Source organism: Helianthus annuus, chromosome 2 (assembly GCF_002127325.2).
Source record: "Helianthus annuus cultivar XRQ/B chromosome 2, HanXRQr2.0-SUNRISE, whole genome shotgun sequence".
NCBI classification, from domain to species: domain Eukaryota; kingdom Viridiplantae; phylum Streptophyta; class Magnoliopsida; order Asterales; family Asteraceae; genus Helianthus; species Helianthus annuus.
In genome coordinates, this window is record NC_035434.2 from 139,184,228 (window position 1) to 139,328,406 (window position 144,179).

Sequence of the window (144,179 nt, forward strand, 5' to 3'; positions counted from 1 at the left end):
ACCCCGGGGGCTTGGGTTGGAGCTTGGGTTTGGGCGTGGCCCCTTTGGCGTGGGTTTGAAGTCGGGCGTGGGGCGGGCTAGCAAGGTGACATGGCGGGCTCTCAATGGCCATGTGTCAACTCATGCCCCCTACCCAAGCCCCCAACCCAAGCCCCACCATACCCCATGGGCGTGGGTTTTTTTTTCCCATTCCACGTGTCAACCAATGTCCAACCCAAGCCCCACCGTACCCCACGGTCTTAGAGCATTCACATTGAAGCCTTCATCTCTTTCTATATAAAAAGACATTTTTCTCTAAATTTTGTTAATATTTTGAAAACATCTCACATCCAACTCTCTTTCTCAATCTATTTCTTTCTCACAAACAATTATTTTATTATCTTCTCTTTCCTACACACTCACAATATAAATATAGAGGGTTGAATATACACCTCTAAATATAGAGGTGTACTTTACTTTCTATATATTTTTTCTCTGTTGTCGAGATTCCAATATGATAGATTTTTTGTTGTTTCCTCTATTATTTTCTCGAAATTATATAGAACATAAGCTTCAATGTAAATGCTCTTAGGAGACCAACTAAACTGGTTGGAAGTTATTTTATTTGCACTTTTAGCTATATTTATTTTTACGTGTTTAACGTAGAACTTTTATTAAGTAAATAAAGAACTATGGAAACATTTACTTGGTACATAATAATCATATGTTGTAAAAGTAGAACTTTTATTTAGTAATTAAAGAACTATGACAACATGTAGTACATAATAATCATATGTCGCAAAAGATATAGAAAACGTGGTTATGATAAACGTTTTATGCATAAAATATTTGTGTTTAAAACAAGTATCATGATCACTCATCCCTTATTTTTACACCCCCAAAGCGCCCCGCTTTCGTCAAAGCGAGGCATTTAGAGTTGCTTTTCAGACAAAAGGTGATGTGACAGTGGTACAATGTCCTGTTCTGTACCCTAAAGCGTCCCGCTTTGGCCAAAACGGGTCGTTTATGGTTCTTTCTGCAGACCAAACATGATGTGACAGTTGATACGAGGTTTTATTCTGTACGAGATTGCTATTCAGTGTCACACGTTAACCCTAAACATTGCGCTTTGGCCAAAGCGTGACGCTTCGACCCTCATTTCGGTTGCATTTAAGAGGCAGGCCATGCATTCGGTTTACATATTCAAAAACGAAAGGTTATATTCTGTTGTGTTTTTTTTTTTTTTTTTGAATAGTGAAAATTCTGTTGAGTAGAGCATTTTTCAGTGATTACGATGTCGTGGTTTAGCAACTACTCTTTTCGGTGAATACTCTGAGGAGTCCATTGTTCTAGATTCTCACGAGGGAACCGCTATTTCTGCCTCGTAAGATATATTAGATATAATTAAACTTAATTATGCTGTTATGTTTGTATTAGTATTGTAACTTATATAATTCCGATATGTATGATAACTTATGGTGATGGTGATAAGCGGGTATAATTTAAACTGCTATAGGCAGTTATTCCGGCCAAGATGAAACCGCCAAAACATCACACATATATATATATGTGAAGTCCGGCAAACTGTTTCGGCACCAAGACAATTTCATGTTTATTCGAATTGTCCATTTCTATTCACTTCGTTATGTTGTTCATTCACCATTTCTACATATCTGTTACTTGATTATCATTGTAACACCCCGTGTTTTTGAATGTCAAAGTCAAAGTCAAAGTCCAAGTCAACCTTGACTTCTTTGACTGTAATTAGTCTGTTTTATGATTTATTTGTATTATGTGGAGTAAGTGTTGTTAGTCAGAGAAATTGAAGTAATCAAACGTTTATCGACACGAACCGACTTACGACTTTGAATAGTAGGAAGTAACAATGCCATAAAGTTAACTAATCGATAATCAAGCCGATCGAACCATCATCGAACTCGAATCTCGAATTACGCAAACTTTGGTTGTTATACGTGTGTGTGTGTGCCTTATGTGTTACTTGTGCATGCTTACTTTATGTTTTGTGTGGTGATCAATCAAATCAATCGAATCGAAACTCGAAACTCAATCGAACACAATCGAAATCAAGTTGTGATAATTGATAGAGAAGAGATTACACAAGATGTAGATGATTATATGTTAGATATAGTGATTGAGACTGAAAGTAATTTGAATAGGAAACTCTATCGTATTCGTATCATCTTCAATCGAAATCGAAATATCAGAAATCGTCGCACCGAACACTCAAACCAGGCTGTTGATCGATCAGGCTATCAGCCGACCGAACAGCCCAGCCGATCGGACGGACTGTCTGATCGAGCAGGCTGCCCGATCGGGATGCCTGGCCGATCGGCCAGCGCTTTCCTCTTTGGGAAGCCTATAAATAGGGCTGTCATTGTCATCCTTTCCATTTTTGGAAACTCTTTGACTGACCAGCTCGTGCTCCCCTTCTTTTCTAAGATTTCTTCCGATTTCGGTAAGTTTTCATCCTAATGCTTGTACTTTCTTGATCAATACACCCTCCTACACCTTTCTATCTTTCAAATCTTGATTTCTAACCGTGAAATCATCAAGATCTAAGCATTCTAGGATGATGTCATCATGGTGTTCTTCAAGAACATCATGCTTTGGCCTCATTCCACCATGGATAGCTTGGATCTAACCGATTTCCACATAAACAAACTAAGATCTATCACAGATCTGAACGTTTACACGGTGTAAAGGATTGAAAGAAGGAATTCCAACTTTCTTTCAACTCTTTTACACTCAATGCCTTCAAGCGGTTAGAAACGGAGCTTGAGCCAACTCACCAATCATTCTAATGGTTGTGTGGTTCAAGATTCGGATTCTATCTACGAGGTTCACCGACTTCGGGTTAAACATCAAACTATCGTTCCGAACAGTTCACTGGCCGGACTTGGGTGATTCCTGTCCGAGCAGGAGAAACCAGTAAGAACGAAGGTTCCATGGTGCAGCTCGTTGTCAAACTACCTCAATATAACGTCAAGAAATCAGAACAGCCAAGTGTTAGACGAACAGGCCGACCAGGTCAGGATGCTGACCGATCGGACAGGCTGTTTGAACGAACGGCCCAACCGATCAGACAGGTCAGCCGATCGACCAGGCCAGCCGATCGGCTAGCATATGGCCCCACATTTTGACAAATTCATGAAGTATGGTATTGAACAAGGTAATGTCCGATCGAACGACTGATTGGTAAACATTACTCTTCGGATCATGAAATACTATGCTTCAACACTTAATCAATTTTCAACTCGTTCGACGTATTGGAATGCCACCCGATCGAACATGCTGTCTGATCAGGTGACACCCTGCTGAGGACTTACTACTGAAGTGACTAACCAATCGGTTAAGCCGGCCGAACGAACGACCCGTTCGATCGATCGACCTGAAAGGTAGGAACACTTCAATGTTCTCAAATACTACAACGAAAACCTCAAAAGGCCAAGCCATCATACACAGACACATCCTACCCAAAGGAAGAAACAATCCACTCGAACAGGCCAGCCGATCGAGCCTACCGGCCGATCGAACGGACCTTCCAACCGAACGAACAACCCATTCGATCGAACATACTGTTCGATCGACCAGGCTGTTCGACCCACCATCACTTGTTTCCATTCTACGTGTTACTCATCGTTATGCTATCGAACTATTCAGGCTAACCCTACTCTCAAGCGCTCCCTTCAATCCATCAATCAATCGCTGTGAGTATACTCGATCCCTTTTTGCTTTTAGCACTTTTGGGTGTTACATACGTTACTTATTTCAAAACACAATCACACACTCTACGCAATTATTTGAACGCTAACCGATTCACATGTATTACGTGACTAAATGAATGCTTGTTGTTATGTTTACACGTGGAATGTTGTCTACCTGCCTTAACGACGTAGTACTATAGTTTGGACTCAGCACCCGTTCACACGGGGGTTGTTAAGGACAATTACTTGCATGGATTACGGTGGTAATCATGTATTGCGAACTGTCTCGGACAGTCAACCCGCAGTCATTGGTATCGATAGATCCATGTCGATAATTAACATGCTTCGTTTTCCTCTGTGTACGTGCTGGTTATGCGTAAACTATTCGAACTCTATTATGCTATTATCAAACTTGTATGCTCACCTTTACATTATATGTATTGACTTTATTTTAACGTATGTGACAGGCAATTAGGATGCTTATCTGCTAGGAAGGCGAGCTAGGAATAAGCGTCTAGAGCATAGTTGTCTATAGATCTTGTCAGACCGAGTCTCTAGAAGCATTTGGACAATATTTATATTATTTATTTAAATATGAGTTATCGGAACAGAATATTTGACTGGTTGTTATCTGTAATAATTTGTTTTATTGTTTGGGATACGGTATGGGACGTATTATTTAAACTGAATAGTAATGATAGTTGTTGTGGAAACTTCTGAACAATCTGTTTCACTCAGTGCCATGCCCCGATGATTCCGCCATCGGTTGGGGTGTGACAATCATGAATACCGAATCATGTTTATCATTCAACTCCGCTGAAAACATGGTTTATTCCCAACAAAGTGGCATCAGAGCCACGTTACCAAGGAAGGCAGAAATCCAACCAACATCAACGACAATGCCCTGTCAACACTGTCTCGATGAGAAATATGAAAAAGAAAGGAAACTTCCCCGTGTAAGGCTATGCTATTATTGCCATCAACCCGGCCATCAGATATATTCATGCAAATTGAAGGAAAATGATGAAGCCACTCAATTGATCAATCAAGCGATTAACGCCGTAATTCAAAGACAAGAGAGTGAAGTTGTCTGCCACGATGAGATGATTGTTACTGGAACTGAGGGTGGCAAGTGGGGCGCATATGGTATGTAAGTTCTATATTTCCTCATCACTATGCCGGAAATTTGAACGTATTTAAACGAATCAAACATTTAGTTGGGGTGGAAACCAAATCAGGGGAAAGTAATTTCTTGTTCATTCGGGGAATAGGGGTGGAAATCAAATCAAGTAATGAAATGTTAAGAATACAAAGGGTATTCTATGCGCCGGAATTAGACCGGAATGTGTTGATTATGAATCAACTAACCTTGCAAGGGTATACGGTTAATAAAGCCGGTGACACTTGTAAGATATTTCAGATGTTTTCTGCACCGATTATGAACACATTGAATAATGTGAATGGTCTGACCAAAGAAGAGGAACTCGGATTAAAAGAGAAACAGAGGGTGGTGGAATTAAATGCCGGGAATGAAAAGCACAAAGAGAATTATCTTGATTCGTATTTTGAGGATCTGAATATATCCTCTCAAGAACCCGATTGGAATCAGATGACTATACGTGCAATGGAATTTCACGATTTCTCCAATTGCAAGTCATTACTGGAGATGATGAAAGATAGTAAATTTGTGTTTAAATATAAACACGAATTGGAGGGAAAATTCAAAGAGATGTTGACATGGTTTATAACTGTCAAACTGGGAATTTGTACAAGGCCCATTCCTCCCTACGCGGCTGATAACAAGAAAATAGATCTGCTGGGATTGTATATGGTGGTTGAACGTGATGGTGGCTACCGGAATGTCATCGATAATAACATGTGGTCGGTGATTGCAAAAGACATGGGGTATGAGTATCACGACGGGGAGTTCATGAGGATCATTTATGCAATGTATCTCGATGTACTGGTGTATTATTACAGGTTCAAGAAGGTACAAGGGAAAGTGATCGATAAAGAAATAATCAAGGATGGTGATGTACAAGACAAAGTGGCTATGCAACATTATGCGTTATTTGCTGGGAATGAATGGGAAGGAGCCAAAAGATGCACAAGAAACGTCGGAAATTTGATTTCAAACAGGCGAGGAAGGCTGTGGATGAAACAAACCAAAGTGTTCTCATGTATGTAGCCAAGCACAATCAAGTTTAGGGGAAAGTATTAGATATAATTAAACTTAATTATGCTGTTACGTTTGTATTTGTATTATAACTTATATAATTCCGATATGTATGATAACTTATGGTGATGGTGATAAGCGGGTATAATTTAAACTGCTATAGGCAGTTATTCCCGCCAAGATGAAACCGCCAAAACATCACACACATATATATGTGAAGTCCGGCAAACTGTTCCGGCACCAATACAATTTCCTGTTTATTCGAATTGTCCATTTCTATTCACTTCGTTATCTTGTTCATTCACCATTTTTGTATATCTGTTACTTGATTATCATGAATACCGAATCATGTTTATCATTCAACTCCGCTAAAAACATGGTTGATTCCCAACAAGATAAACCGATCCCTTCCAACACGAGGGAGGAGGTTGTATCTGGCATTCGTTATCGTGACAATACGGTGCAACTGGACTTGAATAACCCCGTGGAAGACTCGTACGCACAACACGGCTAGTCGAATTATGGATACGAAGGTGAACCATATCCTCAAGCTGAATATCCGTACGGTCAGCCAAACTATCTCGACAACGGTTACGGTGGTGAGAAGAGTTATGTCCAACAAGACTATCCCGACCACGGTTACGGTGGTGAGCATAGCTATGTACAATTGGAGTATCCCGACCACGGTTATGGTGGTCAACATGGGTGACCTTTTCTTTCTCTACTGCCTATTGCGGCCTCATCTGTGCGCGCTCGCTGCATGCCTGGCGAAGTCATTTGCTACCGCTTATCATAAGCAGGAGCGCGGTAGGCTCTTCGGCGGGTCCTACATTACAGCGATCACACGCTCTTTAGGGATCATACCCGAGAGTGACCCGCTACTGTCCCCGACCATTCCGTTGACTAGATTAGGTCGGGCGTCAGTATCCAGCATGCGTTTGAAGCACACATTTCAGGGGATCGGCTTGCGCCTCCGACGTGCTGACGCCCGACAGACGTGGATCATACAGACGCTCATGCAGATTGTGGATCATTTGGGATTGCCGCCCCAGCCCCAGCCAGTGCCACCGTCCCCACCGCCAAAGGATCAGTAGCTTTAGTCTTTATTTTGTATTAGACATTCAGTTGTACTTTTGTATTAGACATTCAGTTATACTTAATTATGCTTTGTATATACAAACTGGTTTTATATATATTTATACGGTAGATCTTTTATTTACACGATGTTTATTTGATTGTTTGCGTTTATTTCATACGTCTCTTTTGCAACTTATTGTACGTTGTTTTAATTAAACATGTTCGTGTAATATAACAAAATAAAATCGGTTAACATTTATAAAAACAATGGTATAGTGAAACGTGTCTTATAAACGACTGTTATAAATTAACTATAACCGGTATACTAACGTTAAACGACCGTTATAAATCAACTTTAAATTATATATGTTTTATAAAGATAAAACAAAAATCTACACCTTTTCAACAAAAAAAAACACAACCAAATAACAAACCAACAACCCATTTTTTTCACCAAAGCCTCACTTTGTCCCCCAAAAATAAACAGTCAGACCTAAACGCCTCGCTTTGGCCAAAGCGAGGCACTTTGGTACCAGGTCAAGAGACAAGGACTGAGCCTCTCAGTCCTTGTCTATTGACTTTACCCCAAAACGTCCCACTTTAACCAAAACGGAGCGTTTTAGTGTGTGTGAATAGCCAAAGGGCGTAATAGCTGCCTTTTTCTTGTTTTTAAAAGTAGCTATCATGAACTATGTAATTTGATAAAGAGTAAAAGGTAATGATGAAATTATTGTTAACTATAAATCTAAAGCCAAATGATCAAAGGTTTATAATATTTTTATTTCAAAAGTTGATTATTAACCATAGAAGAAGGTTAGTATTAATTTCCCATTAATAAATTTAGCATAATCGTTTAATTAGTTATATTTTAGTTGTTGTGTATTGATTACGAAACATTTATGTAACTACTATAATAAAAGAAACCAATTTTTGGACACATGTCATTCATTGAAGGTATCCTTAAATTTATACTTATTTTATATTAACTAAATAAATAAATAATAAATTAATATTAAATCTTATCATACTTTAATAAAATATTATCCTCAAATCTAAATTGTTAATCTATACTATATAATAAAAGAAACCAATGGAGGGACACATGTCATTCATTGGAGCTATCTATTATTTATATTTTTTATAATTAAAGATTTTTATATATAAATAAATATTAATAAATGATAAGAGTTAATACATAATCGATAATAATGTGATCATCTTGACAATTGTAGCTTTTACTCTAATTTTATATTTTTGCATGATATCTGTTTAAAGTTCTGATAGACATTGAAAATGAATAAATTCAAAATTTTGATTTTAATGTCATCAGAAAAGATATATCTTTAAGAAAATAATGTCATCAGAAAAGATATATATCTTTAAGAAAATAAGATAGATAAGTTTCAAATTCATGTAATTGTAAATTGCAAACATAAGATGTGATTGATAAATTAATTATGTTAATAAATTTTTGGAAGGATATGCATGAACATGAATTACTTTTTATTCACGAATTACTTTTTATTTCTTTTGAATAAGTATTTTTCTTTTTAGTTGTAGTATTTAATTCATATAATTATATAATGGTTAATGTAAAAGGATAAGTCGATATTAATCATCCTCATGTTTTCTTAAGAGTAAAAATATTTTTTAAAACCTTTTAGAAAACCACTATTTAAAAGAATTCTTTTTTAAAAAGAATTTTCATTCTTTTTATATATTCATATTATTTGTGAAAATTAAAAAGAAAATAAAAGAACATGGGAAAATCAACGAGCTATATATATATATATATAGCTCATGAACAATATATATTAATAAATAATAGTTCTCTAATAATATATTATCCTCAAATTTAAAAAAGTTAATTTAAGATATTTTTAAATGAAACAAATCATATCTAACGAAAACCTGACTTTATATTAATATATTATTTGTTTTTATATTCATTAAAAAAATTATTATATCGATTTTATTACATAATTTATAAATCAAATTGTCGGAGTTGTACCCACATTTTATCACTCAAATGACCGCTAATTCACTTCTTGAATAACGTATCTTCGCAATGTCCATATCCGTCGCGTATTGAGTATATCCGTTAGTATTTTTAAAAATAACTTTTTTTTTATTATTTGGGTTATAAAAATTAGATTTATTTAACCTATATAATACACATGGTTTTTAAAGATATAACTTATTTATTATTTACTATACAAAAACATTTATTCAACCCGTATAATACACGGGGTTTTAAAATTATGTTTTTTATTATTTTGTATATAAAATTAGATTTATTCAACCTATAAAATACCCCAAGGAATATTAAAGATATTTTTTTATTATTTAGTATATAAAATTACATTTACTTAACCAGTGTGTAATACACAAGTTTTTAAAGATATTTTTTATTATCTGATATATAAAGTTACAGTTGCTCAACACGTACAATACTCGAGGTTTTTCATATATAATTTTTATTACTTAGTATATAAAAATATATATGTTCCGCCGGTGTAATAAACGAGATTTTTAAAGATATATTATTTTATTATTTAGTATATAAAATTAACATTTATTAAACCCGTGTAATACACGGGGTTATAACCTAGTTTAATATATTTTTAAAACAAATACCTCTCTTTCCTACTTATCTTATATTAAATATATAAATAATGAATAATATTAAATGTTATCCTAATTTATTAAAAATATAACTTTTTTTTAGTATTTGGTATACAAAATTATATTTATTCAACTCGTGTAAAATGCGAGGTTTTGAAAAATATAACTTTTTTTATTATTCACTATACAAAGTTACATTTATTAACCCGTGTAATACACGAAGGCTTTTAAGATATATAACATTTTATCATTTGCTATGTAAAATTAGATTTATTCAACATGTGTAATACACGGAGGTTTTAAGGTTGTATTTTTTTATTATTTGGTAGATTTTCAACCGACTATACACGGGTCTTTTAAACATACGGCGTTTTTCGTATTTAATATACAAAATTACATTTATTTAAAATGTGTAATACACATGGTTTTAAAGATATAACTCTTTTTTAGATCTATTCAACATGTGTAACATACAGGGTTTTTAAAGATGTAATTTTTTATTAATTGATAGATTTATTCAACCCGATTATACACGGTACGATGTTTTTAGTATTTAGTACACAAAATTATATTTAATTAATCTGTGTAATACACATGGTTTTTAAAGATATAACTTTTTTTTATTATTTGATATATAAAATTACATTTATTGAACCCATACAATATACGTGGCTATAAAAATATAACTTTTTATTATTTAATTTATAAAAAAACATTTATTCAACCCGTGTAATACACGGGGTTCTAACCTAGTTATAGTATAAGTAATTCGAATCAGAATTATTGTATCCAAATTATTTAGGGTGTTCACAATTTAGTTTTCATGATTTTTAGGTCAAACAGTAAACTAATTCTTTATCTAATGTTTTTTTATTTTTACCGTTAGTAAATCAAAACCAAACCGTAATAATTTGGTTTGTTTTGTTTTAGTTCCATAGTGCCAGCTTATTTGACCTTCATAATATACAATACCATCAAAATAAATAAACAAAAATACGTGAACACGTAACACTTAAAACATCCCTCTCTCTACTTCGATTGTTAAGCAGATATATCATATATATGTATAATACATCTTAAAATAATTAAAGCTAAAGTAACACATAAAAGTTCCATAAATTAAATCTTACGAGACTGTTCAGTTTTATTAACCCGGTTCGAGTATAAACCGTAAACCAAAAGAGTCGGTACAATTTAAAATTATCTTAACCAACCAACCATAAATTTTAACTGAACCACAACTCCAAACAAACAAACCTGTATTCAGGGCCGGCCTAAGGGTAAGCCAAATGAGACTTGGGCCTTAGGCCACCAAAACTGTAGGGCCTCCATAATTTGATGAAACCAGAGTCCATACAGCCCATTAGCAGCAGTTGTCAAGTCCAAGCTTGTATGTAACAAAACATAAAATAGTTAGACAGTAATAAAAGGTATAAAAGATAATAAAAGTGTAATTATTTTCAACACCCCCCCTGCTTTTATTACTAAAAATGTCTAACATGTTTAACCATTTACAAATAAGACAATGTTGATCAATCACTAACCCTTTCGTAAATATATCGGCAATTTGTTTTTCAGTTTTAACAACGCCAAATTCATTTTTTTCCCGAAGAAAAAAAAAACAGGTCTATTTCAAAATGTTTCATCCTGTCATGAAAGACAGGATTTGATGTCGCAGTACACATAGCTCAGTACTTAGCTTCTGCTGAAGACCAAGAAATCGTCGACGGCTTTTTACTTTTCCAAGCGATTAAAGATTTACCCAAAAAAAACCAATAGCCAGTCCGAGTATGCAAAAAACATTAGCTCAGGGTTCACATTTTTAACAAACAGAATACCTTTACCAGGAGAGTTTTGAGATACCCCAACACTCTCATAGCAACAAAAAACATTATAAGTATAAAAGTGAACAAAGAGATGTAAAATTGTAATCTATACTATATAATAAAATAAACCACTTTGAGGACACTTGTCATTATATTAGAACATCTCTTATAGATAATTATTATTTTAATTTAATATTCTCTAATTAATTATAGATAACCCTTTTATTAAATATTATTTAGTTTAATATCTTATTGATAATTATTATTTAGTTTAATCTTCTTCTCCTTTATAACAAAAAAGAATTTTTTAACATCTGAGCCCCCAACTTCTTTTCTAACTCTTTTAGCCCCTAACACTAACCCCATCCATTAAATGTTAGAGGCCAAAAGGGTTAACAAAAAAACGTATTTTTATCACTTTTACCCTTTTAGCCCAAAAATGATTTTTACATGTATTCAACCCGTGTCATAAATGAGTTTTTTTAAAGATGTATTATTTTATTATTTGGTAAACAATATTATATTTATTCAATTCGTGTAATACACGTGATTTTAAAAAATATAACTTTTTTATTTGGTATATATAATTACATTTATTCAACCTGTACAATATTGTTATTATAAATATAACTTTTTATTATTATTTAGTATATAAAATTATATTTATTCAACTCGCGCAACAAAAAAGGTTTATAAAGATATATTGTTTTATTATTTAGTATATAAAATTTATTTATTAAACCCGTGTAATACACGGGGTTATAACCTAGTACCATTTATATTTAAATGCGACATTCTAACACTTCATGTTGACTACTTAATAACCATTCGTACAGATAGTAACTTGTTTTTCAAAGCTAAAGACAACTGTTTTAACATACCCATTTGTTAATTTTCTCTCAAGAACCAATGTCAAATTTGGTAACACATAGGAAACCTAACACATGAAAGATCTTTATAACTCTCTACATAGCATATTATCACAATGATCAAGATATTAAAACACCTAACAAGATCTAATCATGAATCATTACCAAAAAAAAAACATTTATATCTGGTTGAAGTTTCAGGAAGTTCTAAATTGAAGAAAAGAAAAATGTCTATAAGTTTTGTTGTGAATTGAACGATACGAACTAAACACACAACACATATAAATTCCAGTGATTCAGTATTATGATGAGTGAATGAGACTCAACACGGTTGAAACCCTAAATTTGAGCCAACAACGTTTTAATGTTGAAACATTCTAAACCTTCAATAGAAAACTTTCCTACTCCAACGTAGACCATCAAATGTTGATTATATTTTCACCCCATCATAGCAAAAGATATCAAGTACTCAAACTACAAATTGGTAGAGTAAGAAAATCAAATATATAACTTTTTTTTGAAAGGTGTGAATTATTCACGAATGTCGGGAGGTCTAGCATACGTTGTCTTAACCGGGCCCGCGCTAGAGAACCCCCTCGCACAATAGATCCCCAATTTAAACCCCTCAATGAGAAACCCCTATCACCCAGACTCGAACTCGAGACCTGGAGGGGAAAACTTACCCGGGCCCACCATAGGTGGAACTTAGATACCCGTGGCCACCACTAGAGCACTAGTGATGGTTAAATCAAATATATAACTAAATCTGATATCAATTGTGAAACAAATTCTCATAATCAATAAATGAATTTTAAATCCATCACCGGGAAACAAAAAAACTCATACTATAAGCCATATCACACAAGAACACTTAATGATTAAACCAAAGAGTCACAAGACCTTAGAAACTTTAAGAATCAAGTCTGAAAAGATATGAATCATGTACCCATTGACTAAAAATACACTCAAAAATTTCATACGGAATGTCATAATTTCTGTAAAAATCACAGAAAAGAACACATATCCAAATAACACGGAATCATATGATTGCTTGCATTACAAAAATCAGACACACATATCCGACAACATATAAAGTCACATGACTTCAAATATAGCAAATTGACTATAAATTCACTAACAAGTCATGAAACTCACCAAGTAACAACAACATCACAATAAGAGAAAAAAAAGAAAAACAAAACGTTCTGATTAAGACAAAAACACATGATTCCAAAACCTACCAGATATAACACATATCCGATAAAACCCAAGAGTTACAATACTCTATACGCCTCAGAACAATGTTTGAAACTTTTGAATCACACGATTCAAAACACAAATCTAATGAAACCTAGAATCACACAATTCTACACGCTAGATAACAAATTACAGCTAAAAACACTCGGTTGGATAAAAAACAAAGAACATTTTCAACTAAAAAACATCCCACCAACCAGAGAAATAAACAGGGCTGTAACACATATTCAAGAATAATCTTGACAACATTACTGGTTAAGACACAAGAACCACACGGTTCGACTAACCAGATAAAAAGATTTTAGACAAAACGAAGAACAGATAGAAACCAACCCTACGATCTAACAGGACTAGACTCAACAACACGAAGAATCTACAAACGACCCTAGACCAGTGTGAAAATAAGCACCACCTAGACTAGTGAACTAACATCACTACGATCAGTGATGAAGTCTTAAAGAGACGAATAAGAAACATATAAGATCACCAACATGATAATCCTACACAAACTGCACTACGGTCGGACTCAAAACATGAAGAATCCTAGACCAGTGAGATAAAGACAAACATTGTCGAAGAATACATCTTGACAATACTATAGGTTAAACTACGCGAACCACATGGTTCGTTAACCAGCAAAATAAGTCCGATAAAACATAGAATCACACGACTCTACATCGAACAACATCTACACCATTAAAGTTGAATCACAAGACCTAACAACATGTCTGATTTAACTGAGGATCACATGACCCAAATCAGACACATAAACATTGTAGGTGCATATGTCTGTCGACTTCGTCTTGTATCGAGTCTTGTATGTGTTTAGATATTTCAGGGCACGAAAATCGAGAAAGTATAGTGTGAAGTGATTTCGCACGAAATAGCAAGTAGCTATTTCGTACTAAACAAGTATAGCTATTTCGCACGAAATAACATTTACTCATTCCGTGCGAAATACCCTCACCTATAAATAGGAGATGTGCCAAGTCATTTGTAACGATTCTGATTTCCGGTACCGAACTGCTGCCGACGTGTCTACTGCCTGTAATTGTTGTAAAATCAATATACAAGACATTTAAAAGGTAAATCAAGTTGTTTCGAAGTCTGTATCATTGTTTCCGCCTTTGATACAGATTAGAACTCTTCTGATAGACTGGTTCGGGTCGCACAATGATCCTACAAGTGGTATCAGAGCTCAGGAGGAAGAGTTTTTGCCAAGTTAGCTTGATTTCACCATAATTTCTGACTTCTACACCTTCTTTTCAAAATTAAACAAGATTTAACGGTCAAAATGGTTTGAATTTCACACATTATCAGCGAAACATCATTTTAATAAATCCTTGAAAGAATTGGACCTAAAATCGATCTAAAACTTGGTAAATTTGGTCATTTCGCTTGAAAATGTTCTTGAATTGTGTGACGTCAGCATTATTTCGTACGGAATAGACTTTGTTTTCGCACGAAATCACCTGCTTGTACCTCATTTCGCACGGAATCACCTTTGCCAAACTCATTTCGTACGAAATCAACCCCTTGACCCTCATTTCGTACGAAATCAACCCCTTAACTCTTATTTCGCACGAAATCAATCATTCAAACCTCATTTCGTACGAAATCAATCGTCATTTTGCTTGAACGAACCATTTCGCTTGAAAGTGATTATTTCGCACCAAAAGGGTTATTCCGCACCAGAAGTCATTTCGCTTGAGTATTGTTTTTGTGTGAATCTGCATTTCGTTTGAAAAACTGTGATTTTGAGAATTTGTGAAAGTTGATTACTGAAACATGGAAGAAGAGTTTTATAATGCGTTTGGTACACCAGTTGCTCCTGTTAAAGCTGCCGAAACCATTTATAGTGAGAATGAGACAGGAACGTACCAAAAACCGCCAAAGCTTATGTATATTGAAGATTTCAAAGGTTGGCAAAGTCGGTTTGAAAACTGGGTGCAAGCTTATAAGTTTGACGCATGGTGTTCACTAGATGTAGATTATGCTAAACCGAAAAATGAACGTGGGATTGAAAAAGCTTTCAGTGATTTTTCAGATGGTGAGAAATTAAAATACACCAGTGAAAAAAATAATGATTAGTCTTCTCCAACAATCCGTAAAAGAAGATATTTTTGTGTTGCTTCAACACAATAATACTGCTAGATCAATTTGGTTGGCGTTGCTTAACAAGTTTAAAGGAAGTGCTGATATGATAAAGAACAAACAAGCTTTACTTAAGAAGTCATCTGATATGTTTGTAGCTTTCGAAGGTGAATCAACTAAAACAACCATCGATAGATATTGTCATCTTGTTTTGGAAATGGGAAGATTGGAAATAAAGAAAGACGACGATGAACGGGTTGATAAGTTAGCCGATGCGTTACCACAACAAAAATGGGGGACATATTTGCTGATCTTAAAACACATGAGAAAATCTGAAAGTATGAACTTGGCAAAGTTTATTCAGAAAATTAAAGAACATGAATTGGATATTCAGAAAACGGCAATCATGAACAATCCAAATGCTCAACAAGATGTCAGTTTATACTACAGAGGAAACAAATTTGAGACTACTCCAAGTCCAAAGATTAAGACTGCTTTCAGTGCCGATAGTTCTTCTGGAACAAATGGAAGCACAGTAACTCAGAGTGGAGGATATTCATCATCGTATTCAAGTTTTGATCCGAATTTCACAACACCAAGTCCTCAACGACAGAATCCAACAAATCTGCAACGTAATGTTACATTGAACTTTCAAAATGGTCAAAATCTCTCTCCAGAAGTAGCTAAGCAACACATGGCGACGCTTGCCACTATGCTAGAATCGTATGAAAGCTTAGTTGCTAGTCGAATTGGAAATCTGATGCTAACCAAAGAGGATTATGATCAGATTGATGCTGAGGAACTTGAGTTGATGGATATCAAGTGGTGTTTAGCTAGTGCTGTAAGAAGAGCAGAAAAATTCCAACAAATCACCGGTAGAGATGATTTTCGTGAAATGAGTGCATCTCCGATAGGGTTTGACAAATCAAAGGTCACCTGTTTTCGTTGCAAAGAAAGGGGACATTTTAAACGAGAATGCAAAAATCAAGAAGCAACCGGAAGACAAGAAAAGAATGATTATTATAAAAAATCAATTTTTCATCAAATTGATCAACAACCGTCATCATCCCGTGCCATTGATGTTAAAAAGAAAAAAACTTATCTTGTTAATCAAGATGATGAAAAGGTTGCAGAGGGTTTTAGCTGGGACAAATACATTCCACCTGGTTCAGGTCTTGTAGCTAAAATTCTGGAAGAAGAGGAAGTCAAATCTAGTCCAAAAAGAATACCGATTTTTCCAGAATTAGGAAGTGATTCAGACACAGATGATGAAGAAGAGTATATTAATAAAGCTAGAAAAGGTCTGGATACTGATAGTTTTAATTTGTTCTTTGCGGATAAGGTTAAGATGTTGAATGAGAAGAAGGATGCTAGATTGAAAAGAGAGTTGGAAGCAAAAAGGATTGCTGAAGGAAAAGAAAAGTTAGAAGCTGAAAAAGCAGAGGTTGAAGATTGTGAAATAAAAGTAGAATTTGATGAAGAACCGATGAATGAAAATGAAGTTAAGAAAATTGTTGAAGTCGAAAAAATCGTTGAAGTTGAGAAAATTGTCAAAGTTGAGAAGATAGTCGAAGTTGAAAAGATTATTGAGGTTGAGAAAATTGTTGAAGTCGTGAAACCTTGTCTACAATGCTTGGAGTATTGCAAATATTGTGAAGAGAAAGACAAGAAGATTTGTGAATTAGAAGAAATGAAAGAAAAATTGTTGTTTGATGTGAAATATGTGAAGGAATCGTATGATGTGCTGAACAGAACAGTTGATGATTTGAACAAGACAAATCTAGAAGTTGATGTTGCTATGACAATGATGAGTTCAACATTAATGACGAAGCAGAAGGTAATTAATGAGTATATTGAAGATTGTGCAAAACTGAAGCAGGATTAGGAACTTGAAAAGATTGAAAGTGAAAGAATCAAACGTTTACTATTGAGTTATACAACTTGTGATTATCTGATTGATCGAGTTTATCCTACTGTTGCAGGTCTTGAAGCTTTTCAAGATAAAAAGACAGAAGATACAGATGCTGGTAAGAAACCAAATGTCAAGTATAACAAGTGTCCACCTCCGATCTGGAATAGTTATTCTCCCAGAAAGCCTAATGAGGAACAGTTAAAAAAGGCAGTCAACATCAAGTTAAAGTCTGAAACCATTGATGAATTACCAGATAACATGGATGTCACATTCACAGCGTCTGACACTGATCATGAGTCTGAGTTGTTAAAGAAAATAGTTGATCAGGTGTTGGATATGGATGAAGAGTCAAAGTCGGAGTCTAAATCTGAAAGTTCGAGTTCATCAGAAAAGAGTCCGAGTTCACCGGTCAAAAGGGTTTATAATAAAGAATTTCTGTTATAAAAAAACAATTTTAATGATGAACTAATCAAAGTGGCATATACTTTGATTGATTCGGACAAATTATTTTCTGATGAAGAATTCCCAATAAGAAGTGTCAAAACTGAACAGATCAAACAGGTTTTCAAATTGACAGAAATTGATATTTCTAAAATAAAAAATATAAATCTTAATGAAAACCTAAAAAGTACACTTCAAGAGTTCAACAAAGAATAAACAAGAAAATGGGTTACGGTTGTGGTTACGGTTTTCAAAAGAAACCAAACCATAATAGTAATTTCAAAAAGAAGGGATTAGGTTTCATTCCTCCAGAAAATTATAAAAATGAGAAAAGTTATAAAACAAAAACTAAATTTGTTTCAGGTACAAGTTGTGAAGAAGAACAGAAGAAACCATTCTGGAGACAGTCAAACCAAGAGTTTCTTGCTAAGAGAAAGAAGAATTTGAAGAAATCTGTACCAAGAGTTGACAGAAGAACCTGTTTCAAATGTCACAAGATTGGACACATTGCTTGGAACTGCCAACAGTCCAACAACACAAAACAGTGAGTTTCTTTTAACTCAAAATTGAAAGAAAAATATGTTGATGAAAAGAAACAACCAACTGAGAAACCTAAGATATTTGAAAATTCGACTTTCGAAAGTGGTGATGTTTCAAAACTTTTTTACAAAAGAAAAGTCGATTTAAACAAACAAAAACGGGTTGTCAAAAGTTCAGATGAAAGTTCTAGCGATGAATCTGATTCCATAAAATAAGAGGAGCTATCTGTTGAGAAAAGTGAGAAGAATTCCGTTCCTGAAATGAACGATGAAAATTTTCCGCCATTGTCAAAAGAAAACTTTAAGTTGAGAGTTGGTAAGATTGAGATTTCAGATCAATTATTTGTTGGTAAGAAAGAATTTGATGCTGAAAAAGCTTTTAATGGAAAGGTAAAACATATCTTTGGGAAGATGGTTGACGGTAAGGTAAAGAATGTTAAAGATTTTTATAAATCAAAAAAGGTGGTGGGACAAAGATGTTGAACAATCACCCAAGGCTGGTCAAGCTCGGGTGACACCTTTTTCGACTTAAAAACTCTGACTTGCCGGAGCTCCAAAGTTGGTAAGAGTGGAGCAGGAATCGGCATCTTTCTTGAGAAATTCACGAAAGTGATTTCGACCTACGAGTGGTGAATCAAGGACATTAAGTTGTACTTGATTTATTTTTTCCTACAAGTGGTATTGTTTCTTAAATTGTCATATTTTGGATTGCAAATGATTGAATTGGCACGGTTTGGTTAAACCTACAAGTGGTTATCAAGGTTATTAAGTTGAACTTGATTTAACCCTCATACAAATGTTTGAGAAAAAAAGTGATGAAATAAACCCCTAACCTATAAATGATAAAATCAACAAAACTAATTTTCCGGAAAAACCATTTTGATTGAAACAAACTTAAGTGTTTTGAAATCTTAATGGGAAAATTGTTTGTTGAAAGGGGGAGTTCTGATTGTTCATGCCAAGTGGATGACGAATTGAAGCATTTCACAACAGTTGTCACTTTATTTGTACAGCTTGTCAAATTTCCTTTTAATGATTTTGAATTTTAGGGGGAGTAAGAATTTTCAGAAAATCCAAAAACATTAGAAAATTTGAAAAAGCCAAAAACATGATAAAATGAAAAATGAGTTTTGTTGTATAATAGAGGAAATGATAGTACATCAGTGGACTATCACAGCACGCTAAAGAAATGAAAAGTCAAATATGATAAACGATCTCACTGCGGATATGCCAGTAGGTTTTTATACATTCAGTAGATTGTTTTCGAGATATAAACCTAAATATCAAGATTTACTTATCTCGTGGGGAACATCTCTCGGATATATAGGTAACCCCTGAAATCTTGTTTGAAAGGCTTTCTATTTCTGACATACTAGGTCTTTGTGCGTGATGATATATGGGGTATTATACCATGACTTCTGATTTTGCGGAAGCAATAGCCTAGTCCTCGCATAATGCTTTACATTGCTTTATTCTTAAAGCCCACCCTCAGTACAAAAAATGATGAAACATTGCAAAATGCTAATGTGTCTATCTATGCTCTTTGTACTCACCTTTAATGCATAGATAGTCATACAAACATTGAGATTTGCAGGTTTGAAAGTGGTGAAGTGTTTTTGTACCAAAAACCTCAAAATATGAAACCCTAGTCTCAAGATCTACAAAGATCCGAACCAACAACAATGGCTTCTTAAAGCTCTGATTAGACGATCATAAACAAGCTACAGTTCTTGTTAGCGATTTCAATGGGCCAAATCGATTATACGTCCATTCATTCATTCATTCTGATTCTCCAGCAAATAGGTTCGATTTCAAGCAGGCAGTCAGTTGTTGTGGTGGTTTCTGGCAGAGATGAAAAGGAAGAAGATGACCGCCAGAGATGAACTGTATAATTGCCCTTAACGCTAATGAGAAATGTCAAAAACAAAAAAACAGTGGTCTAGGGTTCCAGATCTGAAAACCTAGAAACCAAGAACCTCAAATTGGAACAGAAGACCAGAACCAACTAAGTCACAACTAATTTCTCTTAAGATTCAACAACTTATTGGTTCTCAACGATTATGATTCTTCAAGAATTCAAAAGATTCTGCATCATTTAATCTCAGCAGATTCTTGAATTTTAGAACTCTAATCAAACAAGATAGAAGTAGCAAGAGGATTTTTACACCCTAATTGCTCAATGAGATGACAACAGCGGAAGACCAAAAATGACGTCAATCTACGTAGCAAAATAACGAACAGAAACCCTAATTGGGGACGAGCTTGACCAGTGTATCACTTATTAAACAAAAATGAAAAGAGTGGTGGTTTTTTCCTTGAACAATCAAGAGCCTAGAGCTCTGATACCATGTCAAAACAACATGTATCTATAAATGAAAGGAACAATACTAAATAGAAGAAAGGAAATAACAACAGACGATCAAGACTTCTCACACTAGCGGACTATCAACTAGATGATTAGCAACTCTCACACTTAGACCTACCAAAGAACTACTAGATCTCAACACGAGATCAAGAATAAACGAGAAGATCTGTAAGAAAGGAACAAACCCTAAGAGAGAGAAATGAGAGACTGAACACTGATTGAGAATGACCACACTCCTCTCAAATGATCTCTGGAACCAGTCTTTTATACAACAATAATAGTCAATATACTGCACCGTCTCAATTTTAAAAGAGTTAGGCCCAATCCAGCATCAGCCCAGTAAGCCTAAGATCCGAGAGCACTAGTCCAGTAAGTCCATTCAGCCCATTAGCAGCAGTTATCAAGTCCAAGCTTGTATGTAACAAAACATAAATAGTTAGACAGTAATAAAAGGTATAAAAGATAATAAAAGTGTATTTATTTTCAACAAAAGTGATAGATGTGATATTACGTAAGCCCTATACGACTCGTATAGAGCTATAGGAGTCGTATTGCTCTCTGGTGAATGATTGGTTTTAGCATTCTTTCTCCCTTTTAAACGAACGAAGAGCACACATTCTGCTCGTTCTTCTTTCTTACTTTCTTTCGACAAACAATCCAAACATGTCTTTGTTCGACCTCAATTATGTTTTTGGCGATTCGTCCGACAACAACACGAGCACGTTAATTACGGAAAGTAGTGTGGTATAGTATTTATTAACTTGTTTGTTTATGAAATACTTACCACGTTGTTGTTTTAGGAGGGGTCTTACGTCCCTGATTATTACGATGAGAGAGTAAATGATGATCACGTGTAGGAGGTCATGTACGACTTTCGTTCTTATCACAAGAAACCATTGTTGCTAGACCTGAACGAGGTAAGCATTTATTTACTTATTTGAATTAGGCGTTGGATTTACCGTGATCTTTTACCCGTTGGTTTTTTTTTTCAGTTTGATGTGACTAGCGGACCATTGTTGCCAAACCTGAACGAGGTAAGCATTTATTTAGGGGTTGTTTCTTTACCTCTTATTGAGCCTCTTAATGGTTCAGACATCTTACTGGTTCAGCACTTAATGGTTCAGACTGTTTGTTTCGCGAGCAAATGTCTGAATGGTTTAGACATTTGCCTCTGAATGGTTAAGCATTATACAGACTGAATGGTTCAAATCTTTATTCTGAATTGGTCAGACATTTGCCTCTGAATGATTAAGCATTATACTGGCTCTTAATGGTTCAGACCTCTTACTGGTTAAGCACTTAACCATTCAGATGTTGTCAAACATCCTCTTACTTATTTTAATTAGACGTTAGATTTACCGTCATCTTTTACCCGTTATTTTTTTCCAGCTTTTTGTGCCTAGCGGTGAATATGATTATGGGTGTCCGGGTTACGAAGTTAGGTGTGATGCCTTGTACAGACAACAAAACTATGGCAACATCGTTTTCGTTAGCAAGACATCATACGGACAACAAGACGTTGGTGAGCCTTCTTACGCCCAATAGGCATTAGTTGATGAGCAACCCGTTTACCCGGAAGTTTCGTACCAACATGATCAGGTATGAATGTCATATATTTTGTTAAAACTAGTTTTAGGACCCGATTGCGGCGAGACCATTAAACCAAACAAAAAACAAACGTAAAAACATTGAACCATGCATACGCATTGTGGCGTTAAACAGAACAAAAAAAGTAAGAACGTTGAACCATGCATACGCGATGCCACATATGAACTCACCAAATTTAGACATAAAGGTAAAATAGTATTGTAGAAAATAATAAATAACTTGAAACGATCCAAAACCCACGTAAAAAAGGAAACAAAAAAAAAAAAAAAAACTATAGCAATTTTAATGACTTGTTCGTTTAAGCTTAGATGATTTGTACATTACCACATGCAACTCCGTCTTAAACGAAACTTATTTAAAATAGAACCAATTAAAAGCAACTATCATTCGAGTTTTTTTTGAATTAATCTAACAATAACAATAATAGCAATAGTAATAATAATAATCGAAAAACCTCTCTTCACATAACCAATAACCAAATGAAGATGAATAGAGTATCTAATGTCCTTATCACACATGGAAAGAAAGAAAATAATACACATTGACCAAACAAAGCTATGCATTAAATTAAATTAAATTAAATTAAATTAAAGGTGAGTACAAAGAGCATAGATAGTCATACAAAGTTGAATAGTACAAAGGCCACTTGGGATTCGGATCAGGTGGTTTAGTATAGTTTGTTATCTTTTTTTGTATTTTTACCTTTTTATGTATTGTGGATTATGTCATGTATAAACAAACTTACTATATAAGTTAAATTTGCAGTTTCAGTTTATATATATCTGTGATTTTTATTTACAACGTTTAGATTAGTTGGTTGGTTACTATATTGTATAATACGATATGACATGTCACGATACGATACGGTACGATACATCAAGATACAATACGATACGACACGATACGGTATGAAACGTCACGATACGATACAACACATCAACATAAGATATAATACAAAATACAAAGACATAATTCAAAATACAAATACGATACGATATGAATACGTTACAATACGTCACGTTATAATGTAATACAAAATACAAAACACATAAAAACAAAAATAACAAACAATAAATATCAACAACCACACCCAATAACACCAAACTTTAAACTCAAAAAAATCATTTGGTCATTATACGGCTCGTATAGCCCTATACGGGCAATATCAGGCCAGCCGTCAGACAAAGACAGACCCTGTCTAAAGTTAAACCATATATGGATCGTATAGGGCTATACGATCCGTATTAGGGGTGTTCATCGGTTCAGTTTATGGTTTATTGTTTTCAAAATTTTGTACCCCAAACCAAAAACCAAACCAAACCAGGTTAGGAATATGCAAACCGAACCAAACCAAGCCAAATTCAATTCGGTTCGATTTCGGTTAGAAACCAAATTTAACCAAATTGTACCTAAGTACTTTTTTCCTAATTTATATTTATGTTTGTGTTTGTGTTTTACCTTCCGAACAACAAATCAACAGCTAATTTAAACCTAAAAATATATAAATAAAAGACATAGGAAATAAAATAAACATATCCATAAATTAGTCGTACACACAACCAAAAAGTTAAAACTGCAAAACATAGATCATAGAAACTATAAATAGTCAACAAGTCTAATGACATAAAATATTAATAATCTTCAAACATGAGTCTTAAACTCGAGTGAACCTGCATACATTAAATGAAGAAAATTTAAAAAATAAACATGAATTTTGATCAAACCATGGGTATACATATACTTAGATATTAGATTTAGTATTTTGGGCTAATAAATTGTCTATGATTTATTACACATCATTATTTTTATTTATTAATTAAACCAAATAAACCGAATAAATCATATAAGAAAATGTGGATCCAAAAACCATAATCACAATTTAGTTTCGGTTAGAAACCAAACCAAAAACCGAATTCGTTGTTTGAATCGGTTATTTGATTACGGTTACCGTTCAGTTTACGGTTTTTATTTGGTTACGATTTTTTCTGAACACCCTTAATCCGTATAAAAAGGTAAAGTGTGCAGATAGATTTCAGGACGTGCCAATAGACGACACCATTTAAAAACTCCAAATCAAAACACATACCCAAACGCAAAACACTAAACATTAAACTTTTTTTTTTGAACGACCAACGAATGCTCCAAATGGTCTACTAACGAAATTCACTACATCGGGATACATTCCCCTCCAAACCGGAGAAAACCCTCACCTAGGGCCAAAGCCCGTGAACACTCGCCCGAAGGCACGACAATGCGGTGAGTTAAAACCCGCTCAGCTCAAGGATCGAACTAGCAATCTACACCTATTCGCCTAGTCTCTCATCATTACAGATGCCGCCAAGGGCGTAACTTAAGAGGGGCCGGGAGGGGCGCCCGACCCCCCGAACTTTTCTGTCAGTAGTGTTATTCATGTAGTTTTCGTATAAATTTTTTTGGGTATATACGTTTTCGACCCCACGGTTCTATAGAAATTTTTGGGTATATACGTTTTCGACCCCCCCGTTTTCATGGTCAAGCTTCGCCACTGGATGCCGCAGAAAATAATGAGGATGATAAGAATCGAACTTGTGTCTCTTAGAACATCAAGACTCTCTTTTACCACTCCACTACCATCATTTTGGCTAAACATTTAACATTTTAAAAGCCAAATTTGAAACGTCTCTATTGGTGCCTTGGTGAAGAAGAAAAAGAAAAAGAAAAAGAAAAAGAGGTGTCTTGAAGAAAAAGCTAAAGAAAAAAATTGCACTAGATATGAATATGCTATTCATGTAAATTGCAGATATTGAATCGAAGACCATTCCTGACGAATCAACAATGGTGCTATGGGAAATTACATTAGCAACAGCGTATTTCTTAGGGTTGAAGAGGACGTACAGGCATGCTCTTCGTATCCAGCGTCGTCTTGTTAGCCCTAACTATCCCACAGTCCGTCAATTTCTTCACAGGTACTTCAATTTCTTCCATTTTCTGCTCTAGATTTGGATCAAATTTCAACAATTCTCCACTCTTGTTGAACATAAACTATGATTACTATCTGTAGATTTCGATCCAATTTTACAAATTCACCACTACTTGTAACTATCAGTATCTTCTGTAGATTTGGATCATATTTCATAAATTTTCCACTGATTTTGACAATTTTGAATGTAAAGTATGATCATCTTCGGTAGATTTGGATCAAGTTTCATAAATTCGTCACTGAATTTGACAATTTTGAGTGTAAAACTATGATTATCTTCTGTAGACGTGGATAAACTTTACAAGTTCGCCACTGATTTTGACAGTTTTGAATGTAAACTATGATTATCTTCTGTGGATTTGGATCGAGTTTCACAAATTCGATACTGATTTTGACTGTAAAACTATGATTATCTTCTATAGATCTGGATCGAATTTAACAAGTTCGCCACTGATTTTTACAATTTTAGAACATAAACTATGATCATCTTCTGTAGATTTAAATTAAATTCACAATTTATCTACTGTTTTTGATGAATTTTAGCTTAAACTATGCTTAGATTTGACTGATTTTGAAGATAAACTATGATCATCTTCTGTAGATTTGACTGTGTTACGAACCAAATCGTTAACCAATTGATCCAAAGAAAATAGATTGAAGCTTGAAAGAAAATTAGAGAGAAACCAAGACTTAATTCATATTTCATTCATATTCATTTAACAAACAAGAATGCCTTATATAGGCTTACAACACATGGAGGAAATGTGCAGATAATTAACTCTAATGAAAACACGGACCTATTACTGTTCCTAATTTAATGCAATAAATAGGGAAATATGGAGATGATGGAAACGTGGGACTTCGGCACGTATCATTCCCGCGCGCTTCAAAACGTTCTTGTCCTCAAGAACGAAATGAATTTGCCACGGTGGTCGCCATTCGAGTCGGACAATCTCATACGGAGCGGTAGCAACGGGTCGCGGACGCGCCACTAGAGATGTGCCACTGCACGTGGTTGCAAGTCGGTTTCCCCGGTGGCTTCTACATTTGGTGACCATCTCTTAATTTTCCGAACAAAATGGTTGAGCATTCTGTTGTCAAAATCCTCACCTTCAAGATGGACGATGCTACCCTTCTTTTCCATAGCACTTGTAGCCTTATGGTTTAACACACAAGTAAGGGCAGCCAATGTGGGTTTGACCGATGTTGATGTCGTGTAAATTGGTGGAAAAGAAAGGGTTGGTTTCGGTAAAGACGATGCCGATTTTCGGGCTGATGTCGATATAGCAACATGTACGGATTTAGGAATCGGTACAATTGAGGGTGTTTGGGCGGTTTTTGGTGGTGAGGCAGGTGGTGTTGCGGCGGAAACCGGTGGTGGTACGAGAGCGGTAACTGACGGTGGCGATGTAGGGGTGTGGCGAGATTCGAACACGGTTCGGGTTGATCGGATCTCAGCGAATATGGTTTCAAACCGGGACTCGAGTCTTGCAAAGGATTTCCTCCATTGACGGAACTCGGGTTTGGATAGATTTTGAGCAGCCATAGGTCCAAAGGGGGATCACGGTGGCTCTGATACCAATTGTTACGAACCAAATCGTTAATCAATTGATCCAAAGAAAATAGATCGAAGCTTGAAAGAAAATTAGAAAGCAACCAAGACTTAATTCATATTTCGTTCATTATTCATTTAACAAAACAAGAATGCCTTATATAGGCTTACAAACATGAAGGAAATGTGCAGATAACTAACTCTAATGAAAACATGGACCTATTACTGTTCCTAATTTAATGCAATAAATAGGGAAACATGGAGATGATGGAAACGTGGGACTTCGGCACGTATCAGACTGATTTTAACAGTTTTGAATATAAACTGTGATTATCTTCTGACTTCTGTAGATAGTTTCTGTAAACTTATTCTATTTTTGCATTTTGCGAGAACAAATTCACTCTATATTTGTTTTGTTTTTGACTTATTGATTGTTTGTATAACAGCAAAACACGAACCGTATTTGATGTAACACTGAAAGTTCACCGCGAGGTTCAAAAGAGAGACATTGAAGTTGGCCGGAATTTGGGAAACTGGATTCTCCAGTGGCTTGACAGGATGAAACCAGCGGCTCAAATTCAAGCAGGCGGTCCGATTCAATACACCAGTAATACAATGAGAATACCAAGCAAGCGGTTGAGTGATTATCGACGCCAGATAACTGCACCAGCAGGGGTTTGGTATCAGGAATCTAGAAAGCGTTTGGCTACCTCGTCGAGGAACCTTTTGCTTACGGCCTACCCGACTGTGTCAAGACTTTTGAGGCGTCAAGTGCCTGTTACGAGTAATATGCAGTATCGACAGTTAGTGTCCAGTGGTAATGGTTTTACGAAGGGAGTGATTCGCGATGATATAATGCAGTGGTTGAGTCGTGGGTAACTTTTGTTCGGCCCCAAATGTTTTGAGTAGTTGACACGGTTTGTTTTTTGGGGTTTGAAATAACGCGATTGTTGTTTTGTAAATGAATCACTTTTAGCGTTTGAACGGTATTTTAGTAGAGAACGCGGTTAAGGAAATAGTCTTCCTGTAAAAGTATCACACACATAACTGATATTTTATGGGTTTGTGTTACTTTAATTAGGGCTTTACAATGATCTCTGTGTGGAAGTTCCATTGAGACATAACACTCCCATTCTGTTTTGAGCAAGCAGGTCTACCCATACCGAACTGGGTACAAGTTGAAACTGGTCGGAGACCGATCACCATATAAACACAGCACCGAAGAGCACGGTCTAGGTATCTATCGGTTAATTTCGGTGGTTGGTGATTCCGGTAGAACATAAGACAGAGACCGATTATTCAGTTAAACGACTCCTCCAACATTGCTGCGACAATCCAAGAATCTAATTGCTTCTTCCACTTCTCCAATTGAAAGGATAATATAAATGTTTCAACTTTCTTCACACTATGGGGCTGAATTAAATAAATTTAAACATTTCTACATTGTGTTTAATATGCATGCCACCTCCTTGATCACTAAATGCAACAATTATATTAGGAAATAATCTAAAAGCTAAATAAGCCCTAGAATACCAAACTCAACGTAACCATTTTGGTAATCGTTAGAGCATTCTCATCCAATCCATCAAATTATACATACATTCCACTATTAAACAACTCCTATATCAATATATTTTCACTAAAAATAAATACTTTTTCTCTCTCCTTTTCAATTAAATAATATTATCATTACACTTTTCTCTCTCCTTCACTCACAACCACTTTCAATATATATTAAAAAAATTATACTGGGTGAACAGTGTCCCCCAAATATACAGATGAACAGTAACATTTTCTCTCTCCTCCACTCACAACCATTTTTTATACCCTTTATAATATAAAAACTACCCCTCACATATTTTAATGGTTTGGATGAGAATGCTCTTATCTATATATAAATGCAAAGATGACAAACACAACAAATCAACGACCTGGCAAGTTGTCATTGATGACTAAAAGTATCTCTACCATCGTATACAAGAACAAATGAATTTTGGAATAGAGAAAAAAAGATGCATAGACTTGGAATAGCCTCGAAACCCCTGTATTTCCATGAATCTCTTGAGAAACCAATGCTTCTCCTGAGAACAAAGAATGATCTAGTCATTTGGCATTTTATGTTTTTTTTTTTTTTTTTTTTTTTTTGAAAAGAGAACTTCAATAAAAACACACCTCCGACCCAAAAGGGCAAAAGGCCAAACAACACAAGCACCCCCGACCCAAACGGGCAAAGGGCAACAAATTACAACATATACATAGGATATTTACACCAATCATCCCAACTAATAATAATTACAAGATGTTCTATTTTTAAACCAAGAAAACCCTCTCGATTTGATCTCCCTAACAATCTCCTGCGTACTTCGCCTGATATCTTTGAACACTAACCCGTTCCTCCCTTTCCATAGACACCAACATGAAATTATAATCAAACCTTGAATGATTTTTTAGCCTTTTTTCCAACTTGTGAATGACTGTGTAATTCCAAAATGTCTTTGAAGTTGAAAAAATATATCGGGGGAATTTTACTACACCACCCACTTATCTCCGACCAGACCCGACTCGCCACCACGCAAGCGGTAAAAAGGTGTTCCACCGTTTCCTCAAATTCGTTGCAAAAAGGAGACATAGCAGAACCAATGTCCACATTCCTTCTTAAATTCACTCTCGTAGAAAGTCTATCCAAGTTTCCTCTCCAAGCCACAATGTTGCATTTGATAGGGACCCACTTACACCAATCAAAATTAGCAAGCTGACTATTTCCCTTTTCGTCGACTAAAGCCTTTTTAAATGAGTGAAAGTCATTTTAAGTACAGAAGTGCGAGAACTGTATCATTTTGCATTAAATGAACTGCATACATACAATTGTTTATCTAGTTTCATGGTTCTCTACTTAAAATTCGTTGTGTATTAAATGCAAGTGAGTGCATTTATATGAGTATAATTCTTAATTATATGATTAGGCCTAATACTCCTCCTTGGTTGGGTTGGGTTGTGTTGTGTTATCCATCCTCTCCGGTTCTTTTTCATATTCAGTCACCTACATTAAACTCTTCTATATCAATTGACTAGCATACTTTAAAAGGTATATAATATATAAGAAAAGAAAAGGAACTAACAAGCACTCAATCATATTAAGTTATAAACTTCATGTTTATAGTACCGGAAATTAGTGAAAGTAGACGTTCCCCAATACTTGATTGCAGCTAAATCATATGCTCTTGCATCAAATGCTTCTTCATCATATACCCCAATTGCAAATCCGATACAGGTGTTGCTTTAGTTATTTTCCAAAGATGATTATGATATATATATAGTAAACTAAAATATTGTTTAGATTAGTAGATTTGTATCTTACCAAGATAAATTTTTTCATCCAATAGTTGCGTCCGACGCGAGATAAATCAAGTTTGCAAGATCAAATAAATTGTTGCTAAAACATGTGGCGGCCCAAACTAAGTTTTATATCCCATGAGATTTGAATGTCCTATCAAACTGAATGTCTCGGAGGGGACATCGTTGTGGTTAAGTTGTGTACTATACAACTAAAAAGTTGAGGGTTCAAATCCTGTAGGTACATGTTATGCTTATTTATCCTAGAAAATCTTAGAGGAGTTGTTAAAAAATTGAGAAATCCCAAATTTCTTTTAAAACAGAACATGCATGAGCACTAGCAAGTAAAAATATGTTGAAAACTAATTGTTCAACCCATCATGCTCTTTGAAGATGGTCTGCAAACATAATGTGTTTTATGTTTATGTTTTAGTTTGATATGGGTCAAGACTTATTATTATTAATTGTAACTGACATGGCCTTAATCTGTTAAGCCCGTGCATATTGATGTATTATGGGTCATAGGTTAAGTAAATGTTGTCTCAATTATGAAGCGGTTGGAACTACCAAAGACACTGTTTTGTATTCACACACACACACACACACATATATATATATATATATATATGTATTATGTATCATGTTTTGATTGAAAACACTTACGTCGATCAGATTGTTTCATTGAATCTTGTTTGTTCAATTCATCATAAATCTTCTGGTTTATTTCATTTCGACTGTTTGTGTTGTTTTTTGCTTCAATATGAAACCACTGCAGCAATGCAAAAAAAAAAAGTTATTCTTTTCTTCCCTTAATTTTTTTCAGTTGTTTCTCCACAAGGTGGTCCATATGGATGTTGGTGCACATTTTCTTTTGACATAAGATGTCATATTATTTGTTTTCTTAAGTTCTTTGAAGCCAAAGCTAATAAATATTTTTTCTCATGAAAAGTATCCGGAAATAATTTTTTTTTAGCTTTGATATAAGTTAAGTCTCCCCACATACAAAAATAGTGACCAATATTGATATTAGTTGAAGCTTTTTTTTTTTTTTTCTAACCTTGCTTTCCCTTCTTTTTGTGTGTCGCTATCGACAATGCCAGTATTGATATACTTGATTTGAGCATTGACATGCTAGAAACATCGCAATTGAACCTCGTTATGGGAGTTGGAACACAAATACAGAAACTACTGGATTATTGCAACACTCCTATGTAGCTTACTCCTGGCATAACCTACGCTTCTGAATAACAAACATAATTACGTGAAGCTTCGAACATCAATAAACAGGTTTGACACACCTATACTATTTTAATGTATATTAAACAAAAAAATTGTTTATCATATTAACATCATTCTATTTGTACAAAAAAAATTGCAGAATTTGTTGAAAAGAATGACCAGCAATATGAAAAAATATAAAACCATAGTGCAAGAAATGACGGAATTGGTTTTGGATGCAAAAACGAAGTGTTTATGGGATCCGAAAATCATGCACATGTGTAGGCTGTGGGATGAGACAATTAGAAAAAGCGTCCCTGATGTTGAAGAAGATAATGTAGAACATGAGAAGAGTGTGGGAAATAAGGATAAAAATGAGAAGATTGTAGACCCAGAAGGTATTTACCACTAACATGCGATTGATATGTTCTAACATGCGAAAATGTTGTTTTTTGAAATAACATAACAAACATTTTATAACTTGCGAATTTTATCCTTGTTTCACATGCGATTATGTTGATTTCTCAAATAACATGCAATTTTGTGCAGACCCAGAACGTATTCACCACTAACATGCGATTTATATGTTCTAGTTCTAACATGCGATTTATATGTTCTAATATACGAGACTGTGGTTTTTTGAGATAACATAACAAACATTTTATAGCGTGCGAATTTATCCTTGTTTCACATGCGATTATGTTGATTTATCAAATAACATGCAATTTTGTGCAGAAGTTGTACCAGACGATGATGGGGGATAACCGACACTTGTATTGTGAATATGCAATCTGTTGAACCGGGATTATATGTACACAATGATTCACTGGTGCAACGTAAACACTTTTACTATAAACTTTATGATTAAAACTTATATTTTTTTTTTACCATACACTTGGAAATTGAATAATCGCATGCAGAAGGTGGGCATAGTGAAACTGAATTTGAAGCAGTAAATCTAGCAGAATCTACCCAACAAACCCAACAACAACTAGAAACAAAAGATACGTGCACGAGTGTCGATATTGAAAAAGAGAAAGATATGGTGGACCATTCAGTCACGGTTACTGCAAAAGAATTGCAATCGGTTGAATCACTTTTGAAATTGGCACCCCCTGCATATGAAGAACAACCCGATGTGGTAGATAAAACTATTAAAGTACACAAAGGAAGAAATCCAGCTACAACACTTAAAGTACACAAGGGAAGAAACCCAACAATTAAAAGGAAACCAGAGCCAAAACCATCCGATGAACAAGCAAAACAAAACCCAGGAACAAATGATAAGGGAGACCAAACAAAGGTTGAGGCAAAAGGGTTAAATGAGATATTGTTTGAAACAATAAAAAGTGCAAAAATTCAAAATGAGAAAAGGTATGCCGATACTGGTGGTGCATTTTGTTCCCCTTACTGCGACAAAGTGGTTACTTTAAGTGAACCATTTCTGGATTGTGAGTTCAGTCTACTTAGATATACGTTTGCTACATTTGCAAAAATAAGTAAGTAAATCATTTTGTCTATAAAACATCAAAACATGTATACATATGCGAAAACTGTAAAATCGACAGGTTCTTATACCACGTTTGATTGCAGCTCATTGTTTTACAAATCAAAAACTGCGGTGGAAGCATACAAAATAGTCTTCGAAAGCTTCTATACAAATCAATATGTAGCATCAAATGGGATCGATGCATTTGTGGATGTACTGAACCCTGAAGAGAGGAAGCGGGACTTCATCACTATATAGACTCTTCCTGCATAGTAGAATGCTAGTAAGTATACATGTTATTTGTTAAAATTCTCATGTTAGGTTGTATGCAAAATCGCATGTTACCTGTTGAATTTCGCATGTTAGGTGCTAAAATTCTCATGCTATACTTTTTTCAAATTCGCATGTTATACGTTAAAGGTCGCATGTTAGTTGTTAAAATTCTCATGTTACGTTGTATGCAAAATCGCATGTTAGCTAATGAATTTCGCATGTTATGTGGTAAACTTCTCATGCTATACGTTTTTTTCAAAATCACATGTTGTACATTAAATTTCGCATGTTATGTGTTGAATTTCGCATGTTATATATACATGTCGCATGGTAAGAATTTGGTAAGAATAAAGTAAAGAAGATTGACAGAATTGGGAAAATTTTTTGAGTGATGAAAGTAGAGTTTTAAATCAAGGAATTTGAACCTGAAAATTGGGCCAAGTTACGCTCATTTAAGTTTGGGCGTTTTCTACCCCTTTTCCCTTTATCAAGCTACCCGCTTCTCATTGACATTATTAATGAACCATTCATTGTGTGACTAACTTGGATTCTTATACATTGGCACTTCACATTTTTTTTAATCCTCACACAATACTACAAAATAAAAGAGGATGAACAAAGACAATATCTATCAATAAAGGATAATTGCTAACAACCATCCTTAGGAATTTTTCTATGGATAATCTCATTTGCGACATATTACTGACAAAAGTTACTGGTGGATCATTGATGCCCTCATTTACCTTTGGAAGTTGAAAGAAAAGAGTAAAGATGTTTGGAAAACACCTTGGTTTTGCCTTTATACCTATGTGCGCGAGAGGTGAAAACGTTTAGTAACCATACGAATTAGTTTGTTTGACTAAAACTACCCGCAAATTAATGATATTTTAAAATCATTTAGTAAAATTAAAAACTTATTAAATTAAGGTTAATTACAATTCATTTTCATTTTTTGGGTATAATATGAGGTTGTTGGTTCATTTCTAAATGAAGGAAAACACGTAGAAAACACAAGCTTAGCTTGTTCGATAACTAAGAGAACCCAAAATCGTACTATGCTTTGCAGTTGACGAGAAAGAGAGAGAACTCTCACATTTTGTTCCATTTCACGATCAAAGAGATTGAGAGACACCTTCTACTTTCTTTGGTAAGTTTTATGAAAAGACCATCATAAGAAACCCTCATGTGATTCTCAGGTTAGTCGGTCGTATGCGTTACGTCTCACATCTATTTAAGGTAATTTGTAAAACCTATGACTTTAGCCAACATGTGATTCTTCTTCTCTCACTGAATATCGTTACTATTGATTCCCATCTAATTTCTAACTTTGGAGTTATTAATTGTAACCTTAGCGCTAAACCCTAAACCATGTATACACCGTTGACAAAACACCTCTTTAGTTTAGAAAAGTTTCTTTCTACAAAATCAATAGTTACCAAAGTATACCAAATGCAACAATTACATTACGAAACGTTCTAAAATTTCATAAGCGATACAATGTTAACCTAAACATAACCATTTTGGTTATCCTTATCTATATATAGGATTAGGTTCGTTAGTGAACAACCCCCTTGATAGTGAACACTAGCTCTAATCCTAACCCTTGATTATCAATATAAGAGTGTATACATAAGTGTAAATCAATGGCCAGGATTTGACTTGACGATGAAAATACACTAATGTATTTTACGATTTGATGATGTAAATCAATGGCCAAGATTTCTTCACTCAGTTCACAAATACAATAATGTTCACTCTATAACCCCACCCTATATATATAAATGCAAAGATGATAGGCACGACAAATCATCGACCAGACAAGTTGGCATTGACGACTCACTATGTTATTCCTACAGAAAGCATATATTCTTTTTTATTTTCCTACGCGCTTACCATACATGTTGGTACTGACGACTCCATAAGCATTTTTGACGGTAAACATATTCTCTATTTCATTTTCCTAGGTGTTTCCGAAGATTTTACTAAATGCAATTATATTGTTGTATTTGTTATCGCATAATCATTATTGAAAAAATAAATTAATTATTTGTTACGCATTTCCGACGAAAACCATATTTATTATTTTATTTGACTTTGATTTATAAAGATTCCTTCTACTAAATTAACATCCGCATAGAAATAGTAAATACTAAATGCAACAACTACAAAGCAATCTAAAAGTTAATAAACCCTAGAATTTCAACCTCTAACAATTTGGGTTCTCATTATCCATATAAACACAAAGATGATGAACATGACAAATCAACGACAACATGTAGGCATTGACGACTCAATAGGGAAAAAACAAATAAAAATCAAAGTTAGACAATTTTTCCGAACGAAAAGTAATAGAGGTTGTTTTATAACGTCAAAATAAGATAGAAACTTGATAGTTTTGAGCAAAAGTAATAAATCTTTACCAAACATTGCATACTGATTTAACTTGAATCCAAAGTTTTATACCCGAACAACAAGTGGATTAATTGATGTGATGGCTCGAGGTGGAACAAGGTTTTGGAACAAGGTGGGGCATGATTTTTATCAGGTTCTTAAATTTCATGAATCTGAGACAATTTATCATGGATGTTCTCCTTCACTTATAGCTTTAATTCCAAAAAAATGGGATCCGTTGGGATTCAATGATTTTCGGCCCATCAATCTTTTGGGATGCATTAGTAAAGCAATGTTAAAGGTGCTAGCTAAAAGACTAAAACGGGTTCTGAATTCGGTTATTTCGAATAACCAATCAACTTTTATAAAAGACCACAATATCGTCGATGGGCCACTTATTATTAATGAAGTGATAGCGTGGGTAAAAGGAATGAAAACGAAGATGTTGATGTTTAAAATCGATTTTGAGAAAGCTTACGATCACGTTAATTGGGACTTTTTGGATTTGATTCAAGAACAAATGAACTTTCCTTCAAAATGGCAAAATGGATTCGGGCAATTTTAGCGTCCGCTAGATCTTCGGTGTTAATAATTAGATCCCCTTCGTTTGAGTTCCAATTATCTCGCGGGATTAGACAAGGAGACCCTATCTCTCCTTTTCTATTTCTCATCGGGATGGAAGCATTTTCGGTTATGATGGAAAGAGCGGCGGATGAAGGTATTTTTCAAGGTATAAAGCTCCCGAATAACGGTCCCTCAATTACGCACCTTTTGTTTAGGGATGATGTTCTTTTGGTGGGGCAATGGAACAAGGAAAATGTTCTAAAGATGGCTAGATTTCATAGATGTTTTAACCTTGCTTCGGAGTTAAATATTAATTATAGCTAATCTAACATGTTTGGAATAGGAGTTTCGGATGAGGATGTTAAGATGACGGCTAAAGAGATCGGATGTCAAAATGGGAAAATTCCATGTATATACCTTGGGTTAATGATTGGAGCCAACATGAATAAAATCGCCCATTGGCAACCGGTTATGGAAGTGTTCGAAAAAAGATTGGCTATATGGAAAAAATCTACACTTTTGGAAGGGGGCCGTCTTACTCTTATCAAGCCCGTAATGGAGACATTACCTACTTACTACTTCTCTCTTTACAAAGCGCCCATTAAAATCTTAAATCAACTAGAAGCTAAGCGTTACACAATTTTTTTTTTTTTTGGGGGGAGGGGGGGGGGGACCGAGGAGAAGCACAAGATGTGTTGGGTGAAATGGGACAAAGTAATGAGACCAAAAGAGGACGGGGCCCTGGGTATCACACCTCTTAGGAATGCTAATTTAGCTTTATTGACCAAGTGGTGGTGGCGAATTAAATGAGAGAAACAAGCGTTATGGAAAAAAGTTATCGAAGCAATTCACTTTAACAAAATAAGGGCGACATACATGCCGTTGGTAACTTCAGTATCGGGCGCTTGGAAGTCTATTGCGGGGCTGGATAAGAGCATGATACAACATAATATAAGGTTGGAAAATTGTCTCAAAGGGATAGTGGGAAAGGGAGTAGAAGTTCGGTTCTGGTGGGACATGTGGATAGGGGATGAACCTCTCAACAAGGCTTTCCCTGATCTCTATGTATTGGAAAAAGAGAAAGAAGTGAAAGTTCATGATTGTATTGAAATATGAAATGATAGTGTGACATGGAAGTGGAGATGGAAAACACAGTTTTAATCAGAAAGATCTAGAGGATATGAAAAGCTGGATGATGTTTTGAAACACGCTAAGTTCACGCGGGAGTCGGACTGATGGGAAAGGAAGTTGGATGATAAAGGCATGTTTTCTGTGGCATCGATGAAAGCGGCTTTATGCAAGAATAGGCAGAATCTGAATGTTTTTAAATGGAGATGGAATGGATGGGTTGCAAATAAGCTAAACACATTTATGTGGAAGGCTTTGGATAATAATCTTCCGACCCTAGTGGCACTGAAAAAAAAAAGAAGAATTAACATCCCAAATACTTTGTGCAACTTATGTGGCGAGACAGAGGAAGATAGTGATCATCTTTTCACGTCGTGTACAGACGCAACGACCATTTGGCAATCTATAAACGACTGGTGCAAAATACCAAATTTCTTTGCCTTCTCGATTAAAGATTTGGTAATGATGCATAGTTATGTGAAAACGAGTAATTATAAGAAGAAAGGTATTCAAGCGATAATTTTTACGGCGGCATGGTGCATTTGGAAAGAAAGGAACGAGGCTATTTTTCGGAACAAGGCGACAAAAATCAACAAAATAAAGGAAGACATTAAAGCATTGGGATATTTGTGGATGAAGAATCAATCTCCATATAAAAACTTAACGTGGAAGGATTGATGTAATTTTGTTCTATAAGCGTAGTGCGCTTTGTTGTTGTAGTGTGCCCTAGCGGCTTGCTAGGTGCGTTTTTTAATGAAAGTTGCCGTTCAAAAAAAACAAGCAATCTAAAAGTTAATAAACCCTAGAATTTCAACCTCTAACCATTTGGGTTCTCATTATCCATATAAACACAAAGATGATGAACATGACAAATCAATGACAACATGTTGGCATAGACGACTCAGTAGGGAAAAAATAAATAAAAAACAAAGTTAGACAATTATTCCAAACGAAAAGTAATAGAAGTTTTATAACGTCAAAATAAGATAGAAACCTGATAGTTTTGAGCAAAAGTAATAAATCTTTACCAAACATTGCATACTGACTTAACTGGAATCCCGAGTTTTATACCCGAACAACAAGCGGATTAATTGATGTGATGGCGCGAGGTGGTGGTGGTGGGTGGCAGCGGCTGATCTTCAGCATGAGATGGTACGTCGCAAGCAGAATTGGACCCAGGTGTTATGCTTCTTGTATATGTGCTTTTGTCAAAATTTGTTGCTGCATTAGTTCCTTTGTTTTTTATTGCTACAACATCATAAGCATGTGCAGCCTCCTCTTCAGTACCTGAAAAGAAAATAGAAACTCACTGTAAGTGCCAATATAGTGAGATTTTTTGGACAAGAGTAAAAATAGATCAAAACTCACTGTAAGTGCCAATGTAGAGAGATTTTTTGCCACCGACGTTTCCAATCCTAGCTTCCCATGTATTACCATGATGCCTGCAGTTGTATCAAAGAGAACACAAACACATTATTTTTGGAAACATCGTGTCAGACTCTTTAGTTAGCAAAACTCGACAAAATACATAAACCTACACTTTATACTAAACCCTTAAATATACCTCATCTAATACGTATACTAATTATGGATAGGATCGCGGAATATGATGTTTTATTGACTGAACATTCTTCAATACAAATGAAGTATTGACAGGACCGGAGGTTTGTGACGGTTACAGAGTGTCGGTTAAGTTAGATAACTGCCTAATACTTAGGTTATAAAGCTTGACTAGTTTACAACACTGATAACCCAATTAAATAAACAAATGATAAATACAAAATATTATAAATTCAAACTTAGACAAACTATAGCTTGATCTGCATCTCTTAATTATAGGCTCCTAAACTTTCTAATTCAGTTTTCTTTTAAGAATTATATGCTAACAATAAAATCAAATGAATTAGAAAAAAGGAAAAAAGAAATGACTTGAAATGACCTTGCAACCCCTCTGTATTTCGATGCGCCTCTTGAGAAACGGTCGCTTTTCCTGAGAATGAAGAGCAGTCTAGTCATTTCATAGCTAAGTAGAGAAATTCGAGAACCATAGTATAAGTTGCCATGGTTCTATACTCAAATTTAGTTATATATTGAACATGTAATATGCATTTATAATATGTGTGTGCATTTATTTGACTATAATTCTTACTATTAAGTTATGCATGTATACAAACTATTAAGTTATTACCTTTTTAAAATGTCGAGATAGTCCTCCTTGGTTTTCTTCTCCATCATTTCCAAATCTTTCTCATACTCAGTCACCTACGGTTAACTTATTAGTGTCAAGTAACTTGTATCTTTTGAAAAGTTAGTAATGAATAAGAAAAAAAAAACAAGTTTTTTCTTTTCTTTTTTTTTAAACGGCAAATTACTGGAGTATCATCGTGCCACCACCAGCGAAACCACCCGATCATATCAATCTCCACTAGCTAGGCTATAATGCCTATACGCCAATTTAAGAGGAAACCCTAAATCTGGAAAAACTTCCTTGTGGGAATCGAACCTAAAACGAGTTAACAATATTAGTTATATAGACTTCATGTTTATAATACCGGGAAATTAGTTTGCGTAGACGTTCCGAAAAACTTGAGTGCTGCTAAATCGTATGCTTTTGCGGCAGATTCTTCTTCATCATATGTCCCTAATTGCAAATCCATTACGGGTCATGCTTTAATTACATTTCAATGTTGATTATAATATAGTAAACTACAACCATGCTTAGAAGATTGATTTGTTATCTTACCGATATAAACTGCTTCATCCAATAGTTATTTGCATCCGACACGAGATACAATAAACATATAAATCAAGTTAGCAAGATCAAAATGGTGGTCACAAAACAGGTGGACAACCAAGAAAAGCTAGTGGTCAAGAAAGGAGGGTCGACTCAATAGGGTTGTAAGATTAAAGAACAAAGTTGTCATATTTGTATTTTCTTTTTGTGAATTCTTTAAAGCTTGTATATTTTTTAGCCCCAAAACAGGTTTAGTCGCCACACATATTTTAATTTTCTGATGCATCTTATTCCATTATTTTTATATGGTTACTAACTAGGGACAACTATTGATATTACATAATTTTATTTAGAATATTGGATTTTAACAATCCTAACTGTTGTCAACAGTCCTAACATAAAAATCATTGGCAATCACCTCCAATGGACTCTGACTAACGGAACTCTAACATCGTTAGTTGCCGGTTGCGGAAAAACGTTTTTGGCCAGAAAAAAGTTCCTAAAGGTCTGATTTAAAGTTACAGAGAGCTTTGGGACGAAAATGTTGAGTTTTCTGACTAAAAAGGAGATTTCCGGCGCCTCAATAATTGGGGCTTTTACAAAGAAAAAGTTCCTAAAGGTCCGATCTAGGGTTAACAACAGGTTTGGATCGAAAATGTTGAATCTTATGGCTAAAGTTTTCCGACCAAAAATGAGTTTTCCAGCGAACTCAATAATTGGGCTTTTACTAGAAAAAAAAAGGTTCATAAAGATCTGATCTAAGGTTACAAAGAGGTTGAGACAAAAAGTTGAGTTTTCCGGCGAAAAACGTTTTCCCGACGACCGACACTAGGGTTACGTTAGTCAGGATCCATTGGAGGCCAACATGTTAATAGTTGGGATTGCCCGTGGTTGGTTGAGACTGTTGGCAGATAACAATGAATAGTTGTGATTATTAAAATCTAGTAATCCATTTTATTTTCTAACCTTGTTTTCCCTTCTTTTTTGTTGCGTTCGATGCCTCTTTGTCCCACAAGTGAGCCTCATATCGTCCTGTTTGTCGATGTCTGAAAATCAAAACTATCTGTTATCCAAATAATAAAAACCTAGAAGAAAAGTTTTCTTATACCCTAATATCTTTCAAGAAATTTATAAATATTCATTGTCGGTAAAAAAACAAAGACTATGTATTGTGGGCAAAAGGCGCTCAACGTCACCACCACCGCCCTACCATTACAACAATGACGTCGTTGGGTGTTGCCCCTTAGGGTGTGGCCAAAATCATGGGTTTAGGGGCATACTTTATTTATTTTTATTTTCTAAAAAATATTAAATAATATATAATCTAATCATTTAGCTCTATAAAAAAATAATAAAAAAACTGTTTTTCAATTTTTTATTATTCACCACACCACATTTCACACCCCCACAACCCCCTTAGTGGTGTAAATGGTGAATAAAAAAAGTGTGGCTACCTTTAACCCCACCACAACACATCCTAAAAACAATATCATTCCCGACATAGAAACTTAACAGTCAACCCTATAGCATAATTTTTTTAAACACATTCGTAAATCTCCATCACCTGCTGACTCCTCGGAACATTGAGGTGCGTTTGGTAGTTGCTGGGTTAGGGTGAGTGTTGGTCGTGACAACATTACTGGACTGATCAACAAGTGGCCTTGTTGATATCTGAATGTTAATTTCATCACCATCAACCTTGTGTTGTTTTTTCACATCTGAACTTGATGCATCACTTTCCATACAAAACAAGTTAGGCCTTTTTAGGCTTGCTTCAGATTTTGGGCTAGTGTTCAAATCCATAAGAGAACCTTGTTTGGACTTCAAAGCTCAATCTAGAGATTGATGTATGAGAGAGAGTGAAAAGAAAGATGCAAAATGAAGGTTTTAAATATAGAATTGAGACATAACTATAAATTACAAAAAGACATGAATGAAGAATATTTTCAAGTCAATGGTAGAACAAAAACAAAATCACTTGAGAATAATCACCTTAAAAGACGCATAGCATTTAATATATGAGAGATATGGTTCATTTACCTATTTATATTTACACTAATTATAGAACTATTAAAAAAATAATATCTCTCAGTAAAAAGTAATAGGAACACAAACTCTTTAATTCTTTACCACCTAATATCCATCTAAAAACACATAAGACCATATGTAGTGGTACACATGAGTAATATCACTACCTATGGGCGTTGTGTGCAATGTGTCAGTCCAATCAGCAATGGGGCATATGAGACGTTTTTTCTAAAATAAGTGTAGTGGGCATGTGGGGATTATGTTAAAAAGATGTGTAAATAATATTAAATAAAAAAACATCAAAAAACTTTATTGGACAAAGAAAAAGGAGAACAAAAATGATTGGCCTATATATATATGAGAATAATCCGTTAGGAACCACCATTTATTACGAGAACCGTGAGAACCAATGTGAACACAATCAAAAATACCTAAAAATAGCTAAAAAACACACAAAAAAAATTTAATATTTTTGTTTAAAAAAATCGTTGGATTTCGTTAACAAAAAAAAAAAAAAAAAAAATTTTGGCTACTAAAAGTAGCGACTTTAAAGTAAAAAATATTAAAAAAAAAAAATTTGTGTGTGTGTGTTTTTTTTTGGGATTTTTGGGGGTTTAGTTTTTAGCATTTTAGCTTGGGTAGCGCATGGGGGGGATTGAGGTTTTTTTTTTTTTTTTTTTTTTTTTGGGGGGGGGGGGGGCGGTTAGGTTTTTTTAGGTTTTTTTTGGGGTTTAGTTTTTAGCGTCTAACTTAGGGGGGAGGGTAGGTTGTTTTTAGGTATTTTTGGTTGTGTTCACATTGGTTCTCGCAATAAATGTGATTCTCGTATAAACCTTACCCTATATATGTATATGTGTATATATATATATATATATATATATATATATATATATATATATATATATATATATATATATATATATATATATATATGTAGAGTAGGGTTCCTACGGAAAGTGTGTTTTTCCTAGAAAGTCTAGGAAGCGATCTTGTCCATCCGATTGGTGTTTTTAAGGGTTGAGATTAAATCAATGGCAATCTTGTAATAATTAACTATATTTAATAGATTGTTTTAAATGAGTAGGGGCAATTTCGTCCTTATGTGTGTTTTAAACCAATCAAAAATAACCGCCAGAGATATCACATCTCCTTAATTCACGCCAATTTCCCTATCTCTCTTTCTCTCTCTAAACCCAAATTCGGAAACCCCCAAAATCATACCAAAAATACCTAAAATCATGGATGAAGATAAGAGATTTTCCTTGTTCCATATACGTATGATCAAGCTTTCATTGTACTGCGTGTTTTACAAAGCGATTACGGGTGATTCTTGTTTGTAATTGATGGTATTTTGCTGGTTGCAGGGAAGAGATTCAAAAGCAGGAAACTTTGGAAAGGATAGATAGCAGCGGAACAGTTACCGGAAGCCGATCGAAAGTTGGGGCCAAATCTGCTGATGTAAAACACATTTGTATGAATCTGCTTGCTGTTAAAACACAGCTGTATGAATCTGAATTGCTGTTAAAACACAGCTGTATGAATCTGAATGATAAAACACATTTGTATGAATCTGCTTGCTGTTAAAACACAGCTGTATGAATCTGAATGATAAAACACATTTGTATGAATCTGCTTGCTGTTAAAACACAGCTGTATGAATCTAAATGCTAAAACACATTTGTATGAATCTGCTTGCTGTTAAAACACAGCTGTATGAATCTGAATGCTAAAACACAATTGTATGAATCTGCTTGCTGTTAAAACACAACTGTATGAATCTGCTTGCTGTTAAAACACAACTGTATGAATCTGAATGCTAAAACACAACTGTATGCATCTGCTTGCTGTTAAAACACAATTGTTTGAATCTGAATGCTAAAACACAACTGTATGAATCTGCTTGCTGTTAAAACACAGCTGTATGAATCTAACGCTAAAATACAACTGTATGAATCTTCTTGCTGTTAAAACACAACTGTATGAATCTGAATAATAAAACACAGCTGTATGAATCTGCCTGCTATTAAAACACATCACCAAGAACAAACTGTTAAAACACAGTATCAAGAACATGCTGATAGATTCCAGCAAGAAAACAAAGGAATTATTGATATTACGTGAGATCAGAAATCTAAAATAAAAAATTCCGAAATTTATGGATAGTTAGTTATTGAAGATAATTTCCTAAAATAAAAATAGATTGTGAAAGTACATAAATGCCCTTTTAGATAAAATCCTTCAATGCCACATGTCGCGTTCTTATTGCTTCCTAGACTTTCTAGGAAAAACACACTTTCCACCCAACTCCTACTCTATATATGTATGTATATATATACATATACATATACATATACATATACATATACATATACATATATGTATATATATACATATATATACATATACATGTATATGTATACGTATACGTATACATATACATATACATATACATATACATATACAAATACATATACATATACATATACATATACATATACATATACATATACATATACATATACATATACATATACATATACATATACATATACATATATATATAGGGTTGGGCTATATATAAAACCCTATCTATATAAAAAACCCTAGAAAACCCAACCTCCCGACATTTTTTTTTTGAAAAAAATAACACATGTAATATACATGTTTTTAAGACTTTTGGGCCAAAAAAATCAAAAAAGCGCCGAAGGGATAATTTAAAAAAAAAAAAAGAAAAATTTCAGCAATTTCTGTCTTTTTTGCCTAACACATGTTAGGCACTGAAATTTGTTTATTTTTTTAAAAAAATCCGTTCGGCGCTTTTTTGTTTTTTTTTGGCCCAAAACACTCTAAAATATGTATATTACATGTGTAATTTTTTTCAAAAAAAAAAATGTCGGGAGGTTGGGTAAAAATGGGGGGAGATTTGGGTTTCCAGAGTTTTCTACCTAAATGAGGGTTTTCTGTTATATATATATATATATATATATATATATATATATATATATATATATATATATAGGGAGCCGCTAGAATGAGAACCACCCCGAGTTGTAAGAACCGCGAGAACTACACCCCACGGAGCGCCGTTCGCCGCGATTTTTTTTTTACAAGTAGATGTGTGCATTATAAACACGGCCGTAAAAAATCACGGCGAACGGCGCTCCGTGGGGTGTACTTTTTTACACCTCAAGTTTGGTGAAAAAAAAAAGAAAAAAGAAAAAAAATTAAAAAACACCAAACTTGAGGTGTAAAAAAGTACACCCCACGGAGCGCCGTTCGCCGTGATTTTTTACGGCCGTGTTTATAATGCACACATCTACTTGTAAAAAAAAAAATCGCGGCGAACGGCGCTCCGTGGGGTGTAGTTCTCGCGGTTCTTACAACTCGGGGTGGTTCTCATTCTTGCAGCCCCCTATATATATATATATATATATATATATATAGGGTAGGGTTCCAGCGTGAACCTAATCCCATGCGTGAACTGCGTGAACTAATCTGGACCATTGATTTCCTTTTTAGTTGTTAAGGGTATGATTGTAATTATATAAAAAATTAGATTTAAATCATTATTTTAATAATTGAATTAAGTTACATCTTTCCTATTTTAAATTCATTATCCACATTATCTTTTATTTCATTTTTATTTTTTAGATTTCACCACCAGAATTCGGATTATGATTTTTAAGATTCACGTAACCTTCAGATTTCAACGGTATACACATGTGTACTTTGATATGAATTGAACAGTACACATGTGTACTCAGCATGGTACATATTTGTAATTAGCTACATAATACATACATATAAACAAAACTTGTAAACAATTTTATATTAAGCAAATAACAATTTCCATAATGTTTGCCAAAACCAAAAAAAACATACAATTACAAGTTCCAGTTTCGTGAAAACAATAAACGCAACATAATCGGAAAAATAAAAAAGACATAGTCTTTTACAACTATTCGCCGCGTTGTATGCTGAATCATCCTTATCGACCAAGCAAACAAACATACGTGAATCATCCTTATCGACCTCATACGTGAATCATCCTTATCGACCTTCCATCTCCACTTTCCTCGTTTACTTACGACGTCTCCTATAATAACACAAAAAACTCAGCAATTAGTACTTTGCATAATTCACAAGTGTACATCAACAACTTTACACATTCAATACACAAAAAAAATATGAGATATCACAAAAACAGACGCTATACACATGTGTACATCGCATTAAAAACATAGCAAAGCCAGAATACACATGTGTACAGCGCCTTAAAAACATAGCAAAATCAGAATACACATGTGTACAGCGCCTTAAAATCAGAGTAAAAATCAGAATACACATGTGTACAGCGCCTAAATGTCACAGGTTTACCTTGGGTCCACGAACAGAGCTCTCGTGCCTTGACGTATACACAAAAAACAGCATGTTTCAACATGAACACGTTATGACTATTATCCGACCCACCCATTTTATCACTTCAATTAAAACCGTAGATCACCTGAACAACCCAATCGACCCCCTTGTTGAAATCCAGGCCCCTTGAAGACACATCAGTTCAAAAAAGAACTGATTGAACTGATCTTTGTTCAACAAACTGTTGCAATATAAACATTCTTTTCACTTGTTTCATCCTTCCATGCAGGCACTTTAACGGGATCCCGGGCTGCAGTTTCTTGAACGCTTCGTGTACAAACCTCACTTATCAAGAGAGGCGTCACAGGCTCCAAATTACAAAACAAAAAAAAACAAAATAAAAAACTGAAAAACAAAATTAAAAAAGTTACCTGCTTGCAGGCAGAAAGAAAAACAAGAATTATTGAATTCAAATGCGCTTTAATGAAACTCCATAGCATGTCAAGCTTTTGGTCAAGAGGAACGAGTATGACTTTTTGTTGCAGACGATCGGCCCTAAACTGTCACCGCCGCTAGCGGCGGAGGAAGATCGGCGCAACCGGTGATCGTCAGTGTAAGCTTGGATCTAGAAAGATCTAAAAGAAAAAAAGGAAAAGAAAATGATTCAAAGACTTACCATCCACGTCCCACGTTGTGCCGGTCGGACCACCATCCAGTGTAAGCTCTCGACGGACCACCATCCACGGTGGCCGGCCGCCGTGCCGTCACCGGCTCTGCTGCCGTCGTCTGGGGGATATGTGTGTGTGCGGTGTATGTGTATGTTTGTTAGAATATATTGAAACTGGTATAGGGATTTTAGGGGATTACAATTTAATTAGTTTCCATATCTTTAATATGAAAGTTCCCTATTTTACCCTTTTGATTAAAATTTAAATTAAATTTATTAAACCTTTAATTACAATTCTGCCATTGATCTAAGATCTATCATCTACAAAATCAGGGGCCCAGATAAGTTCACGCAGTTCACGCTAGAGAAAATGTTCACGTTTGAACCTAATCCTATATATATATATATATATATATATATATATATATATATATAGGGTCAGGTTAACGTTCAATAAATAGGGAAATATGGAGATGATGGAAACGTGGGACTTCGGCACGTATCACTCCCGCGCGCTTCAAAACGTTCTTGTCCTCAAGAACGAAATGAATTTGCCACGGTGGTCGCCATTCGAGTCGGACAATCTCATACGGAGCGGTAGCAACGGGTCGCGGAAGCGCCACTAGAGATGTGCCACTGCACGTGGTTGCAAGTCGGTTTCCCCATTGGCTTCTACATTTGGTGACCATCTCTTAATTTTCCGAACAAAATGGTTGAGCATTCTGTTGTCAAAATCCTCACCTTCAAGATGGACGATGCTACCCTTCTTTTCCATAGCACTTGTAGCCTTATGGTTTAACACACAAGTAAGGGCAGCCAATGTGGGTTTGACGGATGTTGATGTCGTGTAAATTGGTGGAAAAGAAAGGGTTGGTTTCGGTAAAGACGATGCCGATTTTCGGGCTGATGTCGATATAGCAACATGTACGGATTTAGGAACCGGTACAAGTGAGGGTGTTTGGGCGGTTTTTGGTGGTGAGGCAGGTGGTGTTGCGGCGGAAACCGCTGGTGGTACGAGAGCGGTAACTGACGGTGGCGATGTAGGGGTGTGGCGAGTTTCGAACACGGTTCGGGTTGATCGGATCTCAGCGAATATGGTTTCAAACCGGGACTCTAGTCTTGCAAAGGATTTCCTCCATTGACGGAACTCGGGTTTGGATAGATTTTGAGCAGCCATAGGTCCAAAGGGGGATCACGGTGGCTCTGATACCAATTGTTACGAACCAAATCGTTAATCAATTGATCCAAAGAAAATAGATCGAAGCTTGAAAGAAAATTAGAAAGCAACCAAGACTTAATTCATATTTTGTTCATTATTCATTTAACAAAACAAGAATGCCTTATATAGGCTTACAAACATGAAGGAAATGTGCAGATAACTAACTCTAATGAAAACATGGACCTATTACTGTTCCTAATTTAATGCAATAAATAGGGAAACATGGAGATGATGGAAACGTGGGACTTCGGCACGTATCAGACTGATTTTAACAATTTTGAATATAAACTGTGATTATCTTCTGACTTCTGTAGATAGTTTCTGTAAACTTATTCTATTTTTGTATTTTGCGAGAACAAATTCACTCTATATTTGTTTTGTTTTTGACTTATTGATTGTTTGTATAACAGCAAAACACGAACCGTATTTGATGTAACACTGAAAGTTCACCGCGAGGTTCAAAAGAGAGACATTGAAGTTGGCCGGAATTTGGGAAACTGGATTCTCCAGTGGCTTGACAGGATGAAACCAGCGGCTCAAATTCAAGCAGGCGGTCCGATTCAATACACCAGTAATACAATGAGAATACCAAGCAAGCGGATGAGTGATTATCGACGCCGGATAACTGCACCAGCAGGGGTTTGGTATCAGGAATCTAGAAAGCGTCTGGCTACCTCGTCGAGGAACCTTTTGCTTACGGCCTACCCAACTGTGTCAAGACTTTTGAGGCGTCAAGTGCCTGTTACGAGTAATATGCAGTATCGACAGTTAGTGTCCAGTGGTAATGGTTTTACGAAGGGAGTGATTCGCGATGATATTATGCAGTGGTTGAGTCGTGGGTAACTTCTGTTCAGCCCCAAATGTTTTTAGTAGTTGACACGGTTTGTTTTTTGGGGTTTGAAATAACGCGATGGTTGTTTTGTAAATGAATCACTTTTAGCGTTTGAACGGTATTTTAGTAGAGAACGCGGTAGTCTTCCTGTAAAAGTATCACACACATAACTGATATTTTATGGGTTTGTGTTACTTTAATTAGGGCTTTACAATGATCTCTGTGTGGAAGTTCCATTGAGACATAACACTCCCATTGTGTTTTGAGCAACCAGGTCTACCCATACCGAACTGGGTACAAGTTGAAACTGGTCGGAGACCGATCACCATATAAACACAGCACCGAAGAGCACGGTCTAGGTATCTATCGGTTAATTTCGGTGGTTGGTGATTCCGGTAGAACATAAGACATAGACCGATTATTCAGTTAAACGACTCCTCTAACATTGCTGCGACAATCCAAGAATCTAATTGCTTCTTCCACTTCTCCAATTGAAAGGATAATATAAATGTTTCAACTTTCTTCACACTATGGGGCTGAATTAAATAAATTTAAACATTTCTACATTGTGTTTAATATGCATGCCACCTCCTTGATCACTAAATGCAACAATTACATTAGGAAATAATCTAAAAGCTAAATAAGCCTTAGAATACCAAACTCAACGTAACCATTTTGGTAATCGTTATCTATATATAAATGCAAAGATGACAAACACAACAAATCAACGACCTGGCAAGTTGTCATTGATGACTAAAAGTATCTCTACCATCGTATACAAGAACAAATGAATTTTGGAATAGAGAAAAAAAGATGCATAGACTTGGAATAGCCTCGAAACCCCTGTATTTCCATGAATCTCTTGAGAAACCAATGCTTCTCCTGAGAACAAAGAATGATCTAGTCATTTGGCATTTTATGTTTTTTTTTTTTTTTTTGAAAAGAGAACTTCAATAAAAACACACCTCCGACCCAAAAGGGCAAAAGGCCAAACAACACAAGCACCCCCGACCCAAACGGGCAAAGGGCAACAAATTACAACATATACATAGGGTATTTACACCAATCACCCCAACTAATATAATTACAAGATGTTCTATTTTTAAACCAAGAAAACCCTCTCGATTTGATCTCCCTAACAATCTCCTGCGTACTTCGCCTGATATCTTTGAACAATAAACCGTTCCTCCCTTTCCATAGACACCAACATGAAATTATAATCAAACCTTGAATGATTTTTTAGCCTTTTTTCCAACTTGTGAATGACTGTGCAATTCCAAAATGTCTTTGAAGTTGAAAAAATATATCGGGGGAATTTTACACCACCCACTATCTCCGACCAGACCCGACTCGCCACCTCGCAAGCGGTAAAAAGGTGTTCCACCGTTTCCTCAAATTCGTTGCAAAAAGGGGACATAGCAGAACCAATGTCCACATTCCTTCTTAAATTCACTCTCGTAGAAAGTCTATCCAAGTTTCCTCTCCAAGTCACAATGTTGCATTTGATAGGGACCCACTTACACCAATCAAAATTAGCAAGCTGACTATTTCCCTTTTCGTCGACTAAAGCCTTTTTAAATGAGTGAAAGTCATTTTAAGTACAGAAGTGCGAGAACTGTATCATTTTGCATTAAATGAACTGCATACATACAATTGTTTATCTAGTTTCATGGTTCTCTACTTAAAATTCGTTGTGTATTAAATGCAAGTGAGTGCATTTATATGAGTATAATTCTTAATTATATGATTAGGCCTAATACTCCTCCTTGGTTGGGTTGTGTTGTGTTATCCATCCTCTCCGGTTCTTTTTCATATTCAGTCACCTACATTAAACTCTTCTATATCAATTGACTAGCATACTTTAAAAGGTATATAATATATAAGAAAAGAAAAGGAACTAACAAGCACTCAATCATATTAAGTTATAAACTTCATGTTTATAGTACCGGAAATTAGTGAAAGTAGACGTTCCCCAATACTTGATTGCAGCTAAATCATATGCTCTTGCATCAAATGCTTCTTCATCATATACCCCAATTGCAAATCCGATACAGGTGTTGCTTTAGTTATTTTCCAAAGATGATTATGATATATATATAGTAAACTAAAATATTGTTTAGATAAGTAGATTTGTATCTTACCAAGATAAATTGTTTCATCCAATAGTTGCGTCCGACGCGAGATAAATCAAGTTTGCAAGATCAAATAAATTGTTGCTAAAACATGTGGCGGCCCAAACTAAGTTTTATATCCCATGAGATTTGAATGTCCTATCAAACTGAATGTCTCGGAGGGGACATCGTTGTGGTTAAGTTGTGTACTATACAACTAAAAAGTTGAGGGTTCAAATCCTGTAGGTACATGTTATGCTTATTTATCCTAGAAAATCTTAGAGGAGTTGTTAAAAAATTGAGAAACCCTAAATTTCTTTTAAAACAGAACATGCATGAGCACTAGCAAGTAAAAATATGTTGAAAACTAATTGTTCAACCCATCATGCTCTTTGAAGATGGTCTGCAAACATAATGTGTTTTATGTTTATGTTTTAGTTTGATATGGGTCAAGACTTATCATTATTAATTGTAACTGACATGGCCTTAATCTGTTAAGCCCGTGCATATTGATGTATTATGGGTCATAGGTTAAGTAAATGTTGTCTCAATTATGAAGCGGTTGGAACTACCAAAGACACTGTTTTGTATTCACACACACACACATATATATATATATATATATATGTATTATGTATCATGTTTTGATTGAAAATAGTTACGTCGATCAGATTGTTTCATTGAATCTTGTTTGTTCAATTCATCATAAATCTTCTGGTTTATTTCATTTCGACTGTTTGTGTTGTTTTTTGCTTCAATATGAAACCATTGCAGCAATGCAAAAAAAGTTATTCTTTTCTTCCCTTAATTTTTTTCAGTTGTTTCTCCACAAGGTGGTCCATATGGATGTTGGCGCACATTTTCTTTTGACATAAGATGTCATATTATTTGTTTTCTTAAGTTCTTTGAAGACAAAGCTAATAAATATTTTTTCTCATGAAAAGTATCCGGAAATAATTTTTTTTAGCTTTGATATAAGTTAAGTCTCCCCACATACAAAAATAGTGACCAATATTGATATTAGTTGAAGCTTTTTTTTTTTTTTTTTCTAACCTTGCTTTCCCTTCTTTTTGTGTGTCGCTATCGACAATGCCAGTATTGATATACTTGATTTGAGCATTGACATGCTAGAAACATCGCAATTGAACCTCGTTATGGGAGTTGGAACACAAATACAGAAACTACTGGATTATTGCAACACTCCTATATAGCTTACTCCTGGCATAACCTACGATTCTGAATAACAAACATAATTACGTGAAGCTTCGAACATCAATAAACAGGTTTGACACACCTATACTATTTTAATGTATATTAAACAAAAAAATTGTTTATCATATTAACGTCATTCTGTTTGTACAAAAAAATTGCAGAATTTGTTGAAAAGAATGACCAGCAATATGAAGAAATACAAAACCATAGTGCAAGAAATGACGGAATTGGTTTTGGATGCAAAAACGAAGTGTTTATGGGATCCGAAAATCATGCACATGTGTAGGCTGTGGGATGAGACAATTAGAAAAAGCGTCCCTGATGTTGAAGAAGATAATGTAGAACATGAGAAGAGTGTGGGAAATAAGGATAAAAATGAGAAGATTGTAGACCCAGAAGGTATTTACCACTAACATGCGATTGATATGTTCTAACATGCGAAAATGTTGTTTTTTGAAATAACATAACAAACATTTTATAACTTGCGAATTTTATCCTTGTTTCACATGCGATTATGTTGATTTTTCAAATAACATGCAATTTTGTGCAGACCCAGAACGTATTCACCACTAACACACGATTTATATGTTCTAGTTCTAACATGCGATTTATATGTTCTAATATACGAGACTGTGGTTTTTTGAGATAACATAACAAACATTTTATAGCGTGCGAATTTATCCTTGTTTCACATGCGATTATGTTGATTTATCAAAAAACATGCAATTTTGTGCAGAAGTTGTACCAGACAATGATGGGGGATAACCGACACTTGTATTGTGAATATGCAATCTGTTGAACCGGGATTATATGTACACAATGATTCACTGGTGCAACGTAAACACTTTTACTATAAACTTTATGATTAAAACTTATATTTTTTTTACCATACACTTGGAAATTTAATAATCGCATGCAGAAGGTGGGCATAGTGAAACTGAATTTGAAGCAGTAAATCTAGCAGAATCTACCCAACAAACCCAGCAACAACTAGAAACAAAAGATACGTGCACGAGTGTCGATATTGAAAAAGAGAAAGATATGGTGGACCATTCAGTCACAGTCACAGCAGAAGAATTGCAATCGGTTGAATCACTTTTGAAATTGGCACCCCCTGCATATGAAGAACAACCAGATGTGGTAGATAAAACTATTAAAGTACACAAAGGAAGAAATCCAGCTACAACACTTAAAGTACACAAGGGAAGAAACCCAACAATTAAAAGGAAACCAGAGCCAAAACCATCTGATGAACAAGCAAAACAAAACCCACGAACAAATGATAAGGGAGACCAAACAAAGGTTGAGGCAAAAGGGTTAAATGAGATATTGTTTGAAACAATAAAAAGTGCAAAAATTCAAAATGAGAAAAGGTATGCCGATCCTGGTGGTGCATTTTGTTCCCCTTACTGCGACAAAGTGGTTACTTTAAGTGAACCATTTCTGGATTGTGAGTTCAGTCTACTTAGATATACGTTTGCTACATTTGCAAAAATAAGTAAGTAAACCATTTTGTCTATAAAACATCAAAACATGTATACATATGCGAAAACTGTAAAATCGACAGGTTCTTATACCACGTTTGATTGCAGCTCATTGTTTTACAAATCAAAAACTGCGGTGGGAGCATACAAAATAGTCTTCGAAAGCTTCTATACAAATCAATATGTAGCATCAAATGGGATTGATGCATTTGTGGATGTACTGAACCCTGAAGAGAGGAAGAGGGACTTCATCACTATATAGACTCTTCCTGCATAGTACAATGCTAGTAAGTATACATGTTATTTGTTAAAATTCTCATGTTAGGTTGTATGCAAAATCGCATGTTACCTGTTGAATTTCGCATGTTAGGTGCTAAAATTCTCATGCTATACTTTTTTCAAATTCGCATGTTATACGTTAAAGGTCGCATGTTAGTTGTTAAAATTCTCATGTTACGTTGTATGCAAAATCGCATGTTAGCTAATGAATTTCGCATGTTATGTGGTAAACTTCTCATGCTATACGTTTTTTTCAAAATCACATGTTGTACATTAAATTTCGCATGTTATGTGTTGAATTTCGCATGTTATATATACATGTCGCATGGTAAGAATTTGGTAAGAATAAAGTAAAGAAGATTGACAGAATTGGGAAAATTTTTTGAGTGATGAAAGTAGAGTTTTAAATCAAGGAATTTGAACCTGAAAATTGGGCCAAGTTACGCTCATTTAAGTTTGGGCGTTTTCTACCCCTTTTCCCTTTATCAAGCTACCCGCTTCTCATTGACATTATTAATGAACCATTCATTGTGTGACTAACTTGGATTCTTATACATTGGCACTTCACATTTTTTTTAATCCTCACACAATACTACAAAATAAAAGAGGATGAACAACGACAATATCTATCAATAAAAGATAATTGCTAACAACCATCCTTAGGAATTTTTTCTATGGATAATCTCATTTGCGACATATTACTGACAAAAGTTACTGGTGGATCATTGATGCCCTCATTTACCTTTGGAAGTTGAAAGAAAAGAGTAAAGATGTTTGGAAAACACCTTGGTTTTGCCTTTATACCTATGTGCGTGAGAGGTGAAAACGTTTAGTAACCATACGAATTAGTTTGTTTGACTAAAACTACCCGCAAATTAATGATATTTTAAAATCATTTAGTAAAATTAAAAACTTATTAAATTAAGGTTAATTACAATTCATTTTCATTTTTTGGGTATAATATGAGGTTGTTGGTTCAATTCTAAATGAAGGAAAACACGTAGAAAACACAAGCTTAGCTTGTTCGATAACTAAGAGAACCCAAAATCGTACTATGCTTTGCAGTTGACGAGAAAGAGAGAGAACTCTCACATTTTGTTCCATTTCACAATCAAAGAGATTGAGAGACACCTTCTACTTTCTTTGGTAAGTTTTATGAAAAGACCATCATAAGAAACCCTCATGTGATTCTCAGGTTAGTCGGTCGTATGCGTTACGTCTCACATCTATTTAAGGTAATTTGTAAAACCTATGACTTTAGCCAACATGTGATTCTTCTTCTCTCACTGAGTACCGTTACTATTGATTCCCATCTAATTTCTAACTTTGGAGTTATTAATTGTAACCTTAGCGCTAAACCCTAAACCATGTATACACCGTTGACAAAACACCTCTTTAGTTTAGAAAAGTTTCTTTCTACAAAATCAATAGTTACCAAAGTATACCAAATGCAACAATTACATTACGAAACGTTCTAAAATTTCATAAGCGATACAATGTTAACCTAAACATAACCATTTTGGTTATCCTTATCTATATATAGGATTAGGTTCGTTAGTGAACAACCCCCTTGATAGTGAACACTAGCTCTAATCCTAACCCTTGATTATCAATATAAGAGTGTATACATAAGTGTATATCAATGGCTAGGATTTGACTTGACGATGAAAATACACTAATGTATTTTACGATTTGATGATGTAAATCAATGGCCAAGATTTCTTCACTCAGTTCACAAATACAATAATGTTCACTCTATAACCCCACCCTATATATATAAATGCAAAGATGATAGGCACGACAAATCATCGACCAGACAAGTTGGCATTGACGACTCACTATGTTATTCCTACAGAAAGCATATATTCTTTTTTATTTTCCTACGCGCTTACCATACATGTTGGTACAGACGACTCCATAAGCATTTTTGACGGTAAACATATTCTCTATTTCATTTTCCTAGGTGTTTCCGAAGATTTTACTAAATGCAATTATATTGTTGTATTTGTTATCGCATAATCATTATTGAAAAAATAAATTAATTATTTGTTACGCATTTCCGACGAAAACCATATTTATTATTTTATTTGACTTTGATTTATAAAGATTCCTTCTACTAAATTAACATCCGCATAGAAATAGTAAATACTAAATGCAACAACTACAAAGCAATCTAAAAGTTAATAAACCCTAGAATTTCAACCTCTAACAATTTGGGTTCTCATTATCCATATAAACACAAAGATGATGAACATGACAAATCAATGACAACATGTAGGCATTGACGACTCAATAGGGAAAAAACAAATAAAAATCAAAGTTAGACAATTTTTCCGAACGAAAAGTAATGGAGGTTGTTTTATAACGTCAAAATAAGATAGAAACTTGATAGTTTTGAGCAAAAGTAATAAATCTTTACCAAACATTGCATACTGATTTAACTTGAATCCAAAGTTTTATACCCGAACAACAAGTGGATTAATTGATGTGATCGCTCGAGGTGGAACAAGGTTTTGGAACAAGGTGGGGCATGATTTTTATCAGGTTCTTAAATTTCATGAATCTGAGACAATTTATCATGGATGTTCTCCTTCACTTATAGCTTTAATTCCAAAAAAATGGGATCCGTTGGGATTCAATGATTTTCGGCCCATTAATCTTTTGGGATGCATTAGTAAGGCAATGTTAAAGGTGCTAGCTAAAAGACTAAAACGGGTTCTGAATTCGGTTATTTCGAATAACCAATCAACTTTTATAAAAGACCACAATATCGTCGATGGGCCACTTATTATTAATGAAGTGATAGCGTGGGTAAAAGGAATGAAAACGAAGATGTTGATGTTTAAAATCGATTTTGAGAAAGCTTACGATCACGTTAATTGGGACTTTTTGGATTTGATTCAAGAACAAATGAACTTTCCTTCAAAATGGCAAAATGGATTCGGGCAATTTTAGCGTCCGCTAGATCTTCGGTGTTAATAATTAGATCCCCTTCGTTTGAGTTCCAATTATCTCGCGGGATTAGACAAGGAGATCCTATCTCTCCCTTTCTATTTCTCATCGGGATGGAAGCATTTTCGGTTATGATGGAAAGAGCGGCGGATGAAGGTATTTTTCAAGGTATAAAACTCCCGAATAACGGTCCCTCAATTACGCACCTTTTGTTTAGGGATGATGTTCTTTTGGTGGGGCAATGGAACAAGGAAAATGTTCTAAAGATGGCTAGATTGCATAGATGTTTTAACCTTGCTTCGGGGTTAAATATTAATTATAGCTAATCTAACATGTTTGGAATAGGAGATTCGGATGAGGATGTTAAGATGACGGCTAAAGAGATCGGCTGTCAAAATGGGAAAATTCCATGTATATACCTTGGGTTAATGATTGGAGCCAACATGAATAAAATCGCCCATTGGCAACCGGTTATGGAAGTGTTCAAAAAAAGATTGGCTATATGGAAAAAATCTACACTTTTGGAAGGGGGCCGTCTTACTCTTATCAAGCCCGTAATGGAGACATTACCTACTTACTACTTCTCTCTTTACAAAGCGCCCATTAAAATCTTAAATCAACTAGAAGCTAAGCGTCACACAATTTTTTTTTTTTTGGGGGGGGGGGGGACCGAGGAGAAGCACAAGATGTGTTGGGTGAAATGGGACAAAGTGATGAGACCAAAAGAGGACGGGGCCCTGGGTATCACACCTCTTAGGAATGCTAATTTAGCTTTATTGACCAAGTGGTGGTGGCGAATTAAATGAGAGAAACAAGCGTTATGGAAAAAAGTTATCGAAGCAATTCACTTTAACAAAATAAGGGCGACATACATGCCGTTGGTAACTTCAGTATCGGGCGCTTGGAAGTCTATTGCGGGGCTGGATAAGAGCATGATACAACATAATATAAGGTTGGAAAATTGTCTCAAAGGGATAGTGGGAAAGGGAGTAGAAGTTCGGTTCTAGTGGGACATGTGGATAGGGGATGAACCTCTCAACAAGGCTTTCCCTGATCTCTATGTATTGGAAAAAGAGAAAGAAGTGAAAGTTCATGATTGTATTGAAATATGAAATGATAGTGTGACATGGAAGTGGAGATGGAAAACACAAAGTTTTAATCAGAAAGATCTAGAGGATATGAAAAGCTGGATGATGTTTTGAAACACGCTAAGTTCACGCGGGAGTCGGACTGATGGGAAAGGAAGTTGGATGATAAAGGCATGTTTTCTGTGGCATCGATGAAAGCGGCTTTATGCAAGAATAGGCAGAATCTGAATGTTTTTAAATGGAGATGGAATGGATGGGTTGCAAATAAGCTAAACACATTTATGTGGAAGGCTTTGGATAATAATCTTCCGACCCTAGTGGCGCTGAAAAAAAAAGAAGAATTAACATCCCAAATACTTTGTGCAGCTTATGTGGCGAGACAGAGGAAGATAGTGATCATCTTTTCACGTCGTGTACAGACGCAACGACCATTTGGCAATCTATAAACGACTGGTGCAAAATACCAAATTTCTTTGCCTTCTCGATTAAAGATTTGGTAATGATGCATAGTTATGTGAAAACGAGTAATTATAAGAAGAAAGGTATTCAAGCGATAATTTTTACGGCGGCATGGTGCATTTGGAAAGAAAGGAACGAGGCTATTTTTCGGAACAAGGCGACAAAAATCAACAAAATAAAGGAAGACATTAAAGCATTGGGATATTTTGGATGAAGAATCAATCTCCATATAAAAACTTAACGTGGAAGGATTGATGTAATTTTGTTCTATAAGCGTAGTGCGCTTTGTTGTTGTAGTGTGCCCTAGCGGCTTGCTAGGTGCGTTTTTTAATGAAAGTTGCCGTTCAAAAAAAACAAGCAATCTAAAAGTTAATAAACCCTAGAATTTCAACCTCTAACCATTTGGGTTCTCATTATCCATATAAACACAAAGATGATGAACATGACAAATCAATGACAACATGTTGGCATAGACGACTCAGTAGGGAAAAAATAAATAAAAAACAAAGTTAGACAATTATTCCAAACGAAAAGTAATAGAAGTTTTATAACGTCAAAATAAGATAGAAACCTGATAGTTTTGAGCAAAAGTAATAAATCTTTACCAAACATTGCATACTGACTTAACTGGAATCCCGAGTTTTATACCCGAACAACAAGCGGATTAATTGATGTGATGGCGCGAGGTGGTGGTGGTGGGTGGCAGCGGCTGATCTTCAGCACGAGATGGTACGTCGCAAGCAGAATTGGACCCAGGTGTCATGCTTCTTGTATATGTGCTTTTGTCAAAATTTGTTGCTGCATTAGTTCCTTTGTTTTTTATTGCTACAACATCATAAGCATGTGCAGCCTCCTCTTCAGTACCTGAAAAGAAAATAGAAACTCACTGTAAGTGCCAATATAGTGAGATTTTTTGGACAAGAGTAAAAATAGATCAAAACTCACTGTAAGTGCCAATGTAGAGAGATTTTTTGCCACCGACGTTTCCAATCCTAGCTTCCCATGTATTACCATGATGCCTGCAGTTGTATCAAAGAGAACACAAACACATTATTTTTGGAAACATCGTGTCAGACTCTTTAGTTAGCAAAACTCGACAAAATACATCAACCTACACTTTATACTAAACCCTTAAATATACCTCATCTAATACGTATACTAATTATGGATAGGATCGCGGAATATGATGTTTTATTGACTGAACATTCTTCAATACAAATGAAGTATTGACAGGATCGGAGGTTTGTGACGGTTACAGAGTGTCGGTTAAGTTAGATAACTGCCTAATACTTAGGTTATAAAGCTTGACTAGTTTACAACACTGATAACCCAATTAAATAAACAAATGATAAATACAAAATATTATAAATTCAAACTTAGACAAACTATAGCTTGATCTGCATGACTGCATCTCTTAATTATAGGCTCCTAAACTTTCTAATTCAGTTTTCTTTTAAGAATTATATGCTAACAATAAAATCAAATGAATTAGAAAAAAGGAAAAAAGAAATGACTTGAAATGACCTTGCAACCCCTCTGTATTTCGATGCGCCTCTTGAGAAACGGTCGCTTTTCCTGAGAATGAAGAGCAGTCTAGTCATTTCATAGCTAAGTAGAGAAATTCGAGAACCATAGTATAAGTTGCCATGGTTCTATACTCAAATTTAGTTATATCTTGAACATGTAATATGCATTTATAATATGTGTATGCATTTATTTGACTATAATTCTTACTATTAAGTTATGCATGTATACAAACTATTAAGTTATTACCTTTTTAAAATGTCGAGATAGTCCTCCTTGGTTTTCTTCTCCATCATTTCCAAATCTTTCTCATACTCAGTCACCTACGGTTAACTTATTAGTGTCAAGTAACTTGTATCTTTTGAAAAGTTAGTAATGAATAAGAAAAAAAAAACAAGTTTTTTCTTTTCTTTTTTTTTTTAAACGGCAAATTACTGGAGTATCATCGTGCCACCACCAGCGAAACCACCCGATCATATCAATCTCCACTAGCTAGGCTATAATGCCTATACGCCAATTCAAGAGGAAACCCTAAATCTGGAAAAACTTCCTTGTGGGAATCGAACCTAAAACGAGTTAACAATATTAGTTATATAGACTTCATGTTTATAATACCGGGAAATTAGTTTGCGTAGACGTTCCGAAAAACTTGAGTGCTGCTAAATCGTATGCTTTTGCGGCAGATTCTTCTTCATCATATGTCCCTAATTGCAAATCCATTACGGGTCATGCTTTAATTACATTTCAATGTTGATTATAATATAGTAAACTACAACCATGCTTAGAAGATTGATTTGTATCTTACCGATATAAACTGCTTCATCCAATAGTTATTTGCATCCGACACGAGATACAATAAACATATAAATCAAGTTAGCAAGATCAAAATGGTGGTCACAAAACAGGTGGACAACCAAGAAAAGCTAGTGGTCAAGAAAGGAGGGTCGACTCAATAGGGTTGTAAGATTAAAGAACAAAGTTGTCATATTTGTATTTTCTTTTTGTGAATTCTTTAAAGCTTGTATATTTTTTAGCCCCAAAACAGGTTTAGTCGCCACACATATTTTAATTTTCTGATGCATCTTATTCCATTATTTTTATATGGTTACTAACTAGGGACAACTATTGATATTACATAATTTTATTTAGAATATTGGATTTTAACAATCCTAACTGTTGTCAACAGTCCTAACATAAAAATCATTGGCAGTCACCTCCAATGGACTCTGACTAACGGAACTCTAACATCGTTAGTTGCCGGTTGCGGAAAAACGTTTTTGGCCAGAAAAAAGTTCCTAAAGGTCTGATTTAAAGTTACAGAGAGCTTTGGGACGAAAATGTTGAGTTTTCTGACTAAAAAGGAGATTTCCGGCGCCTCAATAATTGGGGCTTTTACAAAGAAAAAGTTCCTAAAGGTCCGATCTAGGGTTAACAACAGGTTTGGATCGAAAATGTTGAATCTTATGGCTAAAGTTTTCCGACCAAAAATGAGTTTTCCAGCGAACTCAATAATTGGGCTTTTACTAGAAAAAAAAAGGTTCATAAAGATCTGATCTAAGGTTACAAAGAGGTTGAGACAAAAAGTTGAGTTTTCCGGCGAAAAACGTTTTCCCGACGACCGACACTAGGGTTACGTTAGTCAGGATCCATTGGAGGCCAACATGTTAATAGTTGGGATTGCCCGTGGTTGGTTGAGACTGTTGGCAGATAACAATGAATAGTTGTGATTATTAAAATCTAGTAATCCATTTTATTTTCTAACCTTGTTTTCCCTTCTTTTTTGTTGCGTTCGACGCCTCTTTGTCCCACAAGTGAGCCTCATATCGTCCTGTTTGTCGATGTCTGAAAATCAAAACTATCTGTTATCCAAATAATAAAAACCTAGAAGAAAAGTTTTCTTATACCCTAATATCTTTCAAGAAATTTATAAATATTCATTGTCGGTAAAAAAACAAAGACTATGTATTGTGGGCAAAAGGCGCTCAACGTCACCACCACCGCCCTACCATTACAACAATGACGTCGTTGGGTGTTGCCCCTTAGGGTGTGGCCAAAATCATGGGTTTAGGGGCATACTTTATTTATTTTTATTTTCTAAAAAATATTAAATAATATATAATCTAATCATTTAGCTCTATAAAAAAATAATAAAAAAACTGTTTTTCAATTTTTTATTATTCACCACACCACATTTCACACCCCCACAACCCCCTTAGTGGTGTAAATGGTGAATAAAAAAAGTGTGGCTACCTTTAACCCCACCACAACACATCCTAAAAACAATATCATTCCCGACATAGAAACTTAACAGTCAACCCTATAGCATAATTTTTTTAAACACATTCGTAAATCTCCATCACCTGCTGACTCCTCGGAACATTGAGGTGCGTTTGGTAGTTGCTGGGTTAGGGTGAGTGTTGGTCGTGACAACATTACTGGACTGATCAACAAGTGGCCTTGTTGATATCTGAATGTTAATTTCATCACCATCAACCTTGTGTTGTTTTTTCACATCTGAACTTGATGCATCACTTTCCATACAAAACAAGTTAGGCCTTTTTAGGCTTGCTTCAGATTTTGGGCTAGTGTTCAAATCCATAAGAGAACCTTGTTTGGACTTCAAAGCTCAATCTAGAGATTGATGTATGAGAGAGAGTGAAAAGAAAGATGCAAAATGAAGGTTTTAAATATAGAATTGAGACATAACTATAAATTACAAAAAGACATGAATGAAGAATATTTTCAAGTCAATGGTAGAACAAAAACAAAATCACTTGAGAATAATCACCTTAAAAGACGCATAGCATTTAATATATGAGAGATATGGTTCATTTACCTATTTATATTTACACTAATTATAGAACTATTAAAAAATAATATCTCTCAGTAAAAAGTAATAGGAACACAAACTCTTTAATTCTTTACCACCTAATATCCATCTAAAAACACATAAGACCATATGTAGTGGTACACATGAGTAATATCACTACCTATGGGCGTTGTGTGCAATGTGTCAGTCCAATCAGCAATGGGGCATATGAGACGTTTTTTCTAAAATAAGTGTAGTGGGCATGTGGGGATTATGTTAAAAAGATGTGTAAATAATATTAAATAAAAAAACATCAAAAAACTTTATTGGACAAAGAAAAAGGAGAACAAAAATGATTGGCCTATATATATATGAGAATAATCCGTTAGGAACCACCATTTATTACGAGAACCGTGAGAACCAATGTGAACACAATCAAAAATACCTAAAAATAGCTAAAAAACACACAAAAAAAAATTTAATATTTTTGTTTAAAAAAATCGTTGGATTTCGTTAACAAAAAAAAAAAAAAAAAAATTTTGGCTACTAAAAGTAGCGACTTTAAAGTAAAAAATATTAAAAAAAAAAATTTGTGTGTGTGTGTTTTTTTTTGGGATTTTTGGGGGTTTAGTTTTTAGCATTTTAGCTTGGGTAGCGCATGGGGGGGATTGAGGTTTTTTTTTTTTTTTTTTTTTTTTTTTTTGGGGGGGGGGGGGGGGCGGTTAGGTTTTTTTAGGTTTTTTTTGGGGTTTAGTTTTTAGCGTCTAACTTAGGGGGGAGGGTAGGTTGTTTTTAGGTATTTTTGGTTGTGTTCACATTGGTTCTCGCAATAAATGTGATTCTCGTATAAACCTTACCCTATATATGTATATGTGTATATATATATATATATATATATATATATATATATGTAGAGTAGGGTTCCTACGGAAAGTGTGTTTTTCCTAGAAAGTCTAGGAAGCGATCTTGTCCATCCGATTGGTGTTTTTAAGGGTTGAGATTAAATCAATGGCAATCTTGTAATAATTAACTATATTTAATAGATTGTTTTAAATGAGTAGGGGCAATTTCGTCCTTATGTGTGTTTTAAACCAATCAAAAATAACCGCCAGAGATATCACATCTCCTTAATTCACGCCAATTTCCCTATCTCTCTTTCTCTCTCTAAACCCAAATTCGGAAACCCCCAAAATCATACCAAAAATACCTAAAATCATGGATGAAGATAAGAGATTTTCCTTGTTCCATATACGTATGATCAAGCTTTCATTGTACTGCGTGTTTTACAAAGCGATTACGGGTGATTCTTGTTTGTAATTGACGGTATTTTGCTGGTTGCAGGGAAGAGATTCAAAAGCAGGAAACTTTGGAAAGGATAGATAGCAGCGGAACAGTTACCGGAAGCCGATCGAAAGCTGGGGCCAAATCTGCTGATGTAAAACACATTTGTATGAATCTGCTTGCTGTTAAAACACAGCTGTATGAATCTGAATTGCTGTTAAAACACAGCTGTATGAATCTGAATGATAAAACACATTTGTATGAATCTGCTTGCTGTTAAAACACAGCTGTATGAATCTGAATGCTAAAACACATTTGTATGAATCTGCTTGCTGTTAAAACACAGCTGTATGAATCTAAATGCTAAAACACATTTGTATGAATCTGCTTGCTGTTAAAACACAGCTGTATGAATCTGAATGCTAAAACACAATTGTATGAATCTGCTTGCTGTTAAAACACAACTGTATGAATCTGCTTGCTGTTAAAACACAACTGTATGAATCTGAATGCTAAAACACAACTGTATGCATCTGCTTGCTGTTAAAACACAATTGTTTGAATCTGAATGCTAAAACACAACTGTATGAATCTGCTTGCTGTTAAAACACAGCTGTATGAATCTAACGCTAAAACACAACTGTATGAATCTTCTTGCTGTTAAAACACAACTGTATGAATCTGAATAATAAAACACAGCTGTATGAATCTGCCTGCTATTAAAACACATCACCAAGAACAAACTGTTAAAACACAGTATCAAGAACATGCTGATAGATTCCAGCAAGAAAACAAAGGAATTATTGATATTACGTGAGATCAGAAATCTAAAATAAAAAATTCCGAAATTTATGGATAGTTAGTTATTGAAGATAATTTCCTAAAATAAAAATAGATTGTGAAAGTACATAAATGCCCTTTTAGATAAAATCCTTCAATGCCACATGTCGCGTTCTTATTGCTTCCTAGACTTTCTAGGAAAAACACACTTTCCACCCAACTCCTACTCTATATATGTATGTATACATATACATATACATATACATATACATATACATATACATATACATATACATATACATATACATATATGTATATATATACATATACATATATATACATATACATGTATATGTATACGTATACGTATACATATACATATACATATACATATACAAATACATATACATATACATATACATATACATATACATATACATATACATATACATATATATATATAGGGTTGGGCTATATATAAAACCCTATCTATATAAAAAACCCTAGAAAACCCAACCTCCCGACATTTTTTTTTTGAAAAAAATAACACATGTAATATACATGTTTTTAAGACTTTTGGGCCAAAAAAATCAAAAAAGCGCCGAAGGGATAATTTAAAAAAAAAAAAGAAAAATTTCAGCAATTTCTGTTTTTTTTGCCTAACACATGTTAGGCACTGAAATTTGTTTATTTTTTTAAAAAAATCCGTTCGGCGCTTTTTTGTTTTTTTTGGCCCAAAACACTCTAAAATATGTATATTACATGTGTAATTTTTTTCAAAAAAAAAAAAAAAATGTCGGGAGGTTGGGTAAAAATGGGGGGAGATTTGGGTTTCCAGAGTTTTCTACCTAAATGAGGGTTTTCTGTTATATATATATATATATATATATATATATATATATATATATATATATATATATATATATATATATATATATATATATATATATATAGGGTAGGGTTCCAGCGTGAACCTAATCCCATGCGTGAACTGCGTGAACTAATCTGGACCATTGATTTCCTTTTTAGTTGTTAACGGTATGATTGTAATTATATAAAAAATTAGATTTAAATCATTATTTTAATAATTGAATTAAGTTACATCTTTCCTATTTTAAATTCATTATCCACATTATCTTTTATTTCATTTTTATTTTTTAGATTTCACCACCAGAATTCGGATTATGATTTTTAAGATTCACGTAACCTTCAGATTTCAACGGTATACACATGTGTACTTTGATATGAATTGAACAGTACACATGTGTACTCAGCATGGTACATATTTGTAATTAGCTACATAATACATACATATAAACAAAACTTGTAAACAATTTTATATTAAGCAAATAACAATTTCCATAATGTTTGCCAAACCAAAAAAAACATACAATTACAAGTTCCAGTTTCGTGAAAACAATAAACGCAACATAATCGGAAAAATAAAAAAGACATAGTCTTTTACAACTATTCGCCGCGTTGTATGCTGAATCATCCTTATCGACCAAGCAAACAAACATACGTGAATCATCCTTATCGACCTCATACGTGAATCATCCTTATCGACCTTCCATCTCCACTTTCCTCGTTTACTTACGACGTCTCCTATAATAACACAAAAAACTCAGCAATTAGTACTTTGCATAATTCACAAGTGTACATCAACAACTTTACACATTCAATACACAAAAAAAATATGAGATATCACAAAAACAGACGCTATACACATGTGTACATCGCATTAAAAACATAGCAAAGCCAGAATACACATGTGTACAGCGCCTTAAAAACATAGCAAAATCAGAATACACATGTGTACAGCGCCTTAAAATCAGAGTAAAAATCAGAATACACATGTGTACAGCGCCTAAATGTCACAGGTTTACCTTGGGTCCACGAACAGAGCTCTCGTGCCTTGACGTATACACAAAAAACAGCATGTTTCAACATGAACACGTTATGACTATTATCCGACCCACCCATTTTATCACTTCAATTAAAACCGTAGATCACCTGAACAACCCAATCGACCCCCTTGTTGAAATCCAGGCCCCTTGAAGACACATCAGTTCAAAAAAGAACTGATTGAACTGATCTTTGTTCAACAAACTGTCGCAATATAAACATTCTTTTCACTTGTTTCATCCTTCCATGCAGGCACTTTAATGGGATCCCGGGCTGCAGTTTCTTGAACGCTTCGTGTACAAACCTCACTTATCAAGAGAGGCGTCACAGGCTCCAAATTACAAAACAAAAAAAAAAAACAAAATAAAAAACTGAAAAACAAAATTAAAAAAGTTACCTGCTTGCAGGCAGAAAGAAAAACAAGAATTATTGAATTCAAATGCGCTTTAATGAAACTCCATAGCATGTCAAGCTTTTGGTCAAGAGGAACGAGTATGACTTTTTGTTGCAGACGATCGGCCCTAAACTGTCACCGCCGCTAGCGGCGGAGGAAGATCGGCGCAACCGGTGATCGTCAGTGTAAGCTTGGATCTAGAAAGATCTAAAAGAAAAAAAGGAAAAGAAAATGATTCAAAGACTTACCATCCACGTCCCACGTTGTGCCGGTCGGACCACCATCCAGTGTAAGCTCTCGACGGACCACCATCCACGGTGGCCGGCCGCCGTGCCGTCACCGGCTCTGCTGCCGTCGTCTGGGGGATATGTGTGTGTGCGGTGTATGTGTGTGTTTGTTAGAATATATTGAAACTGGTATAGGGATTTTAGGGGATTACAATTTAATTAGTTTCCATATCTTTAATATGAAAGTTCCCTATTTTACCCTTTTGATTAAAATTTAAATTAAATTTATTAAACCTTTAATTACAATTCTGCCATTGATCTAAGATCTATCATCTACAAAATCAAGGGCCCAGATAAGTTCACGCAGTTCACGCTAGAGAAAATGTTCACGTTTGAACCTAATCCTATATATATATAAATATATATATATATATATATATATATATATATATATATATATATAGGGTCAGGTTAACGTTCAATAAATAGGGAAATATGGAGATGATGGAAACGTGGGACTTCGGCACGTATCACTCCCGCGCGCTTCAAAACGTTCTTGTCCTCAAGAACGAAATGAATTTGCCACGGTGGTCGCCATTCGAGTCGGACAATCTCATACGGAGCGGTAGCAACGGGTCGCGGAAGCGCCACTAGAGATGTGCCACTGCACGTGGTTGCAAGTCGGTTTCCCCATTGGCTTCTACATTTGGTGACCATCTCTTAATTTTCCGAACAAAATGGTTGAGCATTCTGTTGTCAAAATCCTCACCTTCAAGATGGACAAGATGGACGATGCTACCCTTCTTTTCCATAGCACTTGTAGCCTTATGGTTTAACACACAAGTAAGGGCAGCCAATGTGGGTTTGACGGATGTTGATGTCGTGTAAATTGGTGGAAAAGAAAGGGTTGGTTTCGGTAAAGACGATGCCGATTTTCGGGCTGATGTCGATATAGCAACATGTACGGATTTAGGAACCGGTACAAGTGAGGGTGTTTGGGCGGTTTTTGGTGGTGAGGCAGGTGGTGTTGCGGCGGAAACCGCTGGTGGTACGAGAGCGGTAACTGACGGTGGCGATGTAGGGGTGTGGCGAGATTCGAACACGGTTCGGGTTGATCGGATCTCAGCGAATATGGTTTCAAACCGGGACTCTAGTCTTGCAAAGGATTTCCTCCATTGACGGAACTCGGGTTTGGATAGATTTTGAGCAGCCATAGGTCCAAAGGGGGATCACGGTGGCTCTGATACCAATTGTTACGAACCAAATCGTTAATCAATTGATCCAAAGAAAATAGATCGAAGCTTGAAAGAAAATTAGAAAGCAACCAAGACTTAATTCATATTTTGTTCATTATTCATTTAACAAAACAAGAATGCCTTATATAGGCTTACAAACATGAAGGAAATGTGCAGATAACTAACTCTAATGAAAACATGGACCTATTACTGTTCCTAATTTAATGCAATAAATAGGGAAACATGGAGATGATGGAAACGTGGGACTTCGGCACGTATCAGACTGATTTTAACAATTTTGAATATAAACTGTGATTATCTTCTGACTTCTGTAGATAGTTTCTGTAAACTTATTCTATTTTTGTATTTTGCGAGAACAAATTCACTCTATATTTGTTTTGTTTTTGACTTATTGATTGTTTGTATAACAGCAAAACACGAACCGTATTTGATGTAACACTGAAAGTTCACCGCGAGGTTCAAAAGAGAGACATTGAAGTTGGCCGGAATTTGGGAAACTGGATTCTCCAGTGGCTTGACAGGATGAAACCAGCGGCTCAAATTCAAGCAGGCGGTCCGATTCAATACACCAGTAATACAATGAGAATACCAAGCAAGCGGATGAGTGATTATCGACGCCGGATAACTGCACCAGCAGGGGTTTGGTATCAGGAATCTAGAAAGCGTCTGGCTACCTCGTCGAGGAACCTTTTGCTTACGGCCTACCCGACTGTGTCAAGACTTTTGAGGCGTCAACTGCCTGTTACGAGTAATATGCAGTATCGACAGTTAGTGTCCAGTGGTAATGGTTTTACGAAGGGAGTGATTCGCGATGATATTATGCAGTGGTTGAGTCGTGGGTAACTTCTGTTCAGCCCCAAATGTTTTTAGTAGTTGACACGGTTTGTTTTTTGGGGTTTGAAATAACGCGATGGTTGTTTTGTAAATGAATCACTTTTAGCGTTTGAACGGTATTTTAGTAGAGAACGCGGTAGTCTTCCTGTAAAAGTATCACACACATAACTGATATTTTATGGGTTTGTGTTACTTTAATTAGGGCTTTACAATGATCTCTGTGTGGAAGTTCCATTGAGACATAACACTCCCATTGTGTTTTGAGCAACCAGGTCTACCCATACCGAACTGGGTACAAGTTGAAACTGGTCGGAGACCGATCACCATATAAACACAGCACCGAAGAGCACGGTCTAGGTATCTATCGGTTAATTTCGGTGGTTGGTGATTCCGGTAGAACATAAGACAGAGACCGATTATTCAGTTAAACGACTCCTCTAACATTGCTGCGACAATCCAAGAATCTAATTGCTTCTTCCACTTCTCCAATTGAAAGGATAATATAAATGTTTCAACTTTCTTCACACTATGGGGCTGAATTAAATAAATTTAAACATTTCTACATTGTGTTTAATATGCATGCCACCTCCTTGATCACTAAATGCAACAATTACATTAGGAAATAATCTAAAAGCTAAATAAGCCCTAGAATACCAAACTCATCGTAACCATTTTGGTAATCGTTAGAGCATTCTCATCCAATCCATCAAATTATACATACATTCCACTAAAAAACAACTCCTATATCAATATATTTTCACTAAAAACAAATACTTTTTCTCTCTCCTTTTCAATTAAATAATATTATCATTACACTTTTCTATCTCCTTCACTCACAACCACTTTCAATATATATTAAAAAAATTATACTGGGTGAACAGTGTCCCCCAAATATACAGATGAACAGTAACATTTTCTCTCTCCTCCACTCACAACCATTTTTTATACCCTTTATAATATAAAAACTACCCCTCACATATTTTGATGGTTTGGATGAGAATGCTCTTATCTATATATAAATGCAAAGATGACAAACACAACAAATCAACGACCTGGCAAGTTGTCATTGATGACTAAAAGTATCTCTACCATCGTATACAAGAACAAATGAATTTTGGAATAGAGAAAAAAAGATGCATAGACTTGGAATAGCCTCGAAACCCCTGTATTTCCATGAATCTCTTGAGAAACCAATGCTTCTCCTGAGAACAAAGAATGATCTAGTCATTTGGCATTTTATGTTTTTTTTTTTTTTTTGAAAAGAGAACTTCAATAAAAACACACCTCCGACCCAAAAGGGCAAAAGGCCAAACAACACAAGCACCCCCGACCCAAACGGGCAAAGGGCAACAAATTACAACATATACATAGGGTATTTACACCAATCACCCCAACTAATATAATTACAAGATGTTCTATTTTTAAACCAAGAAAACCCTCTCGATTTGATCTCCCTAACAATCTCCTGCGTACTTCGCCTGATATCTTTGAACAATAAACCGTTCCTCCCTTTCCATAGACACCAACATGAAATTATAATCAAACCTTGAATGATTTTTTAGCCTTTTTTCCAACTTGTGAATGACTGTGCAATTCCAAAATGTCTTTGAAGTTGAAAAAATATATCGGGGGAATTTTACACCACCCACTATCTCCGACCAGACCCGACTCGCCACCTCGCAAGCGGTAAAAAGGTGTTCCACCGTTTCCTCAAATTCGTTGCAAAAAGGGGACATAGCAGAACCAATGTCCACATTCCTTCTTAAATTCACTCTCGTAGAAAGTCTATCCAAGTTTCCTCTCCAAGTCACAATGTTGCATTTGATAGGGACCCACTTACACCAATCAAAATTAGCAAGCTGACTATTTCCCTTTTCGTCGACTAAAGCCTTTTTAAATGAGTGAAAGTCATTTTAAGTAGAGAAGTGCGAGAACTGTATCATTTTGCATTAAATGAACTGCATACATACAATTGTTTATCTAGTTTCATGGTTCTCTACTTAAAATTCGTTGTGTATTAAATGCAAGTGAGTGCATTTATATGAGTATAATTCTTAATTATATGATTAGGCCTAATACTCCTCCTTGGTTGGGTTGGGTTGTGTTGTGTTATCCATCCTCTCCGGTTCTTTTTCATATTCAGTCACCTACATTAAACTCTTCTATATCAATTGACTAGCATACTTTAAAAGGTATATAATATATAAGAAAAGAAAAGGAACTAACAAGCACTCAATCATATTAAGTTATAAACTTCATGTTTATAGTACCGGAAATTAGTGAAAGTAGACGTTCCCCAATACTTGATTGCAGCTAAATCATATGCTCTTGCATCAAATGCTTCTTCATCATATACCCCAATTGCAAATCCGATACAGGTGTTGCTTTAGTTATTTTCCAAAGATGATTATGATATATATATAGTAAACTAAAATATTGTTTAGATAAGTAGATTTGTATCTTACCAAGATAAATTGTTTCATCCAATAGTTGCGTCCGACGCGAGATAAATCAAGTTTGCAAGATCAAATAAATTATTGCTAAAACATGTGGCGGCCCAAACTAAGTTTTATATCCCATGAGATTTGAATGTCCTATCAAACTGAATGTCTCGGAGGGGACATCGTTGTGGTTAAGTTGTGTACTATACAACTAAAAAGTTGAGGGTTCAAATCCTGTAGGTACATGTTATGCTTATTTATCCTAGAAAATCTTAGAGGAGTTGTTAAAAAATTGAGAAACCCTAAATTTCTTTTAAAACAGAACATGCATGAGCACTAGCAAGTAAAAATATGTTGAAAACTAATTGTTCAACCCATCATGCTCTTTGAAGATGGTCTGCAAACATAATGTGTTTTATGTTTATGTTTTAGTTTGATATGGGTCAAGACTTATTATTATTAATTGTAACTGACATGGCCTTAATCTGTTAAGCCCGTGCATATTGATGTATTATGGGTCATAGGTTAAGTAAATGTTGTCTCAATTATGAAGCGGTTGGAACTACCAAAGACACTGTTTTGTATTCACACACACACATATATATATATATATATATATATATATATGTATGTATTATGTATCATGTTTTGATTGAAAATAGTTACGTCGATCAGATTGTTTCATTGAATCTTGTTTGTTCAATTCATCATAAATCTTCTGGTTTATTTCATTTCGACTGTTTGTGTTGTTTTTTGCTTCAATATGAAACCATTGCAGCAATGCAAAAAAAAGTTATTCTTTTCTTCCGTTAATTTTTTTCAGTTGTTTCTCCACAAGGTGGTCCATATGGATGTTGGCGCACATTTTCTTTTGACATAAGATGTCATATTATTTGTTTTCTTAAGTTCTTTGAAGACAAAGCTAATAAATATTTTTTCTCATGAAAAGTATCCGGAAATAATTTTTTTTAGCTTTGATATAAGTTAAGTCTCCCCACATACAAAAATAGTGACCAATATTGATATTAGTTGAAGCTTTTTTTTTTTTTTCTAACCTTGCTTTCCCTTCTTTTTGTGTGTCGCTATCGACAATGCCAGTATTGATATACTTGATTTGAGCATTGACATGCTAGAAACATCGCAATTGAACCTCGTTATGGGAGTTGGAACACAAATACAGAAACTACTGGATTATTGCAACACTCCTATATAGCTTACTCCTGGCATAACCTACGATTCTGAATAACAAACATAATTACGTGAAGCTTCGAACATCAATAAACAGGTTTGACACACCTATACTATTTTAATGTATATTAAACAAAAAAATTGTTTATCATATTAACGTCATTCTATTTGTACAAAAAAATTGCAGAATTTGTTGAAAAGAATGACCAGCAATATGAAGAAATACAAAACCATAGTGCAAGAAATGACGGAATTGGTTTTTGTAGGTCCCTCTCGGAGGATCGAGAACAAACCTAAACCTTGTTATACAAACTCACTAGCGAGTGCGGAATCCAAGCTAGCGAGCAAACCGGGATGATGCAAGAACAAACACAAGAACACACAAGACTCAACGATTAACACCACTTGTATTAATGCGTAGAAAGTTTCCGGTTACAAGCACAGTGTTTACAATCAGTTTGCAAACTCTCAAAGTGTGTGTGTGTGTGTTTCGGACAGAATGCTCTCAACTCTTGTCTGTCTCTCTAAGTGTGCATCTCTCTTCTGTTTCACACTACACTGCATGGGTATATATATATCCAGCCCATGATGTCTGGTCGAAGGATCCGATAGATGGTCCGAAGGATCATCTATCGAGGACAAGTCACTCGAAGGATCAGTAGGGACCTCGAAGGATTGTCTTTCGAGGTCTATCAATCGAAGCATATCTTTCGAGCACCTCGAAGGATCAACAGTATCCTTCGAGGCTATCCTTCGATGCAGTCAAACATATTACAACTTATTGGCCAAGTCAAACTAGGAGGATAGTTGACTTGGTCAACTTACAGACTAACTTAGGACATCGTTTACATACAGACCGAATACAGACAAAGTACAGACACAAGTGCACCAACAAACTCCCCCTTGGCTGTAGCTTTGTCTTTATCTTCTATAGTTGTAGACTCGTCTCGAACTTCGACGGTCTTTGGTCTTCGAGTTACCAAAACTCTGATGTCCTTTCAAGTCTTCAATGTCGGAGGATCTTCAAAGTCTTCACGTCTTGAAAGCAGAGAGTGTATCAACAAACTACCCGTATCATGTAGGAAGTGTGTTGACAAACTCCCCCTTAACATAAGCTCCCCCTTGAGTTATGCTCGTGAAATACTTTAACTTTATGAAGTGAGATCCTTGTGGTGTTGATGATGGCCAGCGGCAACTCGATCATCTTCATCAGTTGAGTGCCTTCACGTTGTGTCTTCATCCCGAAGCTTGTCATCGACCATGTTCTCCTAGCCTTTAGAATCTGCACATGCAAGAAATCTAAACGCATAATGAGAACAACTGCTTGGAATATAGTTAATCATAAACAAGTGACACACGAATGACCATGTCACAATCAAACACCGTCCGACAGTTTGAAAGTTTAATAAATTTGTCAATTTTAGCCTTTAACTTTCAAAACTTGCAAATTTCGACCGTTTATGAAGATTTAGTCAATTCGGTTTTCGTTCAGGTTTCAGGTAACGAAGACTCGAGCTCCAACATCGTACGATCGAAAATAAAGTAGAAAGAAAATCTTTTTGGCTTTTATAAAGTTTATATTAAAACAGATTTTAGGTGTGTTTTAATATTAAGAAAGACAACAATTTAAAATCCTTTGAGTGTTATCAAACGACATCACCGCTAATGTCGTGCTGATATGCACCAAACGACGAAACTGTTTAAAAGAAAAACAATAAAAGTTAAGCAGTAAATAAATATATACAGACATCCTTTTTGCGAGTTTCGAGGGTAAGAGAATCATATCAGTGTACGGTCATGCCAAAACACTCTTGTTGTTCAGTTAGTTAACATTAAGATAAGCATCCTATAACAATTATCGGTATTGTTGTCCACTTAAGCTCAACTTATCAGATGTAATCATGGCGAGGGGATACGTTAAGGTATGATTTATACTTACCGACCGGTGTTCATCCACATCACGACACATTCCCGTATCAAGGTATGCACGAGAGTTCATCTTACCGGTGAGTATACCGATTATCATCTGTTTGACCGTATAAAATGTGAGATACTCACTTATTTTGATTTGAAAACAAGCCCTATGTGATATAATCACTTATTGATGAGGAACTTGATTTTCGTATGCATGAGGGCACAGGTGCAAGTCCGTGAACAGGTCAGTACTTCCGTACAGCAGAGAGACGAACTTGACACACGGATAAATGTGATATTTTATCACTTATTTGTTTTGGACATGTGATTGTTTATCACTTATTGAGGTCGAATGCAGTATGTATTATGTACACGTATGTATAGTATCATGGAAGATCTAGACTTGCGTCCCCGTTATTTTTCGGTAAAAGATACAACCATGATACCCAGATGATAAGCAGCATAAAGACCGAATATCTCAGAACCTCGGCAATCTATCAAACGAAATTTCGGTACTAAGACCATATGCCAATGAATGGTTCCCACCTGGTCTTCAGTCGATTAAGATTTATATCACCCTGCACACTTTAAAATGATTGTGAGCCTACTGATACATCTTATATAGAGCTGCTTATCGTTTTGCATTTAAGGTTTAAAGAGGTTTGGATAGACCACTGATGTACTATCATTTTCTCTTTTGCTCGCCAGGAAACTCATTTTTGTTTTTCTATTGTTTTTGTGTTTTTGAAATTTTTCGATGTTTTTGGATTTTCAGATTTTTGGATTTACTCCCCCTAAATTCAATAAACTAAGATAAATTTAAAAACACACAAAGATATTTACAAAAATGATTTTCCGATGTTGGTTTACTCTTGCTTGACCTTAATGCCATTTACCAATAATAAGAAGTCAAATCTAGATTTGTCAAAAGCTTTGGTAAATAAGTCGGCACGTTGGTCATCGGTGTGGACCTTAACAACATCGATTAGCCTTTTCTCAAAGCAATCACGTATGAAGTGATATTTGATTTCGATGTGTTTGGTCTTAGAATGCTGCACAGGATTTTTAGTGATATCTAAAGCAGCAGAATTATCAACGTAAATAGGAGTAGTTAGGAATTCAAAACCGTAGTTGGATCCAAAGAACTTGTGAGCAACAACTTGAGGCAGCAATGTATTCAGCTTCGCATGTTGATGTAGCGACACACGTCTGCTTCTTGCACTGCCATGTGACTAGGCGATTTCCTAAAAACTGACATCCAGCCGTTGTGGATTTGCCGTCGATTTTACATCCGCCAAAATCAGAATCACTGAATGCGACCAAGTCAAAGTTATTATCCCTAGGATACCACAGACCGGTGTCGGGGTAAGCCTTCAAATAACGAAAAATCCTTTTGACAGCTGCAAGATGTGAGGCCTTCGGATTAACTTGATATCTGGCAAGTAGGCACGTTGGGTACATTATATCTGGCCTTGATGCTGTGAGGTACATAAGGGATCCGATCATCGCGCGATAGTATGAAGGGCTAACAGGTTCACCCTTCAAGTCAGGAGTTATTCCGTGATTAGTTGGCAATGGGGTACCAATGGGCGTTGCATCGGACATCTGGAACCGGCTCAAGATGTCTCCAACATAGTTAGTCTGATGGATGAATATCCCAGACTCCGTTTGTTGCACTTGTAGTCCCAAGAAGAAATTCATTTCCCCCATAGCACTCATCTCGAACTTATCCTGCATGATGCGCTCGAAATTCCTACACAAAACATCATTAGTAGAACCAAAAATAATATCATCAACATATACCTGTACCAGAAGAAGATCTCCATCTTGTTCTTTGATGAAGAGAGTACAATCGATAAGACCTCTTCGAAAACCGTTCTCCAGCAGATATGTAGATAAGGTTGCATACCAAGCTCGTGGCGCTTGATGAAGACCATAGAGAGCTTTGTTTAGCAACCAAACCCGATCGGGATGGACAGGATCTTCAAAACCTGGAGGCTGTTCGACATATACCTCTTCTTCAACCACACCATGTAGAAATGCACTCTTCACATCCATCTGATAAACCTTGAATCCTTTGAATGAGGCATAAGCCAGAAAGATCCGAATAGCTTCCAGACGTGCAACTGGTGCATAGACTTCGTTGTAGTCGATCCCCTCTATCTGACGAAAACCTTGAACGACTAAACGAGCTTTGTTTCGAATAACCACTCCACGGTCGTCTTTCTTGCATTTGAAGACCCATCGAGTGCCAATCTTCTTGTAGTTCTCAGGCTTTTCAACAAGCTTCCAAACTCCAAGCTTGTGAAATTGCTGTAATTCTTCCTGCATGGCTTCAACCCAAGCACTGTCTTTCAATGCTTCTTTCCACGACTTTGGTTCTTCTTGTGACACGTAACATGCGAAGGACCAGTCATTTTGTTGACCAGATTCTCTTATGGCTGAATACAAACCAGCATTCCGGTTGTTTCTCAGCTGATTACGCGTCTGCACACCGCGATGGACATCTCCTATTATGTTCTGCTGGGGATGGGTATCGTGAATCCTCATTTCAGGATTATCTGGCACACGAGCGTTGATACCCAAGTTGGTAAGATTAAGATCAACAACCAACTCCACACCAGGAATGTGTGTAGAGGTGGATGCATTCCCTTCAGCAGTGTCTACATTCTGCGTATGAGGTGTATCTACAGAAGCACCTTGAACAGGAGCAGCTGGAGCTGAAGATCCTTCGGCTGCATCATGATATTCATCATCTTCAGAAGAGTCATTATAATCAGCAGCATCTTCATAAACCTCATTTTGAACCATATTGTTGACTGACGAAGAAGCTTGAGGGTCAACAACAATAGGTCTAACCAATGGCGAGACAGCAGCGTTATCACTTTCCAACAACATCCTAGCCGCTGCTGATTCTTCGTCAAAGGTTGGCAGATTGAAGGAGTCAAATAGCCCATCATAATCGAACATCCACGGATCACCCGGAGCCCTAACAGGACTCGTGTACCTTTGAACCCTAACTTCGCTCCATAGCTCAATCTTTTTGGTAGCTAAATTCCAAACACGAAAATTCGGAGTAGCATATCCAAGGAAGAAACCCTCGATAGCTCTTGCACCAAACTTTCCATCTGGCTCAATCATAGTACAAGGAGCACCAAATGGTTCAAGGTAAGAAAGATCCGGTTTCCTTTTCTGAAGGAGTTCGAAGCAAGTCTTGCCATGTCTCTTAACTGTAAGAACTCTGTTCAACGTGTAGCAAGCAGCCGATACAGCCTCTCCCCAGAATTGAATAGGGAGTTCCGACTCTACTAACATTGTTCTTGCAGTTTCTATAATCGTCCGATTCTTCCTCTCAGCGACACCATTTTGTTGTGGAGTATAACGAGAACTGTACTCATGAAGAATGCCTTTAGAAGTACAAAACTCATCCATAACTTGATTCTTGAATTCGGTTCCATTGTCGCTTCGGATCCTTTTTACTTTCAACGTATAGAGATTCTCCAACATTGTAAGAAGATCCTTGAGGATGCCAGGAGTTTCACTCTTGTGTGCCATAAAAGATACCCAAGAAAATCTAGAGTAGTCATCAGTAACTACTAAACAATAAGCATCACCAAACGTTGTCTTGTGCTTCATAGGTCCAAAAAGGTCCATATGAAGACGTTCGAGAGGCATGCTGACAGTGTTGATTTTCTTCAAAGGGTGAGACTTCTTTGTTTGCTTCCCCTTTTGGCACGAGACACAGATATCTTGCAAATGAAAACTTCTTACAGGCACACCATTCACAAGATTATTTTTCACCAAATGGTTCATCTTTCTCAAGTGAATGTGTCCCATTCTTCTGTGCCAAGATATAGACTCCTTTTCTGTGGCTTTTGAGACAAAGCAAGTGACTTGTGCAGATGTAGTAATCGCCTGGCTCATGTCGAGAATATAAAGATCATTAACTCTCGGAGCCGATAAGAGAATCCATTCTTGTGGAATTTTGAATCCAGGTTTCAGCACATAGCAGCCAGCGTCATCAAAAATCACTGAGAACTTTTTATCGCAGATTTGCGACACACTCAGAAGATTGTGATCAATTTGCTTCACATAATTGATCTTATCAAAGCACACGATACCATTGGAGATACTTCCTTCTCCAGTGATGTACCCACCTTTATCACCCGCAAAAGCAACATACCCTCCTCGAATATTTCTCACGTCATACAGGAGCCGTAAGTCGCCAGTCATGTGCCTGGATGCTCCACTATCAACAATCCAATGACTATTAATAGTTCCTCCTAGAACATCCTGCACATGTCAATTAAACACATCAGTTGAGAATGGGGACCCAAGCCTTAGTGGTCTTGGGTCGTCCCTTGGCATCACGAAACGTGAGCTCGATCTCTTGATGATTTTTAAGAACAACTGCTCCCCCTGAATTGTCACCCGACTTAGGTAACCAAGTTTGTCTTTGCCTACCAGTTTTTGAAGATTCTGGTTTTACAGGTTGTGACACACTTTGTTCCTTTTGCACTGTTTTAACTTCAGATTTTAAAGCTTTTTCAACAGTTTTCATGTTCTTACGTCGTTGTTTAGTTTCTTGTTCTTTTACAGTTCGTTTATCTTGTTTAGGTGAAACTGACCGACGTTGAGGGTGAACTGTTTCAGGTGGAGTTTTCTCAACAAATTTCTTCTTTGGAGCATTTGGGCAGTTTCTGATAATGTGCCCAATTTCTCCACATTTGAAACAAGTTCTCCTTTCAACAGACTTAGGAGAACTTGATCGACTACCAGATGTTGAACCTGTAGAACCTGAGGTACTTGCTCTTTCATCACACCGGTTTGTGTGTTGGGTGTAATTGTTATCACTGTTACGTTTCAAAATCTTGACTTGTTGTACAAAATCAGTGTTTGATTTGTTTTCAAAAGTCTCAATTTTATCTGTACCTTTTGATGCTACAAATTTAACATCTTTTCCTTTCTTCATGTAACGAGCTCCCTTTGATTCAACCTTAGCCTTTGGCTTTGGAGCTCGTTGTTGTTGTTTACCCTTCGAAGCAGTAGGTTGTTGAGTGGTTGGAGATTTTTGATTACCAAACTGTTTTCTAATCTCAGCCTTAGGAATTGGATCACATTGTGTTACCACAATTCCCGGAAGTGTTTTTCCCAAAAATTTGTTTGTATTGTCTTCAAAGACTTTGTCAATCAAAGATTTATTTACATTTTTAATTGGAAAAACATGATCTGAGTAGATTTTATTATCTCCAACCAAAGTGTACAACACATTACTGCTTTTAACAGTAGACACACCTGTCTTATCAACTTTGACAGGATCAATCACTTGCTTCTTAACAGATGGAACCTCAGGAGTATCAGGATCACAAAGGATGTGATTCTCTCGTGGAATATCTACTCCTTTCATCTTGCTAAGTGATTTATCCTGATCACTTACAGCCACTTCTGATTCATCATCCGATGTCTCATAGTCCTCGATAATTGGAGGACTTTGCTTCATGGATGGTGAAGTTTCTTGTTCCTTAGAGGCTGTGTTTGAAGAATTGTCCGGTTTGAACCCAAGGCCAGTAGTAAACTCCTCAACATCAAGAGGCACACTGGGTTCATACCGAGGCATTTCTTCCTCATCAGGCATCTTGGTATAGTTGTTCATCAAGGGGGGTGGACATTTATTATACCCTATGCCTTTCTGATTTCCCTTTAGTTGTTGAACATCGATGATGTGATCAAGCACAAATTGGGAGTTAGAATAACTATCCAATTTCTGTTTGATCGCATCATGTTCGCATTGGGCAATGGCTAATTGCTTTTTAGTTTCTTCCACAATGTTAATATATTCATTTATACTCACTTGCTTGTGGTAAACTACTTTGTTAACCTCGGACACATTTTTCTTTAAAGTTTCTATTACAGATTTAAATTCTTTTTCATTCCGGGTTAAAGCCATGTTTGCCTCTTTGCATTTCGACAGTTCAATAACCAAAGTCTGGTTATGACTATGAAGCTTTTCTGATTCAAGCTTCATCTCAGCACATGAGTTACAAATACTAGGGGCAGGAGGTTCAGAATTTACCTGACTAGTAGAGGCTGAACCATTTGCCATAAAGGCAGTTTGAAAAGAAAAAGCTCCATCTTCAGAAAATAGTTTTTCCATTTCCGTTGATGTAGCAGCAGCCTTCCTAATCAGAATTGATTTCTGACATTTAAGCTCATCAGCTTCATTCAGAAGATCCTGAATATCTTCACCTTCTTCCTCCTCATCAGGCTCTGAGTGATTATCCCCAGAAACAGAGCCTTCTTCATCCGAACTTCCAGAATAACCAGAACTGTCATCGCTTCCAGAAGATTCTTCTTTATGAACATGCTCGATGACTTTAGCATACAATGCAGTTCCACTTCCTTGATCACCTTCACCAAACTGAACTGACCAGTCACATCCTTCATCAGCTTGAACAGCCAAAGCCCGATTGTGATTGGTAGTTCCAGGCTGTCCCTGATTGTTATTCACTGCCACCATTCTCCGTTCACGGTTCTCTTGTTGGGCATTCACATTCGTCTGGTTTCTGAAAGGGTTGTGATTGCCGTGTTTTGTTGGTCGAGTGCACTCACGTTTAAAGTGCCCTTTCTCGCCACAATTAAAGCACGTGACGGCATTAATATCAAACCCATACTTCGTGTTTTTCTTTCCTTCCAACGAAGTTCTTCCAGTTCGAGCCATGAAATCTTTTGCCCTTCTAACCGCACTAGCAAAAGCCCATTTAATATCCATCAACTCCATTTCTTCCTTGTCGATCTGATCATAATCTTCATTGGTCATGTTGATGTTTCCAAGCTGACCTGCTACCAAACCACAGTATGCACTGACCATGGTGTTGATAATCTCCATATGTTCCTTAGCAACTTCAATGCTAAGGTGTGAAAGATTTGAGTTGTCGACTCGGATTGTGTGATGACTTTGGGGCTGAGGTTGAGGATTGCTTGTATAGTGAGCTTGCTGTTGTTGTTGTTGAGGTTGTGGTTGTGGCTGTGTTGGAACAGGAATGTAGGACCTCGGATCGAATTGAGGTTGTGGTGGAGCAGCTGTTGACTGAGGAAATGGAAAGGAACTTGAACTTGTATTGGACACAAATGCAGTCTGCAGCTTAGGTTGCTGTTGCTGAGCTGCAGCGGATCTTGCCAAAGCATCGAATCCTGGAAGATACATTTCTGTATTCTGAGGAGCTGGAGCACGCCTTGCTTTCCTAATTTCTTCATCATTTTTATGTTCCAGCTTTTGAATGAACTCGTAGATGTTGACTTGATCTAGAGTTCCAGTATGCTTCAACAGTTCAATGAAAGAACTCCACTTTGGAGGTAATGCGTCAGCAAATCTACTCACCATGTCTTGTTGAGTAGAGACAACTCCATAAGCACACATCTCACTAATCAAATGATAGAAACGTGTGATCATATCATTCAGAGTCTCGTTTTCCAAGAACTGAAAGGATTCAAATTCTTTCTTCAACAAATCATGCCGAGACTTTCGAGCAGCTGCATTGCCTTCTCCTCTAGCAACTAAGGCATCCCACAATGCTTTCGTGGTCTTGCAATATGAGAACTGATGGTAGATGTCTTTGTTGAGTGCTTGAGTAAGTGTGGCAAAGGCCTTTTTCTCCAATTCATAAGCCTTCTTGTCATTTTCAAGCATATTGGCATAACCCTCTGAAGTTGACGCAGCAGTTTCAAGATTAGTATTGAACGCATTGATGAAACACGTCCAAAGATCAGTGCTTTGCCCTTGAACATATGTGTGAAAACGGTTTTTCCATGATGGAAAATCGTTCATATGGTTCAACTTAGGTGGACGATTGTTGCTGCCAGTTTCACTCTCACTAATCAGAAGGTTCTGAAGACTTTGACTTTGATTGGATACCAAAGCCCATTGACTTGGACTGATTGTTGTAGGCGGTAACATACTCTTTGCCCAATCTGCAGCAGTGACTAGCTCTTGATTGGATCGTGAGTCCAAACTCCAATCCCACGGACTAGTACAACTCATTTTGATCAAATATAAGTACCAAACCTACACACCACAAACTGTTAAGTGCAAAAACAGATATGAATCGAAAGATGCAACCTGTTTGAAAGATCAATATTTGTTCAAATGATCAACAAGGTTCGAAAGATCCTTGTTGAGTTTCGAACAAAGACTTCGAAGGATTGACTTCGAAAGATTGACTATACGAAGGATCCTTATCTTTCGAAAGATGATTTCGAAAGATTCTCCTTATGTTTCGATCACAGGTCTCGAAAGATGACACTTGTTCGAAGAATCAACAGTGTTCGAAGGATCACTGTTGATGGCTCGAACAATAACCTCGAAAGATAACCTTGAAAGATTCACCCAACACGAAGGATCCTTATCTTTCGTAATGAACAGTAACCCGAAGGATGTATCTATCGAAAAGATTCCTTGACTCGAAGGATAACACACTGACTTCGAAAGATGTTCGAAGGATGGTTATCTTTCGAATCTCCTTGATCGAAGGATGATCCTTCGAGATCGAAAGTTATCTTTCGACGGTCTGACACACTGACAAAAGTACGACAGGTTGGTGAAAAGTTGATGTGGTTGGTGAGCCAACTTTCGGCAGAAAGGATGTTCTGCCAACAACTTTTTCACCAACTATTTGACTTTCAAAAACAATACCAAAAATGGCAACCTTATCAACAAGATCTGGTCACCGGAAACACACCGGAGATATGGCCGGAAAAATCAAAGTCACTTAAAAACAAGTTTTCAAGTTACCCAACCCAACCTTGAACACTCCCGAAGGTTTAGAAACCGTTTTTCAGTTAAAACAAGCAAGAAAACCACCAAAAACGGGTGCTAAACCAAGTGTTCAAACACACCAAGAACTTGAACAAAACCCGGTTTTAAACAAGGTAAAGAGCCAAAGCTCTGATACCACTTGTAGGTCCCTCTCGGAGGATCGAGAACAAACCTAAACCTTGTTATACAAACTCACTAGCGAGTGCGGAATCCAAGCTAGCGAGCAAACCGGGATGATGCAAGAACAAACACAAGAACACACAAGACTCAACGATTAACACCACTTGTATTAATGCGTAGAAAGTTTCCGGTTACAAGCACAGTGTTTACAATCAGTTTGCAAACTCTCAAAGTGTGTGTGTGTGTGTTTCGGACAGAATGCTCTCAACTCTTGTCTGTCTCTCTAAGTGTGCATCTCTCTTCTGTTTCACACTACACTGCATGGGTATATATATATCCAGCCCATGATGTCTGGTCGAAGGATCCGATAGATGGTCCGAAGGATCATCTATCGAGGACAAGTCACTCGAAGGATCAGTAGGGACCTCGAAGGATTGTCTTTCGAGGTCTATCAATCGAAGCATATCTTTCGAGCACCTCGAAGGATCAACAGTATCCTTCGAGGCTATCCTTCGATGCAGTCAAACATATTACAACTTATTGGCCAAGTCAAACTAGGAGGATAGTTGACTTGGTCAACTTACAGACTAACTTAGGACATCGTTTACATACAGACCGAATACAGACAAAGTACAGACACAAGTGCACCAACAGTTTTGGATGCAAAAACGAAGTGTTTATGGGATCCGAAAATCATGCACATGTGTAGGCTGTGGGATGAGACAATTAGAAAAAGCGTCCCTGATGTTGAAGAAGATAATGTAGAACATGAGAAGAGTGTGGGAAATAAGGATAAAAATGAGAAGATTGTAGACCCGGAAGGTATTTACCACTAACATGCGATTGATATGTTCTAACATGCGAAAATGTTGTTTTTTGAAATAACATAACAAACATTTTATAACTTGCGAATTTTATCCTTGTTTCACATGCGATTATGTTGATTTTTCAAATAACATGCAATTTTGTGCAGACCCAGAACGTATTCACCACTAACACACGATTTATATGTTCTAGTTCTAACATGCGATTTATATGTTCTAATATACGAGACTGTGGTTTTTTGAGATAACATAACAAACATTTTATAGCGTGCGAATTTATCCTTGTTTCACATGCGATTATGTTGATTTATCAAAAAACATGCAATTTTGTGCAGAAGTTGTACCAGACGATGATGGGGGATAACCGACACTTGTATTGTGAATATGCAATCTGTTGAACCGGGATTATATGTACACAATGATTCACTGGTGCAACGTAAACACTTTTACTATAAACTTTATGATTAAAACTTATATTTTTTTTACCATACACTTGGAAATTTAATAATCGCATGCAGAAGGTGGGCATAGTGAAACTGAATTTGAAGCAGTAAATCTAGCAGAATCTACCCAACAAACCCAGCAACAACTAGAAACAAAAGATACGTGCACGAGTGTCGATATTGAAAAAGAGAAAGATATGGTGGACCATTCAGTCACAGTCACAGCAGAAGAATTGCAATCGGTTGAATCACTTTTGAAATTGGCACCCCCTGCATATGAAGAACAACCCGATGTGGTAGATAAAACTATTAAAGTACACAAAGGAAGAAATCCAGCTACAACACTTAAAGTACACAAGGGAAGAAACCCAACAATTAAAAGGAAACCAGAGCCAAAACCATCTGATGAACAAGCAAAACAAAACCCACGAACAAATGATAAGGGAGACCAAACAAAGGTTGAGGCAAAAGGGTTAAATGAGATATTGTTTGAAACAATAAAAAGTGCAAAAATTCAAAATGAGAAAAGGTATGCCGATCCTGGTGGTGCATTTTGTTCCCCTTACTGCGACAAAGTGGTTACTTTAAGTGAACCAATTCTGGATTGTGAGTTCTGTCTACTTAGATATACGTTTGCTACATTTGCAAAAATAAGTAAGTAAACCATTTTGTCTATAAAACATCAAAACATGTATACATATGCGAAAACTGTAAAATCGACAGGTTCTTATACCACGTTTGATTGCAGCTCATTGTTTTACAAATCAAAAACTGCGGTGGGAGCATACAAAATAGTCTTCGAAAGCTTCTATACAAATCAATATGTAGCATCAAATGGGATCGATGCATTTGTGGATGTACTGAACCCTGAAGAGAGGAAGAGGGACTTCATCACTATATAGACTCTTCCTGCATAGTACAATGCTAGTAAGTATACATGTTATTTGTTAAAATTCTCATGTTAGGTTGTATGCAAAATCGCATGTTACCTGTTGAATTTCGCATGTTAGGTGCTAAAATTCTCATGCTATACTTTTTTCAAATTCGCATGTTATACGTTAAAGGTCGCATGTTAGTTGTTAAAATTCTCATGTTACGTTGTATGCAAAATCGCATGTTAGCTAATGAATTTCGCATGTTATGTGGTAAACTTCTCATGCTATACGTTTTTTTCAAAATCACATGTTGTACATTAAATTTCGCATGTTATGTGTTGAATTTCGCATGTTATATATACATGTCGCATGGTAAGAATTTGGTAAGAATAAAGTAAAGAAGATTGACAGAATTGGGAAAATTTTTTGAGTGATGAAAGTAGAGTTTTAAATCAAGGAATTTGAACCTGAAAATTGGGCCAAGTTACGCTCATTTAAGTTTGGGCGTTTTCTACCCCTTTTCCCTTTATCAAGCTACCCGCTTCTCATTGACATTATTAATGAACCATTCATTGTGTGACTAACTTGGATTCTTATACATTGGCACTTCACATTTTTTTTAATCCTCACACAATACTACAAAATAAAAGAGGATGAACAACGACAATATCTATCAATAAAAGATAATTGCTAACAACCATCCTTAGGAATTTTTTCTATGGATAATCTCATTTGCGACATATTACTGACAAAAGTTACTGGTGGATCATTGATGCCCTCATTTACCTTTGGAAGTTGAAAGAAAAGAGTAAAGATGTTTGGAAAACACCTTGGTTTTGCCTTTATACCTATGTGCGTGAGAGGTGAAAACGTTTAGTAACCATACGAATTAGTTTGTTTGACTAAAACTACCCGCAAATTAATGATATTTTAAAATCATTTAGTAAAATTAAAAACTTATTAAATTAAGGTTAATTACAATTCATTTTCATTTTTTGGGTATAATATGAGGTTGTTGGTTCATTTCTAAATGAAGGAAAACACGTAGAAAACACAAGCTTAGCTTGTTCGATAACTAAGAGAACCCAAAATCGTACTATGCTTTGCAGTTGACGAGAAAGAGAGAGAACTCTCACATTTTGTTCCATTTCCCGATCAAAGAGATTGAGAGACACCTTCTACTTTCTTTGGTAAGTTTTATGAAAAGACCATCATAAGAAACCCTCATGTGATTCTCAGGTTAGTCGGTCGTATGCGTTACGTCTCACATCTATTTAAGGTAATTTGTAAAACCTATGACTTTAGCCAACATGTGATTCTTCTTCTCTCACTGAATACCGTTACTATTGATTCCCATCTAATTTCTAACTTTGGAGTTATTAATTGTAACCTTAGCGCTAAACTCTAAACCATGTATACACCGTTGACAAAACACCTCTTTAGTTTAGAAAAGTTTCTTTCTACAAAATCAATAGTTACCAAAGTATACCAAATGCAACAATTACATTACGAAACGTTCTAAAATTTCATAAGCGATACAATGTTAACCTAAACATAACCATTTTGGTTATCCTTATCTATATATAGGATTAGGTTCGTTAGTGAACAACCCCCTTGATAGTGTACACTAGCTCTAATCCTAACCCTTGATTATCAATATAAGAGTGTATACATAAGTGTATATCAATGGCTAGGATTTGACTTGACGATGAAAATACACTAATGTATTTTACGATTTGATGATGTAAATCAATGGCCAAGATTTCTTCACTCAGTTCACAAATACAATAATGTTCACTCTATAACCCCACCCTATATATATAAATGCAAAGATGATAGGCACGACAAATCATCGACCAGACAAGTTGGCATTGACGACTCACTATGTTATTCCTACAGAAAGCATATATTCTTTTTTATTTTCCTACGCGCTTACCATACATGTTGGTACTGACGACTCCATAAGCATTTTTGACGGTAAACATATTCTCTATTTCATTTTCCTAGGTGTTTCCGAAGATTTTACTAAATGCAATTATATTGTTGTATTTGTTATCGCATAATCATTATTGAAAAAATAAATTAATTATTTGTTACGCATTTCCGACGAAAACCATATTTATTATTTTATTTGACTTTGATTTATAAAGATTCCTTCTACTAAATTAACATCCGCATAGAAATAGTAAATACTAAATGCAACAACTACAAAGCAATCTAAAAGTTAATAAACCCTAGAATTTCAACCTCTAACAATTTGGGTTCTCATTATCCATATAAACACAAAGATGATGAACATGACAAATCAATGACAACATGTAGGCATTGACGACTCAATAGGGAAAAAACAAATAAAAATCAAAGTTAGACAATTTTTCCGAACGAAAAGTAATGGAGGTTGTTTTATAACGTCAAAATAAGATAGAAACTTGATAGTTTTGAGCAAAAGTAATAAATCTTTACCAAACATTGCATACTGATTTAACTTGAATCCAAAGTTTTATACCCGAACAACAAGTGGATTAATTGATGTGATCGCTCGAGGTGGAACAAGGTTTTGGAACAAGGTGGGGCATGATTTTTATCAGGTTCTTAAATTTCATGAATCTGAGACAATTTATCATGGATGTTCTCCTTCACTTATAGCTTTAATTCCAAAAAAATGGGATCCGTTGGGATTCAATGATTTTCGGCCCATTAATCTTTTGGGATGCATTAGTAAGGCAATGTTAAAGGTGCTAGCTAAAAGACTAAAACGGGTTCTGAATTCGGTTATTTCGAATAACCAATCAACTTTTATAAAAGACCACAATATCGTCGATGGGCCACTTATTATTAATGAAGTGATAGCGTGGGTAAAAGGAATGAAAACGAAGATGTTGATGTTTAAAATCGATTTTGAGAAAGCTTACGATCACGTTAATTGGGACTTTTTGGATTTGATTCAAGAACAAATGAACTTTCCTTCAAAATGGCAAAATGGATTCGGGCAATTTTAGCGTCCGCTAGATCTTCGGTGTTAATAATTAGATCCCCTTCGTTTGAGTTCCAATTATCTCGCGGGATTAGACAAGGAGATCCTATCTCTCCCTTTCTATTTCTCATCGGGATGGAAGCATTTTCGGTTATGATGGAAAGAGCGGCGGATGAAGGTATTTTTCAAGGTATAAAACTCCCGAATAACGGTCCCTCAATTACGCACCTTTTGTTTAGGGATGATGTTCTTTTGGTGGGGCAATGGAACAAGGAAAATGTTCTAAAGATGGCTAGATTGCATAGATGTTTTAACCTTGCTTCGGGGTTAAATATTAATTATAGCTAATCTAACATGTTTGGAATAGGAGATTCGGATGAGGATGTTAAGATGACGGCTAAAGAGATCGGCTGTCAAAATGGGAAAATTCCATGTATATACCTTGGGTTAATGATTGGAGCCAACATGAATAAAATCGCCCATTGGCAACCGGTTATGGAAGTGTTCAAAAAAAGATTGGCTATATGGAAAAAATCTACACTTTTGGAAGGGGGCCGTCTTACTCTTATCAAGCCCGTAATGGAGACATTACCTACTTACTACTTCTCTCTTTACAAAGCGCCCATTAAAATCTTAAATCAACTAGAAGCTAAGCGTCACACAATTTTTTTTTTTTTTGGGGGGGGGGGGGACCGAGGAGAAGCACAAGATGTGTTGGGTGAAATGGGACAAAGTGATGAGACCAAAAGAGGACGGGGCCCTGGGTATCACACCTCTTAGGAATGCTAATTTAGCTTTATTGACCAAGTGGTGGTGGCGAATTAAATGAGAGAAACAAGCGTTATGGAAAAAAGTTATCGAAGCAATTCACTTTAACAAAATAAGGGCGACATACATGCCGTTGGTAACTTCAGTATCGGGCGCTTGGAAGTCTATTGCGGGGCTGGATAAGAGCATGATACAACATAATATAAGGTTGGAAAATTGTCTCAAAGGGATAGTGGGAAAGGGAGTAGAAGTTCGGTTCTAGTGGGACATGTGGATAGGGGATGAACCTCTCAACAAGGCTTTCCCTGATCTCTATGTATTGGAAAAAGAGAAAGAAGTGAAAGTTCATGATTGTATTGAAATATGAAATGATAGTGTGACATGGAAGTGGAGATGGAAAACACAAAGTTTTAATCAGAAAGATCTAGAGGATATGAAAAGCTGGATGATGTTTTGAAACACGCTAAGTTCACGCGGGAGTCGGACTGATGGGAAAGGAAGTTGGATGATAAAGGCATGTTTTCTGTGGCATCGATGAAAGCGGCTTTATGCAAGAATAGGCAGAATCTGAATGTTTTTAAATGGAGATGGAATGGATGGGTTGCAAATAAGCTAAACACATTTATGTGGAAGGCTTTGGATAATAATCTTCCGACCCTAGTGGCGCTGAAAAAAAAAAGAAGAATTAACATCCCAAATACTTTGTGCAGCTTATGTGGCGAGACAGAGGAAGATAGTGATCATCTTTTCACGTCGTGTACAGACGCAACGACCATTTGGCAATCTATAAACGACTGGTGCAAAATACCAAATTTCTTTGCCTTCTCGATTAAAGATTTGGTAATGATGCATAGTTATGTGAAAACGAGTAATTATAAGAAGAAAGGTATTCAAGCGATAATTTTTACGGCGGCATGGTGCATTTGGAAAGAAAGGAACGAGGCTATTTTTCGGAACAAGGCGACAAAAATCAACAAAATAAAGGAAGACATTAAAGCATTGGGATATTTTGGATGAAGAATCAATCTCCATATAAAAACTTAACGTGGAAGGATTGATGTAATTTTGTTCTATAAGCGTAGTGCGCTTTGTTGTTGTAGTGTGCCCTAGCGGCTTGCTAGGTGCATTTTTTAATGAAAGTTGCCGTTCAAAAAAAACAAGCAATCTAAAAGTTAATAAACCCTAGAATTTCAACCTCTAACCATTTGGGTTCTCATTATCCATATAAACACAAAGATGATGAACATGACAAATCAATGACAACATGTTGGCATAGACGACTCAGTAGGGAAAAAATAAATAAAAAACAAAGTTAGACAATTATTCCAAACGAAAAGTAATAGAAGTTTTATAACGTCAAAATAAGATAGAAACCTGATAGTTTTGAGCAAAAGTAATAAATCTTTACCAAACATTGCATACTGACTTAACTGGAATCCCGAGTTTTATACCCGAACAACAAGCGGATTAATTGATGTGATGGCGCGAGGTGGTGGTGGTGGGTGGCAGCGGCTGATCTTCAGCATGAGATGGTACGTCGCAAGCAGAATTGGACCCAGGTGTCATGCTTCTTGTATATGTGCTTTTGTCAAAATTTGTTGCTGCATTAGTTCCTTTGTTTTTTATTGCTACAACATCATAAGCATGTGCAGCCTCCTCTTCAGTACCTGAAAAGAAAATAGAAACTCACTGTAAGTGCCAATATAGTGAGATTTTTTGGACAAGAGTAAAAATAGATCAAAACTCACTGTAAGTGCCAATGTAGAGAGATTTTTTGCCACCGACGTTTCCAATCCTAGCTTCCCACGTATTACCATGATGCCTGCAGTTGTATCAAAGAGAACACAAACACATTATTTTTGGAAACATCGTGTCAGACTCTTTAGTTAGCAAAACTCGACAAAATACATCAACCTACACTTTATACTAAACCCTTAAATATACCTCATCTAATACGTATACTAATTATGGATAGGATCGCGGAATATGATGTTTTATTGACTGAACATTCTTCAATACAAATGAAGTATTGACAGGATCGGAGGTTTGTGACGGTTACAGAGTGTCGGTTAAGTTAGATAACTGCCTAATACTTAGGTTATAAAGCTTGACTAGTTTACAACACTGATAACCCAATTAAATAAACAAATGATAAATACAAAATATTATAAATTCAAACTTAGACAAACTATAGCTTGATCTGCATGACTGCATCTCTTAATTATAGGCTCCTAAACTTTCTAATTCAGTTTTCTTTTAAGAATTATATGCTAACAATAAAATCAAATGAATTAGAAAAAAGGAAAAAAGAAATGACTTGAAATGACCTTGCAACCCCTCTGTATTTCGATGCGCCTCTTGAGAAACGGTCGCTTTTCCTGAGAATGAAGAGCAGTCTAGTCATTTCATAGCTAAGTAGAGAAATTCGAGAACCATAGTATAAGTTGCCATGGTTCTATACTCAAATTTAGTTATATATTGAACATGTAATATGCATTTATAATATGTGTGTGCATTTATTTGACTATAATTCTTACTATTAAGTTATGCATGTATACAAACTATTAAGTTATTACCTTTTTAAAATGTCGAGATAGTCCTCCTTGGTTTTCTTCTCCATCATTTCCAAATCTTTCTCATACTCAGTCACCTACGGTTAACTTATTAGTGTCAAGTAACTTGTATCTTTTGAAAAGTTAGTAATGAATAAGAAAAAAAAAACAAGTTTTTTCTTTTCTTTTTTTTTTAAACGGCAAATTACTGGAGTATCATCGTGCCACCACCAGCGAAACCACCCGATCATATCAATCTCCACTAGCTAGGCTATAATGCCTATACGCCAATTCAAGAGGAAACCCTAAATCTGGAAAAACTTCCTTGTGGGAATCGAACCTAAAACGAGTTAACAATATTAGTTATATAGACTTCATGTTTATAATACCGGGAAATTAGTTTGCGTAGACGTTCCGAAAAACTTGAGTGCTGCTAAATCGTATGCTTTTGCGGCAGATTCTTCTTCATCATATGTCCCTAATTGCAAATCCATTACGGGTCATGCTTTAATTACATTTCAATGTTGATTATAATATAGTAAACTACAACCATGCTTAGAAGATTGATTTGTATCTTACCGATATAAACTGCTTCATCCAATAGTTATTTGCATCCGACACGAGATACAATAAACATATAAATCAAGTTAGCAAGATCAAAATGGTGGTCACAAAACAGGTGGACAACCAAGAAAAGCTAGTGGTCAAGAAAGGAGGGTCGACTCAATAGGGTTGTAAGATTAAAGAACAAAGTTGTCATATTTGTATTTTCTTTTTGTGAATTCTTTAAAGCTTGTATATTTTTTAGCCCCAAAACAGGTTTAGTCGCCACACATATTTTAATTTTCTGATGCATCTTATTCCATTATTTTTATATGGTTACTAACTAGGGACAACTATTGATATTACATAATTTTATTTAGAATATTGGATTTTAACAATCCTAACTGTTGTCAACAGTCCTAACATAAAAATCATTGGCAGTCACCTCCAATGGACTCTGACTAACGGAACTCTAACATCGTTAGTTGCCGGTTGCGGAAAAACGTTTTTGGCCAGAAAAAAGTTCCTAAAGGTCTGATTTAAAGTTACAGAGAGCTTTGGGACGAAAATGTTGAGTTTTCTGACTAAAAAGGAGATTTCCGACGCCTCAATAATTGGGGCTTTTACAAAGAAAAAGTTCCTAAAGGTCCGATCTAGGGTTAACAACAGGTTTGGATCGAAAATGTTGAATCTTATGGCTAAAGTTTTCCGACCAAAAATGAGTTTTCCAGCGAACTCAATAATTGGGCTTTTACTAGAAAAAAAAAGGTTCATAAAGATCTGATCTAAGGTTACAAAGAGGTTGAGAAAAAAAGTTGAGTTTTCCGGCGAAAAACGTTTTCCCGACGACCGACACTAGGGTTACGTTAGTCAGGATCCATTGGAGGCCAACATGTTAATAGTTGGGATTGCCCGTGGTTGGTTGAGACTGTTGGCAGATAACAATGAATAGTTGTGATTATTAAAATCTAGTAATCCATTTTATTTTCTAACCTTGTTTTCCCTTCTTTTTTGTTGCGTTCGATGCCTCTTTGTCCCACAAGTGAGCCTCATATCGTCCTGTTTGTCGATGTCTGAAAATCAAAACTATCTGTTATCCAAATAATAAAAACCTAGAAGAAAAGTTTTCTTATACCCTAATATCTTTCAAGAAATTTATAAATATTCATTGTCGGTAAAAAAACAAAGACTATGTATTGTGGGCAAAAGGCGCTCAACGTCACCACCACCGCCCTACCATTACAACAATGACGTCGTTGGGTGTTGCCCCTTAGGGTGTGGCCAAAATCATGGGTTTAGGGGCATACTTTATTTATTTTTATTTTCTAAAAAATATTAAATAATATATAATCTAATCATTTAGCTCTATAAAAAAATAATAAAAAAACTGTTTTTCAATTTTTTATTATTCACCACACCACATTTCACACCCCCACAACCCCCTTAGTGGTGTAAATGGTGAATAAAAAAAGTGTGGCTACCTTTAACCCCACCACAACACATCCTAAAAACAATATCATTCCCGACATAGAAACTTAACAGTCAACCCTATAGCATAATTTTTTTAAACACATTCGTAAATCTCCATCACCTGCTGACTCCTCGGAACATTGAGGTGCGTTTGGTAGTTGCTGGGTTAGGGTGAGTGTTGGCCGTGACAACATTACTGGACTGATCAACAAGTGGCCTTGTTGATGTCTGAATGTTAATTTCATCACCATCAACCTTGTGTTGTTTTTTCACATCTGAACTTGATGCATCACTTTCCATACAAAACAAGTTAGGCCTTTTTAGGCTTGCTTCAGATTTTGGGCTAGTGTTCAAATCCATAAGAGAACCTTGTTTGGACTTCAAAGCTCAATCTAGAGATTGATGTATGAGAGAGAGTGAAAAGAAAGATGCAAAATGAAGGTTTTAAATATAGAATTGAGACATAACTATAAATTACAAAAAGACATGAATGAAGAATATTTTCAAGTCAATGGTAGAACAAAAACAAAATCACTTGAGAATAATCACCTTAAAAGACGCATAGCATTTAATATATGAGAGATATGGTTCATTTACCTATTTATATTTACACTAATTATAGAACTATTAAAAAAATAATATCTCTCAGTAAAAAGTAATACGAATACAAACTCTTTAATTCTTTACCACCTAATATCCATCTAAAAACACATAAGACCATATGTAGTGGTACACATGAGTAATATCACTACCTATGGGCGTTGTGTGCAATGTGTCAGTCCAATCAGCAATGGGGCATATGAGACGTTTTTTCTAAAATAAGTGTAGTGGGCATGTGGGGATTATGTTAAAAAGATGTGTAAATAATATTAAATAAAAAAACATCAAAAAACTTTATTGGACAAAGAAAAAGGAGAACAAAAATGATTGGCCTATATATATATGAGAATGATCCGTTAGGAACCACCCTTTATTACGAGAACCGTGAGAACCAATGTGAACACAATCAAAAATACCTAAAAATAGCTAAAAAACACACAAAAAAAAATTTAATATTTTTGTTTAAAAAAATCGTTGGATTTCGTTAACAAAAAAAAAAAAAATTTTTGGCTACTAAAAGTAGCGACTTTAAAGTAAAAAATATTAAAAAAAAAAATTTGTGTGTGTGTGTTTTTTTTTGGGATTTTTGAGGGTTTAGTTTTTAGCATTTTAGCTTGGGTAGCGCGTGGGGGGGATTGAGGTTTTTTTTTTTTTTTTTTTTTTGGGGGGGGGAGGCGGTTAGGTTTTTTTTGGGGTTTAGTTTTTAGCGTCTAACTTAGGGGGGAGCGTAGGTTGTTTTTAGGTATTTTTGGTTGTGTTCACATTGGTTCTCGCAATAAATGTGATTCTCGTATAAACCTTACCCTATATATGTATATATGTGTATATATATATATATGTATGTATACATATACATATACATATACATATACATATACATATACATATACATATACATATACATATACATATACATATATGTATATATATACATATATATACATATACATGTATATGTATACGTATACGTATACATATACATATACATATACATATACATATACATATACATATACATATACATATACATATACATATACATATACATATACATATACATATATATATATATATATAGGGTTGGGCTATATATAAAACCCTATCTATATAAAAAACCCTAGAAAACCCAACCTCCCGACATTTTTTTTTTGAAAAAAATAACACATGTAATATACATGTTTTTAAGACTTTTGGGCCAAAAAAATCAAAAAAGCGCCGAAGGGATAATTTAAAAAAAAAAAAAATTTCAGCAATTTCTGTCTTTTTTGCCTAACACATGTTAGGCACTGAAATTTGTTTATTTTTTTAAAAAAATCCGTTCGGCGCTTTTTTGTTTTTTTTTGGCCCAAAACACTCTAAAATATGTATATTACATGTGTAATTTTTTTCAAAAAAAAAAATGTCGGGAGGTTGGGTAAAAATGGGGGGAGATTTGGGTTTCCAGAGTTTTCTACCTAAATGAGGGTTTTCTGTTATATATATATATATATATATATATATATATATATATATATATATATATATATATATATATATATATAGGGTAGGGTTCCAGCGTGAACCTAATCCCATGCGTGAACTGCGTGAACTAATCTGGACCATTGATTTCCTTTTTAGTTGTTAAGGGTATGATTGTAATTATATAAAAAATTAGATTTAAATCATTATTTTAATAATTGAATTAAGTTACATCTTTCCTATTTTAAATTCATTATCCACATTATCTTTTATTTCATTTTTATTTTTTAGATTTCACCACCAGAATTCGGATTATGATTTTTAAGATTCACGTAACCTTCAGATTTCAACGGTATACACATGTGTACTTTGATATGAATTGAACAGTACACATGTGTACTCAGCATGGTACATATTTGTAATTAGCTACATAATACATACATATAAACAAAACTTGTAAACAATTTTATATTAAGCAAATAACAATTTCCATAATGTTTGCCAAACCAAAAAAAACATACAATTACAAGTTCCAGTTTCGTGAAAACAATAAACGCAACATAATCGGAAAAATAAAAAAAGACATAGTCTTTTACAACTATTCGCCGCGTTGTATGCTGAATCATCCTTATCGACCAAGCAAACAAACATACGTGAATCATCCTTATCGACCTCATACGTGAATCATTCTTATCGACCTTCCATCTCCACTTTCCTCGTTTACTTACGACGTCTCCTATAATAACACAAAAAACTCAGCAATTAGTACTTTGCATAATTCACAAGTGTACATCAACAACTTTACACATTCAATACACAAAAAAAATATGAGATATCACAAAAACAGACGCTATACACATGTGTACATCGCATTAAAAACATAGCAAAGCCAGAATACACATGTGTACAGCGCCTTAAAAACATAGCAAAATCAGAATACACATGTGTACAGCGCCTTAAAATCAGAGTAAAAATCAGAATACACATGTGTACAGCGCCTAAATGTCACAGGTTTACCTTGGGTCCACGAACAGAGCTCTCGTGCCTTGACGTATACACAAAAAACAGCATGTTTCAACATGAACACGTTATGACTATTATCCGACCCACCCATTTTATCACTTCAATTAAAATCGTAGATCACCTGAACAACCCAATCGACCCCCTTGTTGAAATCCAGGCCCCTTGAAGACACATCAGTTCAACAAAGAACTGATTGAACTGATCTTTGTTCAACAAACTGTTGCAATATAAACATTCTTTTCACTTGTTTCATCCTTCCATGCAGGCACTTTAACGGGATCCCGGGCTGCAGTTTCTTGAACGCTTCGTGTACAAACCTCACTTATCAAGAGAGGCGTCACAGGCTCCAAATTACAAAACAAAAAAAAAACAAAATAAAAAACTGAAAAACAAAATTAAAAAAGTTACCTGCTTGCAGGCAGAAAGAAAAACAAGAATTATTGAATTCAAATGCGCTTTAATGAAACTCCATAGCATGTCAAGCTTTTGGTCAAGAGGAACGAGTATGACTTTTTGTTGCAGACGATCGGCCCTAAACTGTCACCGCCGCTAGCGGCGGAGGAAGATCGGCGCAACCGGTGATCGTCAGTGTAAGCTTGGATCTAGAAAGATCTAAAAGAAAAAAAAGGAAAAGAAAATGATTCAAAGACTTACCATCCACGTCCCACGTTGTGCCGGCCGGACCACCATCCAGTGTAAGCTCTCGACGGACCACCATCCACGGTGGCCGGCCGCCGTGCCGTCACCGGCTCTGCTGCCGTCGTCTGGGGGATATGTGTGTGTGCGGTGTATGTGTGTGTTTGTTAGAATATATTGAAACTGGTATAGGGATTTTAGGGGATTACAATTTAATTAGTTTCCATATCTTTAATATGAAAGTTCCCTATTTTACCCTTTTGATTAAAATTTAAATTAAATTTATTAAACCTTTAATTACAATTCTGCCATTGATCTAAGATCTATCATCTACAAAATCAAGGGCCCAGATAAGTTCACGCAGTTCACGCTGGAGAAAATGTTCACGTTTGAACCTAATCCTATATATATATATATATATATATATATATATATATATAGGGTCAGGTTAACGTTCAATATCCCTTATCGTACAATATGTACGTGATAATATCAGCCGTCCAATCTAGTGCGAATTCACTTTTGAACATGCGATTTATGCTGAAAAACCAACATGCGAAATTGCTTTTTATACCAACATGCGATTTGATCAAAATTACCAACATGCGATTTTACAATGTACGTAATGTAAGGGATATTATATATATAGGGTGGGGTTCTAGAGTGAACACTAATGTATTTGTGAACTGAGTGAACAAATCCTGACCATTGATCTACACACGTGTATGGCCAGGATCTCATCATCAAATCGTAAAATACACTAGTGTATTTCAACATCAAATCCTGGCCATTGATCTACATACGTGTATGGTCAGGATTAGTTCACTCAGTTCACAAGCTACACTAGTGTTCACTCTTGAACCTAATCCTATATATATATATATACACACACACACACACACACACACATATATATATATATTGGGTAAGGTTCATGAAAGAACCACCCTTATTGCGAGAACCGCGAGAACCGCGAGAACCAATGTGAACACAAAATAAAATCTAAAAAAAATCAAAAAAGCACTCAAAATTTTTTTGTTTTTTTTAAATATTTTTCCTAAAACATTCGTTATATTTCGTTGCCATAAAAAAACGTTTTTTTTCGAGTAACAGTTATCCATGCACATGTGCATATGTATCATTACTCCGACAAATTCGGTAATACGTTATCAGGAATAGACAATTGCACTTTAATTTACAATACCATTCATAATACACTACTTTTTACATTACCAATATTCAAAATGCACATGTGCATCATTAGGTATAACCATGATATAACGTGTTCTGGTACAAAAAGTTTGTGATTTTGAATGGAGAAGTAGGCACATATACATGTTTTTTGGTTAGTTATATCTAGTGGTTGATGGTTTGGTTATAGCTGTCAATTTATGATGTAATATGTTGATTGGATGGTATAAATGGTGTTTACATACATGTAATAAAGTGAAAATATTGGTAATGGTATTGTATTATGGATGGTAGGAGGTAATGGTATTGTATTATGGATGGTAGGAGGTAATGGTAGTGTATTATGGATGATATGATAGATGAAAGGGGTCAACGGCTCGCTCAAAGGAAAATCTAACAAACCAATGTTTGCATTCGGGCGAGTATATTATGGATGATATGATAGATGAAAGGGAAAGTGTATTCAAAGTAGTGTACCAAAAAACCTTATTTCATGTTGATACATATAGATGCACATGTGCATTTCTAATATTGGTAATGTAAAAAGTATTGTATTACACATGGTAGTGTAAATGAAAGTGCAATTGCCTAATAGTTGTAATGAATTATGGAATTTGTCAAAGAAATGACAATAATGCATATGTGCATGTTTGTGTATTATGGATGGAATGATAGATGAAAGAGAAAATAGTGTACCAAAACACCTTATTTGATGTTGATACATATAGATGCACATGTGCATTTCTAATATTGTTAACGTAAAAAGTAGTGTATTACATGTGGTAGTGTGAATGAAAGTGCAATTGTCTAATATTTGTAATGAGTTACGTAATTTGTCAAAGAAAAGATACAAATGCACATGTGCATGGTTGTGACTCGGAAATTTTTTTTTTTGAAATTTTTTTTATTGTAAACTAAATATAGCGAATTTTACAAAAAAAAGTAAAAAAATAAAAAAAAAGTTTTGGGTGTTTTTTAGATTTTTTTAGATATTACTGTTTGTGTTCACACTGGTTCTCGCGGTTCTCGCAATAAAGGGTGGTTTCTAACGGATCCTTCTCATATATATATATATATATATATATATATATATATATATATATATATATATATAGAGAGAGAGAGAGAGAGAGAAAGTATAATGTACTTCGAGGCTTAACCTACATTAACATACATGACAAAAAATATAACGTGCGTTATTATCATAGAACGTGCGTGATTATAGTCCCATACGTGATTATGTGGTCCCATGCGTGATTATACCCCTGATCCAACGGTTACCATTGTCTCCTATGTGATGTATGATAAGGCTTTTTGTATGTTAACCTTAGTCACTCTCTTTCTCTCTCTCTCTCTCTCTCTATATATATATATATATAGTAGGGTTCATGAGTGAATAATATTGTATTTGTGAAAAAAAATGAACTTATCGTGACCATTGACTTTTTAGATCTAGATTTTTTTCTTTAGTGACAAGATTGTAATTATCTTTTCTATCTTACATATATTTAATAAATTGGTTTTTTCTCTCCTTGTTTCTCTTTCCAATTAAAAGAATATTTAATTACATTCTCTATATTTTTTCTCTCACAAATTACCTAACTTAATATTTGATAAGTTAAAAAACAGATGTTATCAAATAATGTTCCAGTTAGAACACACGATTAAAAATATTTATTTACATTCTCTATACATATGTGTAGTAGATTAATGTTTGATGAAAAGATGCATAGTGGAAACAATATGTAATAATACACAAGTGTATAATTCTGGTATATACTGACCTGTATACACTATGTACTTGAATGATACATAGGTGTATACGTCTGGTATATACCGGCATGTATACACATATATACTTCAATAATATAGAGGTGTATAAATCTGGTTTATACCAACATATGTGAGACCAAGATGTAATAATACACAAGTGTATAAGTCATGTATATACTGACCTGTATGCACATATGTTAAAAAAACATAATTTCATTAGGTTTAATATTTAATTTAAAAAAAAAACATAAGAGTTCATTTAAAAAATATTAGTCCTTCAATATCTTATAATTAAAATAATGGAAAAACAATTAAAAATGAGAGAGAGAGAGAGAGAGAGAGAGAGAGAGAGAGAGAGAGAGAGAGAGAGAGAGAGAGAGAGAGAGAGTTAAGAGATCAGAAAAAAAAATTAAGGAATTTTAATTAAAAATACTTGGCTAATCTCAACCTTACCCTTTTAATCTAAAAAATGATTAAGGGCCAAGACTAGTTCACTCAGTTCAATCTCAAGAAATTGTTCACAAATAAACCTAATCCTATATACATATATATATATACTTACATTATATAGGGGAAGGATGTATAGAAAACCCACTTTAATTTAGAAAACCCGGGAAACTCAAAGCTCCCGATGTTTTTTTGTTTTGAAAAAATTTACACATGTTATATGCATGTTTTTAAGGGTTTGGGCAAAAAAAATCGAAAAAGCGCCGAGTAGATATTTTTTAAAAAAATAAACAAGTTTTGGTGTAACACATGTTACATTCATCTGACATATTTGTAACATGTGTTACACCAAAACTTGTTTATTTTTTTAAAAAATATCTACTCGGTGCTTTTTTGATTTTTTTTTGCCCAAAACCCTTAAAAACATGTATATAACATGTGTAAATTTTTTCAAAAGAAAAAAAACATCGGGAGCTTTGAGTTTCCCGGGTTTTCTAAACTAAAGTGGGTTTTCTATAGATACTTACATTATATATATATATATATATATATATATATATATATATATATATATATATATATATATATATAGGGGAAAGATAAATCGAAAACCCATGTGAGTTGAGAAAACCCAAATAAACCCTATGTAACATTTTTATTTTTTTCTAAAAAAAATAGGGAATGTAATATAAATGTACACGGACCTATTTATGAAAAAAAATGTAAAAAACGCTTACTAGTTTTTTTTAAAAAAATGTTGAAAATTAGTATGTTACATTTTTTTTGGGCATAGATATTATGTAACCTGAAATTTGTAACATTTTTTAAAAAAAAAACTACTCGGTGTTTTTTTGTGTTTCTTTTTTAAAAATGTTCAAATATATGTACATTACATTTCCTATTTTTTTTTTTAAAAATGTTTCTTGAGTTTACATGGGTTTTTTACAAAGGTTTTCTAAGTTTTCTCAACTCAAGTGGGTTTTCGATTTATCCTTCCCCTATATATATATATATATATATATATATATATATATATATATATATATATATATATATTATAGGGTAGGGATCCTAAAAGAAATCCACCCTATTTGAGAAACTTGAGAAGCATTATGGACCACACATTTTCCTAAGCTTTTCGTAATATACACATATGTATATAGTCAATTTTAAGCTATACATATGTGTATATTACGAAAAGCTTTGGAAAAATGTATGGTCCAGAATGCTTCTCAAGTTTCTCAATTAGCCTAGTGCTTCTCACATGATCCTAACCCTAAATATATATATATATATATATATAGTATAAACGTACATATAGAGAGGATAGGGATGGCAATGGGTCGGGTATGGCTAATCCCAACCCCATACCCGATTACAAAAACTTGTACCATACCCGGCCTAAAACCCGTCAAGTATGGGACTGGTAATTACCCGTCGGGTATCGAGCACACCCGTGAGGTTTTGGGTATGCTCATGAGTTTCAGGTTTCAGGCATAATCAACGAGTATTAACTAGTAAAAATCGATGTATGCTGAGTTCAAAACTAATACAAAAGACCGAAATGTGATAGAAATAGTAGGCTAGTCAACTCTTAAACCAATACAGATTCAAAAGAAACTAAAAAATATTTGAACCAATACATATTCAAAAGAATGAAAACCAATCTAAATTTCCAATAAATATTTTCTAAATTTCTAATAAAAAACTAATATTTATTCAAGAAAAATATGTCGATCCTTGATCCACCATTTCAATTTCACTATTTTCTTTCACCAAAAAGAAACATATTTAGCAAAAAAAAAAAAAAAAAAAAAAAAAAAAAAAAAAAAAAAAAAAAACTTGTCCATCTGCTACAACTCATTTTAAATAATAATAGAAGAGTTACATAAAGAAAAATTAAATAATAATTGTCACAAGTTTGAAACCAAGAAGTAGAGATTAAAAAACTTACATTTCTACAGTTACGTGGGTATACAAAAACATATATTTCTTTACATGTTTTATTGAAATAACAAAAATTCAACCCAATAAGTAGAGTTTGGTTATCCAGATAGATCTATAAATAAAAGCACAATACACACTCGTTTTGTTTGACCTAAATAAATAAATAATTCATTAATATATAAAATACATATTTATATTGCGTAAGTTAACTAGGTACATGGGCATATATAATCGGGTAATCGGAGTGGGTAAGCTAGCAAAAAAAAATAAAATAAAAACTTGTCCATCTGCTACAACTAATTTTAAATAAATAATAGAAGACTTAAATAAAGAAAAATTAAATAATAATTGTCACAAGTTTGAAACCAAGAAGTAGAGATTAAAAAACTTACATTTTTACAGTTAAGTGGATAATACAAAAACCTATATTTCTTTACATGTTTTTATTGGATAACAAAATTCAACCCAATAAGTAGAGTTTGGTTATCCAGATAAATTTATAAATAAAAGCACAATACACACTTGTTTTTTTACCTAAATAAATAATTCATTAATATATAACATACATATTTATATTGCGTAAGTTAACTAGGTACATGGGCATATATAATCAGGTACTCAGGACAGATAAACAGGTATAACATCAAACCTCATACCCGTCCTAATATTTCAAAACAAATCCCATACCCAATTACCTAATCCCACACTCGTACCATATGTTTCGGGTTTCAGGTCTTCTCGTCGGGTTCAGGTTTCATTGCCATCTCTAACAAAGGCAGGACCAAATACAAATATGGTTTATGCTTTAACTTTTAAGGTTTAACTTTCAAGGTTTAGCTTTCAAGGTTTAACTTTTAAGTTTAGCTTAAAGGTTTAATATTAGGGTTGGGGTTAACTTTAGGGTTAATTATAGTTCGTGAGATTAAATATGTAATTGTTATAATATTTAATCTTGTAACCATTATAATCATTTATATTATATAGATCAAAATATATTAATAACCTATTAATAATTAGTTGGTAATTGTTGATGGACCATATTACCCTTATTAACTCATTAGGTTTCCTCTTGGGTGTATATATAAGGTGATTATTAGAGAGTTTAAGGGTTACACAATTTGCACAACCCTAATAACATCAATCGGCTCTCTCTCCGTAATGGAATCCTTCCCTTGTTTCGGTCTCATCACCATCAAAATCTTACACCCTATGGAGGAACCAGATCATCCTGACAAGTATGTCAAACTCAATAGCTGCATCTCTGACTGGATTCTCTGCTGGCCTGTCTGCCGTATCAGGTATGTTATTCATGTTTCCATTATGTTTAAACATAACTGATCAACAGGTGGTATCAGAGCGTATGTTGATAAATCAGTTCTGTTTTCGTATCTATTTTTCTGGGATTAAAATCTGGAAAACAGAATTTTTTGAAAGTTTATAAAAATCACGACTGTTTTCGGGTTTCATTGTGCCGAAATCAGTATTTTAAGAAAAGGGTGGTTAATCATGTCACCCGAAACCAATATGGGTAAATTAATGTCCGAAATCTATTAACAAAAGTCTTAAAATTCAGGTTTCGGATCCCAGAATTATGTTTTATTTTTTAGGGTTCATCACTTGTTCTAAGAAAAACTCGAAAATTCCTTAAGTTTTGGAATATAATTTGGATTAGTGGGTGTTTTTACTGTTTTGATCTGATTTTATCTACTAATATTTTCGAAAAATGTTAAAAAGATGATCAGATTATAATTTCGAAATCTTTGATAAGTTTAGATCAACAATAAAACAGGAAACACTATCCCACAATCCCTAAAATTTCGAGCTTTTAGTTATTTTCACAACAACTGTTAACAGGAGTTTCGAGACCATTTTTTAACGACTCGAGACCAAGATCTCGACTCGAGACCACAAGGTCTTGACTCGAAATCATAAGGGTTCTCAAATCTTTACAACTCGAGACAACGGTTTCGACTCGAGACCATAAGGTTTCGACTCGAGACCACTGAGGTTTTGACTAAGGAATTCAATCTTCACAACTAGAGACCATGGTTGCGACTCGAGACCTCATTATGGAGTCGAGATCTCACTCGAGACCTCATAACTGAGTCGAGATCTCACTCGAAACCTCATTATTTTAGGCTGCTTAATGTGAACTAAAATTCAGCTCGGGGCTCCGCCCCGAACCCTATGCAGAATCAAATAACTTTTTACAAAACCAAAATAGCTTGACTTGAATGAGCTTCTGATGTATCATTTCTGGCCAAAGCTAATTCAATACATCTATTTATTGTTCAAGTATTATAAAAGCTATGTTGAGTATGCATTACAAACGTGAAATGTCTTAATTTCTGGCCAAAACTGATTTAATTCATTTATGTCTAGCATACTTGACAAGTGCATAACTGAAGTGATTGTCTCATTTCTGGACAAAGCTGATTTGTCTTTGTTTAAGTAGAATTTTAACTAAGTCTATTATTTTGATGTTAGTAATAGACAATATCACAGCTTCATAATTAAAATGGTCATTATTTATGTCTGCCTTAGTATAACATGCCCTTAGATCACATTAGGACTTCTTTCTTAGTATCATAACTTGCTCATCTTATTTCCACTATTAGCACCCAATTGCGGGATTCCACCTTTGACTGGTGATAACTTTGCTGAATGGAAGGATGCCCTCATGCTTACACTTGGATTGCTAAACTTCGATTATGCTTTAAGAGAGAATAAGCCAACGGACCTTACTCCTTGATACGTGGTTGAAAACCGATGCTCGTAATTGTATAACTTGATATTCTTATATGAGTTTTAATCTTGAATAGCCTACTTTTAATTAGATTTGTGTTTATGCAGGTTTAACGAAGTTTAAGGAGCTTTTCGGGAGCCTTACGGGTCATCGGGTCGAAAACCGGAGCACTAGGATGTGTTACGGGTCAACCGGAAGCATTGGAAGCGAAAAAGAGAAGGCGTGCATACGAGAGCCCGTCGCCGACGGCCTGGGCCCCGTCGGCGACGCCTTCCAGAATTGCCCGTCGGCCACATTTCCCCGTATCGAGTCAATTAACCCGTCGGCAGAACTTGGGTTTTTGGGGACCCATCGGCGACAGGGTCAGGCCCGTCGGCGACGGGTAGTGTTTTGCTGAAACGCGAAATGTTGCCTTTTGGGGGTTGATCTCGATTTTCATTGGCTAGGGAAACATTAATTCCGGGAGTTACACATCTTGCGGAATTTTCTTCAGTTTGTAATACTATTGGGGGACACAACTTTGCTCTAGAAGAAGTCAAACTTCGCTTATTCCAATTTTCACTAAAGGATAAAGCGAAGCAGTGGTTTCTTACACTCCCGGCCAATAGCATCCGCACATGGGGGGAAATGCAACAGGCGTTTTTAGACGAGTACTACTCTATGGCAAAGACCGATGATGCTCGTGATGAAATTCGGTCTTTTCGCCAATTATCAGGTGAACCGTTGCATGAAGCCTTTACCAGATTTAGGGAAATGATGCGAAGATGCCCTCATCATCAAATCGAGAAGTGGGAGTTGGTTAAATGCTTTGTACGGGGTCTGGATGATAACACATGGAACCGACTTGAGTCGACGAGTAATGGGACTCTCTTGAGCAATCACGAAGACGATGATTGGGAGTTTTTAGAGCGAATGAGTAAGCGGTCAAAAGAGAAAGAGTCGGCCGATAGAGCTAAAAAACACCCCGTTTCCCGATCACTTCCCGATCTCGATTCTAAGGATCGGATTTCTACTTTAGAGCGGGAAGCTACCCCGTGGAGTTGTTTCGGATGTGATAGTGAAGATTGAGGATTTTTACTATCCGGTGGACTTTCTAGTACTTGATTATGTGGCCAAGGACCCAACCAAACAACCTACGGTGATTTTGGGTCGACCGTTCTTAGCAACTGCAAATGCTCAAATTGACTGCAGAACGGGAATGGTTGACATGACATTTGGAAACCGAAGGTTGCGGTTGCATGTTTTTGCCGGACTTATGAACCCTCCAGTTGATAATGAATGCTATATGGCAGACATTGTTGACACGTGTATACCTCCTTGCGACACAGTCGTATATGAGGAAAACACAATGGAGGACTGTTATATGTTTCACAGGTCACAGGTGGAGGTGGAGAGAAGTATGGACGAAGAAGTAAGGAGTTTGGAGGTGCTTGCGGTTCGAGAAGGAAAACCGGCATGGACGCACCAAGTTGAATGCTTACCGGAGAGTATTGACACTAAATTGAAGCCGTCTTTAGTAGAGCCTCCGGAAGTTGAGTTGAAAGCATTGCCAAAGCATCTCAAGTATGCTTATGTCGGAGAAGGCAATACCCTCCTGGTTATCATTGCATCGAATTTAACCGTGGAGCAAGAGAAAAAGTTGATGGAGGTGTTGATCACCAATCGGGCGGCGATTGGATGGACCATTGCGGATTTGAAGGGTATTAGTCCCTCGGTGGTGATGCACAAAATCATCACAGAAGAGAATGTGACTCCCATTCGAGATGCACAAAGGCGGTTAAATCCGAACATGAGGGAGGTTGTGAAGAAAGAAGTATTGAAGTGGCTTGATGCGGGTATCATTTACCCGATCTCGGATAGCCAATGGGTGAGCCCAACACAGACGGTTCCCAAGAAAGCGGGTATACAAGTCGTCAAAAATGACGCAGGTGAAGAGGTAGCCACCCGGCCGGTAACCGGGTGGCGAATTTGTATTGATTATAGGAAGTTGAATACCGCAACCTCCAAAGATCATTTTCCTTTACCGTTCATAGATCAAATAGTTGAGAAATTGTCGGGGCAAAGATTCTATTGCTTCTTAGATGGTTATTCCGGTTATAACCAAATTGCCATCCATCCGGAAGATCAATCAAAGACTACGTTTACATGTCCCTACGATACATTCGCATTTAGGCGAATGCCGTTTGGATTATTTAACGCTCCTGCCACCTTCCAAAGGTACATGATTAGTATCTTCTCCGATATGGTGGGAAAGTCTTTGGAAATTTTCATGGATGATTTCTCAATTTTTGGATCATCTTTTGAGACTTGTTTGGACCAACTAGATAAAGTATTAAAAAGATGTGTTGAGACTAGTTTGGTTCTAAGTTGGGAAAAAAACCATTTTATGGTTCAAGAGGGAATTGTGTTGGGACACGTGGTGTCCAGTCGGGGGATAGAGGTTGATCGTGCTAAGGTACAAGTCATATCTACTTTACCATATCCCACGACTGTTAAAGGTGTTAGGTCATTTTTAGGTCACGCGGGGTTTTATAGACGATTTATTAAGGGTTTTAGTGATATAACAAAGCCTTTATGCAATTTGTTGCTAAAAGACCAACCGTTCGATTTTAATGAAAATTGCCAAAACGCTTTTAACAATTTGAAAGCAAAGTTAGTTGAGGCCCCAATCTTGCAATCGCCAAATTGGTCTTTACCGTTTGAAATAATGTGCGATGCAAGTGATTATGCGGTGGGGGCCGTGTTGGGACAACGGGTTGATAAGAAACCCGTTGCCATATCCTACGCAAGTAAGACTCTTTCGGATGCGCAATTGAATTACACAACAACCGAAAAAGAGCTACTTGCGGTGGTATATGCATTGGATAAATTTCGGTCTTATATATGGGGTAGTAAAGTGATTATTTACTCTGATCACACTCCAGTTAGGTACCTCATGGAGAGGAAAGATGCAAAGCTGAGGTTAATCCGATGGGTGTTGTTGCTCCAAGAGTTTGATTTGGAGATACGGGACAAGGAGGGTATTGAGAATGTGGTAGCGGACCACTTGTCCCGCTTGATGGTTGAAGAGGATCCGAAAGCCTTAGAAATCAATGAGTCTTTTCCAGATGAGCATATAATGAAATTAGATAAATTGCCATGGTATGCTAACATTGTCAATTATCTTGTTACAGGTGATATGCCGGCATATTGGGATAGACGGAAAAGGCAACACTTCATGTCCCAAATCAAATACTATCGGTTGGAAGAACCGCATTTGTGGAAGGAGTGTGCGGATCAAGTTATAAGGAGATGCATTGATGACGAAGAGATTCCAAGCGTGTTGCAGCATCTACACTCGTTTGCATGTGGTGGTCACTTTAGTGGTCACAAAACGGGTCACAAAGTGTTGAATAGTGGCCTTTATTGGCCTACTATTTTCAAAGATACAAATGAGTTTGCCAAAAATTGCATAGAGTGCCAAAAATTAGGGGGTATCTCAAAAAGGGATGAGATGCCCATGCAACCAATCCTTGTAGTCGATGTTTTCGATGTATGGGGTATTGATTTCATGGGCCCATTCCCCAATTCCTATGGCAATTTGTGTATCTTGGTGGCCGTTGACTATGTGTCAAAATGGGTCGAAGCAATAGCCACCAAGACAAACGACCATTCCGTAGTACGTAATTTTGTCCAAACCAATATTTTCTCAAGGTTTGGGATTCCTCGTGTCATTATAAGTGATGGAGGATCCCATTTTAAAATTTTTCGGTTTGGAAAACTTCTAAAGCGATTTGGTGTTGACCATAGGATTGCCACCCCCTATCACCCGCAAACAAGCGGGCAAGTTGAGGTGTCAAATAGGCAAATCAAAGAGATTTTGCAAAAGACCGTGCGGGCGGACCGTAAGGATTGGTCAATTAAGTTGAACGATGCTTTATAGGCCTACCGGACGGCGCATAAGACACCCATAGGCACTACACCTTACCGGTTGGTTTACGGTAAAAACTGCCATTTACCGGTTGAACTTGTGCACAAATCGCTATGGGCTATTAAAGAGGTTAACTTGCAATATGATGATGCAGGTAAGGAACGGAAACTCAAGTTATGTGAGTTGGAGGAGCTAAGGGAGATGGCATACGAATGTGCGTCCAAGTATAAGGATGGGATGAAAAGAGTGCATGATGCCAAGTTGAGAAAGAAAGAGTTTGAAGTGGGTCAAAAGGTGTGGCTATACAATTCGAAGCTCAAGTTCTTTCCCGGAAAGCTCCGAAGCAAATGGATGGGACCCTATGTTGTCACCCGGGTTGGACAATTGGGTGATGTTACTATCGAGGACCCGAAGGATGGGGTACGGCAAACGGTAAATGATCATTGGCTAAAACCGTTTCTCGATGGTAACGAGAAAGTGGATGAAAACAAGGAATCGGTAAGCTTCGTGGTAAGTTTCCCGGTTTACGAGGTCGAATGAAAAGGACCGGTAACACTTTGTGTAAAGTTATGTACAATCTTTTAATTGTTTGTGTGTTTCGAGGATAATCGTTTTCAATTCCTACTAATCTCTCTTGATTGTGTGAAGTCCAGACATTACGAACGGGTCATGAAGATACAAGGTATGTTTTTAGACTTGTTTATGTGTATTGAGGACAATACACGATTTTTTTTTGGGGGGGGGGGGTGGTAGGGCCGTTAACGGTGTTCATGTTTAAAAATTTTAACTTATAAAAATTCACAAAAAGATTTTTAATAATTTTTAGGATTTTTTAGTGCACATAGTCCTTTTATTAAAAACTCATAATTTTCCTCATTTTTCTCATAAAAAAAAAATTTTAAGTGAAAAAGTGGTGCCCGTCGGCGACGGGTATATGCCCGTCCCGGACGGCCTCTCAAAAGACCCGTCGGCCATGATTTCCCGTATACAGGTGATTAAGCCGTCGCACCATTGCCATTTTTCCCATACCCGTCGGCGACGGGGTGGGACCCGTCGGCGACGGGTTGCCGTTTGTTCGCCGCATCAGCCTTGTTTTTAGTCATAAGAGTCGAACCCAAACACCCTCTCACCTATCCAAACATCATTCAAACGTGATTTTAACCCTATATTCGATCTCCCTTCACTTCAACCTCACAAATTCCCTGCTCTCTCTCTCTTAACCTACATATCTTCTTCATCCTTCACCTTAAAACCCTAGACCTTCAAGTTCTTGTAACTTTCTCAAATCTTCACCAAATCAACTGATTTTTGGGTCTATCTTGGGTGATTTTTCAAGAGGAACAAAACCCCCAACACGGTTTTCATCAATTCTTACTATTTTGTAAGATTTCTGGGCGTGGTAGTTAGGGTTTTTGAAAGGGTGTTCATCAATCTTCTTGCTTTACATCTTTTCACAGTTTTTCTTGTTCCAACAACACAAAGGAATGGATTCCCTTTAAATTTATGCTTGATTTTCATATATATAGTGTTTTTCTTCCGAAATTTTAAACTTGTTAGTTTAAGAGTAGGTTGTTTAGACAATGTATGTTGTTCTAGCATGATTTTAAGTATGATTAGTTGTTATGAATGGAATTTGAGCATGTTGTAACTATAGTGAAGTAATTACACTTGTTATACACATGATTGAACATGAAGGTGATGTTGAATACATTGTCGAAATTATAAGAAATTGTAAGTGCAACAATGAAATTGAAAAGTAGATGATAAAATTGGCGACTTTGGAAGTTTAAAAACACAATTTTACTTTCGCTTGTTAAATTTTCAACATCACATGTCATGTTCAAGGTTTGAGAGTCTAATGGAGGTTGAATTTACATTGATGTTTGCTTGTGTGTGATTGTAGTTATGGCGGGTGGCAAGAGACAAAAGACTACAGGCCAAGCATCATCATCAGGGGTCGGTTCTTCTTCCGGTTTAATACCGAAGAAGTGGGAGCAACTAAGCTCCGTAGAGGAGAACGATGCAAGATTATACAGGCAGGATTGGGAGTGGGTGAAGTTCAGGGATAGCCAAAATGCTAGAATTTGGGATGATGAGAAAAATAAACCGTTGTCGGGTTACCAAGACCGGAAATTAGAGGCTAAGTTATGGAAGTGGAAAATGGTGACCGGTGTGAACACTTCAGTTCCGGAAAGGGTGCTATGTGAACGGGTTGTGAACGTAGAAGAATTCCGTCAGATTGGGATTGTGCAGATGTTCGAACGTCTAGGTTGGGAAAGTGTTCTTGATTGGTGTGAAGATAATACTTCCAGGGTGTACTTAGCGGAAGTATGTGAATTGTTATCTACATTGAGGCTCATGAACAAGAATGAACCTCCATCACAGTGGAAGTTGGTGGGAAAGACTACTCGAGGGAACATGACAATGTCCTTCGAGACAATGAATTGTATTGCACGTTTCGACTCCTTGGGAGTACAAGCATATGATTACCCATCCATCGAGCGGTTTTTGGATAATCATTTGAATAACGATGATTCCGAGCAATTGTTAGATGTTATTTTACCGTTCAACAAAGGAGGAGAACTGAAAAGAAAGCAAATGTCGCTTGAGGGAAAGATTCTTCAAGGGATTTCTGTTGAGAACATCTTGGCGAGGTTTGGTGATCGTGGAGGTGTTAGAGTGAGCGACTGTAGGGTGGTGCACGCTTTGCTTTATGGAACCCCAACATTGTCATGGAGACATATAGTGATGATGAACACGTGGGCTACTAGGGAGTCGTCCCAGAGGCGTTTTATTCCGTACGCACGCCTCATTAGCGCCATGATTGTGCAACAAAATTGCTTACCTCCAGAATCACTATGGGTTTCTAAGCCGTTGGAGGAATTTAACTTGGCGTACATGAGGAAGAACTGGAAGATAGAGGTTAATTTCTCGAGGAACAAGTACATTGTAACCGACAATTTGGGTAACAATTATGAGTTTCCTACTTCTGGGGCACCACCAGTATCGGAAGAAGATGAGGAAATGGGTGATGAAGAGGAGGAAGTTGAACCTTCCAGTGCACAAAGACCAAGGCAACGATACATGCGGCAACATAGGGAAATTAACGCAGATGTGGCGGGTTTTGTGACCATGAGACGGGTGCCTTCCTACAAGAATTTTGATCGGGGGCAACAGGAGCTATATGACAATGTCTCCGCTTGTATAGGTGAAGGAAGGGAATACAATCGAAGAAGGGAAGCTTGGGAGGGATCCCATGGATCCTCAATGCAAGAGTATTGGGCTGCTCAAGAAGCCCAGAGGGAAAGAATGAACAAGTTTGTGGAAGAGCAAGAACTGTTCCAAGCAATGCAAAGATCACACATGGAACAGTTAGCAAAGATGCAAGAGGATGAGGCAGCCCGAAGACGGGCATGGGAAGAAGCAGAGGCAGCGCGTCAACAGGAAGAAAGAGAATTGAACCGACGCCGTTGGAGTGCTTTGTACGTCTCTCAACAAATGGCGATTAATAACGCCAAAGTGCTCCACGATCAGGAGCGGCACCAAAGAGACTACCAAGCCGGCCTCCCATATGCCGAGCACTCGGGGTGGACAAATTACCCCGATCTTCCCCACCCGCAAGGCCCATCCGACCCGACTCCACATTGGCCCGAAGCGGTAGGGTCTAGCTTTGTCCCGATCCCGTACCAACCGCCGCCTCAAGGGGAGCAAAGTCCCCTCGATAACTATAGGGAGATGTTCGAGGCCCTCACTGGTTATCCATACCAACCCAACCCACCAATGGATCCAAACGAGAGATATCAGCGGTAGAGGTATGGTATATTTTATGTTGTTGTTGTTGTTGTATAGTTTGTTCCTTTATTTCTTGTCGTTTTATTTAATTTATGTCTAGTTAAATGAACTTTGTGGGTGTGTTCCCTATATAACCCTCACGAGACCTCTCGTCCTCCCAAGCTATTGGGGGGTTTAAAAGGGCTTATTGCATAAGCTAAATGCAACCGTGATTCCTACGAAAGTGAGTTAGGTATGTTGTTGTTGTAAAATATTTTCCGCATAAATCAAAGTGAAATAATGCATGGCTTGGTAATGTGTTCATAAAAAGGGTAGGACTACGTAACTAACAAATTTTGATAGTTGTGAGAAGCATGCTTCTACACAAGGATTAGAATTTGTAGGTACAACATGTTCGCGGGACAACCAATTTTTATGAAGAGACGAAGGATATGAGCATCAAGCGATAAAAATCAGGTGCATGTGTTTCTTTTTACTTTGATTGTTAGTTAGGAATAAGTGGATTGTATTTTGTATTTTATTTTTCCGGGGTGAAATTTTGGGAAGGTTAGTCGTGTCACATCCCTTGTGCATTTTTAAAACTCTAGTTCTTACACATTGAGGACAATGTTTACCTCAAGTGTGGGGATGGGGGAGTAGTAAAAATTTTTCGATTTTGACCTGTTCATTTAAACACTACACATTGAGGACAATGTTTACCTCAAGTGTGGGGATGGGGGAAAATTTCAAAAATTTTTCAAACATTTCTTGTCTCAAAAGCAATCTTAAAAGCACAAGTAGCCAAGTCAACGAGGGATGGCACAACCCATTTGGTCTTTTGTCATGGTCAAGTTCAAATTAATAGCATGACGGGTATTTAGCGGGTGGTTATTTGGGAATAATCCGCCTAAGAAACTAGTATATCATGCATATCACATATCATACCCTTATACGTGAGGTTTGAGCCACTTTTATATCATAGAATTGCATTTACATGTTTCTTTGTTGAGTGGACCATTAGTCGCGTATTGTAGAACTTGCAACTTTTGATACGTTCGAGACCATAGACCGAATACAAGCACGAGAATGATTAAGGCATTAGGTAAACCTTTTCCTTTTACACCATTTTTATATCCTTACCCAAAAATTACCCTTAGTAGCCAACTTTGAGCCTAAACCTTTCGTTTGACAACCCACTTAGCCCATGACCATAAGCCTTTTCTTTTTAACCCCGTGTGATGAAAATTCGATTGTAGGAACTTAAGTTTGTATAGTTGTTACGAAAAAAAATCAGAAGATGTTGCGAAAAAGATGAAAATGCATTGAGAAAAACGCAAAAAGATGTGCTAGTAATTGTTAAATAAAAGGCAAAAGTTGTTGCCTCATAGTTGACGTGTATACTTAGTTTTGTTTAGTTTAGTGGTTTATAATAAAAATCGAATTTTTCATCACCTTAGCCACTTTAAAATATCCTATTACCTACCCTTATCCTAGCCCTGTTACAACCCTTCAAAGACCTTTTGACTTGTGCTTAGTATTCGTGATCGGTGGTGGAGAATGATTGAGTTGCAAGCCTATGCGGGTACGTGTTCTAACCGGTTTCGAGCGATTAATTGTAGTGCTAATACATTATACATATTAGCCAATGTTAAGCCGAGTGGAGAGAACATTGTGAGGGATATGCATGACTTGTTAGTTTACGGGCGGGTTAATCTTGGATAACCATTATTATATGTGATTGTCACTTTACCGTTAAATATGTGGAGATTGTAAAGAATGTGAACTTTTGTATGACAATAGACCTTAACCTTTGTCTCGGGGATGGGATGTATATTCGTTGTTCGACCCACGTGAAAGTGAAAAAACGGAGTTGCTTGAGGACAAGCAAAAGACAAGTGTGGGGATGTGATACGTGGTTGAAAACTGATGCTTATAATTGTATAACTTGATATTTTTATATGAGTTTTAATCTTGAATAGCCTACTTTTAATTAGATTTGTGTTTATGCAGGTTTAACGAAGTTTAAGGAGCTTTTCGGGAGCCTTACGGGTCATCGGGTCGAAAACCGGAGCACTAAGATGTGTTACGGGTCAACCGGAAGCATTGGAAGCGAAAAAGAGAAGGCATGCATACGAGAGCCCGTCGCCGACGGCCTGGGCCCCGTCGGCGACGCCTTCCAGAATTGCCCATCGGCCACATTTCCCCGTATCCAGTCAATTAACCCGTCGGCAGAACTTGGGTTTTTGGGGACCCGTCGGCGACGGGGTCAGGCCCGTCGGAGACGGGTAGTGTTTTGCTGAAACGCGAAATGTTGCCTTTTGGAGGTTGATCTCGATTTTCATTGGCTAGGGAAACATTAATTCCGGGAGTTACACATCTTGGGGAGTTTGAACTTTGTTCTTAGAGCCACAAGACATCATCCATTCACCAAGCATTCCATCATCATCATAGTTACAACCCGAATCATCATCATCCAACAACAATCAATCATCAAACCCTAGTTCACCAATCCATCATCCTTCTCGCCATCAATCATTCCATAAACCCTAATTCTCCACCATTCATTCATCCTACAAGCTTCAAGATGACTCCATCCGCATTCCAAACATCCGGTGATCAAGTTGCATCAACCATGAGCGGCTAATCATCTCGGTTTCACCCCGGTGTAGGTAGTTGTTAATTTTAGGGTTTCAATTTGTTCTTGTTTCATCTTAGTGACAATTTGTATTTGGTTTTTGAAACTTTTGACAATAGTATTACATTTGTTACAAATTCTTGAATTGTCGAACGTGTTAAAAGTTATGACTTCGCGAAACGGTGATATGTAATTGTACGTTGTCGTTGTTAGGATTTACTTGTGTTGATTACAAAGTGTCTTTTTGTCCGTTCTTCGGGACGTTGATAGCTAGTAGCACCTAAGTCACGGTACACTAAATCCGTTAATCGAATGCATTTGAGTTGAAACTAAAACTTGTAGAAATCCTAGATTAATAATTACCGAAACCGGGTGTGATTCCTTTTTATTATTATTGTTCTAGTAATCACTTTTCTTACAATTGTTAATTAGTAGTTGTTACTCATTTTCATCAAAGCATCTAGTTTAAAATCATATCTTCCAAATAAACAAAAACACGGAAGTATTCTAGTAAGCTTCATAATTGTGACACAATTGTTTAATTCATTCGAATCCACACACAAACCACATACTCTTCGTGGATCGACCCCTTACTACCACTAACACATTGTTAAGGGTAATTTGGGCTTATAAATATTATCTTTGACCGAAGCGCGACACTCCGATCACTCCTTAAAGTACTGCTGCTGAGCAGATAATTCATGAAAAACGGACTAGATGTAACCGCATGTCTCTCATGTTCATGAAGCAGTCCATACATAATGCAATTAGAGGAGCTATTCCTGATTCTGAAGATGCTAAAACCTACCTGGCTTCTGTGGAGGCACAATTCAAAGGAACATCAAAAGCACACGCTAGCACTCTTATCCTTAAGCTGGTAACGACTAAGTATATTGGGAGGAGCGGCATTCGCGAGCACATCATGATGATGCATGACATGGCCAATAACCTGAAAGGGCTAGAGATGGAAATTAGTGATGCTTTTCTTGTTCACTTCATCATCACTTCATTTCCTTCGTCCTATGAAGCATTCAAGATCAATTACAACACTCAGAAGGACAAATGGACGATGAGTGAGCTGGTCGCTATGTGCGTACAGGAGGAAGAGCGTATGAAGATGGATCGCACCACTGATGTTCCTAACTTCACCAGCTCCAACTCTAAAGAGGAAGAAAAATTATCAAAGAAAGGATGCTTCCAAAGTCCAAATGCCAAATCCTAATACAACTGCACCTTCAAGCTCTAAGAGCTCCTTAGGCAAACCCTACCGCAAGTTCAGTAAGAAAACAGGAAATAAGCAAAAGGAATGCCCTGCCTTCAAGGAGTGGTTGGCTAAGAAAGGTAACGATTTTTTCATGATACTTGAGTCCTTTAATTTAAATGTTCCTGCTAATTCTTGGTGGTTTGATTCTGGTTCTATGGTTCATGTAACCAACTCTACTCAGGGATTCCTTTCAATCCGGAAGCTGGGAAGAAACCAAAGAACACTTAAAGTTGGGGATGATCGGGAATTATAAGTGAAGGCCATAGGAACATTACAATTATTTTTGAAAACTGGTTTATGTATTAAAATTTATGATACCTTATATGTTCCTGAGGTAACTCAGAACCTTGTATCAGGACCAAAGTTAGACATGGACGGTTTTGTCGTTCCCATGGTCGTCGCAAACTCTCTATTCTCTATGATTCCGTTGTTTATGGTACTGGCATTCTGGATGGTGGTCTCTATAGATTAGAACTAGATGATAATTCTTCCAAATCTTTGTTGTCATATAATATTAATGAATCACTCACAAAGATGAAACATAATCGAGACTTAGAGACTTCATCTATGTTGTGGCATCAACGTTTAGGCCACATCTCAAGAGAACGATTAAATCGTCTCGTAAAGGATGAAGTTTTATCTCCTCTCAATTTCACTGATTTTGGAACATGTGTCAAATGTCTTAAAGGCAGAATGACATTAGCGAATAAGAAAGGTGCCACTAGGAGCTCTAATCTATTAGAACTCATTTATAGTAACATTAGTGGTCCCTACCAAATCGATGGCATAACAGGACATACTTCATTTATCACTTTCATTGATGATTATTCTCGTTACATGTACTTGTATCTCATTAAGGAAAGATCTGAATCTCTTACAACTTTTAAAGATTATAAAGCTGAAGTTGAAAAACAATTAGATCGTCAGATTAAAGTTGTGAGATCAGATAGAGGCGGTGAATATTATGGAAGACATACTGATGTGGGTCAAGCTCCTCGTCCATTTTTTGAGTTTTGTAAGGGCCAGGGGATTGTGAACCAATACATCATGCCTGGTACACATCAGCAGAACGGTGTCGCTGAACGAAGAAATCGTACCCTTATGAACATGGTGCGCGATATGTTAGCCAACACTAATTAACATTATTCCTCTGGATTGAAGCATTAAAAGCAGCTGTTCATATACTCAATAGAGTTCCTTCTAAGTCCGTCCCTAAAACTCCTTATGAACTTTGGACATGAAGGAAACCGAGTCTTAAATATATGAAAGTATGGGGCTGCATTGCTGAAGCAAAACTCTATAATCCTTTCCTAAGGAAACTTGACCCTAAAACAATTACCTGTTTCTTTATCGGGTATCCTGATCATTCGAAGGGTTATCATTTCTATTGTCCTTCCTGTTAGGGGAGGATTTTCTAGTGACCTGTGATCCTCATGTGTTATCCTGTTTAGTGATCCTTACTTCTGTGACAGATAGTGATCCTCAGAAGTGCTTCAGGATCAGGATCATGGATCATCCTAAGGATCCTTATACTAACGATTGTTCACTTTGAATTCCGTATTGTTTTGCAGGAGTAACAAGTTGGACTTGGTCTTGGCAACGTTCCCGAAGAATATTGCACGGTTATTCCGCACGTGCTTGACCGAAAATGGACGTTATGGAGTCGTGGGAAGGCTTGCATGAATTGCGGGATGTTAGTTAGCATAGTTAACTTCTATTTTTATAGGGGTAGCGAGCTAGTTTTAAAAACACTTGGCTAATTTTGGCTACACACACTCGTACAACCGCACTCTTCAGCTTACAACAAAACACTTAACAATTTTCATACATTTATGCACGATATACCATAGTGATCCTTGTACCTAGCTCGCTATCATCCGAAGTTGTAAAGAATTATTGTTTAATTTGAGTTGGTGATCGGAAGTTTCCATCACCCGAGGTTTTTTATGCCGGAGATCATTCATTGATCAAGGGCTTTTTCCTCGTATAAATCTTTGTGTCACTTGTGCAATTCATTTCTAAGTGATCCTTATTGTTGTTTACCAATTCAAGCATCATACCCCGTAACAAAGAGTTTGGTTGCATTATCCTCGTCTGATTTTTGACCAAAACAGTTTGGCGCCCACCGTGGGGCAATTGGTGCTTCATTCATAAAGATTCTCATTATCGTGATCATTTCGGTTCATTGCATCCAAGCAGATGGCTTCATCATCAAAGAATACTTCTACTGCGATGTCTGCAGTAAATTCATCTTAGGGCATTCCACCTTTGCCTCCACCACCTTCTGGACCTCAGAAAAATGCTGAGAAGAAACCAACTCCCATTTTCTCGAAACCTCCAACTTCCTCTGCCTCTTATACTCCTACTACTAGTGACATGTTTACTTTGATTTTGCAGATGAAGGAGCATATACAGCAGCAGGATAAGACCAACGAAAGGATTCTTACAGAAATCGGAGACCTCAAGAAACAAAAGAGATCGGCAGAAGATCACTCCCCACTGATGCCCAGATCTTTGAATTTCGATACTCCGGTGATAACTTCCCAGCCTTCAGTGGTTCCAGACGTTCAATATGTGGGAGGACCAAAAGGAGTGCACTACGGATCATCAACAATGACTCAGGCTTCAGGTTCACACTTCCAACCAGCAGGATCCCATCCCCAGCATACAGGATCCTTCGCAAGCTCAGGAGGATACCCAGGAGCGCAGCAGATTCAAGGGTTCTGGCCGTTTCAAGGATCCTCGCAGGTTCAAGGATCGTCCTATGTCCCAGGATCCTCCCAGGTTCAAGGATCCTCCTATGTCCCAGGATCCTCTCAGGTTCAAGGATCCTCATATGTCCCAAGATCCTCCCAGGTTCAAGGATCCTCCTATGTTCCAGGATCATCCCAGTTTCACGGATCCTTCCAGATGCCGGGATCCTTAAGGGGTTTGCAATCAGGGAGGTCGGATATCCATCAGGGAGATTTTATTCCAATGCAGACCATTGCTTCTACTGGTCCTTCGATCATTCCGGAGTCTCAACAATATGGATTCACATCCACTCTTCCTAATTTGAACCCAGTGGGAGGTAACACTTTCAATAATTCTTATACCACTAACCATGGCCTTATGTAGGATACAGGTATCAATCATGCCATGGCCAGAGAATTGCAAAAGTTAAAGGATATGATATCAAGTGTCCCAGGAGTGGTCAAACCTATCCCGGAGATTGCAGATGGTAGCCATAAGATATCTCGTTTTGCACCACTAATATGTGATGCTGAGATACCCAAAAGGTTCCACGTGCCAACCATGAAGTTGTATGATGGTTCAACGGATCCTGAAGAACACATAGCACAATACAGGGAAAGGATGGAGATCAATCCCATCCCAGAAAGGTTAAAGGAAGCATGTCTGTGCAAGGGATTTGGATCCACTCTTACTGGATCAGCTCTTAAATGGCTGCTAAGTCTTCCCCCTTACTCTATTACCTCATTTGCTAATCTAGTTAACCTATTTAATAATCAGTTTTCTTGTAGTAGAAAATTTGAACGTTTAACTAGTGATCTATATAGGATAACCCAGGGTCATAATGAATCATTAAGGGATTATATCACTAAATTTAGTAAAGAATCCTTAGACATTCCTAACATGGATATAGCCACGGCTGTTGAGGCCTTTAAAATGGGATTCTTTAGGGATTCATTGTTCTATGATGATCTTTGTTAGGGCTGGATTTTTATGACTTATGATCCTTACATGTGATCCTAACCAGTGATCCTTGATTCTTTGGCAGATAGTGATCCTCAGAAGAGTTCCAGGATCAGGATCACGGACCATCCTAGGGATCCTCATACTAACAGTTGTACTCCTTGGATTTAATGTTATCTTGCAGGAATTTCGAGTAGGATCCGCTCTTAGCAACGTAAACAAGAAACTCGTCTTTACAACTTTGGCATATGCATAATCAAAGATGGACGTTGTGGACGATATGGAAACTCAGCATAATTTAAGGGCGATAATTTAGGCTAGATTTACTTCTATTCCTAAAGGGGTAACGAGCTAATAGTTAGTTTATTTACCTAAAATACGACCACTCACACTTGTATAAATAGCACTCTTCCACATTCGGAAGACACAACACATTTCTCACACGCTTTGACACACGATACTATAGTGATCCTTGTACCTAGCTCGTTACCACCCAAAGTTGTAACCATTATTTGTTATATTGAAGTTTGGTGATCGGTAGTTGCCATCACCCGAGGTTTTTTATGCCGGAGATCATTGATCAAGGGCTTTTTCCTCGTATAAATCCTTGTGTCACTTGTGCATTTTACATTTGAGTGATCCTTCACTTTGTTCATCATACCAAGCATCATTCCCCGTTTACATAAAGTTTGGTTGCATTATCTTTAAGTGATTTTTGACCAAAACAGTTTGGCGCCCACCGTGGGGCAATTGGTGCTTCAATTCTGAGAAATTTTGTTCATTTCATTTATTTTGGTTCATTACCTTCAACCACATGGCTTCTCCAGCGAAGAACACTCCAAGCTCTTTGTCGGCGGTCACTTTTTCACAGGGCATTCCGCCTTTGCATCATCTCCCTATTGCATTCCAGAAGAATGCTGAGAATTCTCCGAAATAGACAACCCCCGTTTTCACAAAACCAACTGTTGTTTCTTCCTCTACACTTACTAACAGCGATTTTTATGCTTTGATTGTGCAGATGAAGGATCACATGCAGCAGGTCAAAACTAATGGCAGGATCCTTCGCGAAATTGATAAAATCAGCAAAGGATCACTCCCCTTTGATGTCGTGGTCGCTGAATTTCGACACTCCGGTCATAACTTCCCAGAACTTTGCAGCTCCACATGTCCAATACCAGGGTGGATCAACAGGAATACGTTCTGGATCATCGGCAATGTCTCAGATTCAAGGATCCTCCCGGGTTCAAGGATCCTCTCACGTTCAAGGATCCTCTCAGGTTCAAGGCTCCTCTCAGATTCAAGGATCCTCTCGGGTTCAAGGATCCTCTCAGGTTCAAGGATCCTCTCAGGTTCAAGGTTCCTCCTTCCAGAGTTTAGGTGACAAGGTTAGGTGGCCAAGGAAGAATGACAAACCGTCTGCCACCGAAGACGAATCGAAATGGTGTGCTTACCATGGGTATTCTGGTCATCTCATAGATGAGTGCATAGCATTTAGGAAGGAGATAGGTTATCTTTAGAGTAAAGGATACTTGAAGGAATTGCTTGGAAGGAAAAAGTCAAAGATCAAGTATCCTGAGAAAATTCCTGAAAAAGCTCCTCCTCCACCATCCGATGCTTGAATCATCCATTTCATCCCCGGAGGTTCTCAGCAGCTAAGATACGTGCAAAGGAAACAAAGATGGAGAATGGGGGCAAACCTGTTCGGACCTCCATCCTTACCCAGCAGAAAGTGATATCATATGATGAGGATAACTGTGCGGACATTCAGGATCCTCATCACGACGGTGTAGTTATTACATTATTTATATCTAACCATTTTGTTCGCAGGATTCTCATTGATGGGAAAAGCTCAGTGAACATAATCCAGTTGGATGTCCTCGATAGAATGGACATCCTTGAATCCGATATTGTCCAAAGATCATCTGTCCTTGTGGGATTCAGTGAAGAGACATAGATTACATTGGGGGACACCAAACTTCCTATCTACATAGAGGGAGTAAATTATGTAAAAAAAAAAAAATTTATGTTATTGATTGCTTATCTTGCTGTAATGTTATCTTTGGCAGGCCATGGATACACGATATGAAGGCAATCCCTCTCAACATATCATCAATGTGTCAAGGTCCCAACTCTATGAGATATGGTGAAGATAGAAAGTGATCAGTAGGAGGCAAAAAACTATTACACTTCTTCAAAAGAAGCCAGCCTCCAAGGAGCAAGACATCATGGAGGCAAGAGAGCAAGACGTCAAGGATACTATGTCAGAGGATCCTGAATCCAAAATTTTTATAGGATCTGGGATCCTAGACAGTATTTAGCAGGATTTAGTATCCTTCTTGGAAAAAAGAAAATCTACCTTCACTTGGAAACATGAAGATATGACAGGTATATCTAAGGATATTATCACTCATAAACTTGGCATTGACAGGTCATTCAAACCAACCCACCAAAAAAGGAGAAAGTTTGCACTTGAAAGGAATGCCATTATCCAAGAAGAGGTAGACAAATTGCTCAAGACAAGTTTGAGTGGACTGATAGGCATGAAGCTGCACTTAACGTTCTTAAGGGTCATCTATCCTCAGCACCAGCCCTGATGAAACCAGAAAATGGAGAATCGTTATCCTTATACTTAGCTATTTCAGCTAAAGTAGTAAGTGTGATCCTAGTTAAGGATCATGAAGGCACTCAACATCCGGTATACTATGTAAGTAAAATTCTACTTGATGCTGAGGCCAGGTATTCTCATTTGAAGAAATTAATTCTTGATTTAATTATGGATTCTGCTAAACATGGACATTATTTTGAGACTCACACCATTATTGTGAAAACTAACATTTCTATCAAGAATGTTCTCAGGAAAACTGAAATAGCAGGTAGAATGGCAAAGTGGATAGTCAAGCTTAATGCATATGACATTAAGTATGAACCTAGGACTGTCATCAAGTCCGAAGCTTTAGCTGACTTTGTGGCTGATTTCAGTAGTGATCTACAAAGGGAAGCTGAATTAGAAGTTCAACAACTTGAGAAGACCAAGGATCCTTGGACACTCTTCATGGATGGGGCTTCAAATGTTAAAGGAACTGGACAAAGCACACTACTAAAATTGCCACAGGGGGACATTATACCCCAATCCATTGCATGTGAATTCCAAACCACTAATCATGAGGCAGAGTATGAGGCCTTGATAGCAGGTTTGGAATTAGCTAATAATATGAGGATCAGTCAGGAAACTGGCAGATTCTTTTGCTTTTTCAGTCTACCACAGGTACCCAGGGAAGAAAATAACTAACCTTGGATCATTCCTAAAGATGCCAGAAGATGTGAAAAATACTCATTACCCATGTTTTAACTCCTGCAATTGAGGATCACATAGCCATGGAGATAGTGGAGGATTCTGCAATCATACCTGGTGATCCTGCACAGTCGAATTCAGGATCCTGGATCCTTCCAATCCTAAGATATATACAACAGGGAGAGATCCCTACAAGACAAAATCCTAAAGCTTTCAAAGTCAAGGAGACTGTGGAAACCACACTGGGGGCAAAGCACTATTCTCAAGGATCCTTAGAACAGGATACTATTGGCCTACCATGAAGACGTATGCTGTGGAATACACAAAGAAGTGTGAAGCTTGTCAAAGACACAGTAATATTCTACACCAACCAACATAACATCTGCATCAAGAAGCTTTCGCTCAAAGTCAGAAAATGGCCAGTTATCAACAAAGAATGGTTGGAGCGTACAACAAGAATGTCAGGATTAGAAGATTTCAAGTTGGTGATTTTATGATAAGAAAAGCATTCCAGAACACTACAAATCCTTCTGATGGCGAGCTAGCACCAAAGTGGGAAGACCCCTATCTAATTGAAGCTGAATCAGGAAAGGGGGCACATCATTTGTTAACAATGGATGGTGATCTCCTACCAAGAGCTTGGAATGCTGTTCATTTCAAAAAATACTTTAAGTAAGACATTACTTTCATTTTCATTCATTTTATACTTATTACTTATCATAAGTTAAAGATGTGATCCTAACCAGTGATCCTTGATTCTTTGGCAGATAGTGATCCTCAGAAGAGTTCCAGGATCAGGATCACGGACCATCCTAGGGATCCTCATACTAACAGTTGTACTCCTTGGATTTAATGTTATCTTGCAGGAATTTCGAGTAGGATCCGCTCTTAGCAACGTAAACAAGGAACTCGTCTTTACAACTTTGGCATATGCATAATCAAAGATGGACGTTGTGGACGATATGGAAACTCAGCATAATTTAAGGGCGATAATTTAGGCTAGATTTACTTCTATTCCTAAAGGGGTAACGAGCTAATAGTTAGTTTATTTACCTAAAATACGACCACTCACACTTGTATAAATAGCACTCTTCCACATTCGGAAGACACAACACATTTCTCACACGCTTTGACACACGATACTATAGTGATCCTTGTACCTAGCTCGTTACCACCCAAAGTTGTAACCATTATTTGTTATATTGAAGTTTGGTGATCGGTAGTTGCCATCACCCGGGGTTTTTTATGCCGGAGATCATTGATCAAGGGCTTTTTCCTCGTATAAATCCTTGTGTCACTTGTGCATTTTACATTTGAGTGATCCTTCACTTTGTTCATCATACCAAGCATCATTCCCCGTTTACATAAAGTTTGGTTGCATTATCTTTAAGTGATTTTTGACCAAAACAATCTTGTTATGACACCATGCAGGAACCTAGATGAGGTAAGAACCCCGGCACCCAGGTTCATCCGGCTAGAGGATGACAAGAGGATCCAGGAGAGATTGGCAGGATCCTCAAAGCAAGAGAAGCAAGGATCCTCGTTCAAAAACAACAAGTTCAGATCCTATAACAAATATGATAACCAGAATGTGCATGCTGTTGATCAAGAAGAGGATGATGAGGATTATCCTCCAATTTCTGAATATTGTTTTTCTGTTGATAACAATGAACTAATCCTTGCAATGCAGAATTTAGGTGATAAAGCTAGATGGCCCAGGAAAAATGACAGACCAGCTGCAACTAAAGATAAGTCAAAATGGTGTGCATACCATGAAGACTTTGGGCATCTCACAGAAGAATGCATTGCACTGAGAAAAGAAATTGGATACTTGTTGAGCAAGGGGCACTTGAAAGAATTATTGGGGAGAAAGAAGTCAAGGACTCAGGATCCTGAAAGGATCCCAGAGAAAGCTCCAGCACCTCCAGCAGATGCACAAGTTATAAACTTTATTTCTGGAGGATCAGACATTTGTGGCACATCCTTCTTGTTTTGGTCAAAAATCACACAAGGATAATGCAACCAAACTCTAAGTAAATGGGGAATGATGCTTGGTTTATTGAAAAAGTAAAGGATCACTTCAGTATGAAATATGCAAAGACACAATGATTTATACGAGGAAAAAGCCCTTGATCAATGTATGATCTCCGACATAAAAAAACCTCGGGTGATGGCAACTACCGATCACCAACTTCAATATATCAAAATATGGTTACAACTTCGGATGATAATGAGCTGAGTACAAGGATCACTATCGTAATGTGTGTCTAAGCGTGTGAGAATTGTGTTGTGTGTCTTCCGAATGAGGAAGAGTATTTATATATACAAGTGTGGGTGGCCTATTTTAGGTAAAAAGACTAATAATCAGCTCATTACCCCTTTAGAAATAAAAGTAAATCTAGCCTAAATTGTCACCCTTGAATCATGCCAAGTTTCCATATCCTTTGCAACGTTCTTCTCTGATTGAGCGTGTGCCAAAGTTGTAAAGACGCGTCCCTTGATTGTGATGCTAAGAGCGGATCCTGCTAGTCATTCCTGCAAAACAACATTAAAGTTAATGAAAGCAACTGTTAGCATGAGGATCCTATGATGGTCCGTGATCCTGATCCTGGAACTCTGCTGAGGATCACTATCTGTCAAAGAAACAAGGATCACTGGTTAGGATCACATGTAAGGATCATGTATTATAAAAATCCAGCCCTAACAATTGCCCCCAAAATATAAGGAGTTTATTGTAAATTAACGAGTTATATTTTGCTTTGATCTTATCTGCAACGGGCGAATCGGATAACTAGCCGTTATAATCGGACTAGCCGTTGCAACCCTTACGTCATTGAAGTGACAACCCTGCAGATCATGATTATAAATAGGAGATAAAGTTAGGATCGATTTGCATTTAAATTCAAGATATACTCCCTTTATAATCTCGTCCGAAGATCGATCAGGTATTCTCCTCTTTTCTTTCTTCCTTCTTTTACTCTGTTTTTCTGCTCCTCTGTTTACATTCTTCTGTTAGTATGTTGCTCCGAAATTCCCCTCACAAGGATCACAAGAAGAGCAACCCCCCGAAAAGCCAAGGGATCATTAAAGACTCTCCTACTGAGAGATGCTATCTTCAAGTCATTCACTTCCACCGCTTTAAGCGATTTTATCTCTGATACATGGGTGGCCTTTCCTGTAACTCCGTTCACCATAGGATATTCATATCCTTTTCCAATTTTCACCCAATCTTTCTTTTCTCTGACCGGCATGTCTTATATTCAAGCCATGCCAATGATCTGGAGGGTTTTGTATACCCTGGAAAGGATCATTGAGCAAGAAGGGATTGATTTAGGAATGGCGGAGCTGGCTGAGATGTATGATCTCACAACGTTTGGATCCTGTCGATATTTGTTGAAACGGAAAGCTGGGGAGGATCACCCTGTTCTTAAGGTTACCAAAAATAATACGAACTGGAAGCGGCGATTCTTCTTTGTTAGGAGGGATACCATCCCTAATGGGGAGGATCTGCCCAAGGAGTGGGCTACTCATGGTAGGATAGAGGATCCTGGAAGGATCACTATCAGACTTGTTCCTTAAGGCGAGGATTACTAATATTCTGTTTTTTATGCAGCCATATCTATTGCTCATCTCAAGTTAACTCCTGCTGCAAGAGAGAGAGTTCTAGCCTTCAAAAAGCTTGATCCTGAGACCAGAAGTTTTCAAGTTGCTACCCAGGATTCACAGGAAGTATCCTCCGCATCTGCCACTATGTCAAGTAAGTATCTTTATTTAAAAAGCAGTTCTATGTAAGATTTTAAATTAGTTAGGGTACTTATCTTGTTTTGATTGTGTAGGCGCTGGGAAATCTGTCAAGTCTGCCTCCAAGTTTGGTATTGACGAGCTTGCCAATGTCAAATCCACAAGGAAGAAGACCCTTGCTGCTAGTCCCTCTGCTTCAGCCCCTAAAGCTCCTATTAGGGGTAAGGGAAAAAAGAGAAAGGCTTCTGAGGATCTTCAAGGATTTCCCCTGCTCCGCCAGCAGTTTCTTGATTATGTTAATGAAGTAAGGATCATTGCCCCTGTTGGTTATCCTGCTTGAATATCCTGCTTTAATATCCTGCCTGTATATCCTGCTTCTTTGAGGATCACCTGGTCCTGGACTTACCTTTTTCCCTTTCTGCAGAAACTTGCTGAAATAGAAACCTACCTTGGCCACGTCGAGGATCAGGATCGCCAAATCGCCGACCTCCAACAAATGGGCGTGTTGAAGGATCTCAAGATAGCTGATCTTGAGAAGGAACTCCGGGCTACAAAGGATGAAGCTGCTCAAATGCTGGTCAACATGGATGGTGAGAAGCAGGAGATCACCCAGGATGCCAAGGTTTCTGCCGCAATAGCTATGTATAAGATACAACTGCAGATGGTTGCGGAGGCTCAGGATCCTGCCTTTGATAAAAGCTCATGGGACGTGGAGGGTTGGAAGGCAAGATTGGCAGAGCTGGAGGACGAGGACGAAGCTGAGGAGATCCCAATGCTGGAAGGTGGTGAGGCTGGCAAGGATCAGGGTGGAGATGGAGCAGCAAAGGTTTGAGCTGCAGGATTGGGCGATGATGGATATTTCGAGACTAGGCCGGAGCCCAATTTTTTAAGTTTGGTAGTGGTTTTTGTGGTTGTTGATGTTTTGAAACAATTTATGGTCTGTAACTTAAACAATAGTTTTTAGGGTTAAGGATCATGGATCCTTTGAACAATAGGTAGGATCGCAAATGTTGGAGGGATCCTCTGTTTGGGGGATGAAGCCTTTGTGATCCTGCCGCTTTTAATTACCTGCACCTGCTATGACCGCATAGACAATGGACACCCTTTGCCAACCCATGTGGACGGGCCACGTTTTGATGGTAGAAACATGGGTTGGCAATTTTGACAACTTTTTTGAAAGGGTTTAAGATCCTTTGTTAATAAAATAACTTTAATCTTTCTGGCTTACCTTGTTTCGTTATCCTTTATTTATCCTCTTGTTGTCCAATTACTTTGGAAATATATTTGTTAGAATAGCAGAAGTTGAGCAAATCATGTTTCATAAATTTAGGATATGATCCTAGATCAAATATCCTATCATTGAAAATTTTCAAGGCAGTTTATTTCAAGGATCATAGGTTTAGCTGTCAAAGTGCAAGGGTTGTTCAGAATGATGAGTATAATCAAAATAGTCAAGGATCATACCTGAGGATCCAAGTTAGGATCTAACCTTTAATCAAGATAACCGTAGATGAGATTTTAATAGATAATAAGGATTAAGGATCCTTATTTGTTTAACTTCGAAAACCTGAAAAATGGAACATAACTTGGGACTAAGCCAATGTAAAGGATAAATTAGTAGCTGGGGACATACCCGAAGGATAACTGGGGACAAGCCCAAAGGATCACTGGGGACAAGCCCAAAGGATAACTGGGGACAAGCCCAAGGATCGTATGTAAACTGGAGTATGGCCCTTACTGGCGACTATCCAAGCTTGGTGACATGAAAATGTCAAAACCTTAGCTAACGTGAAAACGTTAGAAACCTTAGGAACGGATGTATGGTACGTCTACCATTATACGTAGGATCCTAGGTATAGCCAGTACGATGAGGTTGTCAGCCCCGAAAGTGGGTACTGGTCCCAAAGACGTGAACTATACCAGGATCATCGTGCGCTACTGGCGAAAACTGGGGACAAGCCCAAGGATAACTGGGGTTGAACCCAAGGATCTGTGGTGCTTTTGAAGATCTTTAACGATATGCTGAAGACACCTGGACTATCATAACTCAAATTCTCGTGAGAGAAGGATGAAGGATACGTGATCCTTATCCTTAGGTAAAAATAAGAAAATGGAAAAGTTTTGAGATAAGGATTTTACCGGAGTAAAGGATCACTGATGTCGCCGGGATCCTTCGAGGATGCTTCCAATGTAAGGATCATATGCTTGGAGGATCCTGTTCACATGAAATATTTCTTTAAGTGAACAGCATTCCAGGCTCTGGGTAACAAATTTCCTTCCATGGTTAGCAATCTATATGCCCCTTTTCCTGCTTCAGCTTCAATCAAGTAAGGGCCTTCCCATTTTGGTGCTAATTTTCCGTTAGCAGGATTGATAGTGTTTTGGAATGCTTTTCTCAACACCATATCCCCGACTTGGAACTTCCTTATCCTGACATTTTTATTGTAAGCACCAGCCATTCTTTGTTGGTAGCTTGCCATCCTCATCCTAGCCAAATCCCTGATTTCCTCAATAGTATCTGTTTTGGTCAAAAATCACACAAGGATAATGCAACCAAACTTTATGTAAACGGGGTATGATACTTGGTTTGTAGAAAAAGTAAAGGATCACTTTTATGAGAAATATGTAAAGACACAATGATTTATACGAGGAAAAAGCCCTTGATCAATGTATGATCTCCGGCATAAAAAACCTCGGGTGATGGCAACTACCGATCACCAACTTCAATATAAGAAAAATATAGTTACAACTTCGGATGATAATGAGCTGAGTACAAGGATCACTATAGTTTCGAGTGTCTAAGCGTGTGAGAATTGTGTTGTGTGTCGTCGTGTGTTCTTCCAAATGAGGAAGAGTGGTATTTATACAAGTGTAGGTGACCTATTTTAGGTAAATAGACTAATAATCAGCTCATTACCCCTTTAGAAATAAAAGACAATCTAGCCTAAATTGCCGCCCATTAATCAAGCTAAGTTTCCATATCCTTTGCAACGTCTATCTTCGATTAAGCTCATGCTATAATTGTGAAGACGCGTCCCTTGATTATGATGCTAAGAGCGTATCCTGCTAGATGTTCCTGCAAAATAACATTGTTTTAAACGAAGGTAACTGTTAGCATGAGGATCCTTTGATGGTCCATGATCCTGATCTTGAACTCCTGCTGAGGATCACTGTCTGCCAAAGAAACAAGGATCACTGGTTAGGATCACGTATAAGGATCACGTATAATAAAAATCCAGCCCTAACAATTGCCCCCAAAATATAAGGAGTTTATTGTAAATTAACGAGTTGTATTTTGTTTTGATCTTATCTCCAACGGGCTACTCCGAATAACTAGCCGTTAATATCGAACTAGCCGTTGCGATTATTACGTCATAGATGTGACAATCCCTGCAAATCATGATTATAAATAGGAGATAGGGTTGGGATCACTCTGCATTTAAATTCGAGATATCTTCCCTTTATAACCGCTACCGAAGATCGATCAGGTATTCTCTTTTCTTCCCTTTTCATTCTTCCTTCTCTTGCTCTGTTTTTCTATTCCCCTGTTTTTATTCTGCTGTGAGGATGTTGCTCCGAAACTCTCCCCATAAGGATCACGAGAAGAGCAGTCCCCTGAAAGGCCAAGGGATCATCAAGGATTCTCCTACGGAGAGATGTTGCTTTACCGATGCTCATGTAGATAGGATTCGTCATTGCTTTCCGGCGGATGCTGTTTTCAAATCCTTCACATCCACTGCTTTGAGTGACTTTGTTTCAGACACCTGGGTGATCTTTCCTGCAACTCCGTTTACCATAGGATATTCGTATCCTTTTCCAGCCTTCACCCAATCTTTCTTTTCTTTGACCGGCATATCTTATATCCAAGCTATGCCGATGATCTGGAGGGTCTTGTATACCTTTGAGAGGATCATTTGAGCAGGAGGGGATTGATTTAGGGATGGCAGAGCTGGCCGCGCTTTATGATCTTACCACGTTTGGTTCTCATCGATATTTGCTGAAACGGAAGGCCGGGGAGGATCACCCTGTTTTGAAAGTTACCAAAAATGACACAAACTGGAAGCGTCGTTTCTTCTTTGTGAGAAGGGATTCCATCCCAGATGGGAAGGATCTGCCCAAGGAATGGGCCACTCATGGTAGGGTAGAGGATCCTGGAAGGATCACTATCAGACTTGTCTCATATGATGAGGATCACTAACGTCTATTTTTATTTTTTTATTTTTGTGCAGCTATATCCATTGCTCATCTTAAGTTAACCCCTGCTGCAAGAGAAAGAGTCTTAGCTTTTAAAAAGCTTCATCCTGAGGTCAGAAGTTTCCAAGTCACCGTCCAAGATTCTCAAGAAGTATCCTCCGCATCTGCCACTATGTCAAGTAAGTATCCTTATTAAAAAGTAAGTTATATGTAAGACTGTTTAGTTAGTAAGGGAACTTATCTTGTTTTGGTTGTGTAGGCGCTGGGAAACCTGCTAAGTCTGCCAAGTCTGCATCCAAGTTCGGGATTGATGAACTTGCCAACGTCAAGTCTTCACGAAAGAAGGCTTCTGTTGCCAGTCCCTCTGCTTCGGCTCCTAAAGCACCTGTTAGAGGTAAGGGGAAGAAGAGGAAGACTTCTGAGGATCTCCAAGGATTTCCCCTGATCCGCCAACAGTTCCTTGACTATGTCAATGAGGTAAGGATCATTGCCCCTGTTGGTTATCCTTCTCGAATATCCTGCTTGTATATTCTGCCTACATATCCTGCTTTTTTGAGGATCACCTGATCCTGAACTTACCTTTTTTCTCTTTTGCAGAAACTTGCTGAGATTGAGACCTACCTTGGCCACGTCGAGGATCAGGAGAGCCAAATCGCCGACCTCCAACAAATGGGCGTGTTAAAGGATCTCAAGATAGCCGATCTTGAGAAGGAGCTCCGGGCTACAAAGGATGAGGCTGCTCAAAGGCTAATTGACATGGATGGCGAGAAGCAGGAGATCATCCAGGATGCCAAGGTCTCTGCCGCAACTGCTATGTACAAGATTCAACTACAAATGGCTGCGGAGACTCAGGATCCTGCCTTTGACAAGAGCTCATGGGACGTGGAGGGTTGGAAGGCAAGATTGGCGGAGCTGGAGGATGAGGATGAGGCTGAGGAGATCCCCATGCTGGAAGGTGGTGATGCTGAGAAGGATCAGGGTGGAGAAGCTGGTGGTGATGGAGCAGCAAAGGTGTGAGCTGCTGGATTGGGCGATGATGGATATTTCGAGACTAGGCCGGAGCCCAATTTTTTAGGATTGGTAGTGGTTTTTTGTGGTTGTTGATGGTTTGTGAACAATTTATGGTCTGTAATCTTTGAACAATAGTTTTTAGGGTAAAGGATCCTGGATCCTTCGAACAATAGGTAGGATTACAAAAGGTGGAGGGATCCTCTGTTTGGGGGATGAAGCCTTTGTGATCCTGCCGCTTTTACTTTCCTGTACCTGCTAAGACCGCAAAGACAATGGACACCCTTTGCCAACCTATGTGGACGGGCCACGTTTTGCTGGTAGAAATGTGGGTTGGCAATTTTGACAACTTTTGAAGGGTTAATCCTTTCGTTAATAAATAAAATCTTAAACTTTTGTCGCTTATCTTGTGTTATTATCCTTTTTATTTTCAATGGTTTTGACACATGTTCGTTTGAGTAAGAAAAGTTTGAGCAAATTATGTTTAAGAAGTTTAGGATATGATCCTGGATCAAATATCCTATAATCGAAAATTTTCAAGGATCACAGTTTTAGTTGTCAAAGTGTAGGGGTTGTTTAGTATAATCAAAAGAGTCAAGGATCATACCTGAGGATCCAAGTTAGGATCCTAACCTTTAATCAAGATAACCATAAGTGAAATTTTAATGGATGATAAGGATTAAGGATCCTTATTTGTTTAACTTCGAGAACCTGAAAAATGGAACATATCTTGGGACTAAGCCAATGTAAAAGATAAATTAGTAGCTGGGGACATGCCCAAAGGATAACTGAGGATGATCCCGGAGGATCACTGGGGACAAGCCCAAAGGATAACTGGGGACAAGCCCAAAGGATCGTATGTAAACTGGAGTATGGCCCTTACTGGCGACTATCCAAACTTAGTGACATGAAAATGTCAAAACCTTAGCTAACGTGAAAACGTTAGAAACCTTAGGAACGGATGTATGGTACGTCTACCATTATACGGAGGATCCTGGGTATAGCCAGTACGATGAGGTTGTCAGCCCCGGAAGTGGGTACTGGTCCCAAAGACGTGAACTATATCAGGATCATCGTGCGCTGCTGGCGGAAACTGGGGATAATCCCAAGGATAACTGGGGACAAGCCCAAGGATCTGCGTTGCTTTTGAAGATCTTTGACGATATGCTGTAGATACCTGAACTATCATAACTCAAATGGTTCGTGAGAAGAGGATGAAGGATACATGATCCTTATCCTTTGGTAAAAAGTAAGGAAACGTAAATGTTTTAAGATAAGGATATTACCAGAGTAAGGATCACTGACATCACCGGGATCCTTCGAGGGTACTTCAGTGTAAGGATCACATGCTTGAAGGATCATGTTCACATAAAGTATCTCTTTAAGTGAACAGCATTCCAGGCTCTTGGTAACAAGTTTCCTTCCATAGTTAGCAATCTGTATGCCCCCTTTCCTGCTTCAGCTTCAATCAAGTAAGGGCCTTCCCACTTTGGTGCTAATTTCCCGTCAGCAGGATTAATAGTGTTTTGGAATGTTTTTCTCAACACCATATCTCCGACTTGGAACTTCCTTATCCTAACATTTTTGTTGTAAGCACCAGCCATTCTTTGTTGGTAGCTTGCCATCCTTATCCTAGCCAGATCCCTGATTTCCTCAATAGTATCCAAATCCTGAGACAGGATTGCAGCATTTTCTATAGGATCACGAACACTTGTTCTAGAAGTTGGGATCACCATCTCTGTTGGGATCACTGCTTCTGCCCCAAATACTAAAGAAAAAGGTGTTTGACCAGTGGCATTCTTGGGAGTTGTTCTATCAGCCCATAGCACATAAGGTAACTCCTCTGCCCATTTTCCCTTTTTGGATCCTAGCTTCTTCTTCAGATTGTTGATGATGATCTTGTTGGATGATTCTGCTTGGCCATTGGCCTGTGGATGAACTGGTGTTGATGTTATCATCTTGATTCCCCAACTGTCACAAAAGTTAGTAGTTCTGCTTCCAATGAATTGGGAACCATTATCACATACAATTTCAGAGGGAATGCCAAATCTAGTTATAATGTTTCTTTTGATAAAGGATATAACTTCTTTTTCTCTGACTTGAGCAAAAGCTTCAGCCTTTATCCACTTAGAGAAGTAGTCAGTCATGGCAAGCATAAATACTTTTCCACCAGGTGCTTTAGGGAGCTTGCCAACTATATCCATCCCCCATCTCATGAATGGCCAAGAGGATGGTATGGGGTGTAGCAATTCAGCTGGTTGATGAAGGATATTGCTGTGTCTTTGACAAGGATCACATTTCCTAGCATATTCTACAGCATCCCTTTTCATGGTTGGCCAGTAGTATCCTGTTCTAAGGATCCTTGAGAACAATGCCCTGCCCCCAGTGTGGTTTCCACAATCTCCTTCATGGAAGTCTCTCAATACTTCTTCAATTTCAGGATCCTCGATACATCTTAAATATGGTCCTGCAAGAGATCGTTTATACAATACATTATTTAAGATTGTGAATTGAGATACCTTAATCCTGAAAGATTTAGGATTTTCTCCCATCGGAATCTCCCCGTATTGCAAGTATCTCATGATTGGTAAGATCCATGATCCTGAATAAGATTGAGCTTCTTCACTAGGGATTACTGCAGTATCCTCTTCTATTTCCATGGCCACCTGATTTTCAATAGCAGGAGCCAGGATATGGATGATAGGGATACTTATGTCTTCTGGAATTTTTAAGGATGATCCTAAGTTGGCCAATGCATCAGCTTCCGTGTAATCCTCCCTTGGTACCTGTGTTAAGCTGAAAGAAACAAAAGAGAGTGCCAATTCTTTGACTATCTCTAAATATTTGGTTAGTTTTTCACCTTTAACAGCATAGGATCCATTAAAGTGATTGGTGATCAATAATGAGTCTACATATACTTTAAGATATTTCACCCCCATATCCTTAGCAATTTGTAAGCCAGCAATTAAGGCTTCATATTCAGCCTCATTGTTAGTTGCTTGGAACTCACAGGCTATGGAGTGGGGTATTATGTCCCCCTGTGGCGATTTTAGTAGTATCCCGAGCCCTGTGCCCTTGACATTTGAGGATCCATCGGTGTGTAGTATCCAAGGATCCTTGGTTTCATCCAGCTGCTGGACTTCCAATTCTGCTTCTTTTTGTAGATCACTACTGAAATCAGCCACAAAGTCAGCTAATGCTTGGGATTTAATGGCTGTTCTTGGCTCATATCTTATATCATGGGCACTAAGCTTTACTGCCCACTTAGCCATTCTTCCTGACATCTCTGGTTTCCTGAGGACATTCTTAATTGGAAAGTTAGTTCTAACAACAATAGTATGGGTTTCAAAATAATGCCTTAGCTTAGTTGATGCCATGATTAATGAAAGAATAAGTTTTTCGAGGTGTGAGTACCTGGATTCGGCATCAAGTAAACTCTTACTTACATAGTAGATAGGATATTGTGTACCTTCATGATCCTTAACAAGGACAGCGCTTACAGCGGTTGAGGATACCGCCAAATATAAGGATAACACATCTCCTTTTTCGGGTTTTGATAATGCTGGTGCTGAGGACATATATTCTTTAAGGGCTTGTAAAGCATTCTCATGTTTCTCAGTCCATTCAAACTTCTTGTTCTTCCTTAGGATATCGTAAAATTCTTTACATTTTTCTGAGGATTTTGATATGAACCTATTCAGAGCTACTATCCTGCCTGTTAGCCTTTGCACATCCTTAGCATTGGCAGGGGATTTGATGTTTACTATTGCTTTAATTTGCTCCGGACTTGCCTCAATGCCCCTCTGAGTTACCATATATCCTAGGAATTTACCTGCCTTAACACCAAAGTGGCACTTTGAAGGATTAAGCTTCATGTTATAATTATCGAGGATATCAAATGCTTCCTCCAAATCCCTTAGGTGATCCTCAGCTTTCTTCGATTTGACTACCATATCATCTATGTATACTTCCATAGTTTGTCCAATTTGATCTTCGAACATCATATTCACCAGCCTTTGATATGTTGCACCTGCATTTCTTAATCCAAAAGGCATGGCAATATAACAGTACAAACCTGTTGGGGTCATAAAGGCTATATCCTCTTGGTCAGATGGTTCCATCTGAATTTGTTGGAATCCAGATGATGCATCCATAAAGGTCAACAGTTCATGCCCCTCCACTTTCCATTTTTGACTCCTTTGCATGTCTTTTGGCCGCCGAGAAGGATGTACCACAGATGTCTGATCCTCCGGAAATAAAGTTGATCACTTGTGCGTTTGCCGGAGGTGCTGAAGCCTTTTCAGGGATCCTTTCAGGATCCTGAGTCCTTTGCTTTTTTCTTCCCAATAACTCTTTTAGGTGCCCCTTGCTTAGCAGATATCCAATCTCTTTTCTTAAAGCTATGCATTCTTCAGTTAGATGCCCGAAATCCTCATGGTATGCACACCATCTTGACTTGTCTTTAGTCCCGGATGGTTTATCATTCTTCCTGGGCCACCTAGCTTTTTCACCTAGATTCTGCATTGCAAGGATCAGTTCATGATTATCAACGGAAAAACAATATTCTGAGATTGGAGGATAATCTTCCTCATCCTCTTCCTGGTCAACAGCATGCACATTCTGGTTCTCATTTCTATGGTAGGATTTGAATTTGTTGTTCTTGAAGGAGGATCCTTGCTTCTCCTGTTTTGAGGATCCTACTTGTCTCTCCTGGATCCTCTTGTCATCCTCTAGCCGGATGAACCTGAGTGCCCGAGTTCTTACTTCATCTAGATTCCTGCATGGTGTCATAACAAGATCATCATAGAATAATGAATCCTTAAGCAGTCCCATTTTGAAGGCTTCAACAGCCGTAGCCATATCCAAGTTGGGAATGTCCAAGGATTCTTTACTAAATTTAGTTATATAATCCCTTAATGATTCATTATGATTTTGAGTTATCCTGTACAAATCACTGGTTAATCTTTCAAATTTTCTACTACAAGAGAATTGGTTATTGAATAAATTAACTAAATTAGCAAATGAAGTAATAGAGTAGGGGGGAAGACTTAGCAGCCACTTAAGAGCTGATCCAGTAAGTGTGGATCCAAATCCTTTACATAGGCATGCTTCCTTCAGCTTTTCTGGGATAGGATTGATCTCCATCCTCTCCCTGTATTGTGCTATGTGCTCCTCTGGATCCGTTGTACCATCATACAGCTTCATAGTAGGGATATGGAACCTTTTGGGTACCTCTGCATCACAAATTGGTGGTCCAAAGCGAGATACCTTGTGGCTTCCATCTGCAATCTCTGGGATAGGCTTGACTACCCCTGGAACACTTGAGATCATATCTTTTAGCTTCTGCAATTCCCTGGCCATAGCATGATTGACACCTGTATCCTGCATGAATCCATGGTTAGTAGTAAGATGATTATTTAAAGTGTTACCTCCCATTGAGTTCATGTCACACCCCGAATTTCCACGTGTCACCGGTGGGCCCGGTGGGGGTAACGTGACGTAGTTGATAACATCATAGTCAAACAACACAATATATAAATGCACAGCGGAAGCAGAAATAGATTCATTTCAACTTTACATAAACGTAATATTTAATATCACAAGTAGTTGAAACGGATCCACAGGCGGATCAAATAAAATAAGATAAATGTTCAACAGACTTTAGACGCCTAGAACTTGCAAGATTCCTTACTAACGCCCTGAGCAGCTTCCAGCCTATTACGTACTTGTACCTGTCACTTAGACTTTGGAAAATACGTCAGTTTTCACTGGTAAATACACTCAACTGACTCATTTGAAAAGAGTTTATGAAAATTGGTTTAGGCGCACAAGGCACAAAACTATTTTGACACTTGATTAAAATGCACAAGGCAATATTAATCTTTTATACTTGGGACAAACTATATCTCATGTTATCAGTTTTACATAACTTGCTCTACATACGGGGCCCGGTCCTATGCCGGTTCAAGATTAACCGACACACCACTATTCCCTTATTGGGAATCCCATATTGGGTATAATCAAATAATAAGCATGAAGCATCTGTCAGGTGTATGCCTACACCCCGTGCTTAGGTCGTGGCCATTGCAATTTAATGAGTCAAGGATATCCAGGACACGGTCGCATTAACCCCCAATGTTTCAGTCAAGCAATACGAATTAAAACAGGTTATTTGAATTTCCCGACACATTGGTCTTCGAATCCCATACCTGACCATGCGGTATTTATATTACCGTATCCCAAGCCCGTAATAGGGAAAATAAGTTAAGAGTATTTACCTGAGCTAGCTCCTGTCTTAAATAGCAAGAATTATAATAACTCAGCCGTATTCACTTAAGTAAGTGTAGGTACAATTTACCGGAAGGCTCTAGTCTGGAACGATGGTATAAATAACCAATTAGAATACTAACGGGTCTTTAATTTAAGCCTAAGCTTTGACCGGTTAGTTTAAGGATGATACGGTTTACGCACGATTAAGCGAAGACCGGATAGAACGTTATTTAGACCCGACAAGTTTGAATACTTGTATAATATGGGTATATTAAATACATTCTGGATTTTGAGATAAAAATGATAACGTTTGACCCGTTTCGGTCATTTTACGCAAACTAGTTACGTAAACCGAACCGAACGCAAAAAGGGCGATACGGGTAGACAAATGATTCAAATGCAAGTTCCCTGATATAATATGCTTTAAATATGATATAATATCAGTAAGTTATGTTCTATATTGCCCGGAATAATTTTAAACTCAATTTATGCCTTAGAAGGGCATTTTGGTCTTTTTAAGAGATAATAAAAGAGTAAAATTAGAAATCTGAGTTTAGGGTCTGGTTCATACAGTAAATATACTTAATATAACATATTATATCAGTAGGGTATGACCCATATACCAAATTTATCATTTAAAATCAAACTATGCACCGTAGGGGTATTTTAGTAATTTCACAAGGGCTAAAAATGCCAAAAACTGGAAATCTGAGATCATATACTTATACTTATTGTTATTATATGAAAATAGGCTAATTACATCAGTAGGTATAAGTCTTACATGTTTAAAACAAGTATAACGCTTACTATGCGCTTAAAACGCTAAATATGCGATCTAAGGGTGTTTTCGGGTTTTCAAATTAAATCTGAGATTTTTATATTTCCAGAATACTTAAAATAATTTATTCATCATATAAAATCGGTAGAGAAAGGTTTCGGGTCAAAAGGATGTGTAAAACTCATTTTATGGCTAAAACGGTCAAAACCGACATAAGCCGAAATGACTAGGCGATCTAGGATCCGTTCAGCCAAAAATTAATTAAAAATCATCAAAATTCCCAGAATATTATATTACTTCTGTTGGTAAAGAGTTTCGTATCAAAACGTGGCCAGAAACGGGTTCTACGCGAAAAGGACCGTTTGTGTAAATTTATAATATAGTTTTACGCTAATGGCCATAACTCACAATCTGGACCACCAACTGATCCGAAATTTTCGGTGCAAGTTTATATATTAGAAATAAAGATTTCTACTCTTTCACTTTTCCAAAAATCACGTTTTATATCAAAAAGGGCAAAATAGTCAACTTTATGCATAAATCGGAAACACGCATTCGAATCGGCTAAGCATAGACTTATGACATAAAATTTCCAGAAAGTTTAACTAAAATGCCAATGGTCAAAAATGCTCTAAAATACAGATCTCGCATATGCATGTACGGATCCGAACCGATAGTTTACGAAAAAGTCGTTTATTAAGACTTTCGGTTCCAATCCGGGTTTACACTAAAGATCGTCGAGTTGATCGTGGTAAAATACATTCTTATATTCGTAATAAAGCTTTCTATGAAGACCAAACAGATTGCATGTCATCTATATCATTATTCATGTCATTTTTCACAAAAATCGCTTCTGTTGACTTTTTAGAAATAGGTTTGACTCGACATTTAGCATGCATGTAGTGGGAATCAGAGAGTACCCTTTAGAGGGTTTGTTTCCCATAATATTACCAACATGTATCAGGTTTCAATTCGAGAAATGACTGATTGAAACCCGTTTAATCAGAAAGTCAAAGCTTATGAACACCCAGTTTGACTTTTAGCAATAATCAAGGTAATAACGGATTAAAGATTGAATTGAGAGCTTACAAGAGTCCTATAGGTGCTTAGTGAACACTAGGATTCGACCTTGATGATCAGATTAACTCCAGAAAGTCTTGAGAACCTTTGCAAGTCTTGAGAGCTCTTGTTCACAATGAAAATGTCCAAGAAAAATGATCTTTGATCTGATTTATGGTGTAATCAGATGGTTGGAGTAGGCTACTGTTGATGTAGGCATGCAAGGGCACGTATTGGAGCATTTGGGAGGCAAGACCAGCTGTTTACAACTCAATTTCGGACCCAAATCAGCCCCAAATACGACTTCTGTCGCTGGCAGACCCACGCGGCCCGCTTGGGCTTTACCAGGCGGGTCGCCTGACCCCTGGTTCAGCAAAACAAGTTTCATTCTTGACAGCTTTAGTCCCTGAGCTTGCGTGCGATGTTTCGGCTGCTTAATTTGACCCGTAAACCCCCAAACTTGGTTTTTGAGAACCTTAGGACTTTTACCAACATGGTAATGTCCTCGGATAACTTTGCGCTCAACCGAAAAGCCCTGAAATTCGACGTTGACGCTTTTAGTCCCTTAAGTACGGTTTTGGCCATAACTTTCTCATACGTTGACGAAACTTCATGAAATTTTAACCACATATTCTAGTGAGTATATTTTAGCTTCTCAAAGCTTTGGGTCTGCCAAAAGTTCACTCAGAGTTATAAATTAAACATGTTGACACTTTTGGCCCCTATAGTTTGCAATACTTCACTTTTGTGCAATTTCCGCGTCGTATGATCCATGAACCATCCGTTTAAGGTTATAAACATTATGTAGGGTTATCATAGAACCTATTTATCCGTTGTTGACACTTTGGACCCTTACGTTCCATAGTTTTCACTGTTTGTCACTTTTAGTCCCTCTAAAGTATGTTTTCACATAACGGAACCTTATGACACGTGTCAAGACATTATTGGACGAAATTTTTCGAGGTGTTACATCCTCACCCCCTTAAAAGAAATCTCGACCCCGAGATTTATTCAAACAAATGGGGATATTTTTCTTTCATCGTGGATTCCACTTCCCACGTATACTCGGGTCCTCTACTGGCATCCCACTTGACCTTAACAATAGGCACGTGCTTCCTTCGAAGCTTCTTTACCTGTCGATCCTCAATCGACAAAAGTTTTTCCACAAATTTTAGACTTTCGTCTATGTGTATATCTGTATGCGGTATAACCAGTGAATCGTCAGCGAAACACTTCTTCAAATTACAGATATGGAACACATTATGAATAGCGCTAAGTTCTTCAGGCAAGTTTAACTTATAAGCGACTGCTCCGACACGTTCGATTATCTCGAAAGGTCCTATGTATCTCGGGCTTAGCTCGCCTTTCTTTCCAAATCGCATTACACCTTTCCATGGTGATACCTTAAGCAACACTTTTTCACCCACATCGAAGTGAAAATCCTTGCGTTTAGGATCCGCATAACTTTTCTGCCTATCCCTGGCAGCTTTCAAACGATCGCGAATCTGCACGATCTTGTCCGTCGTCTCAAAGACGATATCTGGTCCTGACAATTGGACATCTCCAACTTCTGCCCAACAAATGGGCGATCTACACTTCCTACCGTATAAGGCCTCCAAAGGCGCGGCCCTAATACTAGTATGGTAGCTATTTTTATAGGAGAATTCTGTCAAGGGTAGGCGGTTTTCCCAACTGCCACCTAAATTAATCACACATGCTCGAAGCATGTCTTCCAATGTTTGGATGGTACGCTTACTCTGTCCGTCCGTCTGCCAACCGTTATGTGATAATGCTCCTTGACTTATTGGCGGAACATATCCTTAAATCCTTAGGGTGTAATACATTGCGAGCTCCACCAAGCTCCTTAAATAAGTTTTAGCTCATAAGTTATTTGATCTTGATATATTCGATTACTTCGAATGATTTCATATGTTCAGAGCTTACTAGCTTGACAATTAACAGATTGGCACACCTTTCCAGGGTGA

At 36.7% G+C, this 144,179-nt stretch overlaps 8 protein-coding genes and 3 long non-coding RNA genes across 12 annotated transcripts; 5 read left to right on the forward strand and 6 right to left on the reverse strand.

Moving 5' to 3' along the window:
- The first annotated feature begins 25,161 nt into the window (after window positions 1–25,161).
- LOC110922726 lies at window positions 25,162–28,098 on the forward strand. The gene is made up of 2 exons (XM_022166948.2): window positions 25,162–25,438; window positions 27,451–28,098. The coding sequence occupies exons 1-2, from the start codon at window positions 25,308–25,310 to the stop codon at window positions 27,881–27,883; spliced, it is 564 nt and encodes a 187-aa protein (XP_022022640.1). The 5' UTR covers window positions 25,162–25,307; the 3' UTR covers window positions 27,884–28,098.
- A 2,274-nt stretch (window positions 28,099–30,372) lies between these two features.
- Window positions 30,373–33,274, reverse strand: LOC110906110. The gene is made up of 3 exons (XR_002573671.1): window positions 33,134–33,274; window positions 31,395–31,577; window positions 30,373–30,572 (listed from the first exon to the last, which is right to left on the reverse strand). It is a non-coding gene; the product is annotated as an uncharacterized LOC110906110 (long non-coding RNA).
- A 5,213-nt stretch (window positions 33,275–38,487) lies between these two features.
- LOC110896509 (AP2-like ethylene-responsive transcription factor At1g16060) lies at window positions 38,488–41,937 on the reverse strand. The gene is made up of 8 exons (XM_022143818.1): window positions 41,699–41,937; window positions 41,101–41,180; window positions 40,144–40,152; window positions 39,953–40,041; window positions 39,589–39,662; window positions 39,340–39,390; window positions 38,769–38,842; window positions 38,488–38,687 (listed from the first exon to the last, which is right to left on the reverse strand). Exons 1-8 carry the CDS (start codon window positions 41,935–41,937, stop codon window positions 38,488–38,490), a joined length of 816 nt encoding a protein of 271 aa, XP_021999510.1.
- Window positions 41,938–48,629: 6,692 nt separating this feature from the next.
- LOC110896496 lies at window positions 48,630–49,250 on the forward strand. The gene is made up of 2 exons (XM_022143813.1): window positions 48,630–48,697; window positions 48,818–49,250. Exons 1-2 carry the CDS (start codon window positions 48,630–48,632, stop codon window positions 49,248–49,250), a joined length of 501 nt encoding a protein of 166 aa, XP_021999505.1.
- Window positions 49,251–50,160: 910 nt separating this feature from the next.
- LOC110922716 lies at window positions 50,161–54,229 on the reverse strand. 2 transcript variants are annotated; one of them, XR_002583434.2, is made up of 5 exons: window positions 54,140–54,229; window positions 52,404–52,586; window positions 51,381–51,590; window positions 51,186–51,258; window positions 50,161–51,062 (listed from the first exon to the last, which is right to left on the reverse strand). It is a non-coding gene; the product is annotated as an uncharacterized LOC110922716 (long non-coding RNA). The 2 variants fall into 2 exon arrangements; XR_002583430.2 differs by having other exon boundaries at window positions 51,186–51,299.
- Window positions 54,230–59,488: 5,259 nt separating this feature from the next.
- LOC110896485 (AP2-like ethylene-responsive transcription factor At1g16060) lies at window positions 59,489–62,947 on the reverse strand. Its single transcript, XM_022143808.1, has 8 exons — window positions 62,709–62,947; window positions 62,111–62,190; window positions 61,154–61,162; window positions 60,964–61,052; window positions 60,598–60,671; window positions 60,349–60,399; window positions 59,770–59,843; window positions 59,489–59,688 (listed from the first exon to the last, which is right to left on the reverse strand). The coding sequence occupies exons 1-8, from the start codon at window positions 62,945–62,947 to the stop codon at window positions 59,489–59,491; spliced, it is 816 nt and encodes a 271-aa protein (XP_021999500.1).
- Window positions 62,948–69,222: 6,275 nt separating this feature from the next.
- On the forward strand, window positions 69,223–69,843 carry LOC110896472. Its single transcript, XM_022143803.1, has 2 exons — window positions 69,223–69,290; window positions 69,411–69,843. The coding sequence occupies exons 1-2, from the start codon at window positions 69,223–69,225 to the stop codon at window positions 69,841–69,843; spliced, it is 501 nt and encodes a 166-aa protein (XP_021999495.1).
- A 2,083-nt stretch (window positions 69,844–71,926) lies between these two features.
- Window positions 71,927–72,867, reverse strand: LOC110922712. Its single transcript, XR_002583425.1, has 3 exons — window positions 72,300–72,867; window positions 72,105–72,218; window positions 71,927–71,981 (listed from the first exon to the last, which is right to left on the reverse strand). It is a non-coding gene; the product is annotated as an uncharacterized LOC110922712 (long non-coding RNA).
- Window positions 72,868–85,448: 12,581 nt separating this feature from the next.
- LOC110896461 lies at window positions 85,449–86,478 on the forward strand. Its single transcript, XM_022143796.1, has 3 exons — window positions 85,449–85,569; window positions 85,652–86,182; window positions 86,300–86,478. Exons 1-3 carry the CDS (start codon window positions 85,518–85,520, stop codon window positions 86,476–86,478), a joined length of 762 nt encoding a protein of 253 aa, XP_021999488.1. The 5' UTR covers window positions 85,449–85,517.
- Window positions 86,479–89,422: 2,944 nt separating this feature from the next.
- On the forward strand, window positions 89,423–90,607 carry LOC110896448. The gene is made up of 3 exons (XM_022143789.1): window positions 89,423–89,603; window positions 89,793–90,001; window positions 90,569–90,607. The coding sequence occupies exons 1-3, from the start codon at window positions 89,423–89,425 to the stop codon at window positions 90,605–90,607; spliced, it is 429 nt and encodes a 142-aa protein (XP_021999481.1).
- A 1,053-nt stretch (window positions 90,608–91,660) lies between these two features.
- Window positions 91,661–95,118, reverse strand: LOC110896435 (AP2-like ethylene-responsive transcription factor At1g16060). The gene is made up of 8 exons (XM_022143782.1): window positions 94,880–95,118; window positions 94,282–94,361; window positions 93,325–93,333; window positions 93,135–93,223; window positions 92,770–92,843; window positions 92,521–92,571; window positions 91,942–92,015; window positions 91,661–91,860 (listed from the first exon to the last, which is right to left on the reverse strand). The coding sequence occupies exons 1-8, from the start codon at window positions 95,116–95,118 to the stop codon at window positions 91,661–91,663; spliced, it is 816 nt and encodes a 271-aa protein (XP_021999474.1).
- Between the last annotated feature and the right edge of the window lie 49,061 nt (window positions 95,119–144,179).

Excerpts from the sequence above, each read along its gene's own strand:
- LOC110896461 (XM_022143796.1), top strand. The coding sequence starts at position 85,518 with ATGCAATCTGTTGAACCGGGATTATATGTACACAATGATTCACTGGTG. Across the intron at positions 85,570-85,651 it reads CAATGATTCACTGGTGCAAC|AAGGTGGGCATAGTGAAACT; the intron begins GTAAACACTTTT and ends AATCGCATGCAG. Across the intron at positions 86,183-86,299 it reads AAGTGAACCAATTCTGGATT|GTTCTTATACCACGTTTGAT; the intron begins GTGAGTTCTGTC and ends TAAAATCGACAG.
- LOC110922726 (XM_022166948.2), top strand. The coding sequence starts at position 25,308 with ATGGTGCTATGGGAAATTACATTAGCAACAGCGTATTTCTTAGGGTTG. Across the intron at positions 25,439-27,450 it reads GTCCGTCAATTTCTTCACAG|CAAAACACGAACCGTATTTG; the intron begins GTACTTCAATTT and ends TTTGTATAACAG.
- LOC110896472 (XM_022143803.1), top strand. The coding sequence starts at position 69,223 with ATGGAGATGATGGAAACGTGGGACTTCGGCACGTATCAGACTGATTTT. Across the intron at positions 69,291-69,410 it reads AACAATTTTGAATATAAACT|CAAAACACGAACCGTATTTG; the intron begins GTGATTATCTTC and ends TTTGTATAACAG.
- LOC110896496 (XM_022143813.1), top strand. The coding sequence starts at position 48,630 with ATGGAGATGATGGAAACGTGGGACTTCGGCACGTATCAGACTGATTTT. Across the intron at positions 48,698-48,817 it reads AACAATTTTGAATATAAACT|CAAAACACGAACCGTATTTG; the intron begins GTGATTATCTTC and ends TTTGTATAACAG.
- LOC110896509 (XM_022143818.1), bottom strand. The coding sequence starts at position 41,937 with ATGGATTTGAACACTAGCCCAAAATCTGAAGCAAGCCTAAAAAGGCCT. Across the intron at positions 41,181-41,698 it reads ATGTTCCGAGGAGTCAGCAG|ACATCGACAAACAGGACGAT; the intron begins GTGATGGAGATT and ends TTTGATTTTCAG. Across the intron at positions 38,843-39,339 it reads AAATACAGAGGGGTTGCAAG|GCATCATGGTAATACATGGG; the intron begins GTCATTTCAAGT and ends ATACAACTGCAG.
- LOC110896485 (XM_022143808.1), bottom strand. The coding sequence starts at position 62,947 with ATGGATTTGAACACTAGCCCAAAATCTGAAGCAAGCCTAAAAAGGCCT. Across the intron at positions 60,400-60,597 it reads TATCTCGACATTTTAAAAAG|GAAAAGCGACCGTTTCTCAA; the intron begins GTAATAACTTAA and ends CTTCATTCTCAG. Across the intron at positions 59,689-59,769 it reads TCTCTACATTGGCACTTACA|GTACTGAAGAGGAGGCTGCA; the intron begins GTGAGTTTTGAT and ends TTTTCTTTTCAG.
- LOC110896435 (XM_022143782.1), bottom strand. The coding sequence starts at position 95,118 with ATGGATTTGAACACTAGCCCAAAATCTGAAGCAAGCCTAAAAAGGCCT. Across the intron at positions 92,844-93,134 it reads CTACGCAAACTAATTTCCCG|GTGACTGAGTATGAGAAAGA; the intron begins GTATTATAAACA and ends AGTTAACCGTAG. Across the intron at positions 91,861-91,941 it reads TCTCTACATTGGCACTTACA|GTACTGAAGAGGAGGCTGCA; the intron begins GTGAGTTTTGAT and ends TTTTCTTTTCAG.
- LOC110896448 (XM_022143789.1), top strand. The coding sequence starts at position 89,423 with ATGGCAAAATGGATTCGGGCAATTTTAGCGTCCGCTAGATCTTCGGTG. Across the intron at positions 89,604-89,792 it reads GGAAAGAGCGGCGGATGAAG|GAGATTCGGATGAGGATGTT; the intron begins GTATTTTTCAAG and ends TGTTTGGAATAG. Across the intron at positions 90,002-90,568 it reads GTCTTACTCTTATCAAGCCC|TGTGACATGGAAGTGGAGAT; the intron begins GTAATGGAGACA and ends ATGAAATGATAG.